At 35.3% G+C, this 144179-nt stretch overlaps 10 protein-coding genes, 1 non-coding gene and 8 pseudogenes across 13 annotated transcripts; 11 read left to right on the forward strand and 8 right to left on the reverse strand.

The window, feature by feature from the left end:
* Positions 1-17396: 17396 nt before the first annotated feature.
* On the forward strand, positions 17397-19430 carry LOC143540632 (beta-galactosidase-like). The gene is made up of 7 exons (XM_077033636.1): positions 17397-17438; positions 17500-17614; positions 18633-18643; positions 18726-18815; positions 18908-19080; positions 19173-19282; positions 19411-19430. The coding sequence occupies exons 1-7, from the start codon at positions 17397-17399 to the stop codon at positions 19428-19430; spliced, it is 561 nt and encodes a 186-aa protein (XP_076889751.1).
* Positions 19431-26171: 6741 nt separating this feature from the next.
* Positions 26172-27945, forward strand: LOC143540586 (uncharacterized; annotated as a pseudogene).
* A 3118-nt stretch (positions 27946-31063) lies between these two features.
* Positions 31064-32833, forward strand: LOC143540614 (uncharacterized; annotated as a pseudogene).
* A 579-nt stretch (positions 32834-33412) lies between these two features.
* On the reverse strand, positions 33413-34091 carry LOC143540587 (mitochondrial pyruvate carrier 1-like). The gene is made up of 3 exons (XM_077033604.1): positions 33990-34091; positions 33623-33677; positions 33413-33552 (listed from the first exon to the last, which is right to left on the reverse strand). Exons 1-3 carry the CDS (start codon positions 34080-34082, stop codon positions 33413-33415), a joined length of 288 nt encoding a protein of 95 aa, XP_076889719.1. The 5' UTR covers positions 34083-34091.
* A 1269-nt stretch (positions 34092-35360) lies between these two features.
* Positions 35361-37285, reverse strand: LOC143540616 (O-fucosyltransferase 37-like; annotated as a pseudogene).
* A 10484-nt stretch (positions 37286-47769) lies between these two features.
* Positions 47770-51907, forward strand: LOC143540617 (putative inactive leucine-rich repeat receptor-like protein kinase At3g03770). The gene is made up of 7 exons (XM_077033628.1): positions 47770-49206; positions 49820-49953; positions 50315-50558; positions 50637-50836; positions 50929-50954; positions 51456-51567; positions 51671-51907. The coding sequence occupies exons 1-7, from the start codon at positions 47952-47954 to the stop codon at positions 51899-51901; spliced, it is 2202 nt and encodes a 733-aa protein (XP_076889743.1). The 5' UTR covers positions 47770-47951; the 3' UTR covers positions 51902-51907.
* A 4725-nt stretch (positions 51908-56632) lies between these two features.
* On the reverse strand, positions 56633-57659 carry LOC143540588 (flavonol 4'-sulfotransferase pseudogene; annotated as a pseudogene).
* A 4984-nt stretch (positions 57660-62643) lies between these two features.
* LOC143540574 (uncharacterized) lies at positions 62644-64049 on the forward strand (annotated as a pseudogene).
* A 2306-nt stretch (positions 64050-66355) lies between these two features.
* Positions 66356-68008, forward strand: LOC143540589 (elongation factor 1-delta 1-like). The gene is made up of 7 exons (XM_077033605.1): positions 66356-66471; positions 66559-66675; positions 66928-67021; positions 67117-67237; positions 67336-67449; positions 67547-67708; positions 67809-68008. Coding segments are annotated over exons 1-7 (693 nt in total). The 5' UTR covers positions 66356-66388; the 3' UTR covers positions 67811-68008.
* A 5134-nt stretch (positions 68009-73142) lies between these two features.
* LOC143540590 (UPF0235 protein At5g63440-like) lies at positions 73143-75191 on the forward strand. 2 transcript variants are annotated; one of them, XM_077033606.1, is made up of 7 exons: positions 73143-73257; positions 74008-74122; positions 74213-74366; positions 74456-74552; positions 74661-74749; positions 74839-74907; positions 75002-75191. In XM_077033606.1, the coding sequence occupies exons 1-7, from the start codon at positions 73143-73145 to the stop codon at positions 75059-75061; spliced, it is 699 nt and encodes a 232-aa protein (XP_076889721.1). In that variant the 3' UTR covers positions 75062-75191. The 2 variants fall into 2 exon arrangements, with proteins under 2 accessions (XP_076889721.1, XP_076889722.1); XM_077033607.1 differs by having other exon boundaries at positions 73146-73257; positions 74022-74122.
* A 2056-nt stretch (positions 75192-77247) lies between these two features.
* LOC143540591 (large ribosomal subunit protein uL22y-like) lies at positions 77248-78802 on the reverse strand. Its single transcript, XM_077033608.1, has 7 exons — positions 78762-78802; positions 78628-78664; positions 78419-78459; positions 77895-78125; positions 77711-77813; positions 77556-77623; positions 77248-77469 (listed from the first exon to the last, which is right to left on the reverse strand). Exons 1-7 carry the CDS (start codon positions 78762-78764, stop codon positions 77425-77427), a joined length of 528 nt encoding a protein of 175 aa, XP_076889723.1. The 5' UTR covers positions 78765-78802; the 3' UTR covers positions 77248-77424.
* A 3474-nt stretch (positions 78803-82276) lies between these two features.
* LOC143540618 (exocyst complex component EXO70B1 pseudogene) lies at positions 82277-84332 on the reverse strand (annotated as a pseudogene).
* Positions 84333-90948: 6616 nt separating this feature from the next.
* On the forward strand, positions 90949-91021 carry TRNAR-UCU (transfer RNA arginine (anticodon UCU)). Its single transcript has one exon. It is a non-coding gene; the product is annotated as a tRNA-Arg (tRNA).
* A 1246-nt stretch (positions 91022-92267) lies between these two features.
* Positions 92268-98769, forward strand: LOC143540619 (protein CHROMATIN REMODELING 25-like; annotated as a pseudogene). The gene is made up of 20 exons (XR_013136618.1): positions 92268-92458; positions 93077-93457; positions 93578-93661; positions 94302-94542; positions 94606-94731; positions 94817-94873; positions 94959-95045; positions 95218-95313; positions 95405-95455; positions 95543-95617; positions 95741-95827; positions 95900-95991; positions 96595-96727; positions 96824-96943; positions 97025-97138; positions 97254-97337; positions 97462-97536; positions 97960-98018; positions 98089-98337; positions 98421-98769. The product of XR_013136618.1 is annotated as a protein CHROMATIN REMODELING 25-like (transcript).
* Positions 98770-104442: 5673 nt separating this feature from the next.
* Positions 104443-108644, forward strand: LOC143540575 (uncharacterized). Its single transcript, XM_077033596.1, has 2 exons — positions 104443-104718; positions 108579-108644. Exons 1-2 carry the CDS (start codon positions 104443-104445, stop codon positions 108642-108644), a joined length of 342 nt encoding a protein of 113 aa, XP_076889711.1.
* A 4950-nt stretch (positions 108645-113594) lies between these two features.
* LOC143540592 (auxin efflux carrier component 5-like) lies at positions 113595-115312 on the reverse strand. The gene is made up of 5 exons (XM_077033609.1): positions 114631-115312; positions 114436-114521; positions 113960-114117; positions 113759-113835; positions 113595-113670 (listed from the first exon to the last, which is right to left on the reverse strand). Exons 1-5 carry the CDS (start codon positions 115284-115286, stop codon positions 113595-113597), a joined length of 1053 nt encoding a protein of 350 aa, XP_076889724.1. The 5' UTR covers positions 115287-115312.
* Positions 115313-130907: 15595 nt separating this feature from the next.
* LOC143540593 (uncharacterized) lies at positions 130908-134141 on the forward strand. Its single transcript, XM_077033610.1, has 7 exons — positions 130908-131289; positions 132240-132426; positions 132495-132733; positions 132816-132930; positions 133122-133214; positions 133500-133643; positions 133781-134141. The coding sequence occupies exons 1-7, from the start codon at positions 130937-130939 to the stop codon at positions 133889-133891; spliced, it is 1242 nt and encodes a 413-aa protein (XP_076889725.1). The 5' UTR covers positions 130908-130936; the 3' UTR covers positions 133892-134141.
* Positions 134142-135673: 1532 nt separating this feature from the next.
* LOC143540595 (putative inactive purple acid phosphatase 27) lies at positions 135674-138580 on the reverse strand. Its single transcript, XM_077033611.1, has 12 exons — positions 138388-138580; positions 138221-138312; positions 138057-138129; positions 137856-137978; positions 137672-137764; positions 137351-137480; positions 137177-137258; positions 136969-137104; positions 136686-136891; positions 136488-136613; positions 136086-136395; positions 135674-136000 (listed from the first exon to the last, which is right to left on the reverse strand). The coding sequence occupies exons 1-12, from the start codon at positions 138568-138570 to the stop codon at positions 135695-135697; spliced, it is 1860 nt and encodes a 619-aa protein (XP_076889726.1). The 5' UTR covers positions 138571-138580; the 3' UTR covers positions 135674-135694.
* Positions 138581-140229: 1649 nt separating this feature from the next.
* Positions 140230-144179, reverse strand: part of LOC143540576 (putative inactive purple acid phosphatase 27) — a 5307-nt pseudogene continuing 1357 nt past the window's right edge.

The raw sequence follows: 144179 nt of genomic DNA on the forward strand, positions 1-144179 counted from the left end.
CCGTACCTGCGAGTGGTGGCGCGTGAACTCTGGCAGCACCTGTATCGTTTCTTTTCGTGTCCCCTCACACAGTGTCAGGGACACGTGTCGCGCTTGCGTTGGCTTACACCTGCGAGTAGAGGCGCGTGAAGTCCGATCAGTACCAAATTTTCTCTCTCCTGGGCCTATAAAAGCAAGCCCTTAGAGTTTTTATCCTTCATCTTCCTTGTTGTTTATTCAGAGCTTTCCTTTCTTTCTATTCCGATTAAGTGCCTATCTTTCAGATTTCTGTTCTTCAGAAGCAACTTGTGCCTGACTCTGTTGTATGTCTGATAGCCCAGACAACACAATCTCCCCCAGCAATCGCCGTGTGAAATCGTTAGTAATGTCTATGTTGAAGAAGACCGGCAAGGGGAAGAGGGCTGCTGAGGCCTCATCGGAGGAGGTAGAGAAGACCAAGGCAGTGAAGAAGTGGGATGAGATCCCCTGTAAACTGAGGCAGTCCGATTTTGACAGCCTTATCGCCTCTCAGGGTTTTCTCCCTGAGTATGGCTGCATGCTGCCGGCGGCCGGGCAAACGGCGGCGGACCCGCCCACCGGCTATATATCCCTTTATTGCCATTTTTTCACCCACTGCAACCTTCGTCTCCCAATGACAAGGTTTGTGGGTGCGCTGCTTAGGTTTTATGGGATTCATATATCCCAAGTCCATCCGTTTGGACTCGTGCGCATGACTCACTTTGAGTTCATGTGCAAATCTCAGCGCGAGGAGCCCACCCCTCGGCGCTTTCAGTTTTTTTATAAGCCCAAGATCCAAGATTCTTGGTTCTCATTTATTCCTCGCAGTCAGAAGGTCAAGTGCTGCACTGTTTCATTCAAGAGCCTTCATGACTGGTCTGAGAGATTTTTCTATATCAGGGCTGGTGTGATCCCCATCCGCATGACCATGCGCGCGATCTCTTCTGCGTCTGCGGATGTGGGTGTCTTCAAGAACCCAACTGGCGCCTGGGTAAAAAAGTTGACTGCCGAACCATCCCCCGCCAAGAAAATTTGCGATGAGGCGCTGGTGGGGGTTGGTATGAGCAGGAGGTGGGCTGACAGCGCGACTGAGCCCGTTATCCAAGTTGACGGCTTGTGTAAGTTAACTCATTGCATTACTTCTGCGCGAATATAATTCGTTTTGCTGATATCATTTGACTTGTTTTGTGCAGTCAGCAAGGAGTATGTCCACGCCGCCTATGATGAGCATATGAAGGGTGGCTCCGTCGCGCTGGGCGCTGGGGAGGTTGGCTTCCCCAATCGCTTCGATGACATGTTCATCCCTGTTGATCTGGGATTTCTCTATGACAGCGATGCGCCTGGTAAGCCTTTGTACTTATGCTTATGCCTTTATAATACCAAATTTGGCTAACATTTCTGTTGCACGTATTGTAGACGCGCTTGAGAACTACGAGCTGGAGCTCGCGGAAGAGGAGGAGGAGGAGGAGGCTGAGGTGCCCCAACTAAAGCGTAAAGCTAAAGGGAAAACTGGCGCAGGGGCCAGTAAGAAACAGAAGAAAGATGATGCCCCTTTTGCTCAGGATCCTCCTACTCAGGCGAAGGGACTTGAGAAAACCCAGGAGTTTACCTCCAAGTTTTCCTTGTCTTCCTTGCCTCAAAATGTGGGCAGACCTCCTGTCCACACGAGGTATGGGGCTGCCACCTCCTCCATTCGCGCGGCAGAAAAGGGAAGCGGCGCTGCGCCTGCTGTTTCCTCTTCTACAGGTATACTTTGTTTATACTTTATGGTTTTATGAGCGCGATTCTGATAGAATTATTAATGAATCTTTGCTCACTCAAATGTTTGTAGAGCCGACGACCTTGGTGGATCAACCTCAGGCGTAACAAGGTGCCGAGGCTGCGCCGGAGGTCGCTTCGAAGTCCCCTGTTTTACCCTCAAAAAAGGGAAGAATGGACTTCATGGCGATGTTTAACTCGCGAACGGCGGTGCGCCAAGGTATGTATTGCACTTTTATTTTCTGACTTTTCTCTTTTTAGATCAAGTCAGAACCATTTCTTTTTGTTGATTTTTTCATAGGAGTCATTGCTGGCGTACAAGCTGCTGGCGGCACTGCTGGCGCCGGTGCCAGCGCCGTTGGTTCTGCTCCTGCTCCTGCAAGCGCTGAATCTCCCCTCATCGGGATTACTAAGGAGCAGGAGGCCGTTTTACGCGCCGACCTGGCGGCGTCGAGACCTCCCTCACCTCCTCCTGCGCGCAGCCCTCCTCGCGAGACTGATTTTGGTTCTTCTAGGTCGCAGGAGAAAAGGCCTGTTTCAGAGGAGGATGAGGAGGTTCAAGTTGAAGGCTCCGACAGTGGCCGCGCCAGCCCTGCAGCGCCACGAGATTTCGCGGCGCAGTCTTCTCGTGGGGCTGGCGCTGACTTTTCTGCTTCATCCCCGCAGGTATAGGTTCGTTTTTGCTCCGCTGCGCGGACTTCCATATTAGTGTTTTGATGACTTAGATCATTACTTTGTGTTTGCAGGAAGCCGATCACATTTACCGCCCGAGATGGAATATTACTGAGGACAGCTCATTTCAGTCCATGGGTGTGTGTGAGGACTTATGGGCTCATTCTGTGCCTCCAGCTGAAAGGAGGTTTCAGGAGGACGGCGCTCGCGAGGACTTGCTCAACGATCATCTGTTTGCTGGGTCGGCTTTCTTTGCTGCCTCCCAAGAGCTTCGCTATGATTACATAAAGGTACGTGATGCTCTTGCGGAAGCCAAGCAAGAGGCTAAAGTGTCTGCTTGGAATCTTTCTAATGCTCGAGAGAGAGCTGAGAAACTCCAAGCAGAGCTCAGCGAGAACAGAGCAAGTGCCAACACCGCCTTCGTGAAGCGCGGGCATGAGCTACAGGCTGCGCGGGAGAAGCTACAGGCGGCCGAGGCGGACGCGGCCAAGTACGCGCGTAGAGTGCGCGACTTGGAGCTGGACGCGGAGGCGCGTGACCAAGCTCTTGTCCAGTCTATAACTGACAAATCATCATTGGAGAGTGAGGTTGCGCGCCTGAAGAAGGAGCTGGCGGCCGCGCGGGCCGAGAAAGATGAAGCCTTGGCGACGGCAGCGTCTAGCCAGGAAGCACTCGATGTTGCGCGAGCAGAAAAGGAAGAAGCCTTGGCGGTAGCAGCGTCCGACAAAGAGGAGCTGAAACAGACTAAGGAAACTGTTGAGTTGTTAAACTCTCAGATTCCTGCTCTTGAGACGTCTGTTTCTTCCCTCGCGCAGGATCGCCAATGGCTAATCTCACAGGGTATGACTCGTTGCGCTTACGCGATGAAATACTCAGACGAGTTTCAGGCCCTTGTGATGGATTGCAACGCTGCCGCGCGCTTGGTGGGTCGAGCTGAAGGGTTTAAGACCTTAACAACTATGTTTTGGCATTTGCTTTGCCTTAGTTGTGCTTAGGTATTTTTATGGTCAGGCTGCGCAGCATGTAGGATGGATGTTGTGAGTGATTTGAGCTAAGGCTCACATTATTGGGCTAAGGCCCTGAGCTAAGGCTCATATTATTGGGCTAAGGCCCTGACTTTTTAGAGTTAAGACTCGTTAACGCGTTTGAGCTTGAAGCTCGCGCATGTATGTTTTACTTCGTTTTATTTTGTTTTGATGTCAATACAATGTTGTCATATTGCTCAAAATTAATAAAGGGAAGTGTGAAACATGTATGCAAAAGGTAATAGAATCCACATTAAGAGAAGATAGCGCGTATCATTATTCATAATGGCTTCCTTGATTACAAATTTGACAATTTTTACAGGAAACATTTTCTAAGCTGTGCTGCGTTCCATGCGCGCGGGATCTTCTTTCCATTCAAATCTTTTAAAGCGTATGCGCCTTTTCCCAATTCTTCCGAGACTTGATAAGGTCCCTCCCAATTGGGGGACATCTTTCCCGGGGGAATCGCGCGGCTAGCTTCATTGTTTCGAAGGACAAAATCATTCTTCTTGAAGTGGCATTCTTTCACGCGCTGATTGTAATATTTTTCTAGTTTTTTCTTGTATTTGGCTTCACTGATGATAGCCGCCTCTCTGCGCCCTTCAAGCAAGTTGAGATCCAACCTCCTTTCGCGCTCGTTATCAATCTTGTTCATCATGAGCACTCTATGGGATGGGCATCCAATTTCTGCTGGAATCATTGCCTCCGTTCCATAGGTTAGGCTGAACGGGGATTCGCCATTGCTGGTTTTGCTTAATGTCCTGTGCGCCCACAGGACATTAGGTAGCTCGTCAACCCAAGAATGGGATTCTCCCTCCAACCTTTTCTTCAGCCCATTCAGCAAGCTTTGGTTCGCGCGCTCCACTTGGCCATTCCCCTGAGGGTGGTATACTGAAGTGAAAATTTGGTTGATGCGCAATTCCTTGAGCCAGCTGGATATCTTCTTGTCAGTGAATTGTTTGCCATTGTCGCTCACAATTTCCATGGGAAGGCCAAAACGGCATATGATGTGGCTCCAAATAAACTGCTTCATCGCCTCGGCTGTGATTTTTGCTAGTGGCTTGGCTTCGACCCATTTTGTGAAATAGTCTACTGCCACTACCAAAAATTTTACTCGCCCTTGCGCTTGCGGTAGGGGACCCACAATATCGATTGCCCATTTGTGGAAAGGCCATGCGGAGGTCACCGGAATCAAGTTGTTCTTTGGCCGCATGGTGTTTGGCGCATAGCTCTGACATGCTTTGCATTTTTGGATCTCTTTTAAAGCGTCCAAGTACATGCCTGGCCAATAGTAACCTGCGCTCATTGCCTTGGCAACCACCATGCGCGGGCCAGCATGTATTCCACAGATTCCTTCGTGTATCTCTCTGATCACATAGCTTGCTTCCTCAGCATCTAGGCATTTCATGAGCGGTCCAAGATAAGAGCGTCGATATAATGTACCATCAAGCAGTTCATAGTTCTGCGACTTGTGTCTTATCTTCCTCGCCTGTGCGCGATTGTCCGGTACCTTTCCCTCCTTCAAGAATTCCATTATTGGAGTTATCCATGATGAAGGGGTTGTATGAGTTACAAGGACAGACTTCGCTACCACCGACGGGTTGCTCATTACTTCTACCCTGACATCTTTGCCAAAGTGATCGAAGCTGGTTGATGCCATCTTACTCAGCGCGTCGGCAGATTTGTTTTCACTGCGCGGAATATGAATGATTCTGAAGCAGTCAAATTGCTCGATGAGCTTTTTCGCCTGCTCTAGATACAGAGGCATGGTGTTCTCCTTGGCATCATAAAGGCCATTGACCTGTGCTGCTACCAAGTATGAATCAACATGGGCCTCTAGCTTTTTAACTCCGAATTTGTGCGCGATGCGCAGGCCAGCCAGCAGGGCTTCATACTCAGCTTCATTGTTGGTGCTATTGAAGTCCAACCTGTATTGAAGTCCAACCTGATGGCGTAAGTATATTCATGATTCTCTGGATCCACCAGTTTGAGGCCTGCGCCGGACCCTTCGTTGTTTGAAGCTCCGTCAGTGAACAATCTCCAAACATTTTCTTCATCATTGGCTCGCGGAGGGTCTACCTCGCGATGAGCCTCTTCAATTTTTCCTTCGGGGATTTCTGCGATGAAATCAGCTAAGACTTGTCCCTTTATTGCTGGACGGGGCTTATAGGCGATCGTGTGCTCTCCTAATTCCAGCGCCCATTTTGTCAGCCTTCCTGAGAGCGCGGGACGCCGCAAGACTTGCTGGATGTTGTAACCAGTCAGAACTTCAATGGGATGACCATTGAAGTATCTATGAAGCTTGTGGGACGCGTGTGTTAGTGACAAAACTAACTTTTCCATGATGGAGTAGCGCGTCTCAGGATCTGTCAGCACCCGACTTACATAGTATATTGGCGTTTGGATTCCCTTGCGATCCACCAACAATACTGCGCCGATGGCGCGCTCTCCTGCTGATAGGTACAATGTCAAAATTTCACCAGGAAGTGGAGCTGTGAGCGCGGGCAGATTTATCAAACATTCTTTTATCTCACTGAAAGCTTGCTCGGCCTCAGGAGTCCATTTAAATTGGCTTTTCTTTAAGCAATTTCTCAATGTGTTGACAAATGGGGTAGATTTGCTTGCATGGTTCGCTAGGAATCTGTTGATTGATACCAATCTACCATTCAGCTTCTGGACTTCTTTCATGGTGGATGGCGAGGGCATGTCAATGATGGCCTCCACCTTTTCTGGGTCCACCTTGAAACCATCCTTGGTGACCATTACACCTAGAAATTTTCCCTCTTGTGCGCCGAAAGTGCATTTGCTCGGATTGAGCTTCATGTTAACTTCCTTTAGGCGCCCAAGGGTTTCTTCGATGTCTTTGAGCATTTGTTTTTCCTCCCTGCTTTTGATCACCAAATCATCCACGTAGACTTCTAGGTTTCTTCCAATTTGCTCGTTGAAAACGGCATCCATAAGTCTTTGGTAGGTGGCTCCCGCATTCTTCAAACCAAAGGGCATTTTTGTGTAACATAAAACACCCTTGTCGGTTCTGAAGGCGGTCTTGTCCTCGTCTTGTGGTGCCATTTGAATCTGGTGATAGCCCTTGTAGGCATCCAGGAAACATTTGAGCTTGAATGGCGCCACGGAGTCCACCTTTGCGTCGATGTTTGGGAGGGGGTAACAATCTTTTGGGCATGCTTTGTTGAGGTCCTTGAAGTCAATGCACATCCTCCACGACCCGTTACTTTTCTTTACCATCACAGGATTGGCTACCCATGTCTGGTATCGTATCGGGCGGATGATGTTTGCGCGCAGTAGATCCTCAACCTGCTCATTCATGGCCTTCGCCTTCTCATCCCCCATGACTCTCTTCTTTTGAGCAATTGGCTCTACAGACTTGAACGTGTTGAGAGAATGTTGGGCCAGTTCTCGCGGAACCCCAGTCATATCGGAGTGTTGCCACGCGAAGACCGACATATATGCTGTGAACAATCTTTTCATTCTCAACCTCGTGTCGTCTGATATAGTAGCGCCAATTGTGATTGTTTGCTCCGGGAATTTCTGGTTGAGAATCCATTCCTCTGGCGCGTTGTCTGCCATTGGAAGTTTCATTCTCCCTTCCCGCGGAGTACTTGTCACTGCACACAAATGATCTCGGTGTACAAAAGTTACACCTGTTGGTGTTGGGAACCCCAACGCGCCGTGCGCTGGCGACGGTATGGCGTTAAATTGGGCAATCGTTCCTCTACCCAAGATCATATTGTGGCAAGAAGTGGTGGGCAAGACCAAGAAGTTGACAACTTCGGCTCGCTTGTGTTTCTCATCCCCCATAGTTAGCTCAAATTGTATTTGACCTAGGGGATGAATGATTTCATTTGAAACACCAGAGATTGGTGCATTCACAATTTCGAGCCTTGCTTGGTCTGCCGGATCCAACTTCCTGAAACATTGCTCATACATGATGTCTGATTCGCTGCCTGTGTCCACCAGGACTTTTGACACTTCATAATGAGCAATGTGTGTAGTGATGACAAGAGGGCTGCTGATAGAAGGGCCTCCCCTGATTCTTGGGAAGATTACTTGTTGCTCGCGCCAATCTCCTTGGACTTGCGCGCTTCTCTTTCTTGATTTTTGCCCTTGCCTTCCTCCCTCGGCTACACAGATTCTTTTGAACTTTTAGCTGGCAGAGGCCCCTTCTAGTTGTTCATTTTCTGGTCTTGGGTTTTTCACCAGGTGAGCCAGCTTGCCTGATTTCACATCTTTTTCAATTGCATCCTTCAAGTGATGGCATGCATCAGTGTTGTGTCCTGTGGACTTGTGAAACTCACAGTACTTGCCACTGTTTGATGGTCCCTTGTAGTGTAGTGGCTTGGGGCTTTTGAACTGGACATTCTCAGTGCTTAACACTTGTGAAGGCGTTTTAGTGAGGGGAGTCCATATTCTTGGCAGAGGTCTGTTAGGATCTCTGCCGCCTTCCCTCTTATCACCTTCTCCGTGATTACGAGTGTCTTTTTGGGGCTGAGGTGAGCTTGGTTGCGCCTGCTTTTCTGCTGGAGAAAAACTGGTTGGTTGCAACCTGGACCATACAGTGTTCTGTTTGCCCCTTCTTTCGTTGCTGCGCGGTGCCTCTGCTTGATGCCCTCTTTCTCTCGCTCTATCTTGGGCAATTTGTTTTTCATTTCTCGCAAAGACTCGCGATACTTCCATTAGCTTGGCCCAAGTGGTTGGCATGCCATCTCTGCTTACGAGAGCTCGGCGGAGTTGATCACTGCGCGCGCCTTGTATAAAGGCCACGCGCAATAGTTGCTCAGTGATACCTCCGATTGCCAGAGACTCCTGATTGAAACGAGTTATGTAGTCTTCAATCGTTTCATCATTCCTGCGCACGCTGTGCATGATGTCATCAGGGTCGCGCGTGTGTCTGCGCTGCTGTACGAAGTGAGCTTGGAACTTTTCCAATAGTTCCTCGAACCCATCGATTTGCCCAGTCGGCAAGCTTTCGAACCAGACACGCGCCGCGCCCGTGAGGCAGCGAGCAAACATGTGACACCATGTTGGCATCGTCCAGCTTTCTAGGTTTCCAGTGTTGTAAAAACCTTGTAAGAAATCGTCTGGATCTGTTGTGCCGTCATATTTGCCCAAACCACTTGGCATCTTGGTTTTGTGCTGAATGGGGGCCTTCGCGATGCGCTCAGTGAATTTTGAATGTTTCACCAAGATGGCTGGCCTGTACAGTGTGGTTACGTCCACTTGCCCTCTCACTGGTGGGCTGTACGGTGTGTACAGATCCAGATCGGCTTTGGCTCCAGGCGCCATGTTCATGTGCGCGCGGAGCTGTGAGCCTCCTGCATGAGTATCTCGCGTCTTCCTCATGCTGTGCACTTCTTCATCACTAAACTCAGCGTGTTCAGTGTGAACAGAGTGACCATCTTCCGGCGCGCGCGCCCTTTTTGTTCCATGAACGGTTTGCTTATCAAACGCTTGCCTTTGTGTTAAGTCGGCTAACTTTTTGTGTTTGACCAGCTCATTGTACTTGTCCATTAGACGTCGTTGCTCGTTTATGAGCCATTCTTTAGGGTCATTGGTTTCATCTTCTGGACCCATTGGTCCTTTTTGTTTCGCGCCGGTAAGATTTTGGAACGTGAGATCGTCTGGAGGAGTTTCAGTCTGGCCATGAGGAGTTGTGATGAAGGGATGGTTACTGGTGGTGCGCGTAGAATCACGCGGCACCCTCAGAAACTGCTGTCCCTCATTAACATCCTCACGCTCAATATCCTCCAGAACTTGATCGCTGTTACGAACACCAGAAACCATGGTGAAATTTTTTTTTTTAGAGAACTGATGAGATTTTGTTGCCATTGTAACAGGTGATGGCGCCAATGAAGAAACGTGGATCGACTCACTGGTAGACGATCAACTTTCCTTGGGTGTGATTATGCTATTTCACCGGTGGTTCTCTGGGATCTGGATTCTTCCACCTACAAAATGAACAGCACCGTAAACTTACCCCTCAGAAAGGGACAGAGGGGTCCTCTTTGGGGTAACCCTCCGGTGTGAGAATAAGAGTTTGTAGGAGAAGATAATAATCTGAGAGTAAGGAAATTGGAGTGTATTGCTTAATATAGCTTAATACTGTGTAATAGGGCATACCTCTCCTTGTGGAGTTGATGTGGTATTTATAGTGTTAGGGTTTCCAATGATTGGGCTCAGACCCAATTAGGGCCTTTTTGGCCTCCTCCTATTGCTTTGCGCCACGTGTCCTTGGGACACCTGGTGCTTTTTCATTGATTATTCTCTGACCCATGTGCAATCACGTGGTAGCACATGGGTTTTGCTGAGTTGTCCACCTTTCATTGGCAGCTGTCAACATCAGCATATTCTTATTCCTTAAAAAGATACCTTCTGGAAGGTTGTCTGACGTGCACAATCAAGGTTGTCCTTATCCTGATTTGGATAAGGACGAGGTTGATTATGTGCATGTGTGATATGCGCCTATCCTGAGGATGCGCGAGGTCTTCTCTTTATTCTCACGCGCAGATGTTTCATGCGCAGATGTGATATGCACAAGCATGTGATATGCGCCACGCGCAGATGTGATATGCGTGAGCATATATGGTGCGTGAGCATATGATACGCGTGAGCATATGTGATGCGTGAGCATATGTGATGCCTGAGCATATGTGATGCATGAGCATATGTGATGCCTGAGCATATGTGATATGCGTGAGCATATGTGATATGCGCCATGCGCATAGGTTTTGGCTTTGTGCCTTCATAATATCTTGATTTCAAGCCTCTTGTCTATATCTTGTGGGTTGACCCGCCTCGCTCGGTGTTGAGGCGGGTACATACCTCTTGAATTTAATTTAGTTTTAAGGTTTTGCATGATGCTTATACTTGAGTGTTACTAGAAATCTCTATGCGTAAATATGCTCATTTAAGGGTTTTTTATATCCATGATTGATATGTTTTAAAGTTTGTAGATAAGGTACCAGAAAAAAACTATCAAACTAATTTGTTTTTTTTTTTCAAAATTTATGCCATATGTATACAGGCAATATGGCCTACATATGTGAACACGTATGTGAAGAGATAGGTCCTGAATCCACATGTGAATCCAAATGTATCATGCGATTTTCTTGGATATTTCCCTCCGGTCAACCTCAACGCCGCGAGACAGCCCTAACCATCCGCAGATTCATCTACATCAATTTACAAGAAGACCATGGACACCACCAGCGGGCAAGATACCAGCCACCACCTGTCACACCCCAACCGACGGCGGAATACGTCGAGGTGAGACGGTGATTGTTCATAGCACATGATACTACGTGTTACAATAGTCGTTAAATTTAATTTAATATCAAGCAATACAGAGATACAATGAATTGTTTTATAGTCATTTAGGTCCAATCATGCAATCCTATATCTTGCATCAAGTAATCTTCAACAAACAAATTTCCAATACCTGAAAAACATGCGAGAGTGTCAACTAAAAATAGTTGGTGAGAACATAGGTTTTAATAAAATAAGTTTTAAGTAGAAAGCAATCCATATGTGTTAAGTTACTTTGTATACTTTGTGATTACAACCAAACCTCTGACACGTTTAGCGAGTCGTCTAATCCACGATTAGACTATTATGTTTAATGTTTAACGATCGTCGGATTCTGAACACACAAGCCTCTACCTAAGGCCTGCGTGGGCGGGTCGGGCCAATAGATCTATCATCATACTACCACGGGCTTTACAAGTTAATGGTTGTACATGCGATTAAGTATACACTTGTAATAATCACACAATGAATATCATGAATAAAGCTTGAATCAAATAACATGTAAAACAAATTGATTATGCATGTTTCCACCCCGAAGTATAAAACGTTTAAAAGCATGTAAAAGGGGCTATGAACTCACCTTCGTTGATGAATTGAGACTTGTAACGCTTTTGTTTAGAGCCCTAATGATCAAGAAAGTTGTTAGAATGTGACCCTATTTCGGTGGAATAGAATCTCCGACCTCAGGTTCCCAGGAAAAGGTAAGTGGGTCTATTCACGCCCGGACACGCCACTTGGTTTTTCCTTAGGCCGTAGCCTTTGTGACAGAACCCTTGGTTGAATATCTATAGACTTGGTGTTTGTTTGGAAGTACAATTGGATTTTAGGGTTTCAAGTGATACTTTATGGTTTAGGGTTTTAGATTATCTTTTCCAGAAAAGAATAGGTTGTTTACTATGCAAGACACGAATTTTTTAAAAATAGTAAACCTTTGAGTTAGATTACGAAAATTTTATATCTTGTAACCGTATGAGTTTTTTTAACATATATATATTTTTTATAAGATTTAAGTGTTTATAAAAAAATATATAAAATTCATAGACTACCGAGGGGTCTGATTCTGTGTCAGTTTAGTAGAAAAATCACTAAAAATCGATACTTTAACAAATTGAGGAGATTCCAGTTGGATAATTTTAATAATTAGAAGGTCTACAATATATTCAAAAATTGGGTCATAATTCGTAAACATGAGTGAGTTATGACATCCAATTTAAATCATTTCAACCCGAAAGCACTCAAAATGGCATGGGCAATATATGAGCCCCAATTCACTTACTTGCCTTTTTTGGTCTCCTCTTTATCCACAAATCAAGTTACTATCTGATCTCCACTACCCCGTCCTTACTTGCTTTCAATACACAATGAACCAGGTGGCGTGGCTTAAAAACCTGTTACTTAGTATGTAATTTTTGTCTGTCTCTATTAGGTTTTTTTTTTCCCAGGTGTGATTTTTATTTCAAGCTTGTCTTTCAAAAAAAAAAACAAAACAAAAGAAAATGCACAATTAACCGGGGACCGTGGCAGGGCTACTCTCTTAGTAACAAGCATGGCGAGTTCTTCAATTTCTTATACCCCCTTTGTATAAGAACACCCTTATAAAAACAATTTGTTACATGCTTTATGTAGTTCTTCAAAATCTTATGATTAACAATTTCATTTAACAAACTTAGAAGTGTCAAAGTCAACAACTGTTCGAATTGACACATAACAAAACCCAATCAAGTATGGTAAGAGAACCATTTTGCTAGAATTCATAGTGTGTCGCATGAAAAATAATTAAAAAATTTTATCGGATAAACAGTAAAGTTATGGTTTCGTGTGCAACCTTTATGAAATTATGCTAAAAATCACGAAGACCCCAACACACTCCAACATTTAACTATAGTTATTAGAACATGTTTAATTTTAGTTTTATAAATTATTTTTTATCAAAATGGAAAATTTTCTATTAACCCCAAACAATAAAAAAAAAATGGCAAACCAGCAAGTTATGCCGCAACTCAAAAAATCCTAAATCCAAAACCCATTCTGTTTAAAGACATACTTAATGGATTAGTGTGCATAATTTTCATGGAATAATCTAAAATACGTACTCTTACTATTTTATATAAAGATGTACTTTTTTTTAGAAAATATTATTACTGTATTGTGTGTGTGGATATTGAATGGTGAGTGGTTCCCGTGTCCTATCCGCTATTTCTTTTTCCGTTAATGTGCCTGTAGGAATACTTACCATTAGTGTCGTTCGGCCGTTTTATGGACCTTTTGATTTATTCCACCAACTTTTGTTGCCAAAAATAAGATAGAATGAGATGGAAGTCATTTTCTACTTTTGAAGCTACCACAATATTTTCTTTAAATTGAATCCCAAGAATATTATTTATCTCCTTACCTTATGTTTGTCCTTTGTTCGTATCAAATAAAATCAAACCAATTCCATGACATATATTCCAAGTCATGTCACTTTTTATGCTATGAAAATTTCTCACAAGAATTTCTAGTAAGTTAATAATCTTAGAGCATTCACACAGGTAGAGGGAGGAGGGAAGGGTGGAAAGATCCGTTAGTTTGTGTTGCCCTACTCAATCTAGGGTTGTCAGTTCGCGTCTTAACGTTTTTAACGAGTTAGAGACGACGCGATTAGCACAAGTATCAAACATGAAAGCGAATCTTTTAACATCTGACTTTAGTGGTTTGAGCATGACATTTATGCGTTTTATGTAACAAGCGAAATAATATACTCGAGAGCCGAATTTCAATTATTTTTAAAACTGTATAAAATTACATAGCGCATTTTTTTTTCTAAACATGTCTTATCGTGTCTAAGCATGTGCACATTATGACGGCCCTAACTCAAACGATAGTAAATAAAACTTTATTATGAAACTTTGATAAATATAAAATAATGTAATGTAATGTATGAGGATATCTAGTTATATGAAGTGGGCCTCATGAGATGAAATATCATGTCAATAAAATATAAAAACATGTATATTCATAGAACGAAAGTAGATACAAACCCTTGATATCTGTTGTTAACCAATCACATATTATGCTTTGGTTTTTAAAAGAAATAAAGTCATGGACGTCTCCCCACTTGAGAATGGGGTTAGGAGGATGTATTAATAATGGAAGATACAAACTTTAATTATCACAAGTTTTGGTTAAGGATGAATACCAAATTAAATAGCCTTGAGATTAAGTAGACAGTATTAGAGGGATTATTCCAAGTAAATATGATGATGTAATAGAAACAAAGTTTTGGATTTTACTTGAAGATAAAAATTTGAATTTAATTTAGTTTTAAGGTTTTGCATGATGCTTATACTTGAGTGTTACTAGAAATCTCTATGCGTAAATATGCTCATTTAAGGGTTTTTTATATCCATGATTGATATGTTTTAAAGTTTGTAGATAAGGTACCAGAAAAAAACTATCAAACTAATTTGTTTTTTTTTTTCAAAATTTATGCCATATGTATGCAGGCAATATGGCCTACATATGTGAACACGTATGTGAAGAGATAGGTCCTGAATCCACATGTGAATCCAAATGTATCATGCGATTTTCTTGGATATTTCCCTCCGGTCAACCTCAACGCCCGCGAGACAGCCCTAACCATCCGCAGATTCATCTACATCAATTTACAAGAAGACCATGGACACCACCAGAGGGCAAGATACCAGCCACCACCTGTCACACCCCAACCGACGGCGGAATACGTCGAGGTGAGACGGTGATTGTTCATAGCACATGATACTACGTGTTACAATAGTCGTTAAATTTAATTTAATATCAAGCAATACAGAGATACAATGAATTGTTTTATAGTCATTTAGGTCCAATCATGCAATCCTATATCTTGCATCAAGTAATCTTCAACAAACAAATTTCCAATACCTGAAAAACATGTGAGAGTGTCAACTAAAAATAGTTGGTGAGAACATAGGTTTTAATAAAATAAGTTTTAAGTAGAAAGCAATCCATATGTGTTAAGTTACTTTGTATACTTTGTGATTACAACCAAACCTCTGACACGTTTAGCGAGTCGTCTAATCCACGATTAGACTATTATGTTTAATGTTAAACGATCGTCGGATTCTGAACACACAAGCCTCTACCTAAGGCCTGCGTGGGCGGGTCCGGCCAATAGATCTATCATCATACTACCACGGGCTTTACAAGTTAATGGTTGTACATGCGATTAAGTATACACTTGTAATAATCACACAATGAATATCATGAATAAAGCTTGAATCAAATAACATGTAAAACAAATTGATTATGCATGTTTCCACCCCGAAGTATAAAACGTTTAAAAGCATGTAAAAGGGGCTATGAACTCACCTTCGTTGATGAATTGAGACTTGTAACGCTTTTGTTTAGAGCCCTAATGATCAAGAAAGTTGTTAGAATGTGACCCTATTTCGGTGGAATAGAATCTCCGACCTCAGGTTCCCAGGAAAAGGTAAGTGGGTCTATTCACGCCCGGACACGCCACTTGGTTTTTCCTTAGGCCGTAGCCTTTGTGACAGAACCCTTGGTTGAATATCTATAGACTTGGTGTTTGTTTGGAAGTACAATTGGATTTTAGGGTTTCAAGTGATACTTTATGGTTTAGGGTTTTAGATTATCTTTTCCAGAAAAGAATAGGTTGTTTACTATGCAAGACACGAATTTTTTAAAAATAGTAAACCTTTGAGTTAGATTACGAAAATTTTATATCTTGTAACCGTATGAGTTTTTTTAACATATATATTTTTTTATAAGATTTAAGTGTTTATAAAAAAATATATAAAATTCATAGACTACCGAGGGGTCTGATTCTGTGTCAGTTTAGTAGAAAAATCACTAAAAATCGATACTTTAACAAATTGAGGAGATTCCAGTTGGATAATTTTAATAATTAGAAGGTCTACAATATATTCAAAAATTGGGTCATAATTCGTAAACATGAGTGAGTTATGACATTCGTTTTGAGGCTAAAGTTATCTGTTAGGATTTTCAGCAAGACCCTTTGTTAAAGAAAAATAATAAAAACGTTTTTAAAATTTATAAAATTTTACACCAAAAATTACAGAGATACTAGACACATAAAGAACCAATTTAGGCTTTTGAAATTCGTGATTTGGATATATTATGACCGAGTTCTAAGCGTTGAAATAAAAGGTTTTTGTGCAGAATGAAAGAACAAAACATTATACGGAAATTAGAACTTACTAGGAAGGAAACGAGTTGTGAATCTTTGAGAGGATGATGATCACGAATTTTCAACCTTGGGGCTTTGGAATATGCATGTTTGGAATGAATTTTAGGGGTGCTAGGGAGTTCAATCAATAGGGGTGTTTAGAGAAGAGATTATGATGAATTAGAGATAGAATTTGACTAGAACTTGAATTCAAATTTGGATAAGGCTAATCTTGGAGATCAAGAATAGAATACTCTAGAAGGTTATTCTTAATTTGAATTTAAGGATATAAATAAAATTACTTTAGGATAAAATTGACAATGACAAATATTAAATCTAGGCATTCCTGGTTAAACGTGTCACGTTAACGATTAACCATGTATAACTAAATGTACATAGAAACATGTAATTGTGCATATGAAAATAATATTAATAACTAGAAATAAATAATATATGATTCCATAATAATATAGATGGTGAATTAATACATGGATCTTATTAAATACGAGTATAAAAGACTTTTGATTTCATGCATGAAAATGCATAGGTGTTACAATGACAAATATTAAATCTAGGCATTCCTGGTTAAACGTGTCACGATTAACCATGTATAACTAAATGTACATAGAAACATGTAATTGTGCATATGAAAATAATATTAATAACTAGAAATAAATAATATATGATTCCATAATAATATAGATGGTGAATTAATACATAGACCTTATTAAATACGAGTATAAAAGACTAGTGATTTCATGCATGAAAATGCATAGGTGTTACACCACCCGTGAAGGAGACAAACAGTACATACGGGTAGGTCCAATAGTCAATCACAGCCCAAGACAAACAGTACATACGGTTGACCGTAGCATTTGCATGGGATATTTATTGTTCTGTACGTGTTTAAAAGTTTAATATTTTATATTTTTGATGTATATGGACATATAGTAGGAGATGAAGTGACGATATGGTTGCGTGCTTGGATTATTCAGTTTGAGACTCGACTTGTTAGATGGGCTAAGAAAAAAAGAGCAAATGACAAATGTACCCTTTTAAAAATCTAATTGTTTTTTAGAGTTGGTTTCGAGATTTCATGGGTATGTTTTGAATGTTCTTGGAGGGTGATCACGATTTTAGCAAGCATTTAACACTAATATTGCTACTATGAAGAGCGGTTGCCCCCGTTCTTTTAGTATAGGTCCTCTGTAGTGAAATCAAGTAAGTGAACCTCTTTATCAACTATCCATAATCACACACGCTTTCCAGTATCAAACGATGCCGTTTCTTATAGTTTAACCTAATGAAGTTATTTATATTCAGTTGAACTGAATCTATTAGTTAAACCACAATGAAAATAGGTTCCATTAAATCATACTGTTAAAACTCATAATTTCTTCATCATCACTTGGGATGATAGTGAGGTCCATGTTGAAATGGGGCTCATCTTATGTGGTGAGGGACTGAGGGTTGTTCAAGTTTGTTTGTGAATAAATAATTTAAATTAAAGAGTGGATTTAATGGTGTTTGAATTTGCAGTTAAAAAATAATGGGTCATCAAAATATCAAATTTCTCAACTTGGAAATAACGAGTCAAAGTTTCTTAAAGTCGAAGTTGAACAAGGTTTCCTAAAAAGGATGGGACAAAATGTAGGTAAACGGTAGGTACAAATCACTTGTCGTGTTGCACAATAATTTTAAGTATCACACAACATTAATTTAATGTGTAGTCACTAAAAACTTTTTTGTTAAAAATATAATGGATTAAATGTTGTTAAAAAGGGTTTTCTAACGAAAAAAAAGCATCCCCTGTTTATTGTAATCGTGTCACCTCATAGATTGTGAATATAAGATATACGACGTATATATATAAGCCGTATATCTTATATGGCATATATGTATATTTACATAGATGCCTCGATGGTGTAAAGGATTTTTTTATGTATTATGACATTGAATCTATCTATTCTGATAAATAAGTACTAGGTGATGTCACTTGTCATCTTCTTAACTACTCTCACCAATTTTAACTCATTTTCATAAAATGGTATCTCATTCGGTTCAACCCGCTCCAATAGAAATAACCAGATCCAGTTTTTTCATTATTTTTTTGTTTTCATCAACCCTAATTCCAGTTCGTCTTTCCCACTAGCATCTACGCCATCACCTACGCCATCGCCATCGCAATCGCCGTTCCTCTGTTCCTCTAGAACCTACGCCATCGCCACCGCCGTATCCTCCTTCATCGCCACCGCCGTCGCCTCCTTCATCGCCACCGGCCAGCTACGTCATCGCCATCGCAATCGTCGTTCCTCTGTTCCGCTAGCACCTATGCCATCGCCGCCGCCGTATCCTCCTTCATCGCCACCGCCGTCGCCTCCTTCATCGCCACCGCCGCCTCTCTTCCGTAGCCACCTATTTTGTACGTGTCATCGCCGTCGCCACCTACTCGTCTCTTTCATAGTTCACTCTCTCTTAAAGGTATACTCCTTAACTATGTAATTGAAATTATGGAATGTAAAATACTTGATAAAGTTGTTGGTATATGTTGAATAGAACTGGTTAATTGGAATTTGATGTGTTCTTTGCAATCTTCTTTGTTGTTTTGGCATGTTTAATTGGAATTGCTCTTTGTTGTTGCCTGCCTTACATAATTGCCATTTTGTATGCAGTTGTTGACCAGGTGAGAACGGCATAATGTTATTATCTTTTTTAAATTTTTATATTTATCGTGAGCTTGTTTAGCATACTATGGTAATATGCAGGAAGGTGCTATTAGCATTCTTCATGACCTTCCTCCTTGGTCTATTAGCATTCTTCATGACTGCAAAGATGAAGTTTTCAACACTGCAAAGGTAAGAAAATTACCCTTCTACCCTTTCAAATTGCATAATATCAACTTTCAAAGCACTAAAACTGTCATGATATTGGACTGTTTAATTTGTAGGTTAAAGCTCCAAGCACACAAAAAAAGATGACAACCATTGCAACTTTTGATTGGCAATCGTATGATGAAGAAGCTCCGTCTTCTGATGGCGGTGATACGTTTGCAATGTCGGGGTTGTACGAGCAGTTAAATGTAACTAGAGATGCTTCTGATTACTTGTGGTACCTTACAGAGTGAGTATTAATGATTTGTGACTATTATTATTATTATTATTATTATTATTATTATAAATGTTTAACTGTTTTGTATTTATTTGATTTTACAGAATAGATATATCGCCAAACGAACAGTTTTTGACAAACGGACAGCTTCCTGTGCTAACAATTATGTCAGTAGGGCACGCTCTGCATGTTTTTATCAACAACCAACTCGCAGGTAAATCTCACTTTTGATAAGAATTAACCTTAAACCAGATGGACTAAACGGGGTGGCCCGTCGGGTCGGGTGATGGGTCAAGACGGGTTTGCTTTGAATTTGTCACATCTTGTTTGGTCATATCACAGGAATAGTCTGGGATCACTAAAAACCCCGAACTTAACATTTAGTCAAAATGTTAAGTTGAGAGCGGGCGTTAACAAGATCTCTATGCTAAGTGTTTCTGTAGGCCTTGCGGTTAATTGTTGCACTTTTTTTTGCCAACATATAAAAACATTTAACTAAATTATTTAATCACCGTTTTAGAACATCGACACGCACTTCGAGAACTACAATAGTATTGTTTAGTAGTAACAAACGTTTTTACAAACCTTTTTTTTATCCAAAAACACCAACAAATATCATATAAAAACACCCAGTTCAACAAAATCATATAACAAAATCAAGAATATTATCTTTTTTAAAAAAATCAACAATTACCATTTGAATTTCAAAATGGTTAAATAGATAGTTACTTACTCCTACTATTAAGAGATTCTCAAAATTTTTAAATTATTTATTCCTAACTCATTTTGATTTTAAATTGAAAACTGAAATCATTTTTAAAATGAGCAAAATCTTCTGATTTTGTTTTCCTCATTCTATAAATTTTGACATATTTTACAATAATCTTAATAATTAATATTCAAAAGTTTCTATAATTCTTACCTCAATAAACCGTAATTTTATAAGTAATTTTACTCAAAATTCATATATTCTATTTCAAAATTTGAATTTCAAATTCCCAAATTATCTACAATTACCATATTTATTTTACTTTCAAAATTTATAAATTACCTATTTATAATATACAAATTACATTCTTTAATTTATGTAGCTATAAATTCATATTCAAATATAATGAGCGGATTTTCAATATGGCAACCGAATTTTAAATACTTAACTGTTGTAACTATGCTATAATAAATAAATATTAGAGTGACTTAATTTTGGAATACCGATAATATGGGTATAATCAATACATTTTACCATCATACGATTTGTAACGTCCTAGTTTCGATAATACCTAAATAAATAAATAAAATGTCACGAATCTTATTTTAGTTATCGTATTGTGAAATGTCGTTATTTAATTAATTAAATAATAAGTAGATAGTGGATAAGGATAATGAGGATTAATGGACTTACGAAGGATTTGAGCCTAAAAGCCTTTAGGCTTTGCCTATTTAAATCCTAAAATTTCCATCCTTATCATTCTATCATCATCATCCCAATCATTGGCACACTCACCCATACACACACAACATAAATCCCCTCTACCAACAATTCCAAATCCATCCATCTTTGCATAGATTCGAGATCCGATATTTAAGGTAAGTATATAGCTAATATCCGTTTCTTTTATTTCGTATCTCGTTCCATCTCAGATCTAGTAACAAATAAACAACACGAGCCGAAGCGAACCGACATAATCGAAACCAATATAGACAAGATTAAACCCAACACAAATACAAATAATAATAAGTATAATATGACAGTGAAATCTGTGCAAAAATGTGTATATATGTGTATGTATATATACATACATACCGGTAGAAATACAAAACAGAAACATGAATATGTATACACATATACATAATGCCTTCAACATGAACAGTAACCAGATCCAAACACCAAACTTAATACGGCATGAAGCGGGATCCGAGTACCGGCGTGGACGGGTTTCCGGTGAACGGAAAACGGACACGAAAACCCGAAGCGAAATCCGGTAATGCAAAAAACACCCACTTCGCGCGAGACAATTCCAAGCGAAAAAGTTCAGGCGAAAACGTTCATGCGAAATCTTAAGCGAAAAAGAGTCCAAGCGAAAAAGCCAAAGCGAAATCCCTAAGCGAAGATCCCCAAGCGAAGAACCTGGTGCGTAACACCCCTATGCGAGAATCCTTCTACGAATCATTTGAAACCCATTTGCTCCCGTCTTGGTGATTGCCGGAAAACCTTACGGAGGCGGCGGTTATATGTCGGTTCAGTTAACTCAAAAGTTAACCCCGTTAACTTTAGAAATGAATGATAAGAAATTATAGAGGCTTAATCCATGTACATTATTAACAGTTAGTCGGACACAGTTGAAGAAAGGAATTACTATTAACGGTGTACGCAACAGGATCTAGGTGAGTTCTAGTCCCTTTCTCTATGACGTTTTTCGAGGCTGTGTGCATACTCCTATGTGATAGTTAATACGCATATCCTAAGTGATAAGTGTATGATGTCTATATGATTATTTATTGACTATTATTATTGAACGTTGTATGAATGTGCGTATATAAATATAATTATTATATATGTAATTGAAAGACGTGTAAAGTATGCACGTATGATAGGAAACATACGAAGTAATGTATGGACGATTGACGGGACATGTATGGTTGTATGGTTAAACGAGACAAGGGACCAGACCCTAATAATATCTGAGCAAGCAGGGACCAGACACTAATAATATATGAGATTGTGATAGAAGGGACCAGACCATAATAATATCTGAGATGGTAGGGACCAGACCCTTATAATATCTGAGATTAGTGGGACCGGACCCTATTAATATCTGAGAGGAGGAACCAGACCCTAATAATATCCGAGATAGTAGAAGTAGCATAGTTTATGGTATACCTTAGGAAAGTAGTAAAGAAGATGTGTAAATATGTACGTATGTACGCAAAGTGTATATGAATGAGTTATAGGAAGTAAAGTATGAAATACGTATCTTTGGACGCGTATAAGTATGGACGTGAATGTATTGTATGATGATTGATTAACTAGAACTCACTCAGCGTAGCTGACTTTTAGTATGCACGTAGGTGAGTAGAATGAGACAGGTAACTTGAGGGAGACACGTGGCGAATAAAGGAAGACTGGCATCGAAGGAAAGAAGAGTCACATGTTACTTATATTTAATGTTTAACACTTATGTTATTTATGTTTAAGACAAAGTATTTATGTTATATAAGGATGGTTGACTTTTATTCCGCGAAATGTTTTAATTAACTCTGATTTTACGAATTATGTAAATGAGTAAATCCAACAAGCGAGAAAGTAGGGTTCCCGGGTAGGGGGCCTTACACGATTCTAATTAAATATTTAGATTTAATATATAATTACCATATTTATTTTACTTTCAAAATTTACAAATTCCCAAATTATCTATAATTACCATATTTATTTCAAATTTTGAATTTCAAATTCCCAAATTATCTATAATTACCATATTACCAGGACTTTCAAAATTTACAAATTACCTATTTAAACCCTTCTTAACGATTTCTATATATTCGTATTTAACATTGTTTCATTTTCATCCTTTTATGCTTTGAAAACTTACTATCACTACAACAGCATTATGTCTTTTTCAAAGGCCGTTGTAACTTCATCTGATAATAACAAGTCAGTTGTTTATCAATTCAATATTTAATCATTCATTTCATTATTAATTGATTTACGTTTTATAAATGTTATATTTTATATATAGTGAAGCAAATTTTTTGTTGTTACGTACATTTATCGTTTTGTATTCATATTATATTTAAAAACATGATGTTAAGCTTGATTAACATTTATTTTGACCATATTATATTTCAAAACATTTATAGTTTCATATGAAATTTTAATATATTGATTTTTTTGACCACATATATCTTTGGGTATGTAATCATATATATCTTTGACCATTCTTTATGTAACGGTACTCGACTACAAATTATATCTTTGGTGCTCGTGTAGTTGAAGCAAAAATTATTTCTGGAACTAACATTGGACATGCAGTTTTGATCCATAGATCACCACTGACTCCAACAGACAACAAAATAGCATATAAATTTCAAAGACGACAGTTTCCTTTTGCAGTATGTTTTGCGATGATCATAAACAAAAGCCAAGGTCAATCGTTATCTAGGGTTGGTTTGTACTTGAAAGAACCCATGTTCTCACATGGACAACTATACGTCGCCTTGTCAAGAGTTACAAGCAGGTTTGGGCTCAAGATTCTGATTCTTGATAACCAAGGTAATATGGCCAATACAACCACAAATGTAGTGTACAAGGAAATTTTTTCTTATTTGTAAACTCATTGCGTAATGTTTTTCTTTCTAATTCTTGTAATTTTAATGAAAGTTATAATTGTATTAACAATATATGATAATTGTGCTATTGATTGTATTTTGTTTAACGTTTAAATATTGTAATTTTCATTAATTCCCCGTATAATACACGGGTCTCAAACTATATCTAATTAATTACTATAACTTCCCGATAATCAGATCAAATTGTGTATTATAAATTAAATTTACATATTTAGCTCTTTCAAGTGTATGAATAACTATAAAAAGGTATGTAAAAATTAATTTATTTGTTGTATAATGTATGTGTGAAAATCATGAGTTTAAACATATGACAGGGTATTCAATTTCTACCCCACTTTAGTTGTGAAGATTTTGGACTTATAAAATTGGGGCCACACACAAACATGCTCAGTAAAATCTCGCTAATAACAAATCTGTTATTAGAGTTTGGAGAGAATAAGATTGTAACAACCTAAAATTTTAATAACACCGGTGTATGGTATTAGGGTAGTGTTGTCCCATGTGTGGTTGAGCTCGAGTGATTCATTAAGTATTATGACCAATTGGAAACTATTGTTGGGTTGTAAGTTTAAAAGGTATAAGTTACCAACCAGTACATGCACCGATAATCCTACTTCAAAGTATAACTTGTCCTCACACCTCTGTGTGTGTGTGTGTATGGTGTGAGTAAGTATACATGTATCTGTATCAATAATCCTACTTCAAAGTATTAACCTTTCCTCGACAACTAGTAGATGGTGGCGACATACAATGATTTTAATAGAAACAATTGCATACCCCCCCCCCCCCTCCCCAACCATAAACAATTGCATATTTTCATAAAATTCAAGTTTTTAATATACAATGTTCTTCAAGCAAGGTTTGGAAAAATATGCAATTATTTAAATTTAGAAAGTGATATATATATATATATATATATATATATATATATATATATAATATAAACGAAGACCCTAAAATCCGACGTGTTGCGATGTGATCGTCCCCCCCTTTTATGGAAGCCACCAGATTTCTTGATTTTTAAATTGAGGCCTCTCATTGATTTAACCCAAATTCATGGGTATGGGTCTTACCAAAACTAGATAGCTCTTAAACGGGTTATAACATCTCATTAATTTAAAAATTAATCTTACTAATTATTTGATATGAAAATCCTACAAAATAGGAATATACTAAAATTTAATATCCAATTTAAAAAGAAAAAGATATTATTTATAATTAATAAACAATTTTACAGTAAAAAACATAAGCGGGTCATGGGTCACAAAATCCATATAACTTTAAACGGGTTATAACATATCATTTATTTATGAAAGCCTTTAATTATTAAACCCTAAGTATATTATTAACTTTCTTACAATAAAGAAAATTAAAATCCAAAAAATAAATATTAAAAAACGAAAAATGTAAAACAACAATTCTCTCAAGCCATTAGATTACTTAATTTTTAAATGAAGGTTTCTCACGCATTTTACCCAAATTCACGGGTAAAGGTCTCACCAAACCTTGATAGCTCTTAAACGGGTTATAACATCTCATTATATTAAAAAGTAATCTCATAAAATGTTTGAAATGAAAATCCTATAAAATAGGGATATACTAAAATTAATATCCTATTTTATTTTAAAAAAAGATATTATTTATAATTAAGAAACAATTTTATAATAAAGAAAATAAACGGGTAATGAGTATCACCAAACCCAGATAGCTTTTAAACCGGATTATAACATATCATTTATTTGTGAAACCATTTTATCATCAAACCTCAAGTATATTAATTATTAACTTTCTTAGCATAAATAAACTTAAAATCCAAATATACATATATAAATAGTAAAAACGAATAATGTAAAACAACCCCCGTAATACGGGGGATAAAATCTAGTATATACTAGATTTTATACTAGATTACGGGGGTTGTTTTACATTATTCGTATATACTAGATTTAATTTAATGAGATGTTATAACCCGTTTAAGAGCTATCTAGTTTTTTAAGACCCATACCCATGAATTTGGGTTAAATCAATGAGAGACATCCATTTAAAAATCACGCAATCTGGTGGTTTCCATAAAAGGAGGGAGTGATCACATCGCGACACATAATATTTTAGGGTTTTCGTTTATATATATTATAGATATGCAATTTCCCGTCTTAATAAGCCAACGGAGGAAAGGTTATATGGACTTTAGAGGGTGTTTGGGTAAGCTTTTAAAAATTACTTATTTCAAAAGTTTATAGCACCACCTTACTTATTGGGTTTAAATGTAGAAACATGCCCGTATAGTTAGGTCAGTATGTATCATTGTATCAACGGAGAATCGTTAATCAGAAGCCATAATAAAATTATATAGCCCAAAAGCCCAATAAACTAAGGACATAAAAGCCCAATAACAACCCCACACCGCCACACGTACGTATGTCGGCTTCTCAAACGTGTTTTCACACCCTATAATAATATCAATCAATCAAAGAGAGATAAGATTGCGTCCAGTCGTCGTCAATATTCACCGCCGGCGTTGAAGATTCGTGTTCCGGTAAGAATTATCGTCGCCTTTGATTGATTTGTGGACTCTAATAACGAATTATATACTTGAGGCTCTAAAGACCGTCGCCAATTATTATCAATTTGCCATTTGCATATTGATTTCTCATATTCTGTTGTTGTTTCGAATTAGGGTTTCTGTTTTTGTGTATTTGTTTTTGGGGCTAGGGTTATTACTTTTAATATCTTTGCTGTATTAGTTGCTGAACATCAGTTGTTGGTGTTGTTTGTTTGTTATTAATAATGGCAACAGGACGACTGAACTTCTCCAGGAAAAGTTCGACTCGTTCTGATGACGAAACCTGTTATCGATTCTTCGGTCTTTATCGAACAAAGTTTGCTAGAAGGTCAAGTGGAAGAAATAGTGGTGATGGAAGATGTGGATTTGTTGATGGTGATCGGAGCGGGTTTGATCGCGAGTTGCACGACAGAAACCGAGAGGCGGATTGTAAGGGAAATGGGTTAAACTCAGGACCGAACAATAAGAGGAAGTTTTCACCTGATGTATGGGATAGAGTTGACAACCAGGTGAGGATCTCTTCTAGGAGCAGAGTTCTTCATAACTCGTTTGCCAGGTCTGATATTACTCGTTCTTCATCACCAAAATCGGTTAAAGGTGCTCGGAGTATTGAAAATTGTTTGGTTTTTGCTGAAAGTGATCCGCAGATATCTTCTGTGGAGTCTCGTGTATCTAATGTTTCAGATGATTTGGGTGCAAGAACAATCGAAGGGTGTGATCAAGAAAGTGAGAATGAGGACAGGGAGTATGCTAAGGAACCGAACTTGTTCAAATCAAAGTGGGCTTTTAACGACTCACCCGGAATTGAATCTAATGGCAACAATTCAAGCCCTGAAAGTGGGGAGTTCAAGCAGGAATGTTTTGAAAGGAGTGGTGAGGTGTCTTCTTTGTCTACTGAAGATAACCATATTTTAGCTTCATCCAGTGAAGATTCGGGTTATGTTGAAGATAAGGGTTATTCAAGTTTTGAAAGTGATGATGATCGTGAAGCCCGGTTACCTAACGAGTTAGGCGTGATTCCAAGCTGTAGAAGCGTGCACGAGTTTAAAAGGCTGGGGAAGATTAGTGAAGGCACTTATGGTGTTGTTCACAAAGCCTGTGATTTGAAAACAGGTTACATCGTGGCGTTAAAGAAAGTTAAAATGGAAGGAGAGAGAAGGTTTTCCAATAACCGCTTTACGTGAGATCAGCATTCTTGGTATGTTACAACACCCGTCCCTTGTGGAAATGAAAGAAGTTGTTGTGGACGACTTCAATGGTGTTTACATGGTAATGGAATGTGTTGATCATGAACTCAAAGGATACATGGACCGCGTGAAGCAATCGTTCAGTCAAAGTGAGGTCAAACGTCTTATGATCCAACTTTTAGAGGGTGTATCTTATCTTCATGATAACTATGTGATGCATAGAGATTTAAAAACATCAAATTTGCTAATGACCAACAATGGTGAGTTGAAGATTTGTGATTTTGGGATGTCGCGTTAGTCTGCAACTCCACTTAAACCATATACTTCATTGGTGGTTACACTTTGGTACCGGGCTCCTGAACTTTTGTTGGGGATGCAGAATTATTCAACTGCTGTTGATATGTGGTCAGTTGGGTGTATAATGGCGGAGTTGCTGTCCAAGAAACCGTTGTTTGATGGTGGTAGAGAACTTGAACAAATTGACAAGATTTTTAGAACTATTGGTACACCAAATGACTCGATTTGGCCCGGTTATTCAAAGCTGCTGGGGGTGAAGTCTAACTTTGTGAAGCAGCCTTATAACTGTTTGAGGAAGAAATTCCCCGTGGCTACTTTTACCGAATCACCTGCACTTACGGAGTTGGGATTTGATCTGTTGAACAAGTTTCTGATGTACGATCCGGAGAAGAGGATAAGTGCTAAAGAAGCTCTTAATCATGGATGGTTCTTTGAAGCTCCTCTCCCTGTTGAACATGTTAGGATTTTTAAATAGATTTCATTTCTTTGTTATTGTTAGTGTGTTCACACTTTTTAATAGGAATTATGCACAAATTGGTTATACTAGTATCAATTTTCTCATAAATAGTTTTGGCACTAAGAACTTTATCCCATGCATTTGAAGCACATCTCATAAGCCAATTTTACGGTCAATTAGATTCAGAAGGTCCATCAACAAATGTAACTTTTGGATTATCTCTGCCCAATAACTTGTGCTTGCAAGTACATCAAGTAACATATCAGATTTTCTGTGAGTTTAGTCACTGAAGTTAAAACTCAGCATGAATATAGCGGTTTCTACTGTAATTTGTGAACACAAAGCACATAATCAAATCTAAGGTTTAAGTTTTTTTCCCTTTAAATGAATAATGGATTTATAACTTGTAGACACTCTAAGAAGGATCCGTTTGCAATTAAGAGAGTAAAGGGACATGCAAGCTGCCAAGAGTTCCAATACTAGTTAACTAAATCTCATAAGTAGCAATGATGCAAGGTAATAATTCTGTGGACACATTGTTAACTGTTTCGAATCTGGTAAGTTAACTGTTCAACAAGATTAATTCAACTTGAATTGACTAGGTTAATAGTTATCACAACAAGTGTTCCAATTTATTGATTAGTCCATGACTAACACAGCAATATGACTCACCAAAAATGAATACCACTGCATATTCCAATGTCATTTAAAATAAACCTATGTATAACAAAAATGTAACAGACTTGGAAGGTTTATTATCACAAAACCAGGTTAATGATAGAAGCAAGCGTCGGCTAGTGAAGAGGAAGGGTGTGATGGATTTTGATTTTGTTACGAGTCAGGCCAAGATTTGAAATCTAAAGATTTTAGATTGCCAAAACAAATAAAGTATAATGCGAGTTTCAACGGTACAAACTAAAACCACATGTCCGGATTTTCTTAGCTTATTGATTACTGAGTTTGATAAATTTGCCTTTTCATCATTATATAAAATATACGTCATTTGATACAAATGCCTAGTATGTATATGTTAGTCACTTCCTTGAGGGTGTTAAGGGTTTTTCTTTATGTATAATGAAATTGAATATAATGAACTAACTTTTATAAGTTATAACTTCAAGATGAGTTAAACCTATGATATACTCGGCTTGAAATCTTTTATACTAAGCTTAACCTAGCTTGAATTTGGTTAATTTCGCTTGACGAGTCAACTCGTTTTTAGATTTAAAAAATATAATAAAGAAGCACGAAGGGAGTTTTGTGTTTATTGCTTTACACCCGTCCTTGTGTGGCAGATCTGGGTTTGTAGAAAAGAGCGAAAGATCTAGGTTTTATATATCGCAAGAAATCTTTTTTGTTGTATTCATAAATTTTGATTTTAATCCTTTGGGATGGAGGTACGGTTTGCCTACATCCATCCTCCCTAGACCCTGCTAACAGCTTTGCTATTAGTGGGATTTATACTGGGTATGGTGGTGGTTGTTTATAAATTTTGATTTTGATAGTTGGTGTTGAAGTTTATATGGTGTCTTATTACAAATCATATTAGAAAAGGCTTAGCTTTCCATATATCATTATGTAATATGTATTATGTGTAGTTATATAAGGTGAAGCTTGGACTTTTATATAGAGGCAGAAAGTCACGAACCCTGTTTCGAGGTTTGGGGAGGATGAACTCAATACGTATGAAACTTTTCAAATAAAAGCAAACTAGTAACTTGCCTGTGCAATACGTGGCGAAACCGGTCAGCAACACTCGGGCGTTGCATCGGCCTGTCAACGCGAATTCAGTTGGTATTGACTACATTCGTTACGATACTGGACAAAACTTTAAAAATAAATTTGTCATATTAACATGCTTATAATAAAAGCCAAGAAAAATAGCGACACTCATATAGCGTATTAAAAAATAAATTAGTATTTTCATTCGGTCGGTATACTCAGGTGTTGGTAAAACCCAAGCATTAAAATTAAAAAAAAATCCGTAAAATTAACATATGAAAAGAGTAACATAAGTAAAAATAAAAATTTTAAAACGGCATCTATTTGGTTAGTAAACCCCGGACGGTGGTAAAACCCAAATGTTGTTCCCAGGCGTTGAGGCGATAACTTGACGTGAATTAGGCCAGTTTTTTGGTTATGTTCGTTACTGTATCGGAACTAAAACAAACAAAAAACAAAATATAAAATTTGAGGTGGACCAATGGGGTGCGAGGTTCGATAAGACTCGGTGAGTCTAAGCGAAATTTATATGTTTCTGTCACGTTCGTTATGGTACCAGAACTAAAACAAAAAAATAGAAAGAATTGGTGTTCGGTCGATTTCGTTTACGTTTACTATGATACCGGAACTAAAACTAAATATAAACAAAAAAAATCTTACGGACCAATACGGTGCTGTCAAATGACCAAACAGAGGCCCTTGCGGCACCAAAGGTGTAATTTTTACTATGTTTAAATTTATACTACTGAGAAACAAACGGGTCTCGGGTCCCTTCTATGCTTCGGCCTTAGTGGATAAGAAAGCCCAATAACGTGACGCTCCTCATACGCGTTTTAACACCATATAATAATAATAATAATAATAATAATAATAATAATAATAATAATAATAATATTTAAATCGTTAAACTGGTGACGAAGGAACATATCAATCAATCTAGGGCGGCTATCGTTGAGAGATAAGGTTGCGTACGAGTCTCTGGTCAATATCCACCGTCTGCGTTCATCGGCCTCGAAGATTCGTGTTCCGGTAAGACATATCGTCGCCTTTGATTGATTTTCGGCCTCATAAAACTCTGAGGTTCGAAAGAACGAAGATCCTCACCGATTCACCGTCTAATATCGCAGATCTTTTATTCAATTTGCTAGATCTGTGATATTTGCTTATTGATTTCTCATATTCCGTCACGATATCGTGTGTTCCTGTGTTAATTCTGGTCGATTTGTGAATTAGGGTTTCTGATTCAAAATAATTTGTGTATTTGTTTTTTAAAAGAAAAGCGATTGAATCTAGTTGAGTTGTTAGGGTTTTGATTTAATTTGGGGCTCTATATCTGTGCTAGGGTTTCATTTTACTTTCTTTGCTTTATTCGATTGTTGGTCGCTGAAAATCAGTTGTTGGTGTTGTTTGTTGTTATTAATAATGGCCACAGGACGACTGGACTTCTCGAGAAAAAGTTCGATTCGTTCTGATGAGGAAACCCGTTCTTATAGAAACCGATTTGATGGAAGAATCGGTGATCATAGGAGGGATAGGTTCGTTGACGGTGACTGTGGCCGGTTTGATCACAAGTTACGAGACGAAAACCGAGAGGTCGTTACCAAGAAAAGAAAGTTTTCACCTATTGTTTGGGATCGAGACGAGAAGCAGCTGAAGGTTTCTTCGAAAAGCTCTTCTGGTAGTTCTGGTATCACTCGTTCTTCCTCACCAATATCGCCTGAACATCTTCAAAATATTGTAAGATGTTCGGCTTCAACTAAAATTGATCTGCAGATTTCTTCTGTAGGATCTCTTGTCTCTAATGTTTCAGATGATTTGGAGATACCGAGCTTATTGGTTACAAAGTCTTCTGAAGGGCGGGCACAAGAAAGTGAGAATGAAGACGGAGAGTATGTTCAGGAACCAAACTTGTTCAAATCAAAGTGGGCTTTTAACGACTCCCCAAGAATTGAACCAGATGCCATCGATTCAAGCCCTGAAAGCGGGGAGTTCAAACAGGAATGTTTTGAAAGGAGTGATGAGGTGTCTTCTTTGTCTACTGAAGATGATCGTATTTTAGTTTCATCCTGTGAAGATCAAGAGAATGTGGATGATAAGGGCTATTCAAGTTCAGAAAGTGATGACGATCATGAACCCCGGTTAACTACCGGGTTAGGCGTGATTCCGAGCTGTAGAAACGTGCACGAGTTTGAAAGACTAGGGAAGATTAGTGAAGGAACATATGGTGTCGTTCACAAAGCTCGTGATTTGAAAACGGGTGACATCGTGGCGTTAAAGAAGGTAAAAATGGGAAGGGAAAGAGAAGGTTTTCCAATAACCGCTTTACGTGAGATCAGCATTCTTGGTATGTTACAACACCCGTCCCTTGTGGAAATGAAAGAAGTTGTTGTGGACGACTTTGATGGTGTTTACATGGTGATGGAGTGTGTTGATCATGAACTCAAAGGATACATGGAGCGTGTGAAGCAGCCGTTCAGTCAAAGTGAGGTTAAACGCCTTATGATCCAGCTTTTAGAGGGTGTATCTTATCTTCATGATAACTATGTGATGCATAGAGATTTAAAAACATCAAACTTGCTCATGAACAAGAACGGTGAATTGAAGATTTGTGATTTTGGGATGTCACGTCAATATGCAACTCCGCTAAAACCGTATACTTCATTGGTGGTTACACTTTGGTACCGGGCTCCTGAACTTTTGTTGGGGATAAAAAATTATTCAACTGCTGTTGATATGTGGTCAGTTGGTTGCATAATGGCAGAATTGTTGTCCAAGAAACCGTTGTTTGATGGCGGTAAGGAACTTGAACAGATTGACAAGATTTTTAGGACTCTTGGTACACCGAATGACACTATTTGGCCTGGTTATTCTAAGCTGCCGGGAGTTAAGTCTAACTTTGTGAAGCAACCTTATAACTGTTTGAGGAAGAAGTTTCCTGTGGCTACTTTTACTGGATCACCTGCACTAACCGAGTTAGGATTTGATCTGTTGAACAAGTTTCTGACATACGATCCCGAGAAGAGGATAAGTGCTAAAGAAGCTCTTAATCATGGATGGTTCTCTGAGTCTCCTCTTCCTGCTGAGCATGTGAGGATTTCTAGATAGATATTAATTCTTTGATATTTGTTAGTGTGAAACATTATTCATGATCTTCATAGGATGCTTTGTTGTTAAATTGTTCAAGCACTTTATGATTTTACACCTTTCCATGAGTTATGTTTGGCTCTCTTGTTCTCTATGTACTCTCTTATGTTTCTCTCTTTAGGCAACTGACATTTGTAATGCCCTAAATTTTCGTATTTTTCATAATACTTTACACATAGATGTCAAAGCATAGAAACATAACTATCTGATGGTTAAAATACTTGTTTGTTCAATACATCATTCTTGAGTTTTGGCTATGTATTTAATTCCAGCAGTGTATGAACATATCATTTAGGATGCTTTCATTTATCTCATGCTTTAAAAAAATTTTGATTCTAGGTCAAAATCGCTAACTAAATCTTGAGTTTTATACATGTAAGCCTTTTTATATTATCTGAAAATTTGGATGCTACAACATTACTCATTTCAACAACCTTTATCTGATGGCATAATGCATACAATAGAAACATACAGAAGTTCAGTAGCTGAAAAGAAAACAATTTAAGGTGAAGTTGAGGGTGTCAGTGTCTTGCTCTCCTTCAGCTGCAAGTACCTGTTAAGAAGAAGAAACCATAGGTAAGCGATCAATCCATGCATCGTGAGAATTGGATATGTTTTTAATAAACCTTACCCTTGACCTCTTGCCCAACGTGAAAGTTGATAAAGTTGAACTGTCTCATTTGACGCGTGGCACGCAAGAAGTAGATAGTTGCGAGGCTGAACCATCCACGCAAATCTCATGCACAAAGCCGAATATACACACATCACTGAAAAACATCGGTTATTTGATAGTCTCATTTGCTGTAAGTATTTTTGTTTAAATGTGCTGCTACTAACCTCCTGTCATGTTGCCAGATAACATCTCTGGAGATTTGTTGAAGTCAGCCATTGCCTGCCACGAAGTTAAAACCTCTTCAGTTACGACTGAATAACCCGAAAACCGAACCAAACCGAACCGAATAATTTTTTGTAACTTTTTTATTATTTTGCTACTATTAATTGGTATTGAGGGTTAAATGACAAAACTTACATAACCATCATGTGTTATTCCGTTTGAACCGAATTCACATTTTGTGAAACCGAAAGCGAACCAAAAACTGACTGACCAATTTGGTTTCGGTTCAAAACCAAACCATAAACCGAACTTGTAATTCGAATAGGTTTTGGTAAGTTTGAAAGCGATAATTAGTTTAACAATGCATACCGCTGCAACGAACCCCCAATTGGCAACAGGACCCCAGAAATGAGTAGTCTTTGGTCCAACAGGACTGTTGAGGAAAGTTCTGAAGAACGACATAAATGATGTTGCAATTAACTAGCTCTCTGCAAATATTATTGGCTGCAGTATATAGATGACAATTCACTTCCGAAGAATAACCCAAGGTAGTTTATAGGAGTATGTTATTATTTCATTAGTTGGTGTAATGAATATTTAATAACGTGCTGCCTAACTCTTATTATGTCATTATTCAGTTTTTTCAAATTATGGCAGCTGATTAATATATATAAAAGAAGTTTAGCAAAAGGCTAACTAAACCCACCAAAAGTTTACAGTTACACCAACCAAAATGCAAAAACCACCAAAATAAACACCTAACTTAGCCCCACTACTCGCGAACGGCTATGAGCCCAAAGAAAAGCGAGAGGTTTGAGATCATCAACCACTTTCACCATATAGACCGGATTCTGGCTAAAAACCAACTTGTTCATTGCCTTCTAAATACACCACCACTGGGTAGTTAGAATAGTGGCCTGAAATGGCTCCGCTTTCTTCTTGGGGACTTTTAAAGAGTTACGAAAGCTCAAAACATCTCGAAAATCAAACGCAAATAATGGGTGTATCTTAAACCACCGAGAGACAATCTGCCAAATCGACTATGCAAAATAGCATGCCAAGTTTAAAATTCCGATATTTACTAATTACAATTTTCTCTCTCTTTCTTTGAGACCACTTCTCAAATACACTAAAACAATCAGGTTACTAAATCATCAAAATGTACATGATGTAGGATACTAAAACCACTGTAACTTAAATAATATGTAACTGGATACTTAAAAGCAGTGCCACCAGCCAACCAGTATGTTACATAACTTGCAGTGTGTGTCTATTTCGATATATTTTGGTGCGGTTAACCCAAAATAGATTACAAAATTAGTATTTTATATTTGTTAATTTGAGTCTTTTAGACATAAGTTTTAATAAGTTCTGTATGCATCACCACAGTAACTATCACTTCTTGCATCAACATAATATTTAGTTTTCTGAAACGGTGGTTTGACATAAACTACTTGCTCTAGTCCAAATCATCAGTCGTCTCTAAATCGTTAGTATATCCATAATGCTACACAATATTGAGATCTTTTATTTCTTGTTATAAGATGCGGCTGAGCTAATTTTTAGTTATTTATGGCTTCTCGTTCGATTTCAATATTTCAGCTAGATATGCAACTTTTGGTAGTTAATTCATATGGTAAAAGTACCAAATTCCATACACTTGCAACGTCTACGATTCATTGCATTTATTTCAAGTCAATGATCTATACAAATGCTAAATGTTACAAATTGTTGGGTTAAAGTAAGAGCCAATATTAAGACCAAAATGAGCTCATTGGCTAGTGTTTACACATACATTCCGGCACAGGAAACACTGTTACATCTCGGTCTCTCCTCTTAGCCCTTGGCTGTGGTTGCCCCTTGAAACCCATAGAACTTGTCACATATTTTCTATGCCCCGCATATGCGCGATGACCCTTAAATAGCATAACAAAGAAAATCTTAATATAATCAAGTTAACCATAAACCATTAGCTTGTGAGGATCATGATAACACATACCTGCAAGGCTCGGGCCATGTGGCCATTAAAAGAAGGCACAAAAACATCACTACTTAATGAAACAATATAGTCGATTGCTGCCAAAACAGCGGTCCTGTTTCTGTATGTATTAAGTTCACCATCTCGAGCCAGCATATGTTTAGTCACCACATTATCAAACTCAGTCTTCAATGGCTGAATGGCCCGATCACCCCCAAACAGGTCGCCACCTGCAACATACACCCGAGTATTTGCTGGTGCACCGGATTCTTTAAGAAGCCTGTATTTGCAATTTGGGTCAAATTAATGCATTTTTTAGTAAAGAAAACTTGTGAGTTGTGAAAGTTGTACCTTGATGCTTCTAATGCATTAAGAGGGCAATTAGTGTTTGAATTTGTAGCAAGAAACTCGGGTCTAGATTCCCGTTCTTTGTTTATGATGATGTCATACTCCGGTCCTAAGCCTGTTGGGCAACCCGTTCTAACCCACAAATCTTTTTCAAGACCGAGATGAATGGCTGCATACAGGCCTTCGATCCACATTCTTCTTGCAATTCGGTTACCAAGTTCTCTTAACAGGTTTTGCAAACTTCAGTGCGTGAAAGGCCACCTTGCATTTAAGTTTTTGAAGGTCTGGTGAAAGATTCTTTGACAATTTCGAATCTAACCCGGTTAACACAAGCGACCCGGCTTTGTTAAGCTACAAAACACATTATAGACAGTTAATAATGGATGTTCCTCGAACTAAAACCGAGCAGATAATGCAGTAATGTGGATCGTGTGGTTGATGTTTTACTTTCTTGAAGAATCTTGCACGAATCCAAAACGGAGGGACGTTATGTGGAATTTGATTCTCTAATGACTGCTATGAAACTGAATGTGTAGATGGAAGAGATGATACTACTCGAATATCGGCTTTTAACGTCTTTCTAAAGTGCTCTACATCAAATATTTCCGAAAATTCACTGCATAATAAAATAATGAAAATTTGAAATCAAGCCTTAAATAGAAACTTAAAAAATAAAAAAATAAAATAAAATAAAAGCAATTATGAACCCTAAATTAACAATTAGCAACATAAACATGCACAAATTTAACCCCCAAATCAATTATGAACCCTAAAATCAACAATTAAAACAAAGCCCTAATTAAAACAACCTCTCGTCTCCATTTAACACCGGAAAAACCAACGCAGCTTCAAGAACTCTCGCGATAACAACCGCATCAACAATCTGAGCCCGAATTTGAAACAATCCTCCAGACACCACAACTACTAAAAACCGCTTCTTCTCATTCGCAATCTTAACCGATCTCCTTCGATACTTCAACCCAAACATTAAACACGGCCGAAACCCTTCTCCGTCCGGCTGCTTCTAGAACCCCGACGCATTTCCAGACACCGAACGAGGCGGCAATGGTACCATTGAAGTGACGGACAGACTTACCGGTGAATTATTATCATCCGCGGTTGGATCTTGGTACAGGGAGGACAATGATGCTAGAAATAGAGGAGAGTATGTGGACGTGTGGGTTGTTATGTTAACCGACGGATGGATTGCTGCGAAACACAGAACCGAAGCGAGTAAGAGAGTGATGGATAAGAGTATGCAGGTTGAAGGTGTGAAGGATAATTGGGGGGTAATGAGGAGAAATTGAGGGTGGTTTTTGATTAATTTGGGTTTAGCCATTAGAGCTTATGTGTGTGTAACTGAATTTTGTTATATGGTGATATTTAACGGTTTTTGTGAGGGTTGTTAACTTTGGCGGGAAAATGAAGAGATTGGAGTGTTAGTTGAATGCAACTGTAACAAAATATTTTGTTCTTTAATAGTCCCTCAAGTTTGTAACAAGGTGTACGTATTGGTTTATATAAATCCTAACTATTATCTTTTGTTTGTCGCTGGTCTCAATTAACGAATTGGCTCATGATGGTCCCAACTTTTAATGTATTTGTTCCCAACGGACCATGACTAACAGGATTCTAACGCTGTTAATTGTTGGTTGTCGGAAAAACGTTTATGGCCAGAAAACTCACATTTTTTTTTATAGAAAACTCAACATTTTCGTCCCAAACATCTTTGTCTGTATCAGACCTTTAGAAACCTTTTTCTAGTAAAAGCCTCAACAATTGAGGTCGCCGAAACCCTAGAACCGTCGTTAGAATCGGTTAGTGGTGCTCAAGTGGTGGTGGTTGGTTGGTGGTGAGTGAATTGGTGGTAGTGGTCGTGTTCAGGTGGTGTTTTTCGAAAAAAATGTGACTTTTTCGACCAAAATGTTTTTCCAGCGACCTGCAACTAATGCCGTTGGGATTCTGTTATTCGCGGACCACTGAGAACAAATACGTTAAAAGTTGGGACCGTCAGTAGCAATTTATTATTTGGCACCGACAACGACCAAAAAGCGATAGTTGGGATTAATAAAAACCAATATACCTTGTAACAATGGTAAATTGTAATTCTGACGCTAACTTTACGATATGTTTTAACTGAGAATTTTTTTTAATATGAAGTAGCATTTCATTATTTCTGACGCCAACTTAAAAAAAGCGATAGTTGCGTCCACCACCATCATGAAATGCCTATCATTTAGGCATCTATCTTGACACCCTTCATGGGATAAGCCAGATTTATGTAATAATATTAAACTTGAAAGATTTTGAAGAATAATATTATACTTGAACAACTTCTCAATATAATATTTTTTTTAGAACGGAAACTTAGATTTTCTGGCTATACTTCTAAATTACACACTTTGTTAACCACAAGATTTTAAGCTTCACACTCTCAAAAGGCAAAGTCATATCCAAGATCTTGGTACCTTGGACCAAGAACCTTTTGTTCTCCATATAACTAATATATAACTATTTTATATATTGACTTTGTGAGTTTTCTCATATTGTAAGGCCCAAAAATGGCCCATCAAGGATTACTGGCCCTTATTGTTATTTTCATAAGATTAAATGATTCATACCCTACATTAGAGGTGCACACAGAAATCGGTCCAATCATAACCGGTTACTAACCAACCGCCGGTTAGTAACTGGTTTATATTATTGATTTCAAAACCGGTTACTAACCGGTTAACTGAACCGGTTAACCGATTTTTTTTATTAATTCATCAAAACCGGTTAGTACCCGACCCGATTAACCGGTCTAACCAGTTATTTCCCACCAAAAAGACCGGTTAGGAAATTAACCGGTTATAGGTTAACCGCCCAATTTGTGCACCTCTACCCTGCATCAGCATTTTGGGCATTGTGGGGTTCTGCTCTTCTCATTTGTTTGTTAGATAGTAGTTAATTAATTGCTTGTGTTTAAATTAGTGGATTTTAGGGTTCTGCTCTTCTCATTTGTTTGTAAGGCTATAAAAGCCAATATTAGTTTTGAGTAAAGGAGAGGAACGTATAAAATGTAGTAATGTTATTGTCTCGTTTTCTTCTTTGATTTCTTTGAGAGATCAACCATATTAAACCTTGAACCTGTCATATTGGTTTTATATGTTTTCTTGAGTAATGAAGGAATTTGAACTTTTGAGAAGGTTGAAGATCTATACTTACATTGACAACTTTCATCGAACACTTGATGTTCATATAAATCACCAAGTTCAAGATCATATAAAAAAAAATGTTTGTGTAAAGGGATGACAAACATACACAACAAAAGAAACCGAAAAACAAAACATACGAGATGGGTATGAGATCGGGTTTAAATGTTTACTCGTAGTCGCCCATGATTACAAATATTTTCAGTTTATTTGCTTGATAATCTACTAAAGCTTGAGAATTTATTTGCTTGATAATCTACTAAAGCTTGAGAAGAAAATGTTCAAAAAAAAAAAGACGCCCAGTGGGACTCAAACCCACAATCGCCTGATTAGAAGTCAGACGCCTTATCCATTAGGCAATGGGCGCTTTGTTATTTTCTGCCTAATATTATTTTACATATAATATGGTGGGGTCATTTAACATAGGATCCATTCTTTCAAAAAGTGTAGAAATGCCTTTTTTTCATAGAAAAATAAAAAGATATCCACTTTACCATAAAGTATAACTTTTTTCTATTCCACAATCATGAAAGTGCATTTATTTCACAAAGCTAATGTATTATCATATCATATCTTTGTTTTTTTGAAGGATTTTAGGAAAGTTTGTTCGATTATGAGCACATTTTCCTACCCAAAATAATTAACAAATAAGTTAATTAATTTTATTTTTTATTGTGAAACGTAAGAAAAGAAGGAATAATCATGACCAATGTGACGGTAGATGCATAATTATTTAAGATCTTTGTTATATCATTACTCTTAAATTGAAAGTAGCACATGGGATTTGTATGCAAAAAATCTAAAAGTTTGATTACAATCTTTGTTAACGGATTATCATGATTTGTTGTGATACTATTTCTTGACATCAAAAAGTAAAAAAAAAAATCACATAACTATTACATTTTATGCCTGATTTGCGGTTTGAGAAATGATTAATTAGCGTAAAGCATTGAAATCAAATGCATGTATGACGTGTTGGATCTTAAGCAACTTTGTTTTTCTAGGCTAAAAAGCAAAAAACCATACTAACCGTATTGTTGATCGGATTTATAAACATGAGACCGAATATTAGACGAGCAAATGGCATGTCACTCATGGTTATATGTTATATCAATATGAACCAGCCTACTATCTTGAAAAAGCATAGATTTGTTGTTTCTTTTTTAGGGTTTAAAGCACAACTACCATACATAGTAAAATCCAAATCATAACAAGCGTATTAGTTGGGTGACTGAATCTTAGGATTGTGAAGTGTAGGCAAACCACAAGAGGATAAGAAAAGCTGCTTCAAGAGAGGCATCCCACTCTAAAATCATATATGCACATAAACTGCTTTGTATGAAATATAAGGCTGGTGGTTATGCATCAGTGGGCACCCCCACTTATATTCAAATGAGACCAGTGAACACCTCGCTTCCTCATTTCAGTATGGCCTGAGGCCGCTAACCATGGTCACGCAAGTGAATGGCCAATCAAATAATTTTTTTGTTTTTCTTTTATTTTTCAATTCTTTGTAATATTAAATAATGAAACGGTGAAGAATGAGGGTAATGAACCATACTCCTAGTTGAAGGGTGGGGGAGGCAAAGCAGACGTGACGAATGAGAGGAAATGGTTCAAATGCACCATACCATTTAGCCTAAGCATCAGAATACAAGTATTTAAAATGTAGTATATTAAGCTACTAATAAAAGAAAAACAAGTAAAATAGTACAACAGTAACATATAAAATGCAGTGTTATCAAGCTACTAATAAATGAACCATATCTTTCCCATTCAGCCAAAAAAAACATCACATGGTTACCCAGGTCTCCTCTGCCGTTGACCACACATACCACCACCATCATTATTACGATTTCTACCCGATTCAAATCATATCCAGGTACAATTTCTGTTTCATAATCTATTTTTGCTCTTCTATTTCCCTAGCTCCTGTCGATTTTCTGCTCTAGATTGTGAATGAGTTAGGGTTTGTGACCGAATTATGGATTCTGCTCTTATTGTTCGATTATATTACAAATCAATCAACATCTATAAATCTGTGAGGTTGTGAACTAATTAGAGATTTTGCTCTTATTGTAGTTCGGTTCAATTGCTTGTTCAAACTGACTCTTTGCTAATAGTTTTATATTTAATCTAATAGCTTGTTGCGCAGTGTACACACAAGTTGTTTTGATAAAATGCTTGAATCAAAATGTGACGAAATTGATGTTAATTTCTGATCCAAAATGTGATGGCTTTTATATGATCATGATAACTATGTTTATTTGAGAAACCGTACCCACTTTTGGATCTATAGTTGTTTCTCTTATTTAAATGACGTTGTTAGTGATTCATGTAATTTTTTATAATTATCTGCATATGCAATTCGTCAATAATGTTGATTTCATACTTTTCTTAACTTTAACGTTTTAATTATCTTTTATTGATGCCGGTTTGTTCAAGTGTAATATTGGAATATCAACCTCTGGATATTTGAGCTCGATTAGATCATCAAGGTTCAGTCATTTGTTTAAATATATTGATTTTATTCCACTAGTTAGAGGGGTTTCTTACTTTGATGTAACACACGTGCTTTATCTGTAACACGTTTGTTTATACAATTTGTTGCTAGTTGCTGTTAGTTGATGAATAGTTGCAATCCTTGGTTTTCTATTTGGGCAAATAAAGATCTTTTGTGGCTTTTATAATGATTTTTCTCATTGATTCAACCAAAATAGATCACTTGGAAGGAAACATTGATGAACCAGTTGAATATGGAGTGTCGATGTATTCTTTGGTCAAGAAATGATCTGGAATTGTTTAGTAAGTTGTTGGGAGCAGAAACGATAACAATTATCTGAGATTTCTATCAAAATAGGGCGTGCTTTAAACTTTTAGAAAAATAAGTTTAAAATAGTCATGTTTTAAATTGTTGGCCAAGATATTGAATCAGTGAGTTAAATATATTATGTAATTACTGAAGCGATTTATTGTCACGTTATTAGGCCTGTAAACGAACTGAACGAACACGAACAAGAGTATGTTCGTGTTCGTTCATTTAACTTTAAATAAACACGAACAAGAACACTTAATTGAACAATTATTTGTGTTTATGTTCGTTAATTTAAAAAATAAACATGTTTGTGTTCGTTTGTTTAAAATCTAAACGAACAGTTCACGAACATAACTGAAAAAAAGATAAATGAACATATATGAACAAATGTAAGTGAACACAAACAATTGTAAACAAATGTAATAATTCTTTTTGTATCAGCAAGATTGTGACCAAAAACTGGCCTTCAATGATAATCTGTAACAAAAAGTTCACAACGACCCGTTTTCAAAAATTGTGGCTTGCTTCGCTTTATTGCTCCATGCACTACGTCTAAAACTGCTGAAATTTAACCTGCGTGAAATGCTATTTTGACTTTTATTCTGCTGTAGACTGATCTGAATGAATCCTTGCAACAGATTCATTATTATTATTGCTAATTAATTTTTTGTTGATTTCATCCATAGGCCTGGATGGTGGTGCGGGCAAATGAGGTATTGTTGCATGGGAGGATTCAATGCAACAAGGCAATCTTGTGGACCACATATGTTAGTCAAGACGTTGCTAAACATTATAGCTTAATATTGTTTTTATCTTTTGTGTTATAAAGAAATTTGTGCGGCTTGAAAGTTATTTGGAATTCCCCTTTGTATGGATCCATTCTCGTAATGCTTTTGAACAAAGGTTGACAGTTTTTCATTTATCAATGTATCTTCATGTCAATGTGGGCTATGGTTGTAGGTTTATTGTCTACAACTCTTATTGTTGCGCTTCTTGATGGGCATAATTGTAATTTAGTGGCTGAAATTAATAGTTTCTAATTGTTATGTAAGTTTCTTGACTAAAGTTTCATTAAATATCCTTGAGGCATCGGTTGGAATCATTTATTTACTTTTCCAGTTTTTCTCATCTTAAGGAATTGGCTTGATATCGATCACGCCCTCGTTACATCGCACGGGTTTTCTACTAGTTTTTAAGATATATTTTGGTTAGTTATAATGAAAGTTTGTTTTAAGATGCAATTTAGTTGGTTATAATAAAAGTTCGGTCATTTTGTACTCTTATTAAGATATCTGATTAAACAGATACATTTCATTCAGCATGAAATAATTCAGAAGGATAAGATAGTCATTTTGCACAGTCATTCAGAGGCTCAACCAAACATGCTTAATTGATTCAGTACTTACTGGCTCAGATGCTCACATAATGATTCAGCACTTGCCAAACAGCCCCTAAGTCTTCTTTTAGACGAACTGCAACTCTATAAAGTTTCCTTTAATTCCAATATTAAAGCATAAGATCACGGTCAAACTAGTGTGTTTCCCTTTCAGGCCGGTTCAAGTGGTTCCATTAGATATAAAAAAAGTTTTATAACCCCACTGACCATGATGATTATAGATAGTATTAAGGTTTGTGGTTACTAATAACAATAAAATTAGATAAATTATTTGATTTTAAATAATTATTTTGTAATGAATGACTAGATAACATGAGTAAGTAGACAATCAAAGCCTCAAAGGTTCTCAATCAAATTATTTGGATGATCTAATATAACAGATTAATCCAATTATTTGATAATGACAACTTGTCTCTGAATGATTTGAAAAGGATGTTTTGGCCGTTACATCATGATGGGCTCTACCTCTTTTATATCGTGTACTAAATAATAATATGGTCATCAAATGCTTTTTCCCTTAGCATTTTAGTTGGCCTCCAAATTATTAACATGTTATGGAGCCGTATGTAACACATATTTTATTAAAAAAGATAATAAAATATTTTTTAATATGAAAAAATATCCAATTCTATGGATTAATATCTACATTTACTATATAATAATAATAATAATAAGATTTTTAGGTCCGGTCTATTTTATTTGTGGATTCAACGGAATGAGAATTGAAAAATGAATTCTTAAAAATAGTGTATTGCATATTAAAGATGAATTGGAAATTTGGAGTTACAAAGTATTCCATCAAATTTGATCGTTTAGTTCAATGGTATTTAACAAGTTAGTTTTACTATTTAGAAACTTAGATTTACTATTTAGAAAAGACTGGCCGCATAATTTGTTATCTGCTTGTCTTGTGTATCAATGTAAACAATCTTTTAACAAATAAAAAGGTTTTTAGCTTACTTGATAAAATCTTTGACAATTTACTGAATAATAAATAAATAAAATAAATAAAATAAAACGATTTTGTTATTTAAAGCTAGAGATGGCAATGGGTCGGGTTTGGGTCGGGCTTAGGGTTTCCCAAACCCATACCCGGTTATTAAAGTCCGTCCCAAACCCGTCGGATTTTAATCGGGTAATTACCCGTTGTTTCGGGGTTTCCCATCGGGTTTCGGGTTTCATATCGGGTTTTGATAAAATACCCGTCGGGTATACCCGACTCAAAACTCGTCGGGTTTCTACCGGCTTTTGACAAAATATAACTAATCGATTACAAAGATCGTTACCATAAAGCTAAAATATCTCAAATAATTGACATAAACAAGTTTCGACAAATAATATATTTTGGAATATAGTATATATAATATAATAAGCTATATTGGGTACATCGGGTATATAATCGGGTAAGTGAGTCTATACTATCGGGTAATCGGGGTATATTAGAAATCCCAAACACGTCCCAAACACGCGAAAAATTTCAAAACTAATCCTAAACTCGTCCTAAACCCTAATGGGCCGGATATTACCCGTCCCATTTATGTCGGGTGTTGGGTTTTCCCATCGGGTTCGGATTTTGTTGCCATCCCTATTTAAAGCCTTAAAGGAAATACAAAAAAAAAGTTTGAATAATTGAACATGTTATTTTATTTTCTTATTCTAAAGTATAGACGAAATCATTTTAAAGATGCGCATGCTATGATAATAAAATTATGAAACGTCGGGGCTAAAGTAGAGTGTGGATCTTTTTCCTCACTCGGTTTAAGTCCACCGACGTCCTTTTCAAAACAGTGATTCTCTGAATTTCAAATTATATGAATGTCGTGGCATCTTTGAAATTTGCCCATTTTCATATTATTGAAAAATAGTGACAGCTTGTCTCTTTTAACATTGTCAGTACAAGAACAAACAAACAATACCCATTTTGCCCTTTGCAATCTTCACCATCTATTGCTACGGTATGGAGGATCCCAGGCAGCCAGTCTTGAATGTCATACAACACCCAAAGTCAAATGTTGTAATAGTCTTTAAGATGTCCTTGCATGTGTCTTAAATATCAAATCAAACATCTTGTTTCCAAATGTTTAGATTTAGTGAAATTGTTATTGAAAACTTATTATTAACACTAAAATTTGATATTACCACAACTGACTGCAGTTGTAGACCAATATAAATCACAATATCCATTAAACAAGTGGCAAAGTGCATACTTATTTGAGTTCATTATGACGTTGCCCTAATGAACGGAGGTTCCAAACGCCCCCCTTGGCGGGGGTCCAGGGCGTTGTTTCTGGTAGCAAGGTCTAAGGGGGCGGCGTCCCCTAACAAGGGTTGGATTTTTACTACTATTGCTATGTTAAAAAGTCATTACATAATGAATTTTTGGAGTTTGTCACACATAAAGTCCTATGTCAAAATGAGCGTTATTTCTGGAGAAACCCTACTTCAAATGGGTAACTGCCATCAACGCTTTTGCATCCATTCCCTTGTAATACAATTCCTCAATCAACTTATCATCTACGTTGTTTCAACCTAGTTCAAAATTCACTCTCAAATCATATATGAATTTATTGTCATGTCTTATTTTGTTTGAGCTTTATCCAATTGAATATTTGAAAAACCACCAAATAATTTCATTACGAAAGTATCATAAGATACAACGTTCATTTACGGTGCTATAACAATTAGGATTTATACTGTTACGAGAAAATCATAACCTCATTTATTTATGTTTAACAAAGTATATAATTTGAAAAAAAAAGTCATGAAATAGCGATACGATCCATACAAAATTCGCGGATGCATTTAAGTTTTGTAAATGTGAGTTCATAATAATATTTGTTGTAGTCATGCAAATCCGTAAAAAAATGTAGATGCATTCTCATATAGTCATATGCGAAAGAAATGAAATGAAGCTCTACTTTGTGCCGAGATTGTTCAAAATGCTCACGTTTGAGTCTCACTTGAGACACGTTTGTAAAAAAACTCGCTCTGAATCTGCTTTGCTTGGTTTTTATACGAGTCCAGCCAGGGCCAAGATAAGCTCGCTCGTTATGTGGCTAATTGGTTCGTTCATTTAAATTAAAACTCAACTTTTAATATATATATAAACTATAAATTATGCATTTTATAAATTTTGTAGTATATTACAATTATAATTTTTGTTTTCATATATAAATACGTATAAAATACGAAGTAATAAAAAAAATTGTGTTTAATTGACAAAAATTCTCTAGAAATAATAGAAAGTTAACCTTGAAAAAGAAAAAAAAAAGTTAACCTTGCAAAAACAGACTATAGATTCGAAAAGAATGATAATTTAAGGGTACCCCATAATTTAATTGATGGAACTATATGATAAAAACCTGCCATAAAACATCAATTCTCCAAGTTGTTACTAAATTAAGCACCGACTACTACAAGCTGTCACGTGAATTTATTGCTGACTGTCTACCCATTAACCACTAGTAGTATCTACATCTACTGATCTAAAGCCGATAGGTACTAAATAACATGCATCAAGTACAAGCTTTGGTGATTGCTAAGTTAAATTTAGGAGAAAATTCCCAAAATAAGTATTTATGAAAACAAATTTCTAGTTTTAGACATCATTTGTAAAAAAATTCATAAATATGTATTATAAACTAGTCGTTGCGAGTAGTTTGTAGAACCAATTAAAACTTGTCGCGTGCCCTTAAACTAACCGTAACGAACACGTTCACTAATCATTTACTCGTCACGACTAAATAAGTTTCATGCTTCGTATTCAACGCCCACGAGTAATTCATAAGTCTTTTAGTCACGACGACTAGTTCGCCCGATTTACATTCCCTAAATGAGTAGTTTATTAGTAGTTAACTCGTCGCGACTAGTTTAACCTTTCAATCTACTCGTCGCGACTAAAAGACTTATAAATTACTAGTGGGCGTTGATTACGAGGCATGAAACTTATTTAGACATGAGGAGTAAATGATTAGTGAACGTGCTCGTTACGGTTAGTTTAAAGACGCGTGGCAAGTTCTAATTGGTTTATACAATCAACTCGTCACGACTATTTTATAATACCTATTTCTGAAATTTTTTATAAATGATAATAAAACCAGAACTTTCGTTTTAATAAATACTTGTTTTAGAAATTTTCTCAAAATTTAGAAATTTGATCACTTCTAAATTCTTGTTGGGAGTTGTTCATTTAGCTCTTGATATCTAATATTAGGAACCCATCCCCAAATGCCCACCTCTTTTAATTTCTTCATCTTCATCTCTGTCCTCTTCATTGGCAGCAGCACCACGTGTGGACAGCACTTAATGCATTGGAACTTCAAATCCTCTTGCATTTATTATAAATAATTAATAATTTCAACTACCCACTTCATATTTCATCTTTGTTTGCTTTGATTCTCTAAAAAGTTTCAATCTTGATTTCACATGAAACAGAGGAATCTTGATTTCAGAAACAGAGGTTGACCCATTTGTCTGTTTTCCATCTTTTAGAGCTTCAATCTTCACTTCTACCTCTTAAAGATTCTATTGGGTCACCATCAATCAACTCAATTTATGTAAATTTCATACTTCTTCAAAAACCAAGAAACAGAGCATTTTAATGGAGTTTTCAAGCTTTCATCTCCTGTTCTTGACTCTTTCATGGAGTTTGTTCTTTACAAATGCAATTCAGCCTTCGCAAAAACAAGTTCTGCTTCAAATAAGAAAGCAGCTTGAGTACCCAAAGCCATTAGACTTTTGGGCCAACACAAGTGATGACTTATGCTACTTGTCATCACCTCAAGTCAACATCACCTGTGAAAATAATTATGTCACAGAGCTCAAAATCATAGGGGTTTTAGGTGATCTGAAAAAGGTGAGTTCAAGCTTTAATGGGCTTCCAATTCCTTCACAAAGTCTTTCACAAAACTTCTCAATGGACTCTTTGATTGCCACTTTATCAAGATTAACAAGCTTGAAGGTTCTTAATTTGGTTTGTTTAGGAATTTGGGGTCAACTTCCTAATAAGATTCAAAGATTGTACACACTTGAGCATATTGATTTGAGTTATAATTACTTGTATGGTCCAATACCTCCAACTTTTACAAGATTAGCTAGTCTTCAAAGTGTGAATCTTGATGGTAATTTCTTGAATAATAGTTTCCCTGATGGGGTTGACTTGTTATCAAATTTGACCAGTTTGAGCCTTAAGGAAAATGGGTTTACAGGTCAATTACCAGATCTACCCAATTTGCCAAACAGTTTGACTGTTATGTATCTCAGCAAGAACTCATTCTCTGGTCAAATTCCAGTCAAATATGGTCAACTCAGTAACCTTCAAGAGCTTGATCTTTCATTTAATTCACTTTCTGGTGTACCTCCACCTTCACTCTTCTCATTGCCATATCTTACTTACTTGAATCTTACTTCAAATAAGTTGACCGGTCAACTACCGAGCCGCTTACAATGTGGAAGTAATCTTTCAACTGTTGATATTTCGCTAAATCGGTTTTCGGGTGGTTTACCTTCTTGTTTAAGCAATGGGTTGAACAATAGAAATGTTAAGTTTGATGGAAATTGTTTAATGGTTGATGTGAAGCATCAAAATCCATCAAGTTATTGTGTGGAAGAAGCGCGGGGAGTCGCAGTGGATCCAAGAAACATTAAAGATTCGGGAAAAGGAAACGGAAAGAATCCAGTAATATTTGTGGGAGTGATTTTGGGCAGTATTTTAGTTATTGTGCTTTTGGTATTCGGGTCGGTCGTTATTTGTAGAAGAGTTTGTGTTCGGGGCCTATCAGAACCGAAATTGCTGCCGAAACAGGTGCAGGATTATTCTGTTACCGGCTATCCGTCCGAGCTCTTAACCAGTGCCAGTAAGTCCTTTTAAAAGCATGATCTTGAATAAGCATTTGACATGGTATTATAGCCGGAAAATCTTTCAAAAGTTGCGGTTTTTCAGAAAATTCTTAAAACCTTACAATGTTTCATAAAATCTGTAAAAAGTAACAATTTTTAAAAAAGTTTTTAAAAAGTTACAATTGATCAGAAACATTATCTTGAATAAGCACTTATCATAACATCATTGCCAAAATAAATTATAAAGGTTACAAATCATTAGAAAGTTACAATTTTTCTGTAAATCTCTTAAACATTACAGTGTTTCAGAAACATGATCTTGGATAAGCACTAATCATAGTATCACAGCCAGAAAACACTTTATTTAAAAAGGTATTACAGGTTTTTCAGATTTTTTTTGAAAAAAAATACAGTTTTCCGAAACATGATCTTGAATAGTTTTTCAAAAACATGATCTTGAAGGAGCCCTTGAGCGCTTACAATTGCATCAAAGCCAGAAAATCTTCTGAAAGTTCCATTCTTTTCACAAACTTTTTAATAACTTAAAAATTTTCAGAAACATGATCTTGAATAAGCACTTATAGTTTAGATTGATGAATTAATCTTGATACATTTTGTATTTTGAACCAGGGCTTGTTTCTGAGGCTGCAAAGCTGGGTACAGGAGGACTCCCAGTGTACAGATTGTTTACTTTTGAAGAGTTGAAGGAAGCTACTAGAAACTTTCATACTTCTACCTTATTAGGGGAAGGTTCAACTGGCAAGGTACCAAACTTTCATCACACAATGCAGTCATTATTAACTACAAATGTCAAAACAGATACGTTGTTGATACGGGCTGGGTTGGTTGACCCAAAACACCGTCTAAAACTTCTAAATTCTAGCTGATTACAATGACATTCCATTTTTTAAACAATATGATAGATGAGGTTTTATGCATAAAAAACACATTTTGACTGACTTTCAACCATTTTAAGCTACTTTTAACCAGCCCATTTGACCCCGTTAGAGATAAAACATAACCCAAATCAACTGGTCAAAATTACCACCTCTATACTAACATGTACGTACAAATGTACAATTGACGATCATATATTATCTTTCTTTTCTTTTTTTTTTTACCTAGATTTTCAAAGGGATGCTAGAAAATGGAACATACATTGCGATAAGGCATTTAACTGTGTCCAAAAAGTACACGATTAGAAACCTTAAGTTAAGGTTGGATTTGCTTGCACGCCTTCGACACCCTCATTTGGTTTGCCTTTTGGGACACTGCATTAGTAACGAAGCGCCAGACGACAGTGATTCAAACAAAGTATACCTTGTGTATGAATATGTGAATCATGGGAATTACCATTCTCTTCTTGCTGGCAAGTATTTTGTTTCAAAGTAAGAGTTATGACCATAAGTTTGATCATTTTTCAATTTTTTTTAATTGTTTAATGCAGGGAATGTTCTTAAATGGGAAGACAGATTGAGGGTTTTGTCGGGTGTCGCGAAGGCGGTGCATTTTCTTCACACTGGACTTATTCCCGGTTTCTTCAACAACCGATTAAAAGCGAATAATATTTTGTTGAATGAAAGTGGGATGGCAAAACTGAGTGATTATGGGCTCTCTATTATAGCAGAAGATATTAAACAAGAAGATGTATGTGAAATAATATTCTTAAAAAAAAAGATTGTTCATGCACATAACAAGATCTGACCTTTTTATTCTTGTTTTTTTTTTCTTTTTCGCAGGCAAATGGGGAAGCTGTTGAATCATGGTAAGGGATCTTTCTTGGTGAAAACTTATACGAGCTGAAATGGGCCGTGTCAGGTTTGGTTGGCCCGTAAACACAATTTGTTTATTTTTTAATTTTTTTATAAGAAAGTAACATGTTAATTCAAGGATGGCAATTTCCATCACGACACTAAAGACGACTTGAACACGTCACGAAAACAAGTCGTGTTTGTGTCGATGTGGTTAATTAAATGGGTTGGTTCAGGTTGACCTGTTTAACCCGTTTAGTCAAACAGGTCGACCCACAAACCCGTTTAACCCATTTTTTACAACGAACCCGGCAAATAAAAATGTGGGTCGTGTTCAGGTTTAACCATCCAACCCGGCAACCTAACACGATTGACACACCTAGTTAATTGCGGTTACAATATTAAATTATAGTAATAATAAACTGAATATTTGTATAAGAATGATTTAGTACATTTTTTATTTGGCCCGCTTGAGATAAAAAAAAAAAGGGTTCTTCATGAATCTTTTCTTGCAGGCAAATGAAGAACTTAGAAGACGATGTCTACAACTTTGGTTTCATTCTACTCGAAACCCTTGTTGGGCCTTCTGCGCTATCTAGAAAAGACGAGTTTCTGATGAACGAAATGGTATTTTTGTTAAATTAAACTAAAATAAATATGATCACAAAAACGAGTTTTATTATCTTTGAAGTAGTTTAAAGAACTTAATTCCTTTCTTTGGATATTTCAGGCTTCTTTTGAAACCGAAGACGAAAGAACGAAAGTAGTGGACCCCATTGTACTTGCTTCATCTTCACCTGAATCGTTGTCGGTTATAATCTCCATAACTAAGAAATGTTTTGTCGGTGATTCGTGGGCCCACCCGTCTTTTGAAGACGTGCTTTGGCACCTTCAGTATGCTTCTCAAGTTCAGGCTAACGTGCACCGCCCTGCTGAAGCAGTTCTACTCATGAAGTGTTGATGTTGAGGTGGTTGTATATTATATAATGTGCTCAATATAGCTGTCATGATGAAGAATAAGCAGATAATAAATGTTATTACTTATGTTTTGAGTTAAATGTATATAGGTATATCTGTTATGTCAGCACTTTGTATTTGTAATAAAATGTTAAAAAGTTAAAACTTCAGCTCTGATTTTTTATTAAGTTTTTCTTTGAGTAAATATATTGATTTTATGTAATCACACAAGAATTTGCTGATAGAGTAAGATTAGTTTAGATTACACCTTCAGTAGCAAGTTCATTACTGTTAACAAAGCTGGATCAAATGCCAAGCCTAAGCCCATTTAAATTAATTAATTAAAAGAAAGCCCAACTAATTAGAAAAGGCCCAGATAAATATTTAGCCCATGATCACCATCTTAAATAGAATGCTTCAGCCGATAAACACGATATGCTAAAATTAAACGAGCAGGCACTCTCGCATCACCTAACTCGCTAATATTTAACAATATTCATCAGAACATCACATATGGGACAAGTAAGGCACTTATATAAAATTCTTCATGCATTCACAATATATACACAACGCGTGCACTTGTCATCGTCACCGAAAATTAACAATTCCTAGCTAGCTAAAATTGTATATACGTACCATTGATCGATCCATGGAAGCCGCAGGTGTTGAAAACACTTCCACGACACACTTGTAACTTGTTGAAAGGTTGGCTTGGAGAGGCTTGAGACAATTATTTTCTTGAAATATGAAGATATGAAAAAGGAGCCAACAGCCAATGTCAAGAGGCTTGCTGACTTCATTGGGTGCATGTAACACCCCGACCAAAGGCGGATTATACATCGGGGCGCCACATATTGTTTCATTACTCGTGACACTATTGGGTGTCAATATTTAATAAATACATTCATTCGCGCACGCGCAGGGTAAACAAGATAACATAAAACATCATAAATCAATATATTATAAATCATAATATTCGAACAGCAAAAACTTGTCTTGATACATTTTAATCTAGGTCCAAAATAAAGAAAACTTCCTATGTGTCCACAAGCTCCAAAACAGCTACTGCAAACCTGAACATGTGTTAAAATAAACGTCAAACACTTGCGTGTTGGTGAGAAATCAAGTTTAATACAATACATAGATAACAATAAATCTGCGCGCAACATGTGTATGTCTGGTTTTCAACAAGGGTGTAATCTGATCGGGACCAACTCTAAGATTCATAAGACTGCCAGTGCTCACAATTGAGCTCACAAACAAGACAAACTGTGCATGTGTAAACAAAAGAGAAAATCATAAACGATAGTTCTCCCGTGTTCATCTAATGGTACCATGAGAACTGCGGAATAGACCGACAAGACGGTTAATGATCCACACATACAAATAAACAGCCAAGTCTACGTCCTCAACACATGGGATACTGCGCGACTAAAGTTCATAAACAAGTTTAAGACTCTAAGTTTGTATGAACACATGAACATCCCAAAACATTAAAAGCAAAAAGGGATTAGGTACGAGATTACTCACTTGATAAACGATGCGTTGTAAGATAAAGCAAGAACCAACTTTAAACAAGCACAAGTTAACCTATAAATAAGATTATTGTTTTAATGAATTGATTTAAGTCTTGATTATAAGTTAGCATAATTAATAAGTAAATTATTATATATAATATATATATATTACCGGAAAAGCAGGGCAGAACAGGGAGGAAGACGGAGGCAGAGAGGAAGACGGCAGAGAGAGCAAGGGGCAAGAGAACAGGAGAGATTAAGTGTTTTGTGTGTGTAGTGTTATGAAAATATTATTATTATTTATAGGAAAACCCTAGGAGACATAATCCCTAGAAAAGGGGAAAGGATCTTTAACAGGATCAAGCAAAAGATATCAAAAAGCATAAGAATCCAAAAGCAAAAGATGTCAAAAGATATGGCAGCTGCAGGGGGCAAGATAAAGCTGACAGGTTAACAGTAAAAAGCATGGGCGGATCAGATAAAGGTACTGGTCAAGCATGGAAAAGCAGATCTCAAAAGATAATGTCAGTCACTTTATCTGCCAACCAATGGGGTTGGTGCGCATGCTGCGCCAAAAGTGGCTTTTCAGACATAAAGCAGATTAGGTCAACAGCTCAAAAGATAAGACAACACAAAAGCAACGGCTAGATTCAACAGAAGAAAACTCAAAGGGTTCAGCGCGAGAAGGCTAAGGCGCAAAGGCAGACACAGAAGGTCAAGAGAGCGCGAGCGCGAAGGCAGACAGAAACAACCTTAACGCGTCGCGGAAAGAACTACATTCCTAAGCGCGTCGCGGGAAGAATCATATTTCTTAGCGCGCTGCGGGAGGAACTAGAATTCCTAGCGCGCCGCGGGAAGAACTATAATTCTTCGCGCGTCGAGGGATGAACTACGATTCTTAGCGCGCTGCGAGAAGAATTACAAATCCTTAGCGCGTCGCGGGAAGAACTACCGTTCTTAGCGCGCTGCGAGAAGAATTACAATTCTTAGCGCGCTGCGAGAAGAGTTCGTCTCGCGTATCGCTGAAACAGGTGGTCTTCACGCAAGATTCCTTGCAAGGGGTCTGCGCAGACAACCTTAGGCGGGAAGGAACAAAAGAGTTAGAAGAAAAAGAGGGAAACAAGGCTTAAGGGCGGGACGGCGACAAGAGGGAAAAGAAGGCGGAAAGAGAGAAGGAGAGGGACGGGACGGCGGAAAGAAAAAGAGAGAGAGAGGCGGGAAGGAAAAGTATATTATTATTAAAAGTAAAATATAAGTATAAATATTAAATCATAAAAGAAAGAGATCGGGTCGGAGAAACGGGTACCTGGGCCGGGTCGGATTCGGGCAGATGTTACAGTGCATGCCCATTTACAATCGAAGAAGAGAAAGCGGGTGTCATAGAGAACATTATAAAGTTGTGTAGTTTTGAGAATTTGAGCAACTTGGAAATAGACCAAAGTGGTTGTTCAAATGGATTTCATGTGATTGAAAACTGACGATACTTCAGGAAGGCTAAGGACGGAGATTGGAAGAACTACTTCACGAACGAGATGATCGAAAAGATTGATAATCTGATTGATGAGAAACTTGGTGCCACTGCCAGGCTTAAGATCACACTATTTGAAGGTTTAATCTTGATTTGTTAAGAGTTCGGGGTTTGTTTTGTTTTGTTAAAAGTTCAGGGTTTGTTTTCTTAGTATGGTAAGAGCATTACGGGTTATTTAGTTTCCTTGATTAGGTTGTCTTGGTTTTTAAATTACGCTTTTAGTATAAATAGTTATTATGGGTTATTTAGTTTCCATGATTAGGTTGTCTTGTTTTTTAAATTACGCTTTTAGTATAAAGCATAAACAGTTGGCTAGGGTTTAATGTTTGTGTGTGCCAAGAATTCCTTTTTCTTGTAAGCTCGTTCGATTATATAAAAAGTGTCACGGATTGTCCCTCCAATATCTCGTGTTCTGATTGTTTATTTTGTCTGACCAACACACTATTGGTCGAATGATCTTTGAAAGTTTATGGATTTATTTAATTGAGGTCATGTCTCAATTATGCCTTCTATCGATAGTCATGTAATGTTCTTTCTTTCATATTTAGCTATGTTGTTGTGTTAATGATATTTTTCTTTGCATCTTGGGAGATTTGTTAAATTAAAGGTGCCCACGCGATGTGATATAAAACACATACACTGCTAATGATGTAACATGCTAATTAAAGAGAATAAAATGCTTGTTTTAATAACGCATGAAATAAATACAGGGTGGTGGTGGTTAAGATTTAACTTAAAAGAGACAAGGGGCGATAGGGTAAGTACACTTTAAATAACCAAAAACTTTGGTAAAGTTGATGGGCCAAACTTTGTGTCTGAAAGTTTTTAATACGGGACTGGTGCATGACTAGAGCATTTATGATCGATTAGATAGGTGGAGCATTTATGATCGATTATAGGTTTACTCCATGTGTTTTTTATAGAATTGTAAACTTGTAATGGTAATTAAACAAGTATTTATTTAGGTTTGACCCACTGGTGGTAATTGACATGGTCTCTTTCTAGAGTTGACCCTGTAAACCTCCACGAAGTATTTATTTCGGTTGTTTAAATAGACGTTACCTGTTTGAAAAGTTTGTTTTTTTCTAAGCGGACTCAACTCACTTCAGCTTGGCTCATTTACAAATCAGGCTTTCTTTTAGCGATAATGTGGTGAATGGAAACAACACCAGGAGAACTTGGGGTTAGGAACCCCGGGTAATAGCATCCAACCCACACAACTGAAAACCCGGGGTTAGTGACTCGGTTGCATTTTGCAGTTTTGGTACTCTACTTCTTAGAGAAAAACAAGAAAAATAAAATTTTAGACTACACTTCAACAATAATTGGTATATTACTCATGTAGTCATTTTATCAATTTTTATTTTTATAACCGCATGCTCACACACTCTAAACCACTATGAATCTATACATTGACTAGGGGACTTGAACCATGATCATTTAGGAACACTTCTACAGTTCTACCCCACACCTTGGTACCAGTAGGCCGAAGGCCCCTTGGTATTGTCAATTGTTTACGTTATTCTAATACTTCACTATCGATTCTATCTAGAAACTATCAATTTTTTTATATTGCACCTTGTCATATTTAACAAATCTCACAAGAAGAAAAGAAATTTATCATTATTAATACAAACACAACAAGACAATATAAAACCATCACATAATGAATGACACAAGGAAAAAGAGAGACATAGCCCTCACCTATTTTATGACATAAACTTCAAACACACTTGAATCAAGCAGTTTTTACCAAATGCCTGGTGATTTTGAGTCTCACTTTAGAACTAAACCAGTGCCATCAAGTTTTTGATCAATCAGTTTATCAATCTTTTCGATCATCTCATCCGTGAAGTAGTTCTTCCAATCTCCATCCATAGCCTTCCTGAAGAAATTTCGGTTTGCACCCTCGTAACCTTTTTTCGAACTACTACTCTTTCCACTTTTGTTTACTTCCAAGTTGCTCAAATTCTCAAAGCTACACAACTTTATAATTTTCTCTATCGCACCCGCCTTCTCTTCTTCGATTGTAAAGGGATACCCAATGAACTCGGCTAGTCTCCTCACGTTGTTTGTTGGGTCCTTCTTCAAATCTTCATATTTCAAGAGAAGAGTTGTCTCGGGTCTCTCCAAGCTTGCTTTCCAGTATCCCAATATATGATCCAGTATGGTCCAGACCATGAATTTCCTTGACAAAACTAGTCAAATGCCTCTTCAAACGGGGCGTCTTCCATGGGCACTTTTGCCACTTTTCTCATGAAATGGTTATAAGAGACTATGACATCTTTTATATTGCGATATATGTAAACTATCTTACAGTTTGAATCTAGGATTGATTCCGGGAGGGAACTGTAAGGAAGGTGTGTGCCCACGAGTAAGTTGTTGTGGTTTTCTTCGATTTTCTCATGATCTTCCTCTAGAAAATGAACGATTCCATGAGGCATGGTTGTGAGCAAAGGGCTTGTGGACTCATCGTACTTTTCTCGGGTTACAATGGCAAAAGCCAAGGCCTTTAGCCATGTCATGCCGGTTTTGGGATGACTACAGAGAAATACGTCACTTGATTGAGCTTTAAAGCTTTGTTGAGCCGAAATTTGTCCTTCAAGGAACTCGCGGACGCTCCAGAAGTCTTGATACTTGTACAAGACAAACCTGTCTTTCAACCAGCTACATTTATGTTGTGGTAATGTTTTCACAATCTCTTCCATTTCTAATTGAATTTTATGAACTCCCGATCTCTCTCTATGTGTGTGTGTGTATTGTATATATATTATATTATCATGTGAATCTCACTCCAAATTTTGTATATAATATTGATTATATAAAGATCAAATTAGTTGGTGAATAATGAGGTTAATTAGCTGGAAATTATCACATCTTGTATTTAAAAATGTATCGACCTGTCATATATATTTGCATGAGATACTCTTGTTAATTTTTTATTTTTTTATCTGTTTGATCAACAAATTCTTTTTTTAGTCTTTGTTGCTGATAGGAATTGAATCTAATGTCTCATCTTTTAAAATCCAAGTGTTTAAAGGCTTCGCTCTTTGGCAATAGACCGTCACCCCATTGATGCATGAGATACTTGTGTTTACAGATAAATATATAATCGTCCACATACTGCGACTTTAAATGAGAATTTATTGTTCTACTTTTTATAGTTATTTAACGGCTTTGTCTAGTAATTAACTGGTCAAGGATGGTAGGTGGCACATCAATTACCAATGGTTACATACCTACTTAAGAGATAAATATTAATTAAATAAATCAATAATGTTATACGCGTTTTTAAACAATCAATAAATGTACGTATTTATATAAAATATCACTTAAGCATAGTTTTTTCTAATCTAGTGTTGGTGGAAAAAATATTTATTATTTTGATGTTCATGAAAAATTATTTACCAAACTAGTGTTTTCTACATATTTTTCACATTTTACTTTTAAATTAACATATTAATGTATTTTTATTTCTTCTATTAGTTAAACCATTATCTATTTCTATTTCATACTTTTTATATATTTTCATCTTATTAATCCGATAGCTTTTTTTTATATATTTTTTTTCATTCAACATTTTCTTATTTTTTTAAATCTTTTTTTAATTTTATTTCTTCTCTTATTTGATTTTTTTTTGAGTTAATATATTTTCTTATCCTTTTCTTTTTCTAAAAAATATATATTCATTTTATGGTATTTATTTTTTGAGTTTAGTTTAGGTACCCTAACGAACCTAATTAATAAAGCTTTATCCACGTCGAATGGTCGTCGCAACACATAGTTTTGCCGATTTTTAGTGTTATTTTTTAAAATATGTTAATTTTATGAATTTTTTTTCGAGTTTAGTTCCGGTACTAGGCCTGTAAACGAACCGAACGTTCGTGAAATATTCGTGAACCGTTCGGCGAGAAGTTCGTTTATGTTCGTTTATTTAATAAACGAACTAATATGAACAAAAAATTTGTGTTCGTTTAATTAAACGAACGAACATGAACACATGTTCCGTTCGTTCATTTATGTTCATGAACGTTCGTTTATGTTTGTTTATGTCTATTTATTTACGTTTGTTTATGTATGAATAAAAAACAATTAAATATTATCTTGATAGGTCATCTACTTAAAGGTTTTATATTTGTTAATTTGTTTTCATTTAAGTTCGTTTATATTTGTGTTAATTTGCATTTGTTCATACATGTTTGTTTATCTTTGTTTAGTTATGTTTGTTTAGATTTTAAACAAACGAACACCAATATCCATTTTTAAGTAAACGAACATGAACATAATATTTGTTCGATTAAGTGTTCGTGTTCTTTTAAAGTTAAATGAACTTACACGAACATGCCCCTGTTCATGTTCATTCGATTCGTTTACAGGCTTTCATTATTCATATTGATGATTACATCAGTCTCAATCTCTAGGCTCTGCCAATTTTATTTGTGTTCGTTTGTGTTCGTGAACCGTTCATGAACACATTAATTTTCTTAATGAACGAACACGAACATAAAATCTCGTTCGGTAAGTGTTCGTGAACCGTTCGTGAACACATTATTTTCTTCACGAACGAACATGAACAAGGCCTTGTTCGTGTTCGTTCGGTTCGTTTACAGCCCTATCCGGTACCGTGGAACCTACCTAATACTAACGCGAATTCAATTCCATCAGTAATGGTTAGGTTCGAAACAGTACCGGAATAAACAAAAAAAATCGTAAAATATCATATTTAAAGAGAAAAAATAAGAAAATACACCACGGGCGTTGGTACAAACCCAGGAATTGCGGCGACGTTCAACGTGAATTCGGCCAGTATCGGTTAGGTTATACGGTACCGGAACTAAACATGAAAACTAAATTTGTAAAATGAACATATTTAATATAAAAATAACAACATAAATTGGTAAAACTCGGGCGTTAGTAAAACCCATACGTCATGGCTACTATTCGACACAAATACGATCGGAATTGATTATGTTCGTTACGATACTAAAACTAAACCCGAAAAATAAAATTCATAAAATGATTAATATATTCTAAAAACAAAAGGACAAAAATATATACATTCAAAAAAATCAAATAAGAGAAGCAATAAAAAAGAATGATTTAGAACGAGTAACTAAAGAAAAATAAGAAAAGGTAAAAATGAGAAAAATATTGTATTGTAAAGATTTAGAACGAGTAACTAAAGAAAAATAAGAAAGATTGAATGAGAAAAAAAAATGTATTGTATTGATTAAATGAAAATATATAAGAAAAATAAAATAAATATAGATAATAGATTAACTAATAAAAGTACATTAATATGTTGATTTAAAAGTAAAAGTGAAAAATGAGTGAAAAATACTAGTTTGGTAAATAATTTTCAATAAACACCAAAATGATAAATAGTTTTTTCACCTAACATAGTTTGAGAAAAAATTTCCAGTTAAGCATTTGTTTTTGGATCATGATTCATGAGGTAGGAACTTGTTTAAGCTTCCAAAAGGCTACGCATGCACAAGCTTTTAGAGTTTTTATGATCTAAATATATCTATATCTATATTTACCGATCTACACTATATCGTTATCTTAATTTACTCCTAATAAAAGACTACCGGTCTACACTATATCTTTATCTTAATTTACTCCTAATTAAAGACTCTCTAGCACAGGGAGGAATGAGCAAATGGAACCAACTATTTTCAGTATTAATTCAGTAATCACTTTTTGAGATTTTAGGATCAGTACGGTACCATTATTTTACTCATTTTTTTGCCTTCGTATGTCATACTGTACTGAGCATTTTCAATGATGTTACCCATTTTTGGAAATTTTTAGGATTGATACTTTAGGTACCCATACGGTTCGGTATCGATCTGGTACTAAGCTCATCTGTACAATAGGAGCGACACTTTGCCCTATTGTAGGATGTCCACATCACCAGTTCACCACTTGTCTCCATCTCCTTCATCCAAATTCTAACAATATCCATTCCAATACTCATTTATCCGTTTTTGTGTTAATACTTGCGGTCTGCGGATCTGTTTTACCTTACCAATTTACCCAGTAACCCGTAAACATCAAATACTTCAAATCCGTGATGTTTCTTAAACTAATCATATTGAAAACACACCGAAACCCTTATCGCCTCCACCAACCATTGCGATTCTTCTTCCATCTACCAATTTGTTCTTCGATTCTTCTTCCATCTACCAATTTGTTCTTCAATCTTGTGGGAATTTATATATTGCTCTTCAAAGTATAGTTGATTTTTATGCGTTCTTTATCTAATCGGTTATTTATTTATATTGCTTATCATTCTTCAACCTATCGAATCAATTTCCAACCTATTTCTCTTCAGCATGCCTTGCATCTTGAAGCATCTCTCGCGAACATGCAATTTCAAATCAAAAAAGGAATAAAAAGTGTATTCAGGGTTTAGTTGTGAAATTTCATAAATATTAAGAAAAGGAGGTAATGAAAATGAGTAGCCATGTAGTTTGTGTAATTGGGTTAATTAAAATTAGTATGATAGTTAATATAAGTTAGGATATGAATGTGGGCAAGAAATAATGGAGGAGCAATATTTTTATATATATTGATTATCAAGTTGACCAATAATTCCATTAAATATATACAAAATCAACTCTTTGTAATTGTCATATGATTTAGGGGTATGGCAGTTCGCGTTCTAGTTTAATACATGGGGTGATGGTTAAGGCTTGGGATCTTATAGTTTCAAGTTCCAAACCTGATTTAAGAGGGGTTTCTTACCGTGGTGGGTTTCTTTCTTGATGATGTTCTTACATGAGTCAGACCTGAAGCGTCAAAATCAGTATAAACGATTGATATTTCGTCTTAGAAAGAGTCACTTAAATATTAAATATTAAGAATGGTGTCAAAGGCCGTTAAAGAAAGTTAGGGGTATGTGTGGGATAAAGAGAGACCCAACTTTTTATTTACATTAACCATCATGCTTTTAACGTATCAAATAAATTACATATGCAATTATGGTTAAAAGATATTACTTGAATAAAATTTTAAAAATAAAACTTGACTTTTGCAAAAGGCTAAAGTTACTCCACTTTGTTTTTAATTAATTATGCCAACTAGTAAAAAAAACAAAAAACAAATGGATGCTATTACATATATGTAGCATGATTAAATTGCATATAATGTTTTATTGTTCACACAATGAACACTAAATTTTATTATCACATAATGTAATACAGCAATTCCTGTTTATAATATGACCAATTCCATGTAGCGATTATCATATATTCAATATCATGTTACATATTATATATATATATATATATATATATATATATGTAACTGAACAAAATCATTTTCATTCCATAGTGCGCCTGTTTTGAAAGCACAGGGACGCAAATAGGTATCGTCTCCTTTTTTTATCATAAGTTATACAGGTGTCACTGTAATCTATTTAAATGTTAATTTATCGAATTTATAATCTAGGTTTAGTTTTCAGTACCATTACAAACATAAATGTTACTACCATTAATACGACTGAATTCGCATCACATCAGCTTGTCGTTGCAGCGCCCATGTTTCAACGACTCAATAAACAATGTTTTAAATATGTTAAATTTCTTTTATCATGTCATATACAAGTGCCACTACTATTCTTGGTGTTTAAGGCATAGTTTGTGATATTGACATTAATTTATGTCCTCGTTTCCATCTTGCAGAAAATGTAACTTGATGCATACAAGTGAAAAAGGAAGGAAAAAAGTAGTTGAAGAAGCACTTCATACAACTAGAAAAAGAAAAAAAGTTGTTAGAAAAGAACTTATCGACTCTAAAGATTACCACAATCCAGTTATAGTTACTCATCAAACAAGAGGGGTTCACAGCAACGCAGTAAACCAAACGAGGAAGTTGGACACTGAGAAGTTCTACAATTACCTAGAGCAAGCTAAACCATTTATTTCTTCTGATTAACAAAAACCGTCATTAGTTTAACATTACAAATTGTATGGGAGTTTATGGCTCAGCTTTCCGGAAGATACACAGAGTTCATTCGTATACGTTGATCCATTATGGTATATTTTGTATTCGCAAGGCTCCAACAAACGAAAGGTGTTGAGCTGGATTAAGAAAAAGGACATGTTTTCTAGAAAATATGTCTTTTTTCCCATTGTTCAATGGTGTATACTTAATTAGCTATAGCATATGTTTAGTTTTTGTTGGCATTTGATGATATATATTTTTTTATCTTTTTGTAGGGATCATTGGTTTTTGTTGATATTTTGTCACTTTGATGAAAGTTCTCTAAATCTAAAACTCCATGTATCTTGTTGCTGGATTCACTTGCGACAACTGATCACCCAAACGACTTGAACCCGCTATAAGAAAGTAATATTATGTTTTTTAGTTTTCTATTTCCACTTTAACCATGTTTTACAGCTAATTTTGCACGTGACAGATTTGTTTTTGACATTTACAATAGTTTAAATAGGACCGAAGATGAAAGTCTGGTGCATAAAATGCTGTTTTTGGTTCCTAAGGTGACTAACATTTGTTATTATATTTGTTGAACACTTGAACTGGTTTAGGGTTTAAGGTTTAGATCAACTAAAAGATAATTTTACAGGTTCCAAAGCAAAGAGTTTATGAGGAATGTGGTTTCTTTGTGCTTTATTATATAAAACTCTTTGTTGAGATTGCTCCAAAAAGTTTTAGCATAACCGACGGGTACCCGTATTTTGTAAGTTTCCTATGCCACATTTGTTTCATTTCTCAAATGCTGTATTTATAATTATACATCTATAAATATGATTGTTTATTGGATTACATCGAAACAGAAGGCAAGCGGGCAACAAGCTGCGCCGCTACTCCTTTTTGAATCGCAAAACCCAATCTTTTCATTTCTAACATAGCAAACAATATTTAGACAATTATTTATATGTTTGTAGATGAAAGAAGACTGGTTTAGTTTTGAAGGATTAGATAGCTTTTGCAAAACTCTTGATGTGTCGGCTGTTGTGAACGAAATGGGCCGGGTGGATCAAGATAAAGGAACTACTAAGGTGCGGGCCAAAATTCAGAAAACTATCAGCCATATTGAGAGAATAGATCCTTGCCACATCAGCATAGGGGCTGTATAGACTATTGCAACATGCGCGTTGTAAAATATATCAGTATTTATTTTGGTTGTTTCTAATAAATGAGATTCTTTATATGCCAAGAAAACAAGCTATATTTTGTAAGGACATGATATGGTAAAGCTTCATCATCAATTAAATATTTAGAAGAGTAATTACAGCTAGTGATGTTGATTTAGGAGTAAGATTATAGTAGTGTTTGGTATGAAGTAATGATAGACGGAATGGAATGGATTATTCCAAAGGAATAAAATAAAACATGTTTTGTTGTCATTTATCTATAGAATGAATCATTACTAAGTAATGAAATTCCTTTCATATATACTAAGATGTGTTTTTTCTTTCATTCCTTCAAGAAATTGAATGAAAAAGGATCAACAACAACTATTATTGTTATTATTATTATTTTATTTTATTATAGTATAACTATTATTAAATTATAATTATTATTATATTTTTATATTATATCGTATTATGTTATTGCCGTTTCACTAACTGACAAAATATATGTGTGTATAGCTTACTATTTAATAAAAAAAGTAATAATCATTTCATTCCTACGTAGTAACCAAACAAGATAATAGAATGGTAATGATTCATTTTATTCCTTTGTTCATTCTATTCTCTAGTTCATGCAATTCTCTCGTTCATTTTGTTATCTCATACCAAACAGACCCTAGTTGATTGTGAGATTGCCATCCTAGAAAAAAATTGTTAGTCATAACCATGCAATTATAACAAGTGTTGGAAAATGATTTCTTCACAATTTTCTACAGATTGTTAGTTTTCTGACTATTTCTAGCACATCTTTAAACGGGAGGGACTTACTAGCAATTAATTATTTCTTAGGTTTGGTCTAGACTATACCGTAAATCACACTCATTAGCAAACTATTCAATATTTCATGGTTTGTTTTACTGTTTAAAACAAAAAGAAAAAAATAAAAGTCATATTTGCAAACTCACTCATTGCAACATGTTAACATTTTAATGGACTTCTTTTAATTTATTATTTCTTTTTCTTTCCCACTAGTTTTAACTATAGTATGAATTTTTTTGAATAACTGTTATTTAATAATTAAGTTTTTAAATAAATCTAAAAATACATTCGTATTAAGTTTTTTTTTCTTAAACACGCTGGTATAATTTTATTAAAAACATAGTTGAAAAAATATATTTTTTAATATAATATAAATATTAACCGGCGACAAAGAAGCTCAAGCAAAGATGATGGCCAACCTTTTCAATATTTTACAGTCTCTACTTAACGAATTGGAAGCTTATCCATTTATATAGCCAATAGGAAACAAGTTCGTAATAGAGAAACTCATATCGTTTTAAAAAACAATTTGGTTAAGCATATGTGGCAAAAATTTGGCTTCAAATTAAACCAGTTAAATATTGAGCTTACCTTGTCACAAAAGTGCAAATGAGCTAAGCTGCTCAAGCACAAATCTATAAAAAGCTCGAAACGAGCCGTGCTTTTCCGAGCTTAAGTCAAGCCCGAGCATTTAAATAAAACTCATTTAGTTATTGAACTCGAGTTCTCGACTTGTATGAGAAGCTCGATTAGGTTCGTTAACAATTCTGTGTATATTTAAGTTTATCTCTTTGATACTTTTATGTTTTAAATTCACACCGCACAACCGAGCATGAGATAAGCTTTGACTTGTTTAAGATACTATACTAGCTTGAGCAAAACTTAGGCTCGTTTAAGGTTTTTCTAAAATAATTAAAAATATATAGTTAAATTAATACATAAAACATAAGCCAAACCTGAGCTTAAAAACCAATTCAAAAACCGAGCTCGAGCTTTAAGTAAAAATCAAAACAAGCCAAACTTGAACTCTAGTAAATCAAAACGAGCCGAACTCGATTCAAAATCATGGCCTCGTTCTGGCCACTTATCTTGCCCCTATAAATTGGACTAGGGTTTCGTATCAAGTCTTCTACTTGTACTCAGCCGACTACCGAACTTGCTAGCAAAGCGGGACTGCCATCGGATATCTCAGAATCAGGTACGGCCCGTTAATTACGCGTCTTAGTTTCCGTCTAATCCGTTAATTGATTATTAGTTTAGCTAGACTTAACAGATCTGCATGCTCATCATGTTTTTCAGTTCAGTTACTGTATATTTCTGTATTCCGTTAGATAATATTCGAGTAATTATGTATCCTGATTCCACAGTTTTGATATTATTACTAAGTGTTAAGATCCGAGCTCATTTAGGTTTTGATATGAATATTAGGTCAAGATTCTGTATAGAGTTGAAATTATGAGCTATGATTTGATCTTAAAACTATTAATATATCAATTTGACTTATTTGAATTTATCGTCTAGAAATGGCGCCTACGTTCTATGTTGGTTCTGAAGCCGGTTTGAAGAAGCTCGATGAGTACCTTTTGTCTCGCAGTTACATCACCGGGTGAGTTTACATTGATATTTGAAAGTTATTCATGGTTTTAATTCTTGATTGATGATGTGGAGTAATTTATATATCTTATTTTCTAAGATATCAAGCTTCCAAGGATGACCTCACTGTTCATGGTGCTTTCACGAAACCTCCATCACCACAATATGTGAATGTTTCTCGTTGGTTCAACCATATCGAGGCACTTTTAAGAATCTCGTGAGTTTTTTTTAATTTTGTCTATTAGTTGTTTAAAAAATACATATTAGTTAAGAGTTGGTTCAAGTTAGTTGCCTGGTTATGTTGTCAGTATTGTTATCTCTAGTATAATTAGGTGGTGTATCATCTGTTATTATTTGTACCTTATAATCACAATTTTCACATTTTACATTTTCTCTCGTGTTTTTATATCCACGGTAGATTAGGTGGTTTATACAAAGTCTATAGTGCTCATTTTTAAATTTCTTGCAGTGGTGTCTCTGCTGAAGGAAGTGGTGTTACCATAGAAGGATCTGCTAGTTTCCCAGAAGAGACTATTGCAACTCCTCCTGCTGCTGAGACAAAGGTAAAATATGCTTACAAATATATAATAATAGATGCGATTTGCTATTTGATTTATCATTTGTTACACTTAAATATGATTGCACATATGCTATTCAGGCTGCGGCCGATGAGGATGATGATAGTGATGTGGATCTTTTTGGTGAAGAGACCGAGGAGGAAAAGAAGGCTGCTGAAGAACGTGCAGCTGCAGTGAAGGCATCTGGAAAGAAGAAAGAATGTGGGTTTATGCTTTGTTTTGTTCAATCTTCCTGAATATTACTTTGACTTGCATTGTTTCTTATGTACTTGAATTTGCGTATGTGGTTCCATTTTCAGCCGGCAAGTCTTCAGTTTTGATGGATATCAAGCCGTGGGATGATGAGACTGATATGCAAAAGCTTGAGGAGGCTGTTAGAAGTGTGCAAATGGAGGGCTTGTTGTGGGGCGCATGTATGTTTGTTATTATTATATATTTTTAGTAACTTGCTGGCACATTTATATGCATAAGTTTGGGATTTATTATGATATTTTGTTTCTCTGTCTGCAGCAAAATTGGTGCCAGTAGGGTATGGTATCAAGAAGCTACAGATCATGTTGACTATTGTTGATGACTTGGTGTCTGTTGACACACTTATTGAAGAGCATCTTACTGTGGAACCAATTAACGAGTATGTTCAGAGCTGTGATATTGTGGCCTTCAACAAGATCTGTAAGTTTTATTTGTGTTTTCTGTTTCTTTATTGTTTCTGTTATTGATTTGGTCCCTTGTTTTTTTAACTTTTTATTGATGACTGCCTTTGTGATTGCAGAATTGATCAATGTTTGCTACTATGATGCATGTGGTTTTGGTGGTTTATGGTCATGTTTTGATCATTGCTGTGTTAATGTTTGTTTAGTGACTGGATTTATGTATGAGTATGTTTGGATTTGTTGGTTTTGGTAATCAGTGAATTGTGGTTGGTTGAATCATTTGATCCGAGAAGCCTAATTCCAGTGAACTTGTTAACTTGCTTTGACCTACAAAGAAGTCAACCAAATGTGTTAAAAACGGATATCTAAAGTGAAGGTGCAATGGTTAATTTGTAAGTTTCACTAAACAACATGACTAATAACTTAATTAAATAAACTAGATCGAGTTAACTTACTAACTAAACTAAAATAAAACGAGTTAACTTACTGTAGATTTCAGATGAGGAAAGAATATTATAATCATTTCGGTCTATTTTGTCTTGGTTGATTTTCCTTTTGATGGTTATTCTCTCCACGGCTGAGCTATGGTTAGGAATGAACGCTTCATGGATGATAGAAATACAACTTTACTAATGCTAAACAAGTTTTATAGATTACATCAACTAAAACTATGTCAAAACATGCCAAAATTTATCTATACCTAAGTGATATACAAAGAAACAAAAATAAATAAATGAATGATAAATTATGTTCATGGTGAAAACAGAAAGAAAAAACAAGTTTAGAGAGTCTAAGCCTTCGATTCTTCGATCATGGATACGTGTAAACACTCAAATGCTTCACTCCTTCACCAAGTCAACAGCTTTTACTCGATTATTTTCCTAACAATGGGTTTAATTATGTATATAATTGTTTTTTTTTAGGTTTTGTGTCCTGGGATATAAATCGAATGGCATTGTACAACCGTATTGCAGTTTGGATTTTTATTTCTTAAATTTTCTATTTTATTTGTCATCATCCAGCCTTCATCTTTTTAGCTCGTTTTCTTCCAAATCTTCCGGTATGTACATAATTACCTACAAGTTCACTAATCATACAATAAGTAACAAATAAACACGATTTGCAATAAAAACATATTGAAATGTGTAGATAAAATATGCATAATATAGCTCACCATATATAATTATTACAATAATATGTGTATCTGACTATATTGTCTAATTTGAATCGAATTAATCTAAATTTGAGACGAACTCGAGTTTTTTATTCGAATCGAATTTCAAAGCAGTGTTTTTAAATTTCAGGTTTAAAGTTTGAAAGCTCACTACTTGGGGTATGTTTGGGATTTGCTTATTTAACCTCCTTATTAACTATTAGCTTTTCTAAAAACAAGTTAAAAAGTTGTTTGGTTCAAACCCTATATGGGTAAATGGTGACATTTTAAACCTCCTTGTAACTTATTATTGGTAAAAGGTAATTACCCATTACAATTTACAGCACTCTTCAAACCCTACACAACCCTGCCGCCTCTCAACTGCCACCAGCCCACCGCGTCATTAAGGTTCGATTATTGGATTTTAAATCCGTTTGATTATCGTCTAATTTAAGTGGGTGCTGTTTATATGAAGTTAATTATATGTATATATGAAGTAACGAAATATGATTGTTTCAGTTTGTGTAGTTAAAGTTTGCTTAGGTAATTAAGCTATAGGTTTTGATGTGTTAGAAAGAAACAAGTGCACTTCACAAGAACTGGGGCTTAGTATATTGGACAGCTAAGCCTAATGGATGAAACCGGGATTTGTTTTGCAAATGCTAAAGTAACAACTTCAGTTCCATACCAAACTACTTATTTGAGTTGGGCTACTTTTAACTTGCCTATTGCTTTCTAAATTATTGTTTTTTATTAAGTTTGTATAGCCAACAATTCTATTTTGTTCTCTTTTAATTGTTATAGCGTATATTATTATTATTATGTGTCTTTTTGGTCATAATAATTGTAAGATTCAAGATTGCCAGTTTATTCAAGATTATAGAATGTGATTTTAGGACTACATTGATTTGTCGCCATGTATCATATTATGGATGAAAACCGCCCAAGTGTTGTTGTTTGTGAAAAATCAACTAAAATGAATAAACAAAAGTTCTTGTGGAATAATGCTAGTTCAAGGAGTTTATCGATGCGTGCTTGTAGTTATGACTGCATCGTGAAAGCCGTTAATTAATTCGTTTATCTTTTAGGTAGATAAAGGCTTTGCAAATTTTAAGGATTTGGTTGTCGTAGGAGATCAAACTATGACTCCGTTATGATTTCAAAACGATAGCAATCCGAACGGTGTTCGATGTAAATAAAACATAGAGGGCAAAGGAGACACTGATGAAATTAGTTTAGGTCATGATGAGCCTTTGTTGCCAACAGACGTTGGTAGTAGTTCGAATAAAAGGAAGAAGTCGAAGGATGTTGCCAACAAACGTTCAACCAAGAGCAAAACTTCATCTTTTGAGGAAAAGCTAGATGTTGCATTAGATGCCTTTTTAAAAAAATGCACACAAACTTTTCCACCAAATAGTTCCTCCCCAACAATTGCAGATTGCATGAACATTGTCGTCACTTTTCCCAATTTCGAAGAAGGTTCCAGAGAGTATTCACGTGCATTGCGTGTTTTGACCAAAAAGAAAAATCGTGAAGCTTTTATGTATCCAAGGACTCGTGAAGCCAAGATGGAGTTCCTTAAGTTTCTTATGGAAAAAAGGTTGTCGCTTTACATTATGTCTTATCGTGTGACACCATGTGTTATTGTTCTACATTTTATATGTGTTTTATCGTTTTATTTCTACTTTTTTATATTTGTGTTATCTTTTGACATTATACATGTTATTGTTTTACATCTTATAAGTGTGTTATCGTTTGACATCGTGTGTTATTTATATAGGACGGATAGTGACGACTCTGATTCTGATTCAGATGATGGTGATGAAGAATACCAGGTAAACAAGGATATAGAATTCAAAATGTTATTTGCATTGGTTGTCAAAGGGATAATAATAGCTCGTGACTTGCGTAACGCATGAACGTAATGCCACACGTTGGATCGCACATGGCACGTGTTTATTATGAAATATGGAATGGCCATCATAAACGGTGTTACGAAATATTTAGACGGGACGTATCATGATGAGGTTATGCATATGGCCGCAATAAGAGATATTATTGCGCAAGATATAATGGATTTGCGGAGATGAATGTAGTAGCATGGCATTATTTTGTTATTATTGCGCATTTTGGGGATTTTTTTTAATGATTTATTTACATTTGTATGAACTTAATTTTATTATGGTCTTATCAATGGATTTTTAGTTACGTATTCGTAATTTTTTTAAATATGCTTGGTTGCTAGGGAGGAAAAAAAAAGGTATGCAATAGTAAGCATTCCCCCAACATTTTTAAAATCGAACTTATTGGCTTATAAAAGAATGCCATTTTTTTTTATTATTTTATACGAATAAGCTAAGCTAAACATTTTTTAAAATCAATTTATTGTTCTCTCCCACTATAAAAGCTAATCCAAATACGTTTTTAAAAACCTTTTAGCAATGTTCTTAAAACCAATACGAACCGGCCGGTTCAATTTGTTAAACCGGATATCGCAAATTGCTGGAACACCCCCCCCCCCCCCCCCCCCCCTCCCCCATACCAGTTTGTACTAGCAAACCATTTTTTCCAATTTTCAGGCCAATCAATAAAAAAATTTAATAATATTTTGTAAAAAAATGTGTTAATTTGGAGTAATAAAAAACAAACATATTTTGCCCAAGAGATTTTTTATATTTGTGTCACTGGCCCATGTTTTTTTTTTACTTTTAACATAATAATTAACATTGAAACAAATAAATTTTTGATTTATTTTTTGAAAATTGAGTGGTTTTTTTTTTTTTTAATTATAGATTAACATTTGGATTATTTTTTATTATGGATTTATGTACTTTTAGGTTATTTTTTGAGTTGAAGTTGCATTTGTATGAAATTAGCTTTTAGCTCCCCGTATTACGGGTTGTTTTTTACATTTGTCGTTTATAACATTGTGAACGTATTTTTTTTATTCTTATTTAATTTATCGTAATGAAGTTTGTAGTATACTTGGACCTATTTTTTTTTCCATTTATGCCTGGTTATGTTTGTTTATGTTCATTTTTTGATAAAACATTGAATGAATCATCTATCTAATGTTTTATATTTGCTCATTTGTGTTCATTTAAGTGTGTTTATTTATAATCGTTTATGTTTGTGTTCATTTACTTTTGCTCACATATGTACATTTACCTATGTTCAATTACGTTCGTTTATGTTTATGAACTGTTCATTTAAATTTTACATGAATGAACATTTAACCTAGGTTTGTACCATATAGCATTAAGATAAATAACTAAATCAACCATGCCTTTATAAATTGAATATAACACAGTATGTTAGTAATATACCACAAGTAACAGTAGTTATAGGCCTGGAATCTTGGCGTGGTGGTATGAGTGATAAAGATGAAAATAAATTGACCCGGATAAAGTTTCATAAATAAAAAAAAGGAGGTAAGAGGTGACCAGATCTAAATCAGTGTTTGATTAAACGGTGTTCATTTGGCGATTTAGGAGAATCCAATAAAAGAATGGGCGGTTGATGTAGGCGATGATTGTGGTTGATGCATGAGAGAGGAGGTTGACGATGGTGGGTGGTAATCGAAAGTTAACTGGAGATAGAGAGGATAGACGACCACAGAAAATATAAATTAAATTATGGTTTGATGATGAAGGATTTCACAAATAAATGAGATGTTATAATTTGTTTAAAGGCTATTCGGGTTTGGTGAGATCAATAACCGGCGAAAATTATTGTTTAATGATAAAAGAGCTTTACAAATAAACCCCATGACCCGTTTATTTTTTAACTTAAACGGGTCTAGACCGGGTCAAATAAGTGAGAGCACCATTTAGAATTTGAAGCAATCCAGTTGCTCGATTCCAAATAAGCAAAATCCCAAACACACCTAAAATAAAAATAAGGGGGTGTTTGGCCTAGCTTTTTTAACAAAGCTTATAGTTTTTTTTGCTTTTCTTTTATAAAATAAGCATAACTTAGTGTTTGGTTTAGCTTTTTAAGCTTATGCTTATTAGCTTATATAAGCTCTTTTGAAGAAACTTATGTGAAGATGGTTTTTTAACTTATTTGTATAAGGGTGTAAGTTACTCGTTTGCCCTTAAATGGTGATGGATTAATAATTATTGAAGCAACTTATTACTCTTACAAATTAAATAATTGTGGATTTAACAACTTATTAATACGCTAAATTTGGTAAAGTTATAAGCTAATCCAAACACTTAAAAATATAATAAGCATAAGCTAAAAAATAAAAGCTGACCCCTAAAATCCCTAGTGAGTCGCTGGTGTGGTGATATCAGATATGCCGAAGAGAACGACACACACGTACTCGAGCGAGGATGCGTTGCCGGAGGGTCCAGATTCTGATATCTTCGTCTATTACTGCAAGCATTGCAGCTCTCACCTTCTCATCACCGGTCGGTCAACCTGCCCTAATTACTCCACTAATAATAGTTTTATTTCCGCACAAATATTAATATCATTGTTTCTATTGCCAATACAGCTTATTATTGATTTCTAAACACAATAGCACTTTAGAGCCCTTACTATTTCACACTAGGTTGGTATAACAAATTAGACACGGTTGCCTGTGGTGCTTATTAGGAGCCCTAATAGCAGATGCTGTAATTAGGTGCCGGAGGAAGGACTTCTTCGAATGTTGCAGACAACAGATTCTGTGATCGGAGGCCGAAAGGCTTGCGGCTGTAGAAGAGAACTAGGATTTACTCAAGGTCTAACGTCTAAGGGGGACGAGGCCGAACTGGTGCTTATTTTAGGCATATGTTTATTTCATTATTATATTTAAAAAATATAAGCAGGTCAGCAGGCGTTTAACCTGCTTATACGCGAATAAATATTGTCGTGTACGTGTCAACCTGTTTAAGACACAAAACATGTTGAGCTCAAACTTGTTTAGCTCTGTGTCATTCGTGGTTAACAAGTTCGTTCCATAAATTGCTAGCCCTATAGTAAACACTACACAGTTATGTTACTGAAGATTTGAGCACGCTTTTATTACTTTAAGATTTGGAATTACTCTAGAAATGTATATAGCATAATCTTACTTTTTTTTTAATTTGTCATTGATTTTACACGCGCTATTACCTTAATAAATTGTCATTTGTCATTTATCTATACGGTTTTCCCATCTTAAAGTATGATTGTAGATACACAATTGCAGAAAATGCCCAAAAGAAAAACCGACAAAGCCTACGTATTGGATAAGAAAAAGCATCTTACAAGGTTAAACATAAACGAGGCAGGCAAAGTTCTTCTAAAGCGGTAAGCTGCATATATCATGACTACTTTTTGAAAAACTGGTACGGTTTATTTTATTTTTGGCTAACTGATTATAACTGTATTCTGTTACAGAGGTGAAGGGAAGTTAGAAAAGCAGTTTCGCATGAACTGCATAGGGTGTGGACTCTTTGTTTGTTACCGTTCTGAAGAAGACTTGGACTCTGCTTCTTTCATATATGTTGTTGATGGTGCACTCAGTACAATTGCTGCAGAAACTAACCCGCAGGTAAACTAACTGTAACAAATTAGTGTGATATGTTTAGTGTGAATGCTTAATGTTGTTTTAAATTAATATTATCTGGTTTAATGATGTAGGATGCTCCTGTACCGCCGTGCATTTCTCAGTTAGAGGGAGGACTTGTCCAGGTAGCGATTGAAGTGGAAGACCGTGCTCAGCGGTCAGCAATTACAAGTAAATTTTTTTCATAATGAATATCCGTCACAAGTATCCAACTGACAGATTTTCATAAAATGATAAAATCTCTGAGGTTAAATTATGTTTTGCTTGAAAACTTTACAGGGGTGAATGCTGATGATGTTAGAGTCACTGTGGCTGCACCTGCAGCACGTGGGGAAGCTAACAATGAACTTTTGGAATTTATGGGCAAGGTTTTTTTCTTCTTTTGATTCTTTTTTTTTCTTTTTGGTAATATTTTATTATTTTGTGGGGTCTAGCTAACTTGATTTTGTGTTTATAGGTTTTAGGTTTGAAACTAAGCCAGATGACCCTTCAAAGAGGGTGGAATAGCAAGTCTAAGCTTCTTGTGGTGAGTTGAAATAAAATTTATGTTATTAGTAGAAACAAATTCATTAGATTGGATTGTGTGAATAATGGGGTTTGATTCATATATTTTGGAGCAGGTGGAAGATTTGACAGGAAGAGAGGTATATGAGAAGCTGCTTGAAGCTGTGCAGCCTTGAATTCCGTCACTGTGATCTTTGATTGGCTCATCTTAAGTCACTTCTTTTTCTTGAATGTACTCTCAATGTAAGACATTTTTTAAAGACGTGAACCGATTCTGATTTCTGAGTAGTAGAATCTGAATGTATCGATGAAGTGAAGTGAGATTTGCAATTATGAACCTTCTTTTTCATCATGTCTCCTTGCTTGTTACTTATAAATGATATTCTAACCTGGTTGCTGCTATCGTCGTATTACCGGTGTATTAGCGGTGCAAGAGGCTGAGGATTAGACAGCTCAAGTATTCAAGCTTGATCTAGGAATATACGCACTATGATCTTATTTTAAGTTTTTAACCATTATCTGAGTGGAAATCTGTTTGCTGGACTTCAGAACTTTTCTCCAATTCGGGATGGCAAAATCGCCGGTGCACTCTTCCCATCCTGCTTTTCGCCGCATTAACTTTCATCTCAGCCTGGTACCAAAATCTCTGCCTGCACTTCACGCCATCTTTTGATCATTCTGTGTGCCCAAACTCGAACTCAATTAGTTTCACTTTATGCTTGTATATTAAAAAGTGGTCCGCTTAAGAGCTCAAATCAACCGAAACTAACAATTTTAAGTCCAAACTTAACTTATTTAGTAAACAAGCTCAAACCCAAGTTTTATAACTTACATAAGAACCATTAACATATTTGAGCCTATTATTTATATAAACTTACCAGTTATTTAATATAAAAAATAAATATTATATTATAAATAGTTTTACAATAACGACGAAAAAAAAAACATGCACATAATGATAGTTTATTATTAATGTATAATAAAGTGTAAAGTGTTATTTTCTTTCTTTTGGTTCTTTCTTATGGTTTGGTCACTAACATTCAAAATCTTTTTTTCTCACCTGGCTAACCTTGTGGTTTTTATTTTCTTGCCAATATAGTCTAAACTTTATCATTAGATGTTTTCCGTTAAGTTAATGTCAAATGACAAAATATTCTCAATAGCAAATAAGTAATTATCATACTTAACCAAATTATCATCTTGCTTAGTGTTCCGCCAATTAAAACACACTTGTCACCTTCTTTGCCTATATAAGGGGGTCTTTGGCCTAGTTTTTATTTTTTGGCTTATGCTTATATTTTAAAGTAGTTTATAGCTTATTTTCTATTATTTGAAAAGTTCTTTTTAAGTGTTTAGATTAGCTTATATTCTACAAGTTGATAATAAGTTGTTAATCCACAATTCTTTAGTTTGTTAGTAATAAGTTGTTTCAATAATTATTAATCCATCACCATTTGAGGGCAAATGAGTATTTACACCTTTACACGTACAAGCTTATTCAAATAAGCTAAAAAACCATCTTCAAATAAGCTTCTTCAAATTAGCTTATATAAGTTTTATAAGCATAAACTTAAAAAGCTAAAACAAACATCAAGTTAAGCTTATTTGGTAAAAAAAAAAAAAACTAAAAGAGCTATAAGCCTTCATAAAAAAGCAAGGCCAAACGCCCCCTAAACATACACATATTTCTATCTTTATCTAGTTCTAAACGGAACAAAAGCATATTTTGAATGATTTGGAACAGAGATCGTCAAGATTCAAGATGTAGATCGAGTTGAGATTTAGAGAAATGGAACCAAAGCACATTCTGTGTTTCCGGCATTGAGCGTAGACATAGGTGTAAGTGTGGAAATCGGATTAAAAAAGCGAGTATCAGCGCATTTGAACCTGTCGCCAGCGGTGGTGGGCCAAGAACAGATCTGAAGAAGCCTGGTCATCAACGGTGAGGGAGGTTAGGGTTTTGAGATCAAAACCTAGGAATGGGGTAACAGAGTGAACAAAAAGAACAAGAAAAGAAGACACTAAGGACGGTCAACCGAAAAAAAAAATTAAAGTGACAAAAACAACCAAACCACATGAACAATATATGATTTTGTAATATAACAAAAAAATCTATTTGAAAGACAACAAAAATAAACTGTGAATTTAAAATTAAACTTACACTTAACAAACCGCACAAATCAAACCCAAACCTGTTAGATATATTGAATTCGTGCGTAAACTCAACTTTAAATTTCAAACTAGCAAAGCCGACTCATAAATTTTAAACAACTCCAGTTCGATTTATCAAATTTACTGCAAGATTTATCACTACTAACTTGAATATAGCTGAAATAGCAAAATCAGATATGAACTCAACCAATCAAAAATAGAACCAGATCACAGTTGGACATCAACCATGAATGAAACAAGTTTCTTAAATACTGTAAATCCATAAAACACCACCATAATAGATATGATAAGAATCTTATGAAAATTGAAATATAGCAAATGAAAACAAAAACCGCAACACTATGACTGAAGAGAATGCACCCCTGACTTAAGCTTGGTTCTTCTTGGTTCTGGGAGCCAACTGAGTCTCAGGCTGCATTAAGTTAATAATTAATCAAAAACCTTTCCAACATGCGTTTAACATTTAACATTTAAAAAAATGCATAAAATGAAACTAACCTCCTTTTTAACGGGTTCTTCCTTCTCAGACAAAGTGAGCTCAATGTGACAAGGAGATGACATGTAAGCTGCACAAAAATCATAAGTTTACGTTATTCACCCAAAACAAGCAAATAACAATCTTACTCAAAAACATTAAAATAAGTTATACTCACGGTTGATTCTTCCATGAGCACGGTATGTACGACGTCTCTGCTTTTGTGCTTGGTTCACCTGGATGTGAGAGATGTGAAGAGCATCCACATCCAACCCCTTGACCTACGCAAATTAAAAACAATCATAAACTTGTAAAGCTAATGATTTGGGAAAAAAATAATATCTTAAAACGATTGTACATACTTCCGCGTTACTTTCAGCATTCTTTAGCAGATCAAGGATAAACTTTGCTGACTTTGCAGGCCAACGCCCTTGACCGTTAGAATGACGGCTCTTCGCCTGTGCGGTACGTCCAACTCCACGACAGAAACGAGTGAATGGAATGGCTTGCTTATGAGCCAAAACATCTTCCAGGTATTTCTTGGCCTTGATCAAAGGCAACTTACGGATAGCATGGGCGGTCTCACGAGTGTTCTGAACAGACACAATACGTTTATATCAGATGAATAAACACATAAAAAACAAAATATAATCATTCGAAACATCAATTTAAAACAACAAAGAGCTATTGTCAGATTTGTTAAGTTACCCCAATAGAAACTGCTAATTCCATTAATAATCATAAAACTAAAAAACACTATGCATAATGATTAGGTGTAGATAATGCATAATATTCATATCAATTTCAATATTTCATAGTAACAGTATTCGTTACACTATACAGTTTACATCCAATACAAAATACGAAAAAAAAACATTTAAAATACCTTGAAATGGCACCTGAGATCAGATCCCCTGGCTTTGCAAGCTGATAAAATACAAATTAATACAGAAAAAAATGATCACTTAGTATAGCAATTAACCAAAGTACTTAATTTCCAATCATTTTAATATAAATCGATTATATAATACATACATACATACATACACTATCTGGTAAGTTTTAATTTTAATAAAAACAAAGCTGAAAGCTTACATTTGGTAGGGTTTTCTGGTTCCTTAGAGTACTTCACCTGAGATCTAATAATAAAAGCAATAATAAGTTAGCACAGTAATAATAGATGTTTACATGTACACCGGTGATGTGTGTGAAATAAACGGTGAGCTAACCATGGCTGCTGATGGTGTATCCGGTGAAAATGGTTGTGTTCTTCGGAGGCCACCCCAACAACGATATGCCTCTAGGGTTTCTAACTATAATGGGGTGAGGTTTGGGCCGGCCTTGTACTCGGTAGCCCAGTACTATGTTTTTTTAATTGGGCTTTTTGTATCATATTGTAAAAGTTATTATTATAATAATAATAATAATAATAATAATAATAATAATAATAATAATTAAGAAGTTTGGCGACGTAAACATTGTCTCACGTGATTTGTCAGCCTTTTTATTTGTTTTTTTATTTTAAATTAGTGTCGGTTCGCTGTCGTAAAATACGGGATTCTTTTACCGTTGATACCGTCAAATTGTTTCCGCCAAATTCACGTCAGCTCGCGATCGCAACCTAAGGTTTTTTTCCCCGAGTTTTTTTTTGTCCATCAATTCTAGACGAATTCGCGTCAGGTCACGGCCACAACGCGCATATATTTTTGGTTTTCACCACGGTTTTTTTATGTAAATATGTTAATTTGTTGTATTTTGAGTGTTGACAAATTAACTTATTGCTTTAATTTCGGTGTCGTAACCTGATACCAACGGAACTCGTGTCAGTTCACCACCACAACACATGGTTCTCTGCGTACGATTTAGTGCCGACAACTTCAATTCCGACTGAATTCGCGTTAGTTCGCAAACGCAACGTGCAGGTTTTTTATCACTTTTTTTGTCCCTCGATTCCAGAATCAACGAATTCGTATCCGTTCGCAACTACAACGCTCGTGTTTTCTTTGTTCGCCACGTTTTTAATATATTTTAAATATGTTAAGTTGTTGTATTTGGATGTGGACGTATTTATAATTTGCTTTATTTTTGGCTTCGTAAATAGATACCAACCAAAGTGTATCGGTTCATAATCGCAACACATGTTTTGTTTTGTTATGTTAATTTGTTGTATTTTTGCGTAAACAAAGTTATTTTTTTATTTTTTTGGGTGGGGTGGGGGGGGGGGGTTATTATTGGTTTCGTAACCCGACACCGATCGAATTCACCTCGACTCGCAGACGCACTACACGATTTAATAAGTTTTACGGGTACGACTGTCAACACATCAGCCCGACGCAACGCGCCGGAAATCTTCCTAGTTATTATGAAAGTGAAAGATATTATTAGTATATTATTCATGCAATTTCTAATTTTTTAGAAACTCTCCTACTTATAACTTTATTATAAAAGTCATAAAAAAATATAAACTTTTTTCTAATGATGTATTCTAACAACGTGTGTGAATTGAATTTCTGAAATAAATGGGTTGGGGTCAGTTTCGGGTTGAACCCGCAAACACCTTTAGCTAAAGTGGTCGCGTTTGTGTCAACTAGTAGCTTCACAAGTTAACCTGTTTAACTCATTTAATTTTTTTATTATTTTAACTGGATATTTTATGCTAGAGTTTAAAAGTAAATTAACATAGTTTAAACATAAATGCTTCGAAAAATAAACATATATGTAAATTTAGAATTTCAAAGAATTAATACGTAAAGGAAATCAAATAACCATTTCTCGGGTTACGGAAGTTGAGTCTGTGTCAGCCCGAGAATAAACATGCCACGCTTGGCTTCATGTGGACGGTTTCCGGTTTCGTGTTGAGTTCAACCCACCAGCCATCAAGCACGAACCGTTTATCAATCCCATTTCAAACATGCGTGCGCACTTTCAATTCATGTCTGCATCTTATGATTCTTAAAGTGTATGCATTTAAGATTAAGGAAACATGCACTTCAATTCCGTACATGATTAAATCATTTTGAGTTGGTGAATCTGTATATGAAATCGTTTTGAGTATTGAAAGACAATTTGTGTTTAGCTTATCTCACAAAAATTAAACCCAAGTTTATGTTATAGATGAATTTGATGTCGATTACGTTAATTTGTTTTAGATTAATTAGGCTGTAATTTTCAAATGGAATGGTTCAAAACAATGATGGTAATGGTGGATACCCAAGAAGGCAAGAACACGAACCAACCAAGCATTTTGTGATATGTGACTCAATTTTAGAATTTTCTCAGCCTGATTACGAAATAATTCAATCAATACCTAACTCAACAAATTAGCATGCAAATTGCAAACTAAGCAGGATTATCATCGTTGCGAAAGCGAACACCTTCGACGATGCAACATATCATCCATGTGTCACGAAGCACAACTTCAAATTTCCACCTTCAATCCATCTATATTGCACGATCAAATATCGCAGAGGCCTTATAAAGGTAATGCATGTGTGCCTATCCTGTCTCCTCATACCCTACCAATAGTTTGTCTAGAAGTTACGATAGATATGTTTGTTTGTTAATTTATAACATCATCCGTAACATCATAATGATGGGTTTGAAAGTATTCCTACTTGAGTTATAGCTTTGCTATAACACTGGATAGGTTTATTTGTTTCTTATATACATACACCGTATGTTAAATGTTTGTTTTGAAAGTATTCCTATGTCCGAGACAGGCTTCCCCTTCACAAAGTGTTAGTATATAATTTTTATCATATTTACTTAATCAGACGTGGTTGCAGAATCTATCATGTTTTGAACAATGAAGAGCGTGTTCTCATCAAAGTGGTTAGAATTTAAAATATGATTTGAGGTATTTATGTCACAATCAAATTGGTTAGAATTTAAAATATGATTTGAGGTATTTATGTCATATTTCAGCCATGGAAAGCGTGTTACTACGATCACAAGTGTGTATTGATCGAACAGGTGATAAGAAATTCAAGTATGTCACATGTACCAAGTCCATACAAGTGCAAAGATAATTAAATCCTAAACGGCATCTAATGATACCGGTTGGTTGGGATCCTTTAGTGTTATTGATTCTGCATAATTTATTGATGACGTTAATGGATTATATTCGTGTGGTAAAGACAACTTATGATTAGACTCCCACCAATTATATATACTAGAAGTGAGAACTACATGGTTGAGGGGACAGATGCTGCTGATGTATTTGCAAAAGCTTTACATGATTCCACAAGCCGTGTCTTTTTATTGCCCAGTAGCTAAGACTCAACACACCCCATCAATAATCTACTAACCTATGGCTATGGGACCAGATAAAGCGCAACTTACACCGAGCAGTTGACTTTTAAGGGGTTACGGATTGGTTAAAAATACTGACCATCTGCCATTATGGTAGTATAATAACTAGAGCTGGCAAATTGGCAAATATATGGGCTGGACGGTTAAGGTAACATGTCAAACTCGGTAACTTTTGTACAGATTGGATTGACCCTAAACACCTTTTATCTAAATATAATGGTAAGCGCTAGAGCGGATCACCCCTAGAAAAGTTTAAATATGGTAGCAAATGCCCTAGAAAAACAATAAAAGACCTCATGATGAATGCCCTAAACCTAAACCAGTGAAATGTATATGGGAAAGGTTAGCAGCACTACAACTCACCTAGGTGGTTAATAACTAATAACTTGGAGGTCAAGCTAAAACAACAAACAAGTAGACTATCAAATACATGATGACATAAGTTACATGTAACATATGATCTAATAAGCACGTACAGAATTATTACAGTATATTGGGCTAGACACAACAACAAAAACGCAGACCAAATCATTAACCATCATCATCGTGAACATGTTGATTGCATTCTATGTACCTTTTCGTTTTATGTTGTTCAAAACAGCCGGTTTCCCTTCAAACAAATCCGACAAGTACTTCTCCAAATCATCGGGGGTGTATTTGACATACTTGCCTGCATGTCTTCCACTGTCCAACTGACTCCCGAACCTCCCAAAAAACGAACGATAAGCAGGAAGCACCTTTTCAGATATTGATATTCGAAGCTCTTCACGAAGCTGATCATCCGGGACCCGCCAAACAGATTGCACCCTGTAAATTTCTTCAAAACACACGTTAAAGTTTTTGAATCTTTCTTTAAGAACTAACTTAGATGCACCACTTGACCCCCCACCAACCCCTTCATCCTTCAAACACAACAATGCCTTCCCCCATGCTGATCTCAGATAACTCGTGTGCCATTGACGAATTTGCCCTCGATGCTTCCGAATCCACCGATCACCCAAAAGGTTTCTAAGCTCAGAATCTTTTACTTTCTGAACAATGTAAAGAATATTGTTCATCAAGAATATGTACCTAAGGGCATTATCGTCATACAATTTTGATTTCTCTTCAAGATTCGCTTGTAGCGAAGTAATTAGTGACAACAACCGGCATGAAACGGGAGATAAAGTATCACCGCTATCGATATCATCAACCATTTCAGAAATTATATCATGATCTCGACTATTAGGCAACAGGTTGTTTAACGACTCGCTATAATCAACCAATAACTTAATATAATTCATAACATAACGAGTTACCGGATGAATCTCACCGCCCTGCAAAGCTCTCCTAGAATTCTCCCCCTTCACCGCATTCTCAAACTCAACAAACGTCCCAATCGCCGCTTCACCTAACCCACTCAAAACAGACTTCACCTCATTACAAACCGACTCACCAGACTCATCAGCAAACAAAGCTTCAATATCATTCAACACGTCCGCAACAACATCATACATATCAAGTATCCTAAACAGCTTCTCCGACGACCTTTGACCAATCGCAACTGCTTCACCGAAATTCAAAAGCTGCATCACGCACCCTTTCGCAGTCTCGACGAAACTAATCTCCTTAATCAATTCAGACTCACTAAACACCTGTTCACATAACTGTTTCTCCCCAACTAAAAGCACTTTGACCACAATTTTGACCGCCTGAATCCACTTCTTCATCTTCTCATCCAACAACTTCCACTCAATCTTCTGCACCTCTTCAATACTCAACTTCTCGACTCCGAGAATCGACAAACACTCGTCCAACACATCGCGTCTCACATTACTATAAACCTGACAACACTCTTTCTCATAACCAGACCGAATCATCCGATCCGCAATCGCTTTAAGCTCCTTAATCGCTTCCGGATAAATCAACTCCACATAAACATCACCGCCTAAACTCAAACCTCTATCATGAAAATAACCGCTGCTGACGTCATCGTCCTCTCGAAAACTCTCAAACTCATCCTCAATCTCAATCTCGCGTGACGTGTTCATCGTGTTCATCGAGCCTTTACGGATCGATCCGTACAGCCGATCCACGTCAAGCGGCACGGTGTTACGGATCAGAATATGCAGAAACTCGTCTTCGAGCTTGGACATGGCTAACTGCAACGCGTTTTCAGCTCGATCCATGACCTGGCTGTCCCAATCGGACTGGATGGTTAGGTTTTCGGTTAGGTTGATGATTGAGTCAACGGCTTCGAGATAGTCGGTGGTGGAAGAGTCAACAGGCTCGCCGGAATCGTGGCGGAGGATGAGGCTCTCGGCGGATTGGAAGCGGTGATCGGTTTCATCACCACCGTCGATTAAATCGGTGATGTTGGATAAGCGGTTGTCGAAATTGGAGAGGATGAGGATCATGTCTTCGGTTGCTTGCGTGTTGATGTTGAGGCTTTTTACTATCTGTTGAGCTGTGGCTAGGACTCTATCCTGGCCTTCTATGGTTGCAGCCATAACCGGTGGATGAATTAGGGTTATTGGTGGCTGATTGTTTAGAGGCAGTGGCAGTGATATTTTCCGAACAAGAGGGTTGTTGTTGACCGGCTGGAATACGTCATATCAAATACGGTTTAGGAAAGGGGTGTATTTATATCAATCAATAGAATAAAGGGTTTTGGTATTTGGGAATGGGAGGTGACTTTTATTATTGGGTTAATTTGCTTTGAATAAAAACAAAAATTTGATAATATGAAAATAAAAAAAATTTAAAAAAACTTTGTTATAATAAAAGCATTTCTTAGTTTAACCCCGTTATTAAAAGGATTAAAAATATATTTTTTAAATAGTTAACTACACCATCGTTATGTATGTTTTGATTTTAAGTTTTTAAAAACTAGAGTTGTTAGTAATAATCTTAGTTCGTTTGAATTTTGAAGTAGTAATTTGGGTTGTCTCCTAGAATCGTTAAAAATTTTGGATTAAAAGCAAAAAAAATTATGCCTTGAGTAAAAGGTTTTTCTATTAGGTTTAAACATTAAAAATTTTAAATTAATTTACTTGATTATGATTTGAGTTGTGAAAAAAATGAAATAAAAAAAATTAAATGGGTTAAAATGAGTTGAGTAATTAGATGTAAATATTAAAAACACGTATTTTTTTATATATAAGTTAAAAATATATATTAACGCCTACTGGGTTATCGATCGGGGACAGTCGACCTCCCCACCCTCCTTCATAACTGGCCCTCGTAATAATAATCATCAAATTATGAAGTCAGTTGAGATAACCTGTCACCCAAAGATATTATCAAGATTTTTTGAAACATCAAATTTTCATAGAAATTTTATGTTAACGTCAACACTTATTACACTACATACTCAATCTACCATGTCTTCCACGATCAGTCATTCTCCATATGTCAAAGGTTCTTTGAAAACACCCTCAGCCATCGAAGAGGGTGATCGACGGTGGGTTCAAAATATTAAAGAAATATTTAATTATTGATGGGATTTACCTAAAGATAGAGATAAAGAGGCATGTCGGACGATTATGGTCTTACAATGATCTATTGTTCTTTTAAAACATTCTATACCCACAAGTTTTTTAAAACTAACTCATAACTGGCCCAAACCCAAATATCTGCCCCATAACCCATCATGAATGTTTCATAATTTAATTTGCTAGCCACATTCAAGTTCATTTTGTCATGGCTACCCAAAAAGCCAATGTTGTTGAAACCATACAAGTCGGTCGAACCAGTCCGACGGGATTCGGTCCAATGGCCAGTTCAGTTCTGTGTAGTTCGCTCGGCTTCCAAAGAACCAGCCGGTCCAAACCGGATCAACCAGTTCGACCGGGAAATGGAGCGGTTGAATCGGTTTACTATGAAAAAATATTTAAAAGAAAAACTTTTTTTCAGCCCTACTCGTCATTTTTTTTACCAAAATTGTTTGGCCGGTTAAACCGGTGAACCGGTCGTCTGTCCGATCTGGTTACGAAAATATTGCAAAAAACCATAGATTTTGAGCTAGGTTTGATTGGTTGTATGAATAATTCGTTGGGCCCTACACCCCCCCCCCCCCCCAACCGATAATCACCACACCCATTACAACACTGGATCCGCAATTGGCCAACACAGTGCACTAATTGATCAAGAGAAACTTGTAAAATTAATCAAATATTAAGCTAAACACACAATATTCATTCATCTTCATAATGCCTCAGACAACAGCTATTGCTTGAATCTACAATATTCATCACTCATTACATTTTCAACGTGTGAAGGACAAACATATTCAAAATTTTAAAAGTCATCAATGTATAAATAACTCGTTTGAAAGTTCACATATGAAGTATGACACGTGGGTTCGTAGTCAAAATTCCTTAAATTTTACCCGATAATGTTTTACATTATTGAATTGTTACATGTACAGGATCTTGACTTATGGAATCTTCACAATCCAAATTTTGTTGTTTCTTGTAGTTGTTTGGCCGTCTAAAATTATTATATGAAGTAAACCCCCATTTGGTTTCTAAATGATGAATGAATAACTTCTTTTTCTTTATCGATATTTATTTTCAATCATCAACTTATAAAACAAATATTATTGCTTAATTAAGACATGACCATTTTTTCATTCCTTTTAACTATTTTATCACTAACAAGGCTTTTTCTTTCTTTTCCTTCTTAATGGAGAATTTTTATTATTTATAAGGTTTGAACCCAACACCTCTAAACCCCATGGTGTTTTAAAGACTTTATCTTTGTTTAAAACTTAAAAAGAAAAAAGATAATACCTTATTAACAAAATAGTTAATTTGGTGGGGAAAAATTCAACTGAAATTTCTAACTTTGTTTTGTTTTATGCAATCTTAAATAAATTATTTTTAGAAGGAACTTTTGTTCTTTTCATTTTCAACTTTTCATTGTTCACAAGGTATGGTCATGATCACATATTCTCTAAAAGTGTAGTATTCACATATGTTCTATCGTACAAAAATAGATAAAGAGAAATGCATCTTTTTAGAAAGTGAAAGGATTTAGAATTATTTTCCGTTATAAAGAACTTTTCGATTTAAATTCTAAATATATTATCATCATAAGATCTACTTTGATATATTCTTGCGATGGTCACAAATAAAGCCCTATATACGTATTCATTATTAAATGTGCACACTCTTTTTCGTATAAATAAGATTTCAAAGAGATACATTTTAGCGGTCCCAGATATAAAATAGGTTTTCGTTGTATTGAATCTCTCTTAATTAAAGGAAACTATTTCTTTTTATTTCCATTTTGTAACTGATTAAACAAGCATTTTGTTGTTGATGAGGGCTATAATTCTTGTCTTCCATATACACCAACATATCGTGAGAATCACCGACTGGATTACTTTATTTTACTGTCTTGTAACCCACCAGTGACATGAATATTGAGGAGACCGTGGAACTTAAAGGCGCACATCACTGATGTGACATAGCAATTCCACACCAACTACTAATAAATTGCCATATCACTGTCACTGATGTGACATAGCAAGATAGGAAAATGTGTCCGGCCGACTCTCTTTCACTTTCACATAATGGACAATGGTTAATTTTCTCAATAGTCTTTCGTTTAAATAGGCATCCGATGTTGCAACTCTTCACATCTCAATCTTCCATCCAAAGAGATTAACTTTTAATGGGACACACCTATTTTAATCCATGACGAAACCAACAGTAGGTTACTGTTAGCTTGACACAATTTTCGGCCGAATTTTGTAGAAAACATTCATCGCCAACAAAAACTACAGACGTTAGTGATTATATGTTATGTTAATTGTATTCCGATACATTGAAGATAAGTCATGAACATTTGAATAGTTAGGGCTTAGTTGATCCATGATTTAGGTTTCATTTTTCGTTTCCTTTTCGTTTATTTCGAGAAATATATCGATCAATTCCGATTCTTTCTTTTTCTCTTGATTCTTTTCCGATCAAGATTTATAGATCATGTTCATGGATTAACGAAAATGTGCAAAAACTTTTTTCTCCTCTGTCATTCTATGAGTCTCTTCCTTTTTATGAATCATAAAAATATTTAAATGGTTATGAACTTTGAATGACAACTTGACCGTTACAAACATATATTCATTATTATAAAAAAAGCATTACCAATTTTCTATTGTAAATAAGAATTTATAAAACAAGTAGCATAGAAATGTAGAATGAGACAATATATGTTAATTTAATAATCAAGACCGTATATACGAGATAAACATTGGGATGGCACGCCAGTAAAGAATGGATTTAACGTTGTTGTATCCAGAGAAGGTCGTTCTGCCACAAATGTGAAAACGTCTACTTTTGACTTTATAGAAAATAACAAAATTTTATAAAATTCCGTTTCCCACTTCAAAAAGTCAAAGCAACACTCTTTGAGGTATTCTAGGCGTTGAATGGCATATCCCACAACTTGACCATCATCAACATATTCATTTTTATATATTTATGTAAAATAGTAGTTTTGCTGATTAAATTATTGTTTTAAGTTGAGATCAAGTTGCGTAGAATATTTTTATATTATTATCTTCAACTTGAATGAATCTGGAAATTTTCATAAATAGTGTTTTTGTAAAAGTTGTTTAAACATGGTGTGGTTTTGAGTGATGTTACAAAAATGGTGTAACCGGCGTTTGAAACCGAGGTTTGAGTATTTTTCTCTTAATGTGTCAGACGGAAATTTCATAGAATGAATCTGTCTTTAATAACTATAGTATAAACCAATGTTTTCATAACCGGATCGGACAACGAACTGGTCGAACCGGCCAGGCCAGCTGAACGGCTTTTGCTTAAAAAAATGCTAAAAAGGGATTTTTCAAACAAAAAATTATTTTTTTTATAGAAAACCGGTACAACCGGTCCGGTTTTCCCGTCGGACCAATGAACCAGTTCGGACTGGTCGGTTTTCTAGAAACCGAGCGAACTGCGTATGGTTATTGTTAGAAGGTTAAATTTATGTACTTCGTGACAACACTAATTGTTAGTGATAACCAGTAGAGGATTCAAATTGATGCCTAGGTTTGAGGGTGGGGGTGGTGGGCTGGTTGACTTTGCCCCATTAGGGTGCAAAACTCCAGAATTTGTTTTAAGATTTATATTAATTTAAGGCAATTTGGTTATGTAAACAATCAACTAATTAGGGGCATTTTGCACTTTAGTTATGTAACCATCAACCTAAGGGGCATTTTTGTCATCTAACATCTAAGTACCAAGCTGTGACACTTTAGTCATTAACTGGTTGCCAACTTTGCATTTGATGGAACTTGCCGTACAACAGAAGGAAACTTTATTTATTTATTGAACAGCCAGAAATCTTATTAAAAAATGAGAGTAACAAGTAGCTTTTCCCGGCAAGAACCATAAGGCTGTCAATTTATGACACGGACCTGTTAAAACGATACGACACGAGTTTTAACAGGTTTGGGTTTGAGCTTAACAGGTTTCGTGTCTTAAACATGTCGACCTGTTTAAGACACGTTTAAATTCGTGTCCTAACAGGTTAATGACCTGTTAACTTGTTAGTAACCTGTGTAGATTTTTATTTAAAAAAATAAATATATATGCACTCCTAAAGTCTTAAACCTAAAGTCATACTTACAAACGACGTTTCATTAATGCCCGTCAGAACCCAATATTATGTTTTTTATGGATGTTATGCTTTGCTTATATGGTTTTTTGTTTCAAGTATTTTATGGATTTGTCGTCTTTTGTTTCAAGTATGTTATGGATTTGTGGTTTTTTGTTTCAAATATGTTATGGATTATCTAGTAATTAAGACTTTTATGCTCGTTTTGAATATTTTGGTTTCGTTACACATGTATTATTCATTGTGTCTTTAATCAGGTCTCTTAACAAGTCTTAACAAGTTAACCTGCTACTAAACAGGTTCGTGTAGTGTTTGGAAAAAATGACACGATTAGTTATCGTGTCATGTTCGTGTTTAGCACAACAGGTCATCGTGTTTTATCGTGTCGTGTCCGACATGTTATGACATCCCTAAGAACCACCAAGATGCTCAATTCCTAAATGCAAGCTCACCTGGATACAATGAATCAAAACGAGAACACACACCAATCGTCGCATTCTAACCAACCATTTCCCAACAGTTCTTTACCCATAAGAATGATAAACGTTTAATGTTTTCTTTATCCAATTCACCGAGACTCTCGTCTTATTAAAAAGTGTTTCATTTTTTGTCTTCCATAGACACCAACAAGCGGTAAGGATAATGGATTGAAGAAGAAACTTTAGTTTCCATAGAGAATCACAATAGGTGCATCGCTTACAAAATTACTACTACTTATTTTGACTCAACTTGTCGCTCACCTACGTTTACTACTACAAAACAAAGAGATCTTGTGCCAAAAATTGGAATTTGGTTATTGAACTTGTCTAAGATAATGAGACTACAGCAAGAATATTGCTGGCTTTTGGAATTTCTGATATTAGTTGGGCCCATAAGATCAAATTAGTGGTCTTCATTAGAAGGTATTTTATATTTGATTCACACTTTCTCAAATGTCGTCAACTGTTGTATATCAATAGGCGATTGTTGTAGTCATGCCAATGCTACTTATATTTCCATTTGATATTAAAATCAATATGATGTGCGCACACCTTATGGCTAGTAATTGGTTTATTTATGCATTAAGACTTGTTCTCAATTGTCTACTTGGTCTCTTTATCTTGATTAGTGGGGTTGTGACGTTTTTATTTCATTTATTAGTGTCAGGCTGTCAGCACATAAAAGGTTTTCTTAATACTCCTACCATTGCATACTTTAAAAATTAAAACTGTGCTACATTTCCCTCCCGTTACTATTTAATCATTTCGGTTAGCTAAAGTTAGTTATGTTATTTACAAGTTGTTACTTAGTAAGCACATTAAAGGGTTGGTGAATATAAAGATTTTATAAGATATAGACATTATCAATTGTATTAATCTACAAATCTATTCAATTTACTTATAGAAACTCAAATTCTCACAAAATAACATTAAAGGGTTAATGAAATGACTTTATTCCACATGTTTCCTCTAAAAATTTCCTCAAATTAGCTTTAAGTGACTCCCAATAGTTGTAACAAAAGCGCCCATGGCCTAATGGATAAGGCGTCTGACTTCTAATCAGGCGATTGTGGGTTCGAGTCCCACTGGGCGTGTTTTTTTCCTTTTTTCTTTTTAAGTTATTTGATTATCATTACTATTCATGTATTTTCTGTGCTTTATTTGTTCTAGTTTGAATACATGTTTCAAATTCTATATAATGTTTATATTACTCACAAGACATCGTAATAGATATTCAAAAGAATGTGACCTTGTGTAATAATTCAAAAGGTGTATAACTGTTTGTAGTTTGTACTGATTGACTATTACTTTATTAGCTTTGAGTTTTTTTTTTGTAAACATGTGTGTAATTAATTGCATGTTTACACCGAAAGAACATGAATCGTTAGTTTAACTATAACCAAACACAAACACGAACAATTAAACAAACGGATTTTCTTATTCGTGTTCGTTCGTTAAGCAAATGAATATGCTCGTGTTCATTTATGTCTGTTAACATTATAAATGAATAGTTCATGAACATAAACAAATACAAACGAATATAAACGAACATAAATGAACAAACACCAATTGAAATCTAATACATGTTTAATTAATTATTCTTAAAGAATCTAAAATTACATAGCAAATAGGTTAAACAAACGAACATAAAAGAATGTAAGAAAACATACATATATGAACAAACATTCACAAACGTAGATGAATGAGCGAAAATGTGTTCATGTTTGTTCGCTTTATTAAATGAACACAAAATTTAATCGTGCTCGTTCGTTAATTAAATAAGCAAACTTCCCATTTAATGGTTTGCTGAACGTTCATTTCTCTACGGGCCAATTTTTTTTTTTTTTGAGTTCTAGAATCAATGTGTTCCGAAAGGATTGGAAGTCATGTTCTGTTGGCTATAGGTTTATGGATTCCACAAGAATGATGATGCATTTCAGGTGCACAAACAGAACGTGACACGGGACAACTAGCATTTTTCGGTGAATTGAATTGGCTCACTACTTCCCCAAGAATGAGATCTCATCAAGCAAGCCGAGGAGAAAGACACGACAACATTATCAAGCAGTTCTAAAAAGAAGGCATGACAACATTATCGAGCAATATAATTAGCCGAATGATTCTTTTGTTTAAATTTTTGTATTTTAGTTTTTTTTGTTTCAAATTAACGTATTTTACTTTTCCGGTTTTCAGTGATGTAATATTTTTAATTTTAGCGTCCATTTTACCGCCACTTTGGTTTTTGAAACACTGGTGGTATCGTACCAAACACACCATATATATATATACCAGAACCAGTCAGTCCCAATTCCGAATAATTAAGAACCCTAGCTTAGCTTTATGGAGGAAGACGATGAAGAAGTCATATCCGTCTCCGATACCACCGATTCCGGCGACGATTTCACTTGCGACGAATCTGAAGACGCAGACGATGTGCTATCTAGATCCGACAGTGATGAAAATTGCAATCAAAACGACGCCGTACCACCACCAGCCGTATGCAAATCGCAGAACGTCGATGCGCTATTAAGGTACACCGTTAATTTACACCTCAATTAGATGCTAATCATTCATTTTGGACGAAGATATTAATATTTTCAACATGAATTATATCAAATTTTGCTATAGGAAAAAGTTAGGGTTAACATAAAACCCTAGCATTGTGTATTCATGTTAGTTTGTATATGAAATTGTGAATCAACTAACATGAATTTGTGTGTTTTTAGTTGAAAATCGATTAGATGCTGGAGTTAATTCCCGAACTCGAGTTATGAGTCCCGGTTCAAGCTAATGGATAGATTTAATAGATAAATAGGAGTCTGTGTTGGCTTATAATTGTAATCGAGTCTATATAGTATATAACCCCAAAGAACTCATGTTAGGGTTATGGAGAATTGATCAAGTTTTGAGTTATTTTCTTGATTAATAAAATTGGAGAGTTGTGCCAAATATTCTCGGTGTGTTTATTTTGTGTTCGATTAGTCAATTCCAATTCACCTTTGGTGATTAAAATAATTCATTTTAGACTAAATAATTAAAATTTGCGATTTGATTTCTATCAAATAGGGAAAAGCTATGTATTCATGTTATCGGAGCTTGTATATGAAATTTGTAAATCAACTAACATGACTTTATGATTTTGGTATCAGAGGAAACCTTGTTGTGAAAAGGCAGTCACTACTTCCACGAGTTTATTCAGTTACTGAAAGAGAAGCTGTTCTCAGGAGGCCTTTTAAACCTCCTTCTGCTGATGGATATTCCAACCAGAATGACCAATTGATTCGCCGATTGTGTGCTCGTAAACGGTTTGTACCTTGGGGATCAAACAGGCCGGCTTTGATTCCCGTAACGAACAGGTTGAATATTCCTGTTTCTGTGGAGGAGGAAGTGCCAGAGGAGGTTACAAAGCTTCCACCGGATATCGAACCTTTGATTTTATGGCAGCCTGAAAATGCTGAAGATGGAAATTGCAGTTTAATACCCATTGAAGTGGATCATATACTTGTTAAGTTCCTCCGTCCCCATCAGAGGTATTGCATTTAGTTAGAAATACATTAGCTATACATTTAAGTAGATATATGAGAAATCAGTTTGTGCAGGTTATCTCTTGATATATGTAGCTTACAAGCGGTTATTATCTGATATTGTAGGGAAGGGGTACAGTTTATGTTTGAATGTGTTACAGGTTTATGTAGCCCTGATATCAACGGATGTATTCTGGCTGATGACATGGGGTAAGTTGCTATATTTTACTTTCTATTGCTATAGGCCTGTAAACGAATCTAACGAACGCGAACAGGGCTTGTTCATGTTCGTTTTTTTAACTTTACTTGAACAAACGATTGAACGCGAACATTTAAAGGAACATACTTTTGGTTCATGTTCGTTCGTTAAGAAAATGAACATATTTGTGTTCTCTTATGTTTGTTTGTTTAAGTTCTGAACAAAGTTTAATGAATGAACATTAATGAACGTAAGTAAACGAGGAAAATGGACATATTCTTGTTCGTTTATTCAATTTGTTAGCTGATTACCCAAGGCTTGTTAATAAAATTCGATAGAATATTAAGTTAATACATGACTGGCCAATTAGTATTTATATAAATTCAATTAAATATGTAAATGAACGTTTGCAAATAAACAAGCATTCACGAACAAATTGAACGTAAATGACGTGCGTTCATGTTCATTCATTTAACTAAAATGAACAAATTTTTTTGTTCATGCTTGTTCAACATAAATGAACATCCCGCCAACCGTTTCACGAATTGTTCATTGAAGGTTTGGTTCCTTTACAGGCTTCATTGTTCATAGTGATGTGTTGAAGTACATTGACTGTTTTTTATGTAACCGCTATTTTGTTCTTATGTATAGATTAGGGAAGACTTTGCAGTCAATTACATTGTTATACACTCTTCTTCGTCAAGGATTTGATGGAAAACCACTCGTTCAAAAGGCAATAATTGTAACTCCTACAAGTTTAGTAAGCAACTGGGAAGCAGAAATTAAGAAATGGGTTGGTGAAAGAGTTAAGCTTGTTGCTTTATGTGAAAGTAGCCGTGATGATGTCATCTCCAGCATTGATAGTTTTAGAAGCACACATAGCCGATTACAGGTAAAGGTAGTTAAAGATTCCTGATGTTTGTAGTAGACATAAATTGACCCTGGTTCTCTCCAGGTACTGATTGTGTCCTATGAGACGTTTCGTATGCATTCATCAAAGTTTAATGATAGTGGGTCTTGTGATCTTCTCGTATGTGATGAAGCACACAGGCTGAAAAATGACCAGACTTTGACTAACAGGGTAAGGGTAATTTTGTGAAAGTCCAAACTTTTGGCATTTTGGTATGATGGCATCTAACTACTGGCCATTTTATTTTGATTATCAGGCATTGGCAGCCCTTTCTTGCAAAAGACGCATTTTATTATCTGGGACTCCAATGCAAGTAAGGAATACTTGTATATTTTTAGAAGTTGTTGCAGTTATTTTGTCTGTTTTGTAACACCATCTTCTTTCATTTAAACTACCAGAACCATCTAGAAGAGTTTTATTCCATGGTGAACTTCACTAATCCAGGGATTTTGGGTGACGCTGCATTTTTTCGACGTCATTACGAGGTCAGCTCATTAATTAAGCTTTTAATTATTAACTACCATATAAGTGATCAGTTTCAGAACTAATAATTATGATTTGAGTGATACTGGATTTGGATGTTATAGTTCTTATATAATGTAACTTATAATTTATTCATTGTTTAACCTGAATTTTCCTTAATTTACTAACTTGAAGACACCGATCATTTGTGGGAGAGAACCCACTGCTTCTGAACAAGAGAAACATCTTGCCAATGAGCGTTCAGCAGAACTGAGTGCAAAAGTGAATCAGGTAATTTTGTTTCATTGATATATAATTAAAGCTAATTTATGGTATTGGCTTCTTTTCAGCATTTGCTAATTCCTAAAATTTGTGTTGTCAGTTTATATTGAGGAGGACTAACGCATTGCTATCTAATCATTTACCACCAAAGGTATGCAAATTATCTTTCATTTCTTATAGCTATTCGCTTATGGATTTTCTGTTAAATAAAAATTATTATGTTGAGTAATACTGGCAGATAGTTGAGGTTGTATGCTGCAAGCTGACTCCTCTCCAAAAAGAACTGTATACTCACTTTATTCATTCGAAAAATGTAAGTTTTTGGGCATTACTCATAACAGTATGCTTCTTATATGTATATTAGAAGTGGTCTAATAAGTAAAAACCATACATTGGAACGGAAATTGATTGTCTGTTTTGGCACATTTGAGTATAGGTGAAACAAGCAATTGCTGAAGATGTGAAACAAACAAAAGTTCTGGCTTATATAACTGCCCTGAAGAAGCTCTGCAATCATCCAAAGGTAAATATTACTGAAAGATTTAAAACATTAGTATAGTTACTGTATCCTGATGCATAAGTTTATACATTGTAGCTGATTTATGATACAATGAAAAGTGGTAACCCTGGGACAGCAGGGTTTGAGGGCTGCATGCGTTTTTTCCCTCCAGAAATGTTTGCTGGAAGGTAACTGTTTCTTTATAATTATCATATATTTTATTTTAAGAAACTTACATAACCAATCCATGTATTTTGTAAATTTGTCTTTTAAAGTTAAAAGGATATTTTGATCAACTTATATATACTTAACAGAAAATTTAACGAAAATTAGTCTTAGACCCCAAACATGTTACAAAATTGAAACTACAAGCCCTGCATGTGTGGCTTTTGAAACTTAGATTCCAAAGGTGTGACATGGACTAAACATCAGGGACCATTTGTGTAATTAACTCTTATTTCATAAAAATAAAGAAACAATAAAAGATAAAACTTGTACATTTTGCTTAAAAGATTGTACCTATGGTATTAATATTTATTATATTTAAGCAGGTCCCAAAGATTTGTTATTTTGACTAATACAGGTAATTCAAGGGTATGTTGGTCATATAATAAAAAGTTAACAGAAAATTTGGATGGGATTAGTGAGCTGGACTTAATTGATACGAAAATGAAACTATTGGACTAATTAACCTAATGGACTAAAAGTGTTATTTTGGTCAAACCACACAAACTAAAACCATATTTAGCTCTGTTATTTTTATATTCATCTTACTTTAAGTTTTATGTCAGGTCGGGATCTTGGACTGGCGGTGATGGTGCATGGGTTGAACTATCGGGGAAGATGCATGTGTTAGCTCGTTTGTTGGGTCATCTGCGTACAAGAACAGATGACCGAATTGTATTGGTTTCAAATTATACACAGGTTCCACTTTTAGTTATGAACGTTTAAGCAAAACCAAATTACATTATAATGATCATTTGGTTTAAGGTGATGATGATATTATATTTGATTTTTCAGACACTGGACCTTATTGTTCAATTATGTCGAGAAAGAAGATATCCTTTTTTAAGGCTTGATGGGACTACATCAATCAGCAAAAGACAGAAGCTGGTCAACTGCTTCAATGATCCATCAAAGGTATCTACAAATAAATATGTCTTAATTTATCATATTTCAAATGAATAGTAATAATGATAATAATACGATCAAATTTTGCAGGATGAATTTGCATTTCTTTTGAGTAGCAAAGCTGGTGGTTGTGGCCTTAATTTGATAGGTGGGAATAGACTTGTTCTGTTTGATCCTGATTGGAATCCTGCCAATGATAAACAGGCATGTTTTCATTTTTGTTATCATTATTATTATTATTTTTATCATTGTTATTATAATTTAAATTATTGTTTCTTTTAGTAATAAATTTGTAATATCTTCACTTTCCCCTGTGTAGGCTGCTGCAAGAGTGTGGAGAGATGGACAGACGAAGAGAGTATACATCTATAGGTTTTTAAGCACCGGAACCATTGAGGAAAAGGTAGTTGATTACACATATGCATATATGTGTGTGTTCATATATATATATATGCGCACACATGTATGTATGTGTATATCTTATGCACAATTTAATTAGTGTATGATTGAGTCTAGTATTATGGCAGGTGTACCAACGACAGATGTCGAAAGAAGGGCTTCAAAAAGTAATTCAACAAGAGCTAGCTGATTCTAAGATGCAGGTGTTTATCATGTCATTTGTTTTTTTTTTTGAAGACACACACACTTAGGGGAGGGTTCTACACAGAAAACAGCTTTTTGCGAGAACAGAAAGAACAAAATAATTCATTCCGTTTTTTCAATTTTGAAATACAAGAAAATGGTTAACTTAATATTTATTTCTCTTTTAACATTTTAAAAAGGTACATAAGCAACATTTGCTTATTTATTGAGCATACGCATGTGTAGGTTATGCGTTGCGTTTAAAAGTGACAAAAAACATATGAAATTAGTCTAATGGTTATTTTATGTATATAGTATAGCAACTTGTATGTAAGAAATAAACGTTTTAAAAATATGAATCGTTGATAGAAAAAAATAAACGATTTAGGTTTTTTCTTTTATGCAAATCTGCTATTTACTCACATCTCATATATGCAACACAGGGGAACAATTTCTCAACAGAGGATTTACGGGATCTATTTACATTCCATGAAGATGCCACGTAAGCTTATTATTTCGTTTTACCGACTATCTTCATTTCATGTAAAGTCATTAAAATCTTAGTTTTACAGATCTGAAATTCATGAGAAGATGAACTGCACACGTTGTGGAGAACAAACATCAGAAATAATCTGTAAGGATGAAGAAGATGAAGAAGACGATATGGGGGGATTTGCAGGCATTTCCGGATGCTTGCATAAATTAAAACTCTCAGAGAAACAAGTGGGAACCCCACTTGAAGAAGATTTAGCTAACTGGGGTCATCATTTTCATCAAATACTGTACCTGATACTATTTTTCAAGCATCAGCTGGAGATGAGGTAATCAGTTAATTACATTATTTTATCTTACTTTAATCAAACGGCTCGACATAAATTGGTGTATGCTTTGTATTTTGGTGCAGGTGACCTTTGTTTTTACAAATCAAATTAGTGGAAAGCTTGTACCTGTGGAACCCGTGGTTAAATCAAAACCAGAGGATACACACACATTAAAGGGTAATTCGGTCAAAAGTTACAAACGTCAACAGACAATACCATCTGCGTGGTCCAAAAGTGGGCCCGGGTCCATCGGGAACAAATTAACAACTTCTGTTAGGACACCACTTCATATAGGAAAACCAAAAGAAATAACTCATGTAGCATTAAAGCCTAAACCTTCCATTGAAAATTATTTGCCTCAAAAACGACTCTTGTCCGCTGTGGTAGATGATGATTTTGCTTGAATATTGTTGTACATGTTATATTGAGTTCATATCAAAAGTTTCAGGTTAGCATAATATTGCACTTTAGACTATATATACGTGGCGGTGGCTAACTAACCACCCTAATGATTTTGCTTTGCGTTTTTCGAGTTTAGTATGTGAAATCCAACTCAATTCATCGTCTTGAACGGGCATCAACTAAATGTAAGGTACAACCAGACTTGCTTAGTACTACGAACCTGACTTGCTATCTTTTTAACAAGTGGACTATGTTGATGAGCTTAGGTGACATCGGCTTTTTCTTAACCCCCATCTGTCAAATGAAACATACAGAGGTGAGCATAACAAAAAAATAATAATAACCAAACCACAATAAAAACTAAACTAGAAAAACTGAAGAACATTAGTAACTGATAGTTTGCTTTGATAAGTGATTTTTTGTTCGGTTTTGGATACAAACATCCATATAAAACGAAATTATACCATGCTCAGACTTGACTGTTTTTAATAAATTAGAAAGCTCATCTATGTGGACAAGATGATTCTACAAGATACAACAAAGCAATATGTGTCGAATCTGAATCATCTCTACACTAAAAGGTGGCAATTATGATGGATAAGTGATTTATGAAAGGATTTTGGTATATACTAAAACCTTCTTTCTATAGAAAGTCTTAGCTATTTAGGGAATCGAAGCAACTTAATTAAATTACAAGTGCACGAACTTTTAGCTTCGGCACCCCCTCGAGCAAGCGCCGTGCACCATAGTTAGACTATACCATTTGTGCATGCAACTTACGTCATGTAGTGAATTGTTGCAACCATTCTAGCAGCCTGCTTCAAACCTTCGTGCTTATTAGTTTTCTGCATGTAACTCAAATAGAAAAGTGCAAAGTGAATCATAAAAACATAATCACAATTAGTGAAATACCCTTTTGAGTATGTTGGCGCAATTGTTGTTTGGCCTGGAAAAAAGGTCCAACCCGTGAGTGGAGGTGGCCAGCCCAAGTAGCTTCAACAAGTTTGTTGAGAGCTTAAGTGGTGTTTGTTTGTTTTAAGGGATATTAGATTTTTTGTTAGCTAAGTTGTGTTAGCATCATAAATTGATATTACCGAGTTAAGGTTTTATAAGAGAGATTGTAAACTTGTAATCAAGGTTTTTGAGTTCCTGATAATAATAATAATAATGGGAGTTATCTAGTATTGTATGTTTTCGTTTCTGTTCGTATCGATCATAGACTTGACAGTCCCGCATCTTCCTTCTTGAAATCTTGTAAAGCAATGAATAACCTTTCCAAAATACAACATATAAACCCTTTGGGAGTTTTAGCATAGTGGGACATCTAAAGACCAAAATTAATTATTTTGTTTTGGAAAGTATTTCAGAACACATTATCAAATTCACATTTTAAATCAAACGCGCGCCATAATATATATAAGTTCATACACCACATATATATAATGCTATCTAATTAACCAGGACTATGCATATTTTAAGTGTCTACCATACACTTAATTGGTTTAGATCTTTGGGCCAGTTTTCTTTAGCCGGAAACCCCCTCGAACACGGGTTGCATATTTTAATCACAGTATTAATATATATATAAATTCATATGATCTGACATAGCTAAACGTGTCCGTGTCATTGTGTGTACAAAGGTAAAGGCAAATTAAATAAAAACAAAACAGCTTCTTTAAACTAAAACCAATTAAAACAAAACCTGTACACTGTTGAGAAGACCAGCAAAGGAACAAATGCCTTTATTTTCAATACAAGATCCATGGCCCCTTGTTAATTAGCTTTTACACTTACTTAATGTGTGTTGTGGGGGTAGAGTGGGAATCAGCCACCTGTAAACGTAAAGTGGATACACCATGTGAGACTCAGTACTGGTTAAACGACAAACAAAGAATCATTTCTCTTAGACCACATGTTTTTAGTCAAATACAATGTCAATCTAGTGTGTCTTTATGCTAGATTCTAATTAGATATAGCTCAATTAGTGTTAATGTCTCATTACTCTACACATTGTGAGTTGGTAAGGTGATCTAAGTTGTTGCTTAATTATTTATTTTTTTAGAACTATATCTAACCCGCTCCTAATTCTACTCCGTAGTGCAAAGCAGGACTTGAACCCTCGGGTCTCTAGCGAAGAGAGCACCTTATAACAAACTAAGATACTATTAGGCCAAATGTCCTTTGATAGTTGGTGCTTATATGCGTCTTGTGTGTATTGATTGGGAATGAGAGAACTTATCAGCTAAGCGTGCTTTATTGAGAGCAATCTAGGATGATTGATGACATACCGAGAAGTCTCTACTCGGATTATAAAAAATAATTTGTGTTGCAATGCGTGACTAAAACGGACGATATTGTCACATGAGATGTTATGCGTTTTGTGTGTATTGACTGTGAATGAGAGAACTTATCAGCTAAGCGTGCTTTATTGAGAGCAATTCAGGATGATCGATGACAAACCGAACAGTCTCTACTCAGGTTATAAAAAATAATTTGTGTGCTATGCGTGAGTAAAATGGACAATATTGTTACAAGAGATGTTCTGGTGTTAAGCGAATTTAATTTGTTGGTTGTATTCATATGTGTAAGATGACATGACATTATTGTCTTATTTTTACATACAACAAAGTTATAGGGTTTGTTAGATACAAATTCTTTCATCTTTTATTGCAAGATTTGATGGGTGTGTTTTTGTTTCCAGACCAATGATGGCTTTTATCACATGTACAATACTGAGGAGCGGAACCAACGCCAATGGGGTTAAGGGGGTCCGCTACCCCAGCCGCATCACTAGAATTTGTCGTTTTTTTATTATATAAATTTTAAGTTTTTTTTGTTAAAAGAAACACGTAGTTGAACCCGTAGTTAGAGGGTAGAGAAGTTATATATGCTTGTGTAAAATTGGATTTAAAGGGATTATATTAGAATTGAATGAATGAGATCAGTGAAAACTGAAAAGTGAAAAGGCTAGCTTGGTTTGAAATTTGACCCACTGATTGGGTGGTCAAACTTGAAAGAGGTGGGGGCATCTTCTACAGCTCATTTCACTGCCATATTAAATTCAAGATTAGCATTTGGAAATATGCAAAGTTTTGTCTGTTCATCATGTCAAATGGCCACCATAAGAATTTGGAGTAAAGCTTTAAAACAAGCAACTTATAAATGAATAAGTTGAAATATGGAAATCGGGCTATAGTTAACGCGTCGAAAAAAGTTTGATGCGAAACACCTTATCACAAAAAGAAAGTTGAAGTTTTCAACAATTCGTCTTTCACTTCATTTTACAAGAAACTGCTAAACATTTTTATCTGTTATATATGTGTCTGAAATTCAAGTGATAATGTATATTTTAAATGTACATGATCTAAAATAAAAAGAAATGATAGGATTTTGAAGTTGCTTTAGTTTTTAGCATGAGTTGAATCGGTACATTATTTTATATAATTATCATTACTTTTATTTCTTTATCTTATGATGTACATTACGTAATCCAATCCGACCCGATAAGTTTAAAAATTTCCTCTGGGAAGACATCTAAATATCAAAACATGATGTCACAAAGTAAAAGGTGTGAAAAGTTCTATTGGATGTCACTATGATTTTTTTGTGTCATGCAAGTTATCTTACTCAATAATTTATTTGCATTTTGTTAATGAGAAGATGTGTTTTTTAGTAGAGTTTTGAAACTACCCCTAATACTCAAATGAAACTTCCTGACGTGCAATTGATATCAATCGTCTATACTGAGTTTGACGCTTCAGATCAGACTTACTCAGGAATACTATAAAAAAGAAAACTCTCTTAAGTCAGGTTTCCAACCTGAAAACTCTCATACCATCAAAACAGAAGGCCGATTGCATGAGAGGATGACGTGATTATAATAAAAGGTTGTTTTGGATACCGGATAGCCCATTACAATCGTGAAACATGGGGAAAGAATATAAAACTCAATATATATTTATTTTACTCTGCTCAATGGGGAGTTTAATGCTATAAGATCTACTCAACGTTTGTTCAGGTGTCTTTTCACGATGTCTAATGGTCATCACCAAGCAAAACTTTTAAATAATTAAGTTAAGTAATTTAATTGTATAATACATCTATATATATGATTGTTTATTGGATTACATCGAAACAGAAGGCAAGCGGGCAACAAGCTGCGCCGCTACTCCTTTTTGAATCGTATAATTAATCGTATAATGTGATCGATATGGATATAAGAAATTAACACCTGCAGCTTATTTCACTTTTCCTTTACTTTTAGCTTATTATAGTTAGTGAATAATAAGTCGTATATAATTATCTGACTAATGGTTTTAAGGAGTTTGATTGATTCATTAACCATATGATATCCGTATATGTGAGAAACACAAGTTTTATATATTATGATTTGTTAAAAAGTCTTGGAATGTTACTGTTATGTCTTAATGATTTAACTTATGTTTTCTATAATTATCTAGCTAACGGCCTAAACATGATATATATTCTTTAATTCGTTTAATCAATAGTCTCTAGTCTGGTATAGTCCCTTGACAAAAACTGGAAATCAATGACAAATCTAAACATGGTTTTTGTTTTAAGGATTCTACGTATGTTAGTTCATTGTATTACGAAACTCTAAGCATAACGTTTGATTAGGGGTGAGCAAGATAAGGGTCATACCCTTGAAACCCTTTTACCCGACTCGTAAAACCCTTAATTAGACCCGAATATATAATATGGGTCGGGTAAAGGGTATTTAAATTTCACCTTAAAGGGTAAAAGGGTTTCAAGGGTCCGACTCTTTTTTAAACCCTTGACCCGTTTACTAGTTTCTAGATAGATATACATCAGATTCGCGATTAATCTAAAATATAGGAGAGGTTTGTATTTTATATACGATTCATCATAAATTTCCCAACTACTAAGAAAAATAAAAATAAGAGGCCACACTACTTATTGGAAACATATACATATATGAACATCACTTAATTGTTCTCTACATATAATTTGTGAATGTGAATATTATTTGCATCGGTTCAAACGGTTGATAAACTTTTAAAGTTAGAGTTTACTGTGTTATTAAATAAAAGCATAATTGTTTTAGGATTCATATATTAAAGTCATATATGAGATATGCAACTAGTAAATACAGAAAAAGAGTTGTGATTATTGCTTTAAAGGGTAAAGGGTTGGACTCTTGAAACACTTATTTATACCCGACCCTTTTACTGTTTAGAGGGTAGGGTCTTGGGTCCGCATTTCTTACTAAAAGGGTAAAAGGTCCAGATAGGATATTAGGTAAAAGGGTAGGGTCTTACCCTTTGAACAGTCCTACGTTTGATTAAACGAAGATCAAGATTAATTGCTTTAACGATAATCATCCACCTTATAACCAATAGCCTAGCTAGGTTAAATGATTATCGTGCTATAAGTTACTTAATTAAAACATTATTTTACAAGATTTTTATTATGATTTTTTTTAATTTACTGTAAATTGATTTTTATCTTTGTTCTTTATATAATTGTTCTACATAATATTTTTATGACTTAAGAAAAGTTTTTATTATTTTAATCTTCTACGTACAAGTAACAATATTTTAATTAAAAATAAACTAAGAAAAATAATAAATTAAAAAAGAAACATGGGTATATATACCAAGCCTGCCTGCAGAGTTAACACAAACAGTACTGAATTAAACACCATCACACCAATCAAGATCAATGGCATGCATAAACATGCAACACAAGAATGAAGCACAAGGAGGCTTCATGGGCCCAAGAATCTCATTCTCAAATGATTTCATAGACTCAAATATTCACCATCAATACAGTTACACTGAAGCTCCTGTGTCATCTGATTTTGAGTTTTCAGTTCCCAGTTTTTCTTCAAATTCTGCAGATGAAGTCTACTTCAAAGCAGGTTATAAACTTAATCCATCATTGAAGGAGAAGGTGGTGACACTCAGAGATGAGCTTCTTGCAGCTCATGATGATGATGTTATTTTGTTTAACAACATCAACAACAATAATAATAATAATAATAATAATAATAATAATAATAATAATAATAAGAACTCAAGTGGATGGTGGAGAGAGAAGTTTGGACTCAGAAAAAGTAGTCAAAGTAAGAATCTTGGAGGCTTAGAAACCATTGATGAAACAAAGATCAAACCTACCTTTCACAATCCCAGGTTTACAGGTAATAATAATATATATATTTGCATTCCTTTTTAGCTTATACCGTTATTATATATAGTATTATAGATCATTCATGTTTTTAAATAATTTTACTTTAAGAACAAAAATAATGTTGGTTTTTTTCATGGAAGCAAACGAGTCATTTTGGATGAAAATGTATAGCATAAATATATGATGGTTTTCACTAGATTGTTGGCCGCTTGCCTTGTAATTTGCGAACATTTATTTCTATTCTAACAATTTATTAAGGGTTAAAACCGTCTATTTACCATTGCTAACTTTATATCTAGTTACATTATTTTTTCTTTCAGCCATGCAAAAAAAGTTGCATCAGTTTTTCTAAACGCAAATATCTAAGTATTTCATTGCTTTCAATTAAATCGTTATACATTAAGACTTATAAGAGTTAATTATTGTACGGGCGTAAAAATACGTGTGTTTATATATATATATTATTTGAGACTTGTTTTATCAAATTTATTAAAAAAAATTGATTACATATATAAATCACAAGTTACACATGTGTAACTTTAATTATTGTGATAAAAATTTACATATATGTAAAAAAACATAGATATGCGTAAAAAAACTAATTTTCATAACTGTAATCGTAAATATAGATGTCAAAAGTGATAAAACTACACGTAAATAAAATTAACATACAAAATTTTTTATAAAAAGCGTTAGTTATTAAGAATTTCTTTAAGTTTTTAAATAATTTAAGAGTTTTCAAATGATACTAATCCTATAATATATATATATATATATATATATATATATATATATATATATATATTTAACACGGTCATAAATGAATTAATGGAGGCACCTATACACTTTTTTTATGTGTATCTATAATTTTTTCATTCTACTTAATGATAACAACTCAATAAACACTACCATAAAAATGTCTGCATTTATTTCGCATATCATTATGTTCTATATATATTTAGTTAATATTATTATACGTAGTGAAAAATATAAAAAGAAAGTTATTTAGAGAATAATGACTGTCCTGACGTTTAATAATTTTTCATAGGAAGCAACCGATACAAGTGAATTAATAAACATGGAGGAATCAAGTGAATTAAGCATGGAGGATGAAGGGGTTTTTAAGTTTTCTTATTCTTTTTTCCCCCCCTTATATTTAACTAATTAGTTATGAGAAGTGTGAATCTAAGAAGTTGATGTGTGCAGAGAAGTCATTTAACTGTTCATGTACGTATTTTGTACAAAAATTTGCAGTTGAAAGAATATCAACCCATTTTGTATCTCAAATATTATTATTTTGCGTTTGAAAAACGAATTTCACAAGATTTTCTTTCAAAAAGTATTAGTTTTCTATTAAAAACTAGAAAAGTATAGAGAAGGCCGATGATTATAATTCATAAACATAATTATGTATAATGAAAATAAATATATAAATAATAAAAGTTAATAGTTATTCTAATTTTCAAACCGGACAAAATTGCTAAACTAGCAAACTGGACCGAACCGTGAACCAAATTATTTGCATCTTAAACTGGTTGACTTGCTTCAACTTGGATGATTCAATCAACTTAAGTTTACTAACACCCACTATTAAACATCTTTTGTTAGACAGTTGGTTTTATGTTTTTTTCAAAAACTATCAGATAAACCCATGCATAAAGTTGAAGTTTTCATAATTATATATATTCTATTTAAAATTGGGGCAATGAAAGTTGGATCTTGTTCAAATCTCAACATAACATTATTTATATAGTGTGATTCATGCCTTTTGGTAATTGTTCCCTTGGATTACTTAGAAAATCCTAGAGCAATCTATGGAACCATTTCTTTACCTTATTTCTTTATCTTACTAATTTTTTTAACTGTAAATTTCATTAAACACTACCAAAATCCCTCCTGATCACGAGTAACTAGCAGAGGCAGACAAACAACCTGAAACACATTACAAAGTCAAAAACTTTCATCAACCCAATTCTAGATCTAAACATTTCGATCTATTATTGATCCACAAATACCTAATACTTCAATATCTCTTAAGAGTTTTCTCTATTTTAATGAACATGTTTTCAAAAATCAACTGTTTCGACCCATCTAAATGCCCCAACATGCCAGCATGACAAATGATTGAGCCATCCTTCTCTTATGCTCTATTATAATACTAGGATAATAACCCGTGTTACACATGGGTGGAAAACATATCAACAAACAATATAAAATATTAGCAACATATTCAATCAACACAAATATTTGGCATAAGTATTTTTGCTTCAAATATTACAAAAGATGTTAAACCATGTCTATAACATAAAAAGAAAATACTTTATAAATAAACAATGCAGTGAATAAGAAATAATATAACATAAATGAACCATTAGACTTGAAAAAAATAAAAAAACATAAATTAATAACAAATTTTGTAATATTAATTGAAAACTAAGCTTTCAAATACATACCAGGTTTAAACTTTATCACATTAAGTTTTTGAAAATCCCCTTGTAAACAACGTTTGTATTTTAGTTGTAAGCTGTGATTCTTTGTCGAGTATGACTAACTTAATACCGGCTCTACTATTCACTCTTGACAAAGCTACATAAAATCTTGTAACAGCCAATTATATTGTTAATATGCTTAATTATATAATAAAGTCCAAATTAAAAATCTTATAGCAGCTAATTATATTGTTAATATGCTTTTGGTGAATTGAAAATTTTTAAATATCCAAATACATGAAACATCCTAATTATAAAATATTTATAGTCAATATATAACTAATTGAATAACTTAAATTGCAGTCAAACAATATGTGCTTTAATAAGTTAAATAGACTAAACGACACGAAACGTCCAAGATCATTTGGGATTTAGGGTTTGTATGCCAAATTTGGGGACTTGATTAGAAGTTTGATATAAAATGGCTTTAAATTATATTAATAGACTAACAATTATAAACAGACGACTGATTATGAATTATATTAATTTAGAACTTCGTAACTATTTTAAAATATGACGAAGCAATAAATAACTAACGATGCTGTTAATTTGTGATTAACGGTTTCAAATAATTTTGACACTTAAAAGTTACATAACAACAATATTAAGTTATATGAACAGAAATGAGCTTATAAACGTTTCACTTAATTTAAACGATGATTATAATAATGAGTTTTTTTAAGGCCTAAACGAATGGTTTAGAATAAAGAAAAAAAAATAAACAAATTTTTGAATTTTCAAACAAAACTGGATTTGTAAGTTTATCTAACATTTATTTAGTGATGATAATTGTTTTATAATAACAATAAAGTGTTAAAATAATAATAATAATAATAATAATAATAATAATGATAATAATAATAATGTGTTAAAAGTAAAAAAAAACTAACAAACTGCTTTTTAAGAGACTCGAACCTGAGTCTGGATCGGGTTGGAACTTTGTATATAACCTGCAAACCAACTGAACTACAATAAGATTTTTTTTTTCAAGGATTGGTTCTGATTAATTATAAACACAACTTAAGTTTTATCCCTAAATCCATATAAACCCTAGAACTATAAATCACAAATTGATCAAGTAAATACCACTGCCAATCTAAATTGACAGCGGCTTTGTACCTGCAGATAAAACCGAACATGAACCACAATTAAATTACCCATGTGTTTATTGGATTGAAGGAGATTAGCTTGGTCGGAGTACCGGAGTTAGAAGAGCTTGAGTTTGTTCGCAGAACGAAAGCTTAGAAGAAATTGAGAGGATATGCGAGTTCGAAAGGATCACGAGATGGTTCTACGATTTTATACAGAGCTAAAAGCCACGTTACAATTAGCTTGGTCAACCCACAATTTCCGCTCCGTTAATTGGAGGCTTAAAACACTGAATTGAATTTCAATCATGGTGACGAAACGCTCGGTTTCAAGTTACGAGTCAAATGGTCTCATCAATTAGCCATTTTAAGTCTTAATTCGGTGTTAAATACTTGCCAGAAAAGCGCGATATGTGGCCGGACTTCTTGGTTGAGATGACAACGTAACAGGAGGTTTACTCCAAGTTTATTAAATTTTGCACAAAAATCCTTCAACTTTATTAGCATTTAAAACTATTGTTTACAAAATTGGTACTTTAACTTTCATAAAACTAAAATATAATAATAAAATATCAAACCTTTATAACTTTAATAAGTTATATGAACTCGGAAATAAAAATCCAAAATGGGTCGGGTTTCGGTTTCGAAATTTGACGAATGTCACATTAGGGTTGAGAAGATGATAACAAATGGCTTTAACTGGGTATCGGGTTATAGAAATAAAACGGGTCACGTGGTTTTAGATTTTGTTTATTAAAATTTTATTATGAATATGTGGAAATTAGATTTATGAAAGGTTGATGACATGAAAGTCTGTGTAGACAACCTAGGTGAAGGACATGTGGACAAAATTGTGTTGCTTTAATATATTAGTTAGATATATCAATAATTCTTCTTGTTAATTATAATTTTGATGGATAGATATTATTAGTTGCATATGAAAACATTTCAATATTTCTACTTGTTAATAATATATATAGTTCTTATAAGATTTCAAACCGAAGGGGTCATTTTTCATATGAAAACCGGTTCAAAAACCGAATTTGTTTGAGCAGAAACCGGTTTTGACCATCTTTGACCTTGAACCGGTTTGAAACTAAACTGGTGTGACTCAAAAACCGATTTGTGTACCTCTGCTACAGTCCCCTCATTGTCAACCTAGCTCAGTAGTCATACTACTGTAGGCTCAAGCAGCCCATCAAATATTGGGCTGGCTATTAGTAAAAAGAAAGTTGGGCTTTGTGCTGGACGGGGCTCCCCTTGGCCCTTGTCTCCTTCTCTTAAAAGAAAGTGTATCATGCCATCCTGATATATTTGCATATATTCTTCATAATAAAATTATATAATAGTTATGTCTGTAACGATATATTTAAAATACAAAAAAATAAAATTATATTGGCTCGCGAGCTTATTCTAGCTCCATAAGTGAAGCTATGGTCTAGATTTTTTATTTAAAGAGGATTACTTGAGGCTCGAACTCATTTAAACTCAACTTGTTTGAACATCTAACTTATGTCATCTAGTGTTGCTCAACACCAGCTCAACTCATCTACAACTTTGTGCATAACTAACATATTATGGTGTAACACTTACCCCAAAATATGTTTCCAGATCTGTGTTTAAATACAACTTTTTTCTATTATACAATTAAACATTCTTAGAATAAAAAAGTCGTTTTTTTAAATAGAAAACACTTTTAAACGTTTTTCTTATAGAACAAAAGATTTGTCTTCGAAAATTTGCTTTTTGAGATATGGTTGGAGAGAAAAAAAAAGTCTCATAGAATATATTTTTTATTTTTTACAAAACTTTTACTAACTTCTTTTAAAATTTCTTTTAGTTAGTCTAAAAGAATATTATTTTGAATAAAAACTTTTATTTTTTTTATCTATCAGGAGCGAAAAATAAGCAATTTGTTGAAAATACCATTTAATAAATGCTTTTCTTGGTGGTGTAAATCTTATCATCTTTAACATATTGGTTATTCAGAATTTTAACTCTAAGTTCTCTTTTACAACATCATTACAGTTATATCTATAGAACTCAACTTTGTGAATGCAAGCTTGAGTAGAAAGATTGTGATGTACCTCATGATCGGGTGATGTGGCAAGACGTGCAGCTGAGGAGCTTGAGGCTTTATGGTTGTTGATGAAAGCCATTCCGGCAAGGTTCAGTGGGTTCTCGAGTTCTCTGAATTGATCGTTCCAGTCTGACTCGGCTGAAGCTTCGGTTAGGAGACAAGGACTCTTGAGCTTGTGCTTGAGTTGCCTCTGTGAGAATTGCCACCACTCTTTGGAACCCAGGATTGGAGTTCTGCCCCATGGGCTTCTTCCCACTTGACTTGCTTCCTTCTCCATCAGAAACTTCGGTGACTCGGATATCATTTGCTGGCTTGGATGGGTTGGTGCATTCTTTTGCAAAGTGACCTGGCTCGTTGCAGTTGTAACATTTGAACTTGTCTTTATCAAACCCAATCCTTTTAGCGTCGGTATCTCTGAAGCTATCTTTGCCATATTTTTCATGAAGTTTGTGGCTCGATGAACAACCATAGCCATCTGATACTTGATATTCATTTTCCTGAGATTGTTCTTGTTGATGTCATGAAAATCACCTTGTTAAAATGATGGGGGCAAATGTTTTCCTTGTAGCAACTCCTCATGACTCGAAAGAAAGGTGTGAACCAGCGCGATATTTGAGTCGTTAATGAGTGGAATGGTGTAGGAGCAGCTTGAGTAGGGTTGACTTTTGGGAGAAGGATTGATTCCATGAGCTTTCAAGGATTTCTCAACATCTTTGTTCACAACCTCTTGGATGGATCCTGAACTAGATGAAGCAGGTGTGTTTGCAGCAGAGATGAAGGCTGTGTTTTGAGTGAGCGGAGTTGCAACAGTTTTGACTCCATTCACAGGATACATATTGTGGTGAGATTGGCTGAGAAAAGCAGATGTCATTGCTAATACCGACTTGGTATAGTGAACTCAAATGGTTATTCATTCGCAGCTTGCCATCTAAATCAAATGACTTGATAGTAGAAATCAAGTCCTGAGTTGGAATGGCATTGAGATTTGTAGTTCTTTTAATTGTAACTGTATTTGTGTTCCAAGAAAATGGCAAAGAGTTTAACAACTTGTGGTTTGATTCAGACGAATTAATGACAACCTCTGCACTTCTCATTCGAGATAACAGTTTCTTGAATCTCTTTATAAGATCACCAACACTTTCTCCTTGTATATGACTAAACATGTTAAATTCCTCTTTTAACATAGCCCTACGGCTGTCTCTCATCTCAATATTTCCTTCAATCTTTTCAACCAAAGCATCCCACAAGCCCTTGGCAGTTGTATGTTCTCTAAGTGTTTTGAGTTTCTTCATTTGATAAACACACAGTCCACTCATCTTCTGCCAGAAGCAGTTTATCAGTCTCATCATATGCATCAACTGGTTTTGGCTCAGGTCCTGTTATAGTTCCAACCATAGGAATATGAGGACCAACTTCTAAAGATCTCAAGAGTCCAACATCAGTTAGCTTGATAAAGTTCTTAAACCTCCATTTAAAATTAGTGAAATTACTTTCCAAAGTCATAAACTTTGGAGGCTTAGTGGTCGTTCCGGCCTCATTCTCAAGCAAGAGATAACTTTTCAACAACTCAGCGTCAGTAGCCATGGTGTAAAACTGTTTGTAGTAGCAAAAACTTTTCAAAGTCAGAAAAATCACAAGTCCATAACAATCGGATCACACGAGAACGCGATTGGAAAAATTTCTTCAAACAAATCGCATAAGAATGCGATGCGATTGGTTTGAAATACGATGCGATTAGAATATCTAAAATGCGATGCGATTTGGATTTTGAATGCGTTGCGATTCAAAATCCAGATGCGATGCGATTCAAAAATTCTATGCGATGCGATTTAAAATTTACAAAGCGATGTGATTTCTTTTTCTTTGTGCGATGCGATTACTTTTAGATGCGATGCAATTCCAATATTTCTGGAAACTTAATCTTTCTTGGAACTTGTTTGTACGTTTTTACTAACTTTTTGGCAGCTTTTCAGATGCAAGTACACCGGTCCCTCTTTTGGAGATACGATTGGAAAAACTTGAACACACTTTCTTAACCCGTAACACACAAACAACCGTGTATCTTTTATATTTTACCAAGAAACGCGAAAACACACTAGATTCGTAAACACTTGAAATTCTTAACAAACACTTCTTTAACTCACAAGCAAGACCAAAATCCAAGGTTGTGATCCAAGCACCTCAAATAGTAGAGCATAAAGCTCTGATACCAATTGTAGGTCCCAAAATCGGATCTAACAACAATATTCTCGGATCCTGCTTGAGTTGTTTATTATCGGTTAGAAAGAAGGTAAAGAGGGTGAGAGTTGGTATAGAGATAAGATTTTGCAAAATGTTGGTTTTGCATGACCATGCTTCTCTATTTATAGGAGAAGCATAACATGAGCATGCATCCACTATACTATTCACGGCTCAATTGGCTTTTGTTTACAAGGCCTCGGGCTCAAATAGATGAGAAGTAACAAAGACGATAAAATACAAACGTAAACAATACAAAATACTATAAAAATACAAAATATGGCCAGCACTTTTAATTCAAAAAAAAAAAAACAAAACTAAAAAATGAAATATCATTATGCAAATTCCAACCATCATTTATCAGCTTCATAAATTTTAGTGATTCACATTCATAATTATTATTTACTAGAATTATTTTAAATCTTTTGATTATTACATCTGGCATGATAAATCCCAAATTCCAACTGAACTATGAATATATAATAGGTCAAAATTTCATCTTTTTTCTTACAATATATTTTTCTTTATTTTTTTTCCAAAGCATCAAACTTCAATACTTTAGTGAATTTTAACTCTTGATTTTCATTCATTACTCTTTCATTTAATTTATTAGAATTATAAGGAGATAACAGAACATGTAGACATTGGTGTGATGGTGTCATATATTTTCATGACTTATTGTCTCTTTATATAGAAAGACAGCATATGATCAGAATAAAACAGATATAAATAACTATTCTAAATTATCTCTAAACTCTATAATTAGGACCTCAACAATATAACCATACATTAGGTAGTTAACACTTCTAGCACAACAAAATATGAAATCAGCACCGGAATGGACACAATAGTGCCAAAGATGACCCTGAAAGAGAAGATTGAACAAGAGTGAGAACTCAAATTAAATTAAAGAAATTATATATATTAGAAAAAAACAAAAATTCTGAACTTACGCAGTGCTAAGCACATTTGTATGGAGTTCATATTCCTTGGCAAATACGAAAGACGTAATCGCTTGAGGAAGCGCAGCCTATGTTAACCAAAGAAAAGATCATAATTAGGACACCGCATTTTGTGAATTATTGTTGATAAATAATTTATACCTTATGTTAATAGATCAAATAATTTTAACATGAATATAATATTTCTATTACCTGAATGATGGCCATACAAAGGACATCACCGCGCAAACCGACAATAAGAGAACCAACAGCCATTGTTGCTGGTGCAACCCCAAACCTCAGTAGCATTGAAAATGCGGTTAGTGTCCATCCGCAATCGATTATCTTCGGTTGTAATGCCATGAACAGTCCTGCGATGCATTGGATTTAAATTTTAGGACATGCCAGTGTTTGATGAAAGCTCATGTAAACATAGAAAATAATGTATAGCTCAAGAAGCATGATAATGATAAATGTGGTGACTAGTTTTTTTCATTCAATTTATGGGTTAGTGACTATCAATTTATGGGACATTTGGTCATGTAGCAGTGGCTAAATTATATAGTGAATAACCAAAATTAAAAATAAAAAAATGCCCCATTTATCATAGGTTTTGAAAATAATTAAAAAAATATTCACATTCATACTCATATTAGAAGTTTTCCCTAAAAGAAGTGAAAAATGCTCACCAATGCAAAACATTGCAACACCTGAACCAGCTCTGGCCATGATCAATACTGATCCTTCTACAATATTTAGCAATTTTAAATCCCACCTGAAATCAGTATAGTTTGACACTAATGTTAGAATACATGCATGACATGCACATACAACAAAATGACAAATTAAATGTATGCATATATAATATGGACAATATAACTTGCCTATAGGATACAAGTGCCCATGCAACCCCAAAAATGCAAGCATAAGAATTAGGGTTCTTAGCAAGCTTCACACCAACAATCTTCATTATAATCAACAAGGAAGGTCTTGTTGTCATCGCGACATCCTCCTCCGTACGCGTATTCCCTTCTAGATCCGTTGCTGATTCGTCAGCAGACATTTTTTTTACGCCCCAAAACGCGTACATGGCCAATAATATTATGTTCCAAATTGTAAATTGCAAAATGGAAGATTGAATAACAAGATTCTCTCCAACAAGACCAAACATTGCTCTCATAAGTGGGACCCCTACAACAAGTGAATTGTTCAAGCTAGACAATGAGAAGCTTGTGATTGACCAAGGGTAGTTTCCTTTTGGTGCAAACTTAGCCCATATTGTTATTCCTATAAGGATGATGCCTTTAGAGATGACATCAGCAGCTAGGAACCGAAAGTTCATTTTGAAAGGATTCACTTGAGTTGTGAAGTCAAATGTAAAAAGAGGGATGATGAAATAGCAATTGAGCCGGTTTATCGCATCACAATGATCGGGTTTGAACATGCGCCACCACTTCACCGATCCGTAGCCTAAAAGCAGGGCTACGTAGAGTGGAAACATGGATGTTACCACCTTGTATATGTCATCCCACCCTATCATGTTAATTTCAGAGTGTGTATGTATGTGGGTGTTTTGTTTCTTTTTGTGTACTTGTGTCTACTGATTGAAAATGAATCAGCAAGCTGCTTGTTTATATAGTGCACGTTTGGTAGTATTATATATATATATATATATATAGCTGTTATTTTAGACTTTCTTTCTGTAACTAGCTACATAATTTTATTATTTTTATAATTTTTTGTAAACACACGCGTATTTTAATATTCTGTTAAAAAATGCGGTGAAACGTAATTGTGACGAAGAATGCACTAATTTAAGTTGGATGACAGGAAAGAGCTCCAATGCCTCAATAGCATCTCTTTACTAAACCCCTCAAAATATTCTATTGTTTCTTTTGTTTTTTCCAAGAAAAACCTTTGCTGGTTTCTATAGTCCTCACATCTTTGGGTGGGTTGAACATGATCATGATCCTTCCTTCTGGCTTTCAGTTAGTACTACTCCCAGGAACCGGCTACATAATTGTTTAGTTGAGCCTATTGGAATCGGGTTTTCATTTACTAGTTTAGACATCATTTTGTGTTTATACCTGCCTATTTAGTTTTAAGTTAATTGTGAATATATCTATTTAAGAATTATCTTGGTCAACTTAAGAAAAAAAAATGTTCCTTAATTGAACATAAAAATGGATCATAATGGATCATTCGTATATATGTGTCTTGAAGTGATAATGATTGAAGGACATTAAGACGCATTATCAATTATACATATATTTTTTTTTGGCTAAAATGAGTGATGATCGAAGATGTGACGGAAAATATTTTTTTAAGAGACATTAACTATTACAGATGGTCCATTTTCTTCACACTCTAAAATATATAGTAGAGAGTAATAGTAACTCTTTAATAAGAGTGTTACTATTCATCATTCTATACTGTATATTATGTGAGTGTAGGAAAGAGAAAAAATAATAAATTAAATGTTTGTGAGTGAGATATAGATAAAAATAGAGAGTGGGATGTGGGATGTTTATAGAATGTAAACAAAATTTATAGAGAAATATAATGCTTTTAGTTTAAATATATAGACATAGATAAAGAATGGGATATGAGTGCTCTAATGTCTCGGAGGTGGTGTAGGGGCTTTATCAGACCCAATAAACCCTCTATAATAATCCATTACACATGCACTAATAGAGTATATTCTTGTATTCTACTGATATAATTGACATAATTGTCAAGAGTTGTAATTGCAAACTAAGACGTTGTAATAGTCCGTCCCTTATAATAGGATGATGTTTAATATAAGATTGATACATGTTTTTCTAACATGACTGGCATATTCATTTGTTTTTTTTTTCTTTTTTCAATCGTCCAATTAAATTTTAATAAGTATCATCAAAAGAATTTCTATAATTGGTTTTATTGGTTTTTGAAACCGTTCCTAACTTCCTATAATGGACGATAATTTGTTTAATTGGTCCTATAAGTCTATAACAGTTTGGTAATTGGTCAAGCTATGCACCAATAAATTACCCAGAGTTCAAATGGGCACGCAACGCCCTTGGTAGGGGGTTTGGTGTCAACGCCTGCGTTATCTATAGGAAGAGCCCTTGGTTGAGGTCTTACTAATCATCTGGCGAGCGGCATTCATGGGGGACAAACTTACATGTAAACCTATTATCAGTCATAATATTTGATTATCCCTAATAATTATCAATAGTGAGTCACTACTTATGAGTTGCAATTTTGTCCCATAGTAGCAAATGATCATTAGTGGCAATTGACTAATCAATAGTGGTAAGAGTGTGAACAGCAACTGCGTGTCGGTGGTAACCACGTTACCTAATAGTTAATGCCTCTTAAGAGATATTTTCCGTCACATCTTCATCACTCATCGTAGCTAAAAAATATGTGTAATTGATAACGCGTCTTAATGTCTTTCAATCATTACCACTTCAAGACGCATATGAACTTTATTGTAGAAATCCCCATGCTCCTATAAGAGCGTTTACATTCCACACTCTATATTATCATGCATCTTTAAAATGTAAAGAAAAAAATAGTTTTAATTAATTTAGCCTCTACATCAAATTTTTCGTACTCTAAAATACCTTGTAGAGAGTAATAGTAACTCTCTATTAATAGAGTGTTACCATTCGTCATTCTATATAATATATTGTGTGAGAGTGTAGGAAAGAGAAAAATAATCAACTAAATGTTTGTAAGAGCATTCTCATCCAACCCCTCATATTATGTGAGGGGTGTTTTGATAATTTAGAGAGTGAATTAGGGTGTTGTGAGTGAAGGGTTTTTATATTTTAGAAAAAGTAGTGATTTTTCTGTATATTTAAAAAGTTACTGTTCATCCCCTATAATTTTTTAATATATTTTGAAAAGTGGTTGTGAGTGAAGGAAAGAGAAAAAGTAATGATAAAAGGTATAAAAAGTATTATTTAATTGAAATAGAGAGAGAAAATAAAGTGAGTTTTAGTGTAATTTTTGGTTTGGAGATAAGGAGTGGGATGAGAATGCTCTAAGGTATAGATAAAATAGAGAGTGGGATACCGGGACGTGAGATGTTTTTAGAATATAAACAAAATTTAGAGGTTACACATGACCTAATGGAGTATTCTAATTGTATTCTGATGATATAACTGACATAACAGTCAAGAGTTATAACCGCAAACTAAAATGTTGTAATGGTCTGTCCCCTATAATATAAAGATCATTAATTTAAGCTTGATACATGTTTTCATAACATGACTCGCATATTCGTTTTGTTTTATTTTTCAATCCTCCGATTAAATTTTAATAAGTATCATCAAAAAAATTTCTATGTGAAAGTGATCACGTGTTTAATAAAAAATGACCTTAGGTTAAGTGTATATGCATAGCAAACTAAATTCAATATTGGAGGAAAGCAAATGCATTTAGTGCTTGGGCTGGTGGCCTCTTGCTGTAAAACCATTTCACTACTTGGTCAAAGTTTGTTTCTCTTTCGTCTTTTCCATTTTTAATATCGGCTAGGTGACCAATGGTTGGTTCATCTCATATACGCTGTTTCCTACCACTGCATGTCCACTAGCCAAAGTTTATTTAATTAGTGCTCAAATAGTGCCCAAAGAAGAGATTCCATGATGGCTTAATTAATTTGGAGAAGAAATGTGCGCACATCTGAAAAGGCAACGATCCAAAATTAAAGTACTTAAAAGTGCATGCAGTAAACAAAGATGATGTATAAAGCAAGCTAGTGATTCTCTACTGATCGATCTTCTCCAACCTTTTAATGTTTTAAAATAAAAGGAAGGTTTGGGCATGTGCTATTTAAATAATTTTGGAATTAAATCATAAATTGGTATATATTTTGGTATAATCTTTAAAGACCTTTTGGGTTACATTGAAACAGAAGGCAAACGGCAACAAGCTGCTCCGCTACCCCTTTTTGAATCGCAAAACCCAATCTTTTTGGAATTTAAACTTTTAAATCAGGTTAGCAGCTGATTCAAAATTTGATTTTATTTAATCCAACTTGAATTCGTGATTTTTATACTCAACTAAGTAGGGATAAGCTTGGTACCATACCGGTACCGATCCCGAAAATACGGATCCCGAGTTTATCAAAATCTGGGTATAGGTACTAAAAATGCTCGGTTTGGTACTGTCATATGCAAAAATTTTGTAAATACCAGTACCAATATTGATCTTGAATTTCCCGATACCGAAATGCTCGTTTTCGGTATTAGCAAGTACCCGGTGCCATCTGCTCGTCCCTACAACTAAGTGGGATATATATTTGGATTCAAATATATATATATATATATATAATTTTCTATTTTATACATATATAATTATGAAAAATATAAAAAAAACCGGCTTCATAATTTTGTATCGTAATCCTTGTATTGTGATTGAGCATAGAAAAAAGAACCCTAGTTATAGCCCGTGAAGTAGGTCGTTTTGAACAACCCACATAAACCTCGGCGCTCTTGTTTTACTCTTTCGTTTCCGTATATGTAATTATACTAATATGTTACCATAGAGTGTGATTCAAAACTGACCGTTGGATAAGAATCCAAGAATGATTAACAGCCCTAACATAAACTAAGTTTAAATCTTACCTCCAATAAGCCTAAATCAGTTACATTTTTTTCTCAAGTCGCCCTCTTTCGTCCTATTCAACAACCGATCTTCAATGAGTTGGGTCTGATTTCAGGGGTTCGTCATTAACTACGCATGATCATATTCCAGAGCAAATCGAAGATTCAAATGGTTTCGACTTGGCAGTTTTTCAATCCATGTCCAACGTTGTAAGTATCTAAATCAATGGTTCGATTTGGTTGCTGGATTTCGAGTTAGCGTCTGGTTCGTCTTCTCAAGTGCGTTCAATTCATTATTGTTGAGATAATGAGTTTGTTTTCCCTAACTTTAAAACTGTTTGATTTGTTAACAGTTAAAAAGGAGACGAGATTTCATGGTTTACTAATGGACACTATTCGATTCAAAAGGAGTTCAATTTATTCATTGCTATTCTGTTAGTTTACATCCCCAATTTCAGAGTCTACCTTAAATCCCTTTCACATTAGAATATTGTTTATGGTTTTAATGAACATTATGTGTTTGCTTTGAAACAGATTGTTGGGCCATCAAGAAGGCACAAGCACGAAAGATGGAGGTAGCAGAGATGAGAATGCTACGCTGGATGTGTAGGCACACAAGGTTAGACCGAATAAGAAACGGTGTGTTTCGGGAGAGATCAAGGGTAGCTAACATATCAGACAAAATAAGAGAGTGGAGATTGAGATGGTTTGGACATGTGAAGAAAAGACAGACAACGAATCATGTTAGATCCGTAGAAAACATTACTATAGAGGGGAGAAGGGGTAGAGGCCGACCTAAATTGACTTGGGATGAGAGGATTAAGCATGATTTGCTAGAACTAAACCTCTCTGAGGACATGGTTGATGATATGAATCCTTGGAGACGTAGAATTAAGGTTAATGACTTCTAGGGAGAAAGCAATACCTTAGGTGCTTCTCTTTACCTTATTTTGGTCACACATCACTATGTAGTTTTCTTTTTGTATGCTATGCTTATTATTATTATTATTATTATTATTATTATTATCCCAATATATCTATATACTATTATCATTATAATTACTAAGTGTTATCATTAATTATATCACTGTTGAACTTTGATTGCCTATTATATCCTTACATACATATGATTTTTAGAGTTGAGGGTCTCTCTGGAAGCCACCTCTCTATACTATTGGATAGAGGTACGGTGTTCCCACCCTTCCCAGACCTTACCTATAGCTCTGCTATTGGTGGGATTTTTCACTGGGTATAATTGATTGATTGATATGTGTTTGCTTTGCTAAATTTCTGGCTTAACTGTCAAATTGGGTTTTTGCTTCTAGGGTTTAATATCAAATCTTTGTGCCTTTTGTTTTTCCATCATTATTGGTAATTTTATTTAATTTACTCTGCCAACTGTTTGCATTGTTATAGGTTTCTTGTGTCTGTATCCCCACCAATTATTTGATGTTTGGATCTAATGTAATTTGGTCTTGATTTGTTCAAATTCATATTATGCCTTTGGTGACCAGTCTCTTGCTACAAATGCAATTATCAAAGGACCATGAATACTCAAGATGGTTTTTGGTATTTTAGAAATGATCCCATCCTGAATTAATCTATACTTCAAAACTCAAGATGGTATTTTTGTCTTTACATCGGATAACCCCACTGCAAGCAAGATGGAACGATGTAATAAATGGAGGTTTAGTACTTTAGTTCTTTTATTATTATTATTATTATTATTATTATTATTATTATTATTATTATTATCCAACCATTGTCACGCTATTAACTGATTGTTAAGTCGGCTTAATTTATAAATATACATCTTTTAAATTTTAGGGGCTCACTGATCTTCGTCAGTCACCGATAAAAGAAGCTGAGAAACATGGTCTTCCAGGAGCTGTCTCAGGTACTTAATGGAAATGCCCTGTGGTAAAAATAACGTTATATGTGTAAGATCTTCTATATTAAATAATTCATTATTTGTTTTTGCAATTACAAATATATATTATTTCAATAAAAAAATCTCAAAAGCATGATTTGTGTGGTTTTTAAGATGGTTCGAGCCAGTGATGCACAACTTTAGTGAGCATAATTAGGGATGACTTATCTTTGGCAACACTTATTGTCAAAACATGAAATGAATCTGACCTGATCCATGACGATGTTTCCACGGATGTCGAGATGAACGAACCACGTCTTGATCTTCTTCTCCGGTTGCTTGAGATCTGCAATGGCCTTTTGGGGGTGTGGAGGTGACTGCTAAGAAATCTCAAGGATCTCTTGTTTACAGACACAAAAATGGTTATGGTGGTGTCTCTTATTGAGCATGACCAACCCTTAATAAGGAGGTGGAGACCTCCTTATATAGGGAGCCTCATGGCCACCATCATGGTACCCTAATGGGCCTAGCCCAGCTAGGGTTACCTCCACAAAACCCCCTCAGCCCAATAACATTGTATTAGTCCATATAATAAAATAAGCCAAACATAATAAATTTAGGGTCGTAAAACCGGGTTTAGTACCATACCCCTACAAGCCCCCCAAGTCCAGTGTTGCTCCTAGGCGCGCAAGCTTTTAGGTGGAGCGCTGGACTTCGTAAGGTGTGTTAGGATATGAGGCGGCTTTTTCCCTTTTCTTCGGCCTTGTCTTTATTGTCTTTGAGTTTTGAGAGGTTTTCTCCATGATGGTGACATGTTGTGATCCTTATGATAATAATGGTGCACTGGCTTGAATAAGATATAGCACGCATCATAACAGTGGCGCGGGGCCTGATAAAAGATAGAGCGCGCATCTCGATAATAATGTAATGCAATTTGCGCGCGAGGTAGCTTACGAGCTATAAAAATAATGAAGCCTGCGCGCGAGGCGACTTACGAGCTATAAAAATAATGAAGCTTGCGCGTGAGGCGACTTACGAGCTATAAAATGAGGCGACTTACGAGCTATAAAATAATGAAGCTTGCGCGCGAGGCGACTTACGAGCTACAAAATAATGAAGCATGCGCGAGTTGCGGCTTATGAGCTATAACATGATGATAATGACTGGCCCACAAGGGCCTCTTCTACGCAGGATGACTATCCCAACTTATTTTCAAAATAATAATGGAGGCACAAACGGCCAGATAATAATAATAATGTCATAGGTGCTTGTGCGACTCGTAGCCGAACCTGCAAAAACATATAAACTAAACGTGGATGTATCACAAGGTTCCCATCCTCGGGCAAATTATGAGGTGTGCCCAACCTACGTTGGCGCGTGGCCGTTTGGGATATTATTAGGCTCCCGACCTTTATGTTTGGCGCGTGGCCATGTGGGATATTATTAGGCTCCCGACCTTTATGTTTGGCGCGTGGCTATGTGGGATATTATTAGGCTCCCGACCTTTAAGTTTGGCGCGTGGCCATGTGAGATATTATTAGGCTCCCGACCTTTAAGTTTGGCGCGTGGCCTATGGGTTTATGAGGATTCCTAACCTTTAAGTTTGGCGCGTGGCCTATAGGTTTATGAGGATTCCCAACCTTTAAGTTTGGCGCGTGGCCTATGGGTTTATGAGGATTCCCAACCTTTAAGTTTGGCGCGTGGCCTATGGGTTCATGAGGATTCCCAACCTTTAAGTTTGGCGCGTGGCCTATGGGTTCATGAGGATTCCCAACCTTTAAGTTTGGCGCGTGGCCTATGGGTTTATGAGGATTCCCAACCTTTAAGTTTGGCGCGTATGTGATATGCGCCACGCGCAGATGTTTCATGCGCAGATGTGATATGCGTGAGCATACGTGATATGCGCCACGCGCAGATGTTTCATGCGCTTGCGCATAGGTTTTGGCTTTGTGTCTTCATGACATCCTGATTTTAAGCCTCGTCTATATCTTGTGGGTTGACCCGCCCCGCTCTGTGTTAAGGCGGGTGCATACCCCTTCAAGCCCCCCCAGTCTAATGTGTCTTGTCTCGCGCGAGCGAGATAAGATAGATATTAGACTAGTTTGCTTTTTCAATAGGGCTTGTTTTTTCTTTTTCTTTTCTTGTACGCGCGTTGCGCTATCCCTTTGGTTAAAACGAATCGTCAATGCATGATGGCGCGGTGGTGCGGTGCTCGGCGCCAACGCGCATGTATGATGGCGCGCTGCTGCTTCATAGCGGTGGCACTCATGTATGGTGGGATGCACCATGGCGGCCAGATGGTTATCCGCGGTGGCGTGTACACGTGGTGGCGCAATGACCTTACGCGGTGACGAGGTTCACTTGTCGTGGCGCGAATGAATGCTAACGGAATGTTAATCCGCGACTGTGCACATGTTTGGTGGCGGATTATTGACTCGTGACGACGCATCGTGATCCATGGTGACGCGCTGCTGCTTCCTGGCGATGTACTGAACCGCGGTGGCGCATGCGTGGTGGCGATGTATTGAATCGCGGTGGCGCATGCGTGATGGCGGTACATCGAACCATGGTGGCGCATGCGCGATGGCGCGCGCGTGTGCTTGTTGAACATAAGGTATGCTTACGCATTGAAATTTGAACAAGGTTGTAAGGAAATTATTAAGTACTCCTTAATAGTTGTCATATTTTAAGCTATTTTACGATATTTTGAATATGATGACACGTGTCTCGGCATTTCGTTATTCCTCTTTTGCGCGACGTTATCGTGCATTTATTGTAGGGAATTATGAATGAGTTTTTTAGCCTTTACGTGTCAGTATGTGTTACTCTGCCTATATCCATTATAATCCCATGCGCGGCCCCGACCTAAAACCTCAACAACTATGCTTTGGCATGTGCTTTGCCTTAGTTGTGCTTAGGCATGTTATGGTCCAGCTGCGCAATACATGGGATGGATGCTATGGGTAATTTGAGCTAAGGCTCCTCTTGTTGGGCTAAGGCCCTGACGTTTTAGAGTTAAAACTCGTCAACGCGTCTGAGCTTGAAGCTCGCGCATGTATGTTTTACTTCGTTTTATTTTTAGTTTGATGTCAATATAATGTTGTCATATTGCTCAAATTAATAAAAGGAAGTGTGAAACATGTATGCAAAAATCAAAATCAGGCTCGCACATGCATGGCGGCGGAGTCGTGACTCGCGGGCGTGCATGCATGGTGGCGAAGCTTGATCCTTGGCAGTGCGCATGCACGGCGGCGGAGTGGTGACTCGCGGGCGCGCATGCATGGCGGAGAGTTGCGTGGGCATGCATGGCGGCGAGTCTTTTGCGCCAAACCCACATGGTGGTTTCCGCGGTGGCTTCCACGTGCGCTCACGCATGTCGGCGGAATGGTGACAGCTGGCGAGCATGCATGGTGGCCGTCTTCTGCGCAAAACCCACATGGTGGCGGTCTTTTGCGCAAAACCCATATGGTGGTTTCCGCGGTGGCGCATGCATGGCTGCGGAGTGAGAATCCGCGGGCGCGCGTGCATGGCGGCGGACATCTTAAACCTAAAACCCAGGTGATCTGTAATTTTAAACCTAAAATCCAGGTCTGTAATCTAGGTCTAGATCTGTAAATCAGATCTAGATAGATCTGAAGCTCGGAGCGGAGAGAATTTAAAACCATCACAGATCCGGAGGCTTGATCATCCGAATCAGGTAGTTTCTTTTTTTGGATCAACAAATCCTTTTCAGCTTCATTTTTGCACAGATCTGGAAGCCTCCTTTAGATCTATGGATCTTTTTGAGCTTTAATAGAACAAGTCTTGAAGCCTCTTTTTGTAAACTTCCAGATCTGGGTTTTTCTTGGGAGAGATCTGAGAACCGAGACGAAAATCGAAGGGTAGTTCGTTGCCGTCCCACGGATGGCGCCAATGTCAAAACATGAAATGAATCTGACCTGATCCATGACGATGTTTCCACGGATGTCGAGATGAACGAACCACGTCTTGATCTTCTTCTCCGGTTGCTTGAGATCTGCAATGGCCTTTTGGGGGTGTGGAGGTGACTGCTAAGAAATCTCAAGGATCTCTTGTTTACAGACACAAAAATGGTTATGGTGGTGGCTCTTATTGAGCATGACCAACCCTTAATAAGGAGGTGGAGACCTCCTTATATAGGGAGCCTCATGGCCACCATCATGGTACCCTAATGGGCCTAGCCCAGCTAGGGTTACCTCCACAAAACCCCCTCAGCCCAATAACATTGTATTAGTCCATATAATAAAATAAGCCAAACATAATAAATTTAGGGTCGTAAAACCGGGTTTAGTACCATACCCCTACACTTATCTTTAGCAACTAAGCTGGTGAGCATGTGCTGGGATGTAAAGCCGAAATCAGAGTTCATGGTGAATAAAAGGTTGACCAAGAAATCAGAGTCCACTTTGACCGAACCAAAGAGTTAGGGATCTCATGGACGGTGATTTTACGTGATAAAGAAATTAAAGAAGGAACTGTGAAGCTAAAAAATAAGGTACTATTTACGGGTTACATTTAAAAACCGTGTTTTTCAAGAACGATGTGACGAGTAAAAATTAACCCGGAATAGGTAGTGTTTTCGCTTATTAACGATTTAGTTAACGGGTCAAAATTATCCCAATAACGAGTTAGAAATTTGGTATACTTAATGGGTTACAGGGCATAACAGTATTCGTTATTAATGAGCCAAAATTATCCATGTAATGTCTAAAGGTTTGGTATTTTAAGGGGTTATGTGTCGAAACTGTGTTTTTCAAGAACGTGTCAAAAGGTTTTTATTAATGAGTAAAAATTAACCCGGAAACGGGCACTTTTTTTTAAAAATAATTAACGGTTCAAAATTATCGTGGCAGCAGGTTAGAAATATGGTTATTAACGGGCCAAAATTATACCGGTAATGTTTAAAGGTTTGGTATTATTGACAGGTTATGTATCGAAACTGTGTTTTAAAGAACGTGTCTAAAGTTATTATTAACGGGTTCCAACTATGTTTTTAAAAAATGGGTTCGGAAAGGTTTTATTAACGGGTAAAATTTATGCTAAAAAGGGTTTATTTACTAATGGGTTAGCTAACGGGTCAATTATCCCTGTAACGGGTAGAAAATTTGGTATCATTAACGGGTAACAGGTATAGACCACTTTCGTTATTAATGGGTTAAATTTATCTCAGTGTTTGAAGGTTTGGTATTATTAACGTGTTACGTGTTGAAATCGAACGTTTCAAGAGCTTTTTTATAAAAGAGAAAAAGTTAACCTTGAAACGGGTAATATTTTCTTCTTATTAAAGTTTGTGGGAATTGATACTTTGATATATGAAGGTGTTGCAACATGAAATTTCCGGCATGTGATAGTGGGGTCTTTGCTCGGATGTAAGAGAAGCAACATTGCATCAAGACAAATTGCATAAGTTCGTATAACTCGAGTACAACAAATATTTCATGTTTTTTTCGGATGTTCTGTATAAAAGTTTTCTAATATTTTGGTTACATCAACGAATAGCAACAGCTTTGACAATTTGATTTTGACCAATTTTAACGCTTCCGCTTATTTGCTTGAGTTGATAATTTCAAGTGAGTTTTAAGAGAGGGAGCTTAGATGGATGAGTGGAATTTTGTGTTAAAAATAGGGGTTGCATTTATAGGGTAAAATTTTTAAATTTGACTATTAAAACGGTCATATGATCGTTGAAGGAGCGGTATCTTCGGCATTTACACCCCAATCGGTTTTGTTTTTCAAGGCTGAAGGTGGTGGGATGGTGTTCCCGTAGGGACGCTGTGTAGCATCGGACACCTCCCCGAGGCCACTTCGCCCCCTTACTAAATTAATTAGTAGCCATATTTCGGCATTAATTTTCCTGTCCACTGGACGGGTAAAGCACTAGTTGATATATATTTCTGTTACGTAGTTGCTCTGATCAAATGACTAAACTAGTGTTTGCTGCTCGTGTCTTAAAGGTCTAAACTCGTGTCTGCTGCTCAATGTCTCGAACCCTTAATCGATGCACAATCTGTTCGGATCAAATGGCCATGGCTTCAAGTTTCGAATTCAAATCGGTTTTTATTTATTTATTTTATTTTTTATTTTTATAACCAGTCGGAAACACATGAATTCCAAATTCAAGGAACCCAATATAGTTAAATATAGGAACCTGAAATTCAAGTGAACACCACAAATGGCTTAAGAAACATATCAAAATAAGGAAAAAAAAAAGAACTCTAAACTTGAAAGGCACCAGCCGCCGTATTCAAGCCAAAAAGCTAACCTAGAAAGAACCAAACAATTTGAGTTTGTTCTGTATCTTTTAATGATTCTTTCCAGTTTTTTTACTTCTTTTTTTTGGGACCTACCACCACACACTCTACCGTCATGAGTCAACAAATTTAAAAAAGGAAACCAAATAAATTTATAAAAAGAAACCAAATGACCTAATACTAGAAAGTGTAAGCACATGGTATAGTCTCCACGATGAGTCATAATCATTAATAGTTTTGAACACGGTTTTGAATTGTTTTGCTTTAGAAATTCGATTAACTAAAAGGAGTTTTAAGTGAATTTAAACTTAAAATCAACCAAGCAATTAGAACTTTTAGGAAAGCCTTTTGAGGAAGGAGCGTGAGGAATTTCTTTTAATATCTGCCTCAATATATATTAGGAAGTAAATTTAGGACTAATATGTTGAATTATTGAGGAACGTGAGGAACGCGCTGCTTGCGGTGCGCCCATATAATGTATATATGTGTGAACCCTTGCGTGGGCAAAAGTGAAATTGCATTAATTTTGACGTTATTTTACTAATCTCGTGAAATTAACGTTAAAAGTGAAATTGCATTAATTTTGACGTTATCTTACCCTCCTCAGACCCTACCATAGCTTTATTATTTGTGTGAATTACTGAGCACGATAATGATGATGATGATGATGATGTTGAATTATTGAGTAAGTGAATGAAGAAACTTAACTTGATACTCATAAATCTTGTACGACTCTTTCTATTAAAATATTTTTATTTATTTGCGTCCTTGTGGGTATAATGTGGGCGAACGATGTGCTCCGACAAGTCAGAATGATATGCTTGCATCCCTATGGTTTGAAAACATGTTAGAAAGGGTATAACATCCATTTCAAGGGGAAATTTAGTTTTCTATACCACATGGATGTAAAATAAATGTAAACTAAATTTAGACTCCCAGAAAACTAAATTATTTCTTGAAGAACTTTAAATATCGTCAGAACCAACCATTGAGATATTTTGTGCCACCATTATACTTTTCACATCAACCATTTGAGTCATTCAAGTTGGTATTGCACCAAGTTTTGCACACTCTCTCAATACCAACTTCAATTATTCCTTCAAAATCTTTTAAACCTGTTATCTTTAAGCTAGATTGTTAGATTTGACCATATTACACTAAGTGTAGGTTTCTTCATCTTATTGCAATTGTGTTAGTTTCAAGGTTTCCAACTTTCCATTGTTTAGAACTGCATTAACCCATTTTAAATGGAAAAAAATGTTTGCTTTCTAAGCTTCATTACCAACTATCACGCTATTCAAAACAATTTTTCTATCTCCATTTGATGCATACTCCATCTCGAACTTAACTCCTTTATTTGGGTGACCCGATCTTTGCATGAACTAGTGGCGGAGCCACATTACTCCCACCGGGTTCGGCCGAACCCGGTATTTTTTCGGTTTTATATATAACCTATAATGTCGAATTAACGAGCGAACCCATTCGTTTTCGATGAGCGAACCCAATATCGTTCTAAAAAATATATTCGAACCCATTGTTTGTGAAAATTTTAGTTATATTCTTTTAGTAATGAATATTCTTTTTATAAAAGGCAAAGCTTTTTAAAGAACTATAAATTTTATTAACAAACATCATATATGGATCAATAATAATCCATACATAGATTATTAAAAAACCCAAAATTACGCATATAATGGGTCAATAAACCCAACCCAATTAACATTTTAGGCATAATACCTAAATAATAAATAAATAAATAAACAAAAACATCGGTCATCGCCTCAGCAACCAATCAACTTCTTTCTGTTGACCAAATAACCATTGCCTCATCGCCTTTGCCGGCTCGCCTCAAGGTTTCAACAATCGCCAACAACCAATATTCGTTAGTCTATCGTTTGTGATATGTTTTTTTTATCAATGAAGCATGTGAAGATGTATTTACGTAATTATTTGGGTTATAATTATATGAATGATGTTTGTATTTGTTATATTAAAAATGAATTCTTTTTTAAAGTAACGATTGAAGATATCGTTTTCAAAACATAAAACACATAGAGAATTATGATATGTAATATCTTTTTATTTAATATAACCTTTTAATTTATTAATTGTTAACGATATATTTTTGTTATGATAGTGATATTGTATTTTATTTATCGAACCCAATGATCGACCCGACCCAGCCCATTCGGGCCCAAAAACTTTGACGCTGGAAAAAAATCAAACACCAAAAAATTCCCGAACCCATAAGAAAAAATTCCTGGCACCGCCACTGGCATAAACCTCATGCAAACTCCAACATTCGCTTTGTTGGTTTGTTAATCATCATCCTTCTTTATTCCATAACGACAAATCATAACACGGGATGGAGCTGTCTCCTCGCGCACTTCATCTCACGATGTTTCTCTCTCATGTAGTTCGGTCACGGTTACAACTTCATCATCCATACTTTCTTCTTCAACCACAATTTCTTCATCATCTAGATTTAATATAACAATAGATGATTCAACGTCATTTTTAATCGATCCGAATCATGCACAACTTCCTAACTAGTTAACCAGTAGAAGATCCTAACCTACTTCTATGAAATCACGTATGACATTATTAGAAAAATAATAATAATTCTCATACACGTCTTCCGTCCAACAATTTTTAAAAAGTTAAATTTCAGCCCATTAGTGCTAATTATATTAAGAAAATAGACTAGGCCCATTCACTTTTTTTTTACCAGGCCTCTTACATTAGACACTTCACTCAGCCCAATTCAAATTTGGGCATCCTTCATCTTGCACAGTCTCCAATTACTACTGTGATAGGCTTGGGTTATACCAACACCAACACCAACACCAACACCAACACCAGAGGAAGGTTATTCAAACACCAGGCGAGCATATATGAGTCGTATAGGGCCTATACGACTCGTATAGGTGTAGAGTCAGGTCATTTTCGGTCAGGAGTGTCAGATTTTATTCCTTTGTACCGTATAGCCCTTATACGAGCCGTATAAGGCTACACGACTCGTATAGGTGTGTTTTATACCAATTTAACAATCAGCCAAACAACTTTTGGTATTATCTTACAAAGCAACACACAAATCTTACATGGTTGGAGCAAGAAAAGCTGATACCTGGTCTGTACGAGCCGTATACCGTCTACATTCTATACGGCTCGTATAAACCAGAAAATAATTACAAATCTGTGGTCAAAGTACAGTCTGACATGCTGTCTATATGAGTCGTATAGATCCTATACAGCTCGTATAGGGTCTATACAGCTCGTATAGCCTGTAAAAAGCTGTCACACTGTAACCTCCGTACGTATGTTAATAAGTTAGGGCTGTACGACTCGTCTATACGAGCCTATAGACTTATTTACACACGGGTTCGGTGTTTGAATATAACCATTAACCATCCTTGTGATATTCATTTACACGTGCCCAGGTGAATCGGTATCAATGGCGCCTCATGACATACGGCGTCCGTTCAAACGCGCAGCGATCTCCGACCAACAAAAACGCCGTGAGCTGTCTCTACAACGCCAGGCTCAGCGCCGGACCCAAGCTCAGCTCCAAGCCAGACGTCTCGCCTCCTCCATCCTCTCCTTCCCAAACTCCGAACCTCAATCACTTCCCGAACCTATAGTCGAAGAACCTGAACCTGAAACTGAAACCGATGCCGGAGATATTACCGAAATTGACATCCGCCAAGCCGCTAAACTCAAAGGCTCTGAAGCTCGGCGATGGTTCGCTAGTCAGCTCATGCTTCCCGAGTGGATGATTGATGTTCCTGATCGCCTCAGTGAAGACTGGTATATTTTTTCAATTTGTTATTTAATATGTTTAGATAATTAGGGCTGCTAGAGATAGAAGAGCATGATTAATAATAAGATATTGTTGAATTGTTATAGAAGAACGTAGTTCAGATAATTAGGGCTTAATAGTTTTGGTTAATTTTACGTGGATAATTTTAATAAGAAATTGCTGGATTTGGCTATTATAGAAGAGCATCATTTAGATAATTAGGTATTCGGGCACACCCTTCTAGTTATGGTTGTATTAAGTGCTGTAAAAATCAGTGTAGGCGGTTGAGTACTGGTACTCGGTAGGGTGCCGAGGCGAGTTTTTTCAGTTTGGCCAACATTATTCGGAATCAATCGAACTTGGAGCCAGTCAGTTCAACTCAGAGAACTTGGTCAAGTCGGATATTTGTTGTTTTTGACGGAGATACCTTGAAAGAGGAGAATTAAATGATTCCTGTGTCTATAATATTAAAGAATGAATATCTGTTTTTGAATTACTTTAGTATTGAAACATGTATCGTTTTGATTTGTATTGATATTCACGTATTTTGTTATAACTATTGATAAACTAATGATATTTGACATGTATATAATAATTATTATTATTTTTTTAATAATTTACCATGCGTGTGTACTCACCAAGTACTTCATGCCTAGTCCAAGTACTAGCAATCCCCAGTCGACTGACTTGGCTGCGGCCTAGTGACTTCTGAATTATGGTTGTAGTGACATTTCTGTTGTGGCAGGTGTATCATGGTTGTTATAGGATATTACTTTTCAGTTCATATATATAGGAGACCTTTGTATTGTATTATTCGTTCTGATTGTTGATGATTGCACGCTGACGCACATTATAATATTACATACCTGTCAATGTTAGGGCTGCTAGACATACAAATTTTCAATTTTAATAGGGGGGAATTTTGGTTACTCTTTCTTATAATGACTAAAACCTGCAGGTATGTATTTGCAAGGCCTTCTGGAAAGCGGTGTTTCGTCGTTTCATCAAATGGGACAACTGTAAGCAGACTACGAAATGGTTCCCTATTACATCGTTTTCCCTCTGCTCTACCTAATGGCGCCAAAACCAAAGATAGTTCCAGATCTGGTCAATCATATTGTATACTTGACTGCATATTTCACGAGGTATTATGATGTGAATCAGAGTTTGTGCTTTTTGTTGCGATTGTTTTATTGGTTTCTTATGATTGCAGCCGGATCAAACTTACTATGTAGTAGACATGGTATGCTGGGTCTATGAATGCACTGCTGAGTTCAGATTCTTCTGGATGAACAGCAAGCTTGTTGAGTCAGGAGCTTGTGAGGCGCCCTCTACTTACCATAGATATAGATTTAGCCTCATCCCTGTTTACACCTGCGATCAAGAGGGCCTTCAAACAGCTTATACAGGTGCTGTACCTTATGTGAAAGATGGACTACTGTTTTATAACAAGTAAGCTTCTTAATGCATATATTTGTTTTTTAAGTTCTGTTCTTGCATATATTAATGCTTCAATGTGATTTTTTTTATTTAGGCATGCACATTATCAAACAGGAAACACACCATTGGTTCTTGTGTGGAAGGATGAGAGCTGTAGTCAGTATGTTATTGATACAGATAACAAAGGACAAGTTCCAAATCAACAACAGGTAACATGTGTTTTGCAGTATTCCCTAAGGATTAAATCTTTTGCAATTGGTAAATTGCTATGTGACATTTAGAATAAGAACACTGTAAAGATCTCATACAGATGATCATGCCACCATTTATTCACATACTTCTGACTATCTGCATAATGCTACAATTTTTGAAGACTTATTTTTCTGTTTATCATGAAAAGGTGGTTTTGGAGCTACAAGATAATGGGCAACTGGTTACATCTGATGATCCTCCTGTTGTACTTGGATGCTTGAATGCAACTTTCATACAAGAGGTTTGTGGAATTTTCTTTATGAAGCATCAGATGATTTTATAAAAATAACAATGACCCATAAGCTAGAAGCCAATGGGAAAATTATATAACAAAAAAAAACAAAAAAAAAAAACTAAGTTGACTTTATTGGCTTTCAATTTTACAACAAAATGATTGGCTTTGAGTTTTATAAAATCCATTCAATTTTGACCCCTGTCTAAACCATTCAATTTTGACAATTCTGATTCAATATTGCCAAATGTTTGTTTTTTTATGAAATGACGAGAGATGTTTGCTGGTTTTCAGACAGGACTGCAATCAGGAAACCTTATACGCTTTGCTGTTAATGATGGTGGATTAACGTTTGTAAATGGGAAACTGGAGAAGGCTGATTTACACTACATAGGAAAGGTCCATCGCGCACGCGCTTTTGCTGATAGTTACTCCAAGGTAATTGATTATTTATTTCTTTATTATTTTTTAAAAAAAAGGCTTATTGAAGTGATTGAGAGTTGAAACCAGCATGCGAGCATTTCTACATACCTAAAGTGAAACTTGATTTATTTGTTTATTTTTGAAATTGTCAGATTGTATTCCAATATATGGTTCGTCATTCTCCTCTACGGATAGAGCATTTGCTTGCATCTATGGGAACACAAAGTGAGCAAGAGAGCAACGAGTTGGAAATGGTTGGTTGAAGGTTTGATTCTCAAATGGTTATGTGTTATGCCACCTTTTTAATTCTTGTGTCTTATGTGGCAATAACGCTTTTAAAATATTATTGTATTATTATAATATTATTATTACAAGTAAATTCAAACCCTTACTAGCTGTGGATCTAGGTTCAACACTGGTAACCTAACCGATCTCCACTGTGGCCCAACTCTGGCTATTCAACATCAGCCAATGATCAGATGGGTCTCTGTATGTGTTTGTGTAGATGGTACATTTTTTTAGGCCGAAGGGCATAACAAGCAACTGGATTGCTAATTTAATTGTTTATAAATAATAAACACATGCAAAGTTCCATCCTTTTTTTACCATAAAATTTGTTGAGAAGAGCCAGCTCCTGCTTCAGAAATACCTTAACCAAAATTTTTAAGTTCAATTGCATTATTCTGATTTGGTGGGTGTTTGTAGGGTGTTTCCTTTCAATGGCCATTAGATCTATGGGAGTATGGGTTGGCAATCTTGCATGTGTTGCTAACGCAACTAAAAACTATACCATTATGTTACGGGGTTGTACTTAAGAGGGCCCGAACGTGCCATTGGTAGAGGGCCATGCCCCAGGTCAATGGACTAATCATAATTCATAAGTGGCCATACGCCCATACTCCCAATCGGTCGTACATGGGTAGTGCAAACACTTCTGTTGCACGGATTTTAATTGTTAAGGCGCTCTCGATTAAGAAATGGAGTAACAAGTGAGAACCCAAATGAATCTGCATAATTGAGTGAACACGGTTGTTAAACCATTTGGCACATCAGAGACTCGGAGAGTTGGGAGGGAAGGGAACTGGGAAGGGCTAGTTGACTTTGACTTGTGTTTGAAGGATTATTACCCCAAGGCTCAATTCTTTTTTTTTTCCCAACAACTACACAAACCCATATATTCATACTCCTAAACTACTTGAATAAATAATCTATTGTCATATCAGGTTTTAAACCTTGGTCTTCACTCAGAAAGAAAAGAGCCTTACCGCCCAGCCCAGCCAACGCTGTAATGGGCCCAATTCTACATCACCTTTTGAAGCTCTTTCGAGTTGAGCAAACTGTAATTTCATGAAAGAAGAAAAGAGACTCAAATTGAAAGCTCCATTGATGGAGATGAACTCTCATTCTAAGATGCACACCAGCTTTTCTTGGTTTGGGTGGCAATTCTAGTCTATCTATTTACAAATATGTCAATTTAGGTCACATATTGTTAGTAAAAAAAGGCCTGAATAACTAGATACGAAAAAATTAAAGCCAATGCATAAAAGTTGCTCTAAGTTCATTCTTGGTGTGTAAAGCATTAAATACTTGTTAAATCATTTAATAGAAAATATATATATATATATATATATATATATATATATATATATATATATATGTTATTGTTGAAATATTATCCAACCTATTAATTACTTGAAATGAAAAGGGTGTATGATTCTTAAGAGAGGGCCTGCTAACCAACCTGTCCATTTTGCAACATCATTAGTGTTATAAATGTTTTGGACATTATCATAGAGTGATTGATGCATAGGTTTGCGTGATTCTTACAATACATCAACATCATATCCATGGCAATGCCAAATGTGTGGATTTCACCATACAAGCATATAGACAAATATAAGAATCTAAGCACAAAAGGTTTAAAAAGATATGAAGTTAAAGAAAAGTAAACATAATATTTTCTCATTATTTTAGCATTGGTCTATGGACAAGACAATAATAAAAACACAAAACAATAAGAAAAAAGGTATTTCACAATAAAACACATTGAAGCATTTTACCAACATTTAGGATCTCTCAATAGTAGGTTCACACCCATCATGTACACACGCCAACACATCTCTATAGTCTCTTGATATAGTGAAGGAATCATGCACCTTCCCATCGCTACTCTTCTTGTACTCAAACAAGAGTGACGATTGATTAAAAGCAGTCATTTTCACAAACCCGAAATCATAATCCTTGTGAAGACTCCATGTAGTATTAACATCACTAAAATTCGACAAATGGGCCCCGGCCCCACCCACTACAACATGTATCGTCCCGTTTACCATGCCAGAATAATGAAACTTCTCAGAGCTCACACATTGGTCCTAAACCATCACCACAAAAATCAAAAAGATAATCATAAATATTGGTTAGCAGGTAACTGGTGGGGTACAGTATTAAGTGTTATACGTCATAAACTGGGCAAGATCTTTCATAATTATGGACATGGCCAAAAAACGCAATGTCCACTTTATATTTCTGCCATAGCTTCTGCAAACTCTCTCGTCCTAGCGGCTCAGCAAACGAGCCTGCGAGTGCATAATAAAAATCCGAAGAGTAACCAAGCACACGGTGAGCTGCAAATATAAGCCATGGTTGGTTCTTCCGGTCGACTGATGCAAGACATTTCTCAATAAACTTGTGCTGCTCACTTCCTTCCCTCCAATCATGCTCGGTGTCCGCTACACAAAAACGAAACATTCCATAATCAACCGAATACCTGCAAAAACAATCAAAACAATCTCATTATATTGAATAACTGAATGACACGACAGATATTCAAATATTAATCAAATATTGGACTTTTGTTACCAAAATTTAGCTCTATTTTCAGCAGGGACATAAAATGTGGTCTCGGCTGGGACACCGCATTCACCACCAGAGTCGTTACCATCATAAAACGATCCACTTCCTGGCACGTCACGTTCATGATTACCACTACACGAAAATTTTATAAAAATGTTGATACATGGTTGAAACATATGAGAAATTTGAATAAGTTAAACGGACCTTGCAATCATATATGGCACGACCGATGCAATGGGTTCGACTTGTGATGTAAATTGGTCCCATTGTGAAACGTACCCATTTGAATAAACGATATCGCCTATATGGAATACGACGTCTATGTTGTTAATGTCTTTAATCAGCTGGTCAGTGGTGTTAAGTGAACCGGGTTGGTAGCTATTGTACTCATTGGATCCGTCACGTTCTGCCTGAAACATATATTAAAAATATAGAGTTAGATTTAACTAAAGTACTTATATTATGAAAGTTTTGGATTTAACTGTACCTTCCCTAAGTCACCGAATATGATAACACGTTGTAGCGACTCCTGTCCCGGGTAAGGAGGCGATGTGAACGAAAACTTCTTCTTGCTCCAAATGTATGTACCATTAACTAATTTATGTCCCATTTTGTAAAAATACCTGGAGTTTGTAATAAAATTATAATATATAGGCAAATTGTATGATCAACTAGCAACAAATATAAATATTTACTTGGTATTCGGCCACAAATCTTTTAAGAAACTTGTATGTATAAAACCAGGATCACGCCAGCCAACTGTCCTTGCGGGTGAATCTGTACGAAATCCCAAATTTTCAATCTAAGAATCATAATAACCTTATTTATCAAAACTACCTAAAATTCATATTTTCTTAAAATGAACACACCACACATGCTATTTTGATGATATGTTAGTGTTCCCGCAAAAGAAAGCATGGGGCGTTCACCAACGACTCCCCACGAGACAACTGGTGTTGCCTCGTTTATGTTGTAACCACTTGTCCACGTTACCGTCATCTATATTAACACGACAAACAAAATGCATAGAACAATAAGAATGTAAAACAAGTATATTTATAATAATAACCTTTAACGGGGTCAAAGACCGGTGCAATTTGGATTTAACCATGTCTTATTTGTTAGCAAGGTATTTGTGGGGTCCATATAATAAATTTAATATAATGTAAAATTGCATTTGCAAGACTTACTTCGTTCCAAGATTTTCCTAGAGCGAGACGTGGATAAAGAGGCGCTTTGGGATTCGCAAACGAAATGAAGTTTGAATACGCCACTAATTTTGGCTGCAAATAAGAAAACATAGCAATTTTCATAAGAATGAAACACGTTATAAGTTTATAACTAAATTATTCAAATTACATGGTAGATACATACATTTGACAGTCCACCAGAAAATAAGGCAAACGAGAAATCAGCCCGTTGATTGATTATCTGAAACCTTAAGGTACTTTTGCCTGTTTTCGCGTATCCAGGATTCGAGTAATTTGCAAATGTGTACTGTGAAATAATTAAACTCAAATAAAGTTAATATTTTTCAAAATCTTATAAAACATAAAATTGAAAAATTAAACTCGCCTTTATCGGGGCAGAGCATATGTATGGAACCCGCTGCATATTATCAACAGTTTCATAGTAACAAGTGGATGCACTGCATATATTATTATAACATCCTAATTTAATATTAATCAAATTCCACAGTCAAAATGTTATTAAAAATATGATAATCAACACAAATTTACTTGAATATAGCTGGAGAAAATACTCCAATCCAATCATCATTAGACGGTTTCGGATGTTTAAGCTCCACAGTCACCCTTTCAACATCCTTACCCTTAAACATATTAACAACTAATAATTAATATCATTTTCAATCACACAAACAATAATAATATCAACTTTTATATACCTTGAGGCCAAGAACTGTGGGGTGAGCTTTAATGGAGGCTTCATCATGAAGAGCAAGAACCGATCTATGAATAGCGATTTTCGACAAGGGTTGTTCGGTGATCGGGTAATCGTCTTTGATTACATGGGCTGATGCTAAAATATTAATAACGTAAAGTGATAATATTGTGTATAGGATCTTCATTGTGGCAATTTCAGAAACAGGTTGCATTGCAGGCAAGAATATAAAATGGTTTATTTGTTTTTAATGGGATTTGATTTGGGAAGATTCGAAGAGATATCCTGTTTTCGAACTTCGTAAAGTCCAGAAAGATTGATTGTGAATGTGAGTGATCCAAACGTTAATTTGACTGACTAAGGTTAAAACTTACAAGTCAACTCATTCAGTTGTTTGTTTATACTTCAGTTTGGACTTTAGAGAACGTGAGATTCTTTGAACTCTGATATGTGGCCAACGATTACGGAGAGCAAGTCAAATTTGGACTCTTTCGTTATCACCAAAACATATACTAAATAAACTTTTATTTTAACTAGTTATTATCAACTTACAAAAATAATAAACTTCTAACTACTTTAATGAAGTTCATGTTTCAAAAAAAAAAGAAGTTATAGATGGTGTTTGGTTATTGAATCGGACTTGAATAACTTGAAATTCTTACAACGCTAAATTTAAATGACGAGTTAGACTTCAAATTTAGGTTTATCTGAATCATGTCATTATCCAAACCGAATTCTAAATTTGAACCGAAATTTGAATTTGAATCGAATTCAAAAATCTCAAAGCGAACCAATTTAAACTAAATTCTAATCCGGTATTCTGAATTTAGTTGAATTTGAATTCCGTTTTTAAATTTTCAAATTCGAATAACCTATAAATGGATTTGATAATTGCTCCCAACGATCATTTGGTTTTTAATCTTTAACGAACGGTTCGATATGAGTAGAGTAACCTATCACTTACTCGTTGACCAGCCTTGTTTTCAATACATCCTATATTTTGGATTTATCTTATAAAATTTTGAAATTTTAAGTTTATAATTGTGGTTTACTTTTATGATTTGAGTGGGTTATGTTGATTAAATAAAGGGGTAAATTCATATAATAACATCTAACTTTCAAAAGTGTTTCAATTAGGTCACTCAACTTTAAAAAGTATTTCAATTATTAAGCCACTCAAGTTTCTTATTTGATTAAATTAAAGATTTTAACATGTTTTTTTAGCCATTTTCTTTTTTGTTTCACATAGGAAATCTTTTTATCTTATTTTTTATGACGCTAAGTGGCGACATGACCCAATTTAGGAAAAATATGCATCAATGATCTAATTTGAACATTTTTAAAAGTTTATTACTATTTTATAAGATTTGCCATCAAATAAAAGATTGAGTTCAATAATAATTATACTCTGTTATATAAAAATAAATAAGAATTATACTTTAAATGGCAAGGGTATTATCGATGAAACTTTTCACAAGTGAGACCAGTAATTATCATTTTGAGTTAAAACAGGTTCTTTTACGTGTAATATCACACGTTTTCATTTATCAATGGTTAGTAAGTTGATAAGCGTATGCTCTCAGTTAAAACACATCGAACATGAGGTAGATCAAGATCAAGTCTCATGGTGAATCATCGAACGCAAACTTTTAGAAGTGTCGGTTGTTTACAACTAGGGAATTACACTATATATACTTTTTTTAAAGTAGTTTTAATTTAATGTACAGCGATTTCGTGCTTGAGCTCATGTAAATTTGACTAACACATTCACATGTTTAATATTTTGACTTATAAAATCAAGCGTGTTACAACAAGTAGAAACTTTATTCCCCTAAACTTTGATTTACTAATTTGCCAAAGTGGTAGCTTCACAACCTTCTTGTACACATGCCAACACATCTCTATAGTCCCTTGAGATTGTGAAGTTGTCATAAACTTCTCCATCAATACTCTTCTTGTACTCGAACAAAAGTGACGAGTGATTAAAAGCAGTTAGTTTCACAAAACCCCAATCGTGATCTTTATACAGACTCCAGTGTGTATTAATCTCAGCGTAATTCGATAACGGACTTCCTCCACCACCCACCACAACATGAATTGTCCCGTTCACGATACCAGAATAATCATATATTTCCGAGTTAACACATTGATTCTACATAAACAATAATAAATAAGTCAATATTCTTGAGAGTAATTACACAGATTTTACATTTATTAGGCTATATTATATAATCTTGATGTATTAATAAGTAATGGTTATTGAAGAAGGAAAAGTTGTACCTGATATATAGGACAAGTTCTTTCATAGTTATGATCATGCCCATAAAATGCAACGTCCACCTTATATTTCTGCCACAACTTCTGCAAGTGTTCTCTACCCATAGGCTCTTCAAATGCACTCTCATTGGCTAACATCCTATTTGATGAGTAACCGAGAACACGGTGAGCTGCAAATATCAACCATGGTTGTTTTTGTCTGTCAACCGAAGCTAAGCATTTCTCTATCCATGAATATTGTTCCGAACCCTCCCTCCAATCATGCTCTGAATCTGCTATGCAGAAGTGAAACATTCCATAATCCGTTGAGTACCTGTAAACATTTTAAAAGTTTTTGAGTCAAAACACAACTGACTTGTTCGAAAAATAATATACTTGTTTTTACCATAGTTTAGCTCTATTATTGGAAGGAACGTAGTACATGGTCTCAGCCGGCACACCACATTCCCCACCTGAATCCGGAGAGTCAAAGAAAGATCCAGAATTGGGAAAATCACGTTCATGGTTGCCACTGCGAAATATTATATAAAAATTTACGCTAAACGAAATATTTCTTGTATAAATTGTAAACTATAAGTATAACGGGTGTCACGCCATTCTGGCTTTGTTGACCCGACTTGACTTCATCATCTATGCTTGATGTATAAGGAACTTTATGACTTACGAAAGCCTCGAGAACTTTATTTTCTAAATTATCTACAATTATACACCCCTTAAAAATTGTATAATTTGATAAATGGTACAATTTTATTCATAAGAGATAGAATTATACGAACCTTGCAATCATATACGGTTTTGTTGATGAAATGGGCTCAATTTGTGCAGTGAATTGATCCCATTGTGAGAGAAATCCATTTGCATATGCCAAATTTCCTAAATGGAAAACTATATCATAGTTTTTATGGTCATTGATTAATTGGTCTGTGGTAATCAGTGATCCTGGCTGATAGTTGGCATACTCGTTTGAGCCATCACGTTCGGCCTAGTATGATGATAGCATGGCTATGAGAAAAAAATTTAATTGTAAAATTTGTTTCTTTTTTTTTTCTATCAATTTTTTGTTGATTTTACCTTCCCATGTCCAAATATTATAACGCGCTGCAATGAGTCTTGGCCTGGATACGGTGATGATTTAAACGAATATATTTTACTCCAAATAGTTTGTTCATTTTTCAGAAGATGCCCCACGCGGTATTCATATCTGAAAACATTTTTATACACAAATGAAGATGAAAATATATCGATATGAAAGTATAAAGATCAAGCATACATGGTGTCGGGCCACAATTCTTTTAAGAAACTAGTGTGGATAAAACCAGGACCACGCCATCCAGTAGTGCGTGCAGGCACACCTATACAACCATTAAAATATAATTTTACTATTGCCACATTTTTATTTAAGATATGCTATATGGTTGTTCGCAGTATGGTGTGGCCTATTTTACTAGAAGGAATCACTAACCACAATTTTGGGAAGTAGCATATCAAATCGACCGGTTTTACCAGTCGGTGATTTGAGCCAATTTGTGTAATTTATTTTTCATGATCATTAGTTTTCAATAAAAAAAAATTTACAATGATAAAGAAAATTCATGAATATACATAACTATATATTTCATAAATGAAAAAATATATATATACATATACTAGTAAAAGTTAAACGATCGATTCAAGGTTCCAAATCAGACCAAACCGTTAGACCTTAACAATAGACCATAAAAAGAATGGATCACAAACCGGTCAAACCAGCCAACTTGCTTCAGTTTGGGCGGTTTGGCTTGGTTTATAACCACAAGTCTCTATAAGATGACAACATACCACACATGCTACCACGGGTGAAGGTCAATGTTCCAGCCGGAGAAAGCTTTTTGTTATGGCCCTTCCTACCCCACTCAACAAGCGGGGTGGCTTCGTAGATGTTATAACCACTAGTCCACGTTACTGTCATCTACACAATCACATAACATAGAACATCTTAAATATAAAGAAGAAAATAAAATAAAATGGACAAATAAGAACTTATCGATGAAAGATGAAACGTACCTCGTCCCAAGCCTTTCCATGAGCAAGACGAGGATACAAAGGGGCCTTCGGGTTTGCGAATGATATAGGGTCTGAAACAGCCACCAACTTTGGCTGTGATTTCAAAAACATAATTAAATGCATGCTTTAAAACCATTGTAATTGAATAAATCACAAATGTGACAGAGTTAAATAATGACTCGACTCACATTTTCGAACCCTCCTGTAAACAACGCAAATGAGAAATCTGCACGTTGGTTAATAATCTGAAAGCTCAGAGTTGCTTTTCCTCTATGAACATAATCAACAGTGGAGGTTTGCAAATTTATACTGTTACAAAAAACATGTTTCATGCTATTATTTAGTATTAACAAACAAATATAAAGAGATGTTTGATATAGAGCCAAGCATAAGTAGAAAATTGCGAGAATCACATAAACATGTGTATTTTTTTTCTCTCTTTAAATTTAACACATTAGACATTTATATAATTTCCTAACCCAGTTTCTTGTATCTCCTCATCATTCAACAATGAACTTTTATATGTGTACTATACGGTTCTCGCGGTTCTCTACTTAATTCAGCTCTCTAAGTAAACGTGCCCCAACAAACATAAAACTAAAACATAATTCAGCTCTCTATACGGTATCGTACCTTTATTGGGGATGTGCATATATATGGAGCCTCTGACTGATTACGGGTTTCTGGGTAACAATCTGATGAACTATATATCACATTTATGATCATGTTTTAGAATTTGTTTTAAAAATATTCACAAGGTGCAAGCATTTAAAGAAGTATTATAGGAGTAGATACGTAAGATAAGATTAATTACCTGAAATTGGCGGGTGAAAAAACGCCAACCCAGTCATCAATTGTTGGTTCGGGGTACTCAAGATTCACATTGATCCATTCAGTATCTTCATCCTATATATGTGCATATCAACAGTTACGTCTTGTACCAATTACATGTTTATGGTTACTTATTAGTTATTAACATATGTAATGGTACTTAATTATTTTTTTTTTAATTTATTAATAAAAAATTCTTTTAATGGTATGATGGTTTCATATAAGTTATTACTGGCGATATTAGTCCTATCTGCATATTATTTAGTTCTTACTTCTTAACCCAAAGGAGGCAATGCTTGACTTGGTCTAGTTTTCATTTCGTTTAACGAACGATCATGGACATGTATTTCGTATATTCATTATAAGTAAAGAATATTATGCACTTGCTTATAAATTAGTTATACACTTGTATGCTTACGGAACATGTTTCTATTCACTAGAACAAAAAATATGAGAAATTGAGCATAATGTATACTTTATATTAGACTGTTCTAAAATATTTTATATATTTTTTCATGTAGGTTTACCATGAACAAAAATAACCTTAGTTTTCAACAAACGAACATGAATAATAAAAGCATTTCTTTTCGTTTAAATGTTGGTGCTTGAACGTTCAATAAAACTTATACAACCGAACATTGAACA

The sequence above is a fragment of the Bidens hawaiensis genome, unplaced genomic scaffold, assembly GCF_021521415.1.
Source record: "Bidens hawaiensis isolate Kalapana, Puna unplaced genomic scaffold, B.hawaiensis_p1.1 tig00012283_1, whole genome shotgun sequence".
Classification (NCBI taxonomy): Eukaryota; Viridiplantae; Streptophyta; class Magnoliopsida; order Asterales; family Asteraceae; genus Bidens; species Bidens hawaiensis.

Coding starts and splice junctions, on each gene's coding strand:
- LOC143540632 (XM_077033636.1), top strand. CDS start 17,397: ATGGGGCTCATCTTATGTGGTGAGGGACTGAGGGTTGTTCAA. Junction 18,816..18,907: donor AAGTTTTCAACACTGCAAAG/GTAAGAAAATTA, acceptor TTTAATTTGTAG/GTTAAAGCTCCAAGCACACA. Junction 19,283..19,410: donor TATCAACAACCAACTCGCAG/GTAAATCTCACT, acceptor GTCATATCACAG/GAATAGTCTGGGATCACTAA.
- LOC143540587 (XM_077033604.1), bottom strand. CDS start 34,082: ATGTCGTTCTTCAGAACTTTCCTCAACAGTCCTGTTGGACCAAAGACT. Junction 33,678..33,989: donor ATTGGGGGTTCGTTGCAGCG/GTATGCATTGTT, acceptor ACTTCGTGGCAG/GCAATGGCTGACTTCAACAA. Junction 33,553..33,622: donor ATCTGGCAACATGACAGGAG/GTTAGTAGCAGC, acceptor GATGTTTTTCAG/TGATGTGTGTATATTCGGCT.
- LOC143540617 (XM_077033628.1), top strand. CDS start 47,952: ATGGAGTTTTCAAGCTTTCATCTCCTGTTCTTGACTCTTTCATGGAGT. Junction 50,559..50,636: donor TTACCATTCTCTTCTTGCTG/GCAAGTATTTTG, acceptor TGTTTAATGCAG/GGAATGTTCTTAAATGGGAA. Junction 51,568..51,670: donor AGTTTCTGATGAACGAAATG/GTATTTTTGTTA, acceptor TGGATATTTCAG/GCTTCTTTTGAAACCGAAGA.
- LOC143540589 (XM_077033605.1), top strand. CDS start 66,389: ATGGCGCCTACGTTCTATGTTGGTTCTGAAGCCGGTTTGAAGAAGCTC. Junction 66,676..66,927: donor GAGGCACTTTTAAGAATCTC/GTGAGTTTTTTT, acceptor AATTTCTTGCAG/TGGTGTCTCTGCTGAAGGAA. Junction 67,238..67,335: donor ATCTGGAAAGAAGAAAGAAT/GTGGGTTTATGC, acceptor TTCCATTTTCAG/CCGGCAAGTCTTCAGTTTTG.
- LOC143540590 (XM_077033606.1), top strand. CDS start 73,143: ATGCCGAAGAGAACGACACACACGTACTCGAGCGAGGATGCGTTGCCG. Junction 73,258..74,007: donor CTCTCACCTTCTCATCACCG/GTCGGTCAACCT, acceptor GTATGATTGTAG/ATACACAATTGCAGAAAATG. Junction 74,750..74,838: donor TTTTGGAATTTATGGGCAAG/GTTTTTTTCTTC, acceptor TTGTGTTTATAG/GTTTTAGGTTTGAAACTAAG.
- LOC143540591 (XM_077033608.1), bottom strand. Junction 78,460..78,627: donor ACCAGAAAACCCTACCAAAT/GTAAGCTTTCAG, acceptor GTATTTTATCAG/CTTGCAAAGCCAGGGGATCT. Junction 78,126..78,418: donor ATCTCAGGTGCCATTTCAAG/GTATTTTAAATG, acceptor GTGTCTGTTCAG/AACACTCGTGAGACCGCCCA.
- LOC143540575 (XM_077033596.1), top strand. CDS start 104,443: ATGGCATGCATAAACATGCAACACAAGAATGAAGCACAAGGAGGCTTC. Junction 104,719..108,578: donor TTGCAGCTCATGATGATGAT/GTTATTTTGTTT, acceptor ATTGGATTGAAG/GAGATTAGCTTGGTCGGAGT.
- LOC143540592 (XM_077033609.1), bottom strand. CDS start 115,286: ATGATAGGGTGGGATGACATATACAAGGTGGTAACATCCATGTTTCCA. Junction 114,522..114,630: donor TGGGCACTTGTATCCTATAG/GCAAGTTATATT, acceptor TACTGATTTCAG/GTGGGATTTAAAATTGCTAA. Junction 114,118..114,435: donor TGTTGCAATGTTTTGCATTG/GTGAGCATTTTT, acceptor AATGCATCGCAG/GACTGTTCATGGCATTACAA.
- LOC143540593 (XM_077033610.1), top strand. CDS start 130,937: ATGGCGCCTCATGACATACGGCGTCCGTTCAAACGCGCAGCGATCTCC. Junction 132,734..132,815: donor GGACTACTGTTTTATAACAA/GTAAGCTTCTTA, acceptor TTTTTTATTTAG/GCATGCACATTATCAAACAG. Junction 133,215..133,499: donor ATGCAACTTTCATACAAGAG/GTTTGTGGAATT, acceptor GCTGGTTTTCAG/ACAGGACTGCAATCAGGAAA.
- LOC143540595 (XM_077033611.1), bottom strand. CDS start 138,570: ATGAAGATCCTATACACAATATTATCACTTTACGTTATTAATATTTTA. Junction 137,105..137,176: donor GATTTGTGGCCGAATACCAA/GTAAATATTTAT, acceptor TACAAACTCCAG/GTATTTTTACAAAATGGGAC. Junction 136,396..136,487: donor GAAAATAGAGCTAAATTTTG/GTAACAAAAGTC, acceptor TTGTTTTTGCAG/GTATTCGGTTGATTATGGAA.